The 134,321-nt window shown below is 43.1% G+C and overlaps 1 protein-coding gene and 2 pseudogenes across 1 annotated transcript; 2 read left to right on the forward strand and 1 right to left on the reverse strand.

The window, feature by feature from the left end:
• Positions 1–41,068: 41,068 nt before the first annotated feature.
• LOC129514750 (ras-GEF domain-containing family member 1A-like) lies at positions 41,069–52,804 on the forward strand. The gene is given in 12 exon segments (XM_055333466.1): positions 41,069–41,167; positions 43,068–43,268; positions 45,667–45,792; positions 47,175–47,312; positions 48,127–48,348; positions 48,915–48,989; positions 49,330–49,431; positions 49,914–50,007; positions 50,094–50,173; positions 51,081–51,272; positions 52,118–52,241; positions 52,728–52,804. Coding segments are annotated over 12 exon segments (1,530 nt in total).
• Positions 52,805–61,611: 8,807 nt separating this feature from the next.
• On the forward strand, positions 61,612–102,403 carry LOC129514751 (growth/differentiation factor 3-like; annotated as a pseudogene).
• A 3,339-nt stretch (positions 102,404–105,742) lies between these two features.
• On the reverse strand, positions 105,743–114,380 carry LOC129514752 (growth/differentiation factor 3-like; annotated as a pseudogene).
• Between the last annotated feature and the right edge of the window lie 19,941 nt (positions 114,381–134,321).

Raw genomic sequence — 134,321 nt, forward strand, 5'->3', positions numbered from 1 at the left:
CGAATATTTTAAAGTGGAAACCAACTAGTAGTAGCTTAACTAAAGGGGAAAAAAGAATTAAGATATATTAAAGAATTAAGGTATAATAACAGTAACTCCTAGAGCAATAATAAAAATTTTCATTGTTTCAAAAAAAATAATGAAAAAATATACACCCTAGAGAAAGAAGCACATATATCCTCCATCCTCTCCCCCTCTTTTCCCACCCCTCTAATATTAATTATGAAGTCATAGACATAGCAAGTATAAAATAAGACAACATGGCAGTGTTGAGCATGGTCATATCAGACATATCAATAACTGTATATGGATTTAAAAGCCCACTAAAAGGCAAAGCTAGTGAAAGTAACAGATTAGTGAAAGATTTGTTTCCAGAACAAGATGCAACTGTGCTATAAATCATGAGAGACACCTGTTTTAAAAATATGATTCAGAAATGACAGAGAGGAAGAAGAGAGAGATAGAGATATATAAAGAGAAATAGAGGAGGTTGAGAGAGAGATTGGGAGAGAGAGAGGCAAAAAGATAGAAGACAAGTGGAAATACTGAAGAGATTTTCAGTCTTCTCAAACAAGGTAGGATCCAGGCCTCAATATATTATTTATTCATGAGAGACACAGAGAGGCAGAGACACAGGCAGAGGGAGAAACAGGCTCCTCCGGGGAGCCCGATGTGGGACTCGAGCCCAGGACCCCGGGATCATGACCTAAGCCAAAGGCAGTTACTCAACCACTGAGCCACTGCAGATGTCCCAGCCCTCAATACCTTAAAGTAGACAAAGAAGCTTCTTTATGATACAAAGTGATGCAATTTACAATAAAGAGGAAAAACAATAAAGGTGTAACCCATACATAATAATATGTATGTACAAAGTAACACAGTTACTACCTACCTTTTTCTAAAAGATATTCAGAGAGAAACAGAAGAAAAACATTAGGGAATTTCACAGTTTTTTCAAGTTTGTGTTAAAAAATCCTAAGTGGACAAATAAATAAGCATACAGAAGATCTAATCAATATCAAGAGTATATAATATGGAGAAATATCAAATATTACACCCTGATAATAACATTTTATGTCAAGAGCAAATGGAACACTTATTACACGTATCCAATATTAAAAACAGAAGGAAAATAAGTTTAATATAATGAAATTATTAGAAACGACACGTTTTCATCAGGATGTAATAAGACTAGAGATCAGTAACAACATTGAAAATATCCTTAACCTGGAATTTATATAGTTTTTGTTAGGTTAGGTTTATCATGGGTCTATGGTCTAAATATGTCCCCCCTCCCGTTAAAATTTATATATAGAAACCCTAACCCCCAAGGTGATAGGAGTAGGAGGTGGATCCTTTGGAAGGTGATTAGGTCATGAGAGTAGACCCTCATAAATGGGATTAGTTCCTCTATAAAAGAAGCGCTAGAGAGCCCCCTTGGTCCTCCTGCCATGTGAGGACACAACAAAAAGGTACCAGAACCAGGAAGTAGGTCCTTGCCAGATACTGAATCTGCTCGAACCATGAACTTGGACTTTCTAGCCTCCAGGTTTGTGAGAAGTAAGTGTTTGTTGTTTATAAGCTACCTAGTTTATGATGTTTATGTCAGAGCAGCCCAAGTAGACTAAGATATATGGAAGAATTACATACAGTAAAATTCACTTTTTTAAGTGTGCATTTCCATGAATTTTAATTGTGATAAAATCTAATTAATCTTTTTTTTTGCAATTCGTATATTTCGCATCCTAAGATCTTTTGCCAAAACAAAGGCCACAAAAATATCATTTTAAAAAATAGTTGTAGGTCCATTTAGGCCTATGATAATATTAATTTTTGGAGATTAGATATGAATACAATTTCATTATTTTCCATATCTACACCTTTATGTTCCAGCACTAAAGAAAGTCATTCTTTTATCCATTTAATTGCTCAGATACACACACCAAAAATCAATTAGCCGAATATGTGTGGTCAGATTTTTAAAATTCATCTCTTCAGTTCCTGGCCTTTAAATGATCGCTGCTCTCTCATATTTTATTATAGGCATTGAGACAAAGCAGGTGGCACCTAAACAGGTTGTCTATAAACCCCTTAGGTAGCTCACTCAGTTTGTAAGTATATTTTCTGTTTTCCATATTACTGCAGATGATATTGTTGCTAAATATTCTGTTACTACATAACAGAGATCCGCCTCCCTTTGGTTTCCAGTAAGAGTTTTCACACTTTCTTATAAGCCCTCGCTTGCAGCCTTCTCAAAGTTTATAAAATCATACAGTTTCTTCAAGGGTCTTGTTGCTTTCACAAACACTTTCCTCAAACTTTTTTTAGCTTCCCAATCCACTTCAATAGTTCAGAATTTTGTTATGCTGCTCTAACACCCAATCCCAGCGCCGAACTAGGTGTTCATTGTGTGTAGCTATGAAAGCAGTTGCCTCGAAACAGTGACTTAAGACCAGAAAACCTAGGTTAGCTAAGATTTCTGTAGGTCCAACATTCAGAAGCTTAACCAAGTGATTCTGACGCAGGATCTTACATCTGGCTGCAGTTAAGATGTTAATGAGGGTTGCAGCCACCTCAAGGATTGACTGGGACTAGAGGATCCTCTTCCGAACTCACTCATTGGACTTTCCAAGAAACAGGAGTTCCTTGCTGGCCATCTCCAATCAGTCCTCTCGTAGATAGGGCTGATTAGTAGACCTCATAACATGACAGCTGGTTTTCCACAGAGTGAGCGATCCAAGAGAAAGGAAGATGCCACAGAGCCTTTCGTGACTTAATCTCCAAAGTGACACAATGTTATTTCCTCCATATTTTATTCATTAGAAGCCAATCACTGAGTTACTGTCCACACTACGGGGATGGGAGTTAAGCTCCACCTATTGATAAAAAGAGTTAAAGTTAAGCTCTACCTATTGATAGAAAGTGAGTTAAATAATTTGTGGACATATTAAAAAAAACTATAAGGCAGATGGTAGATAAATATATATATATATATATATATATATATATATATATATATTCTGGACAAATTAAATATTATGGCAGGACTATCAAGGGTACATCTGGATATAGTGATATGACATACGGACAAGAGTTTAGTCAGATTGGGAGGTGTCATACTGATATTTGGGAACTTGGAAACTAGATAAGATAGTTTTCTGGTAGGCAATTAAAATGGGCATTAAATAAAATAAACATTATGTCTTTTAGTTCAAATCCTTAAAAGATTTGCAAATTCCTGAGATTGTTTTAGTTTGCTTTCCTTAGGGAATATTCAGCTCATGGTGGAGAGGAACACAAGTTGTCTCTTTTCTGGCTTAGATTTCTCTTGAGTTCAAATGCATGATTGAATGGAAAATAAACACACAGAAAAAAATAAGAATAAAGCTGAAACACATGGAAAATGATACTTCAGAACCAAAATCTGCTGAGATAAATAATGTGTATATTGATACAGTCTATCTTGCATGATTCATTCCTCAACCAAGTTTCATATGAAACAACCAAGATTATTGTGGCTTGAGCAAAAATAGTATAGTGACTGCCCATGCACAGGGATAATAATACTGATGATAATTCTAGAGATAGCCTAATGTATTGAGCTGAATACTTACGTGCTAGGTACTCTGATAAGCAATTTATATGCATCGCCTCATTTAATTATCCCCCAAATCACATGAGATTGATGCAACAAGGAAGCAAATATTTTCCTTAGGAGAATTACTTTCTGGACTATGTTAATATACATTGATAAGAATCCAACTCCCCTGAAGTCTGTTTTAGCACTGGGTTTTCTGATTTATTTTCTATTTACTTATTAATATTTTAATTGGTTTAAGGTCTAGTGATTATGATGATGATTATTAAGGATTACCTAGATTTTTGCATTCACTGAATCTGCTTAAAAAAACTGAATTCCATCATTTATGGCAGTTAAAAATAAACCGATTATGCAAAATTTTTACACAATGAGAGGAGGATTTTAATTTTTCTAGTGTTTGAACTATGCACTGCTAAACCATCTCTCTTAATTCAGGTCTCATTTCTCCTATTTAGACTAAATTTATTTCTTTATTGTTTTCAATTCATTGCCTAAGACTTACCTAGTGCAATGACAGTGCCATTTGTAAAAAGATTAATCTTTTTTCAATTCTGGAATATATGGCATATATGAAAACTTTTAACTTTAAAATAGTATTCAAATATAAAGGCACTGTCAGAGTATTATTCCAGCCCTGCTATAACACACCTGAGGAAATATTTCTCATTATTTTTCTTGATTAGAAGATACATGCAATTATGAAACCGAGAAAACAAAAAAAAGGGGACTCAACAAGGAAATACTTAGAAATGTCCAAGATTACCAATCTCCTGTATGTTTCTGCTTATATACATAAATATGTGCATATATATATATACACACACATGTTTTGAAGAATAAATCATACTATATAATATTATACCATTTAAAGTTTTTATCAAAAATATTTCCCTGTACCATTAAATATTTTTCAAAACATAATCTTAGAAACTGCACAGCATTATTGAAAACATATATGCTACACTTAATTCACTTATTTTTCTGTTGTTGAAATTATAATTGATGGAAACTGATCATTTAAGACACTGGAAATGTACTTTAAGGGAATTCAAGGTGTTGATATATGAGCACAGTGGGAAGTCTTCTTAATATATTCCTCAAGAGAATTCATCAGCCTTCTTTATGATTGGCCTTCTAGTTCCCCAAGGTTCTATTTTTCACTAGAAAATGTTTTAATATCTAGCAAGCAATTATAATAGCACTATCATAGTACCCAAGGCATTTAATCACACATGATTCTACCCTCTTTCCCCACTATATCTGAATTATCTTGGAGAGGAAAAAAAATACTTACTCTCAGCATGACTGTAATAAAACTAGTGGAAAAAAAAGTAATATAAAAAATCAAGTAGAAAGGACCTGGAAAGAGCAATAGAAATTGCACCTGGATTTAGGGAATTGGTTCCTGCTTCCTGTTGAGTACTTAAATAGTTTTGTGCCCTGGGGAAAGTCACTTAAATTCTCTAGACCTCTGACTCCTCATCTGATAATTTATCTTAAATGGTAATTTTTGCTCTGAAAATTTTAATTTATCTTTAGGGGGAATAAGTTCCTCAATTAATGTAATCTTGTTTCCAAATGATCTATTTGAAGCCAGTTAAACATTATACAAACTAATTCCATATTTTTGGATAACTTTAACTGAGGGTTTTTTTTTTCAAGATTTTATTTGTTTATTTGTTAGAGAGAATGAGAGAGAGAGAGAGAGAGCCAGGGGGAGGGGCAGAAAGATAATATCAAGCAGACTCCTGGGCTGAGCATAGCTGGACTCTGGGCCCTGTCTCACAACCCTGAGATCATGACCTGAGCCTAAATCAAAAGTCAGAGGTTTAACCAACTGAGGCACACAGGTGCACTTTGCTACTGAGGTTTTTATAATTAAAGGTGAGTCTGAGATCTTGAGATGATTTATTGTCATCCGTGGTTAGAGACCACAGCATCTTTCTTTTTTTAAAATTTTTTTTATTTATTTATGATAGTCACACACAGAGAGAAAGGCAGAGACACAGGCAGAGGGAGAAGCAGGCTCCATGCACCGGGAGCCCGACGTGGGATTCGATCCCGGGTCTCCAGGATCACACCCTGGGCCAAAGGCAGGCGCTAAACCGCTGCGCCACCCAGGGATCCCCCACAGCATCTTTCTAAATGTTGTTTTTCTACAATTAACTTTTTTTATCCCTGCACTAAACTCAACACGTTTTTTTTTGTAAAAGATACAGTATTTATATTAGCATGTATTTATATGAATATTATTTTTTTAAGATTTTATTTATTCATTCATGAGAGACACACACAGAGAGAGAGAGAGAGAGAGAGTGCAGCAGAGACATAGGCAGGGGGAGAGGCAGGCTCCATGCAGGGAGCCCAATGTGGGACTCGATCCTGATACTCCAGGATCAGGTACTGGGCCAAAGGCAGGCGCTCAACCGCTGAGCCACCCAGGCTTCCCTATATGAATATTAGAATTACATCTTAATCTAAATAGTCCATTTATATTGATCAGACGTGTTTAAATCAGAAATTAATTTAGGAAAAGTTTGTGTTATTATAATATTGAGTCCCACATGATTGGAATTTTAAAATTGCTCTGATAAAAAGAATATCTTAAAATCTGATATTTCCATCTCTCAGAAGATATGCTAAGCAAGAAGAATCTCTCTCTGCCAAGATGACTTGCACAGCCTATTGTGTATGAGTGGAGAAATGAGAAGGAACTTGCCCTAATAATATTAAGCCAGTGTGATTTTGGCCCCTGAATAAAAGCTGAGATCAAAGAAACAGAGATGAGAATCTACAAAGCACAAGTCTGACATTAATAGTAAAATAATCAAATATTCAAAAATGAAACTGTGGCAATTTTCAGATACTTGGATCTAAACCAAAGTTAGACCCTTTTTTCTCAGCTTTATCGAAATGAGTTCAATGTGAATCAAAGTTAAAACAAGAGTATTTAGGGGCATCTGGGTGACTCAGTTGGTTAAGAATCCAACTCTTGATCCTCTCAGGTCTTGATCTCAGAATTGAGAGTTCAAGCCCCATGTTGAGCTCCACAGCATGGAACCTGCCTACAATCAATCAATCAATCAATCCCCCAAACAGAGTATTTATAAAATGTAAATAAAATAGCACAATTATTAGCAAAGTTCTTGTTGTATTTTGTTATTATTACTATGCTATAGAATTACTTCTTGAGCAAACACCAAAATTAAAAATACATAAAGAATAAAAGTGGTAGATGAGACAGGAAAAGCTACTATCCACAGAATGCAAGAGAGGAAGTCAAAGACAAGAAAAACTAAAGAAAGCAAGTGCATCACTGAGAGTATCACAGGTGAATGCTGAGTTCAGTGTATTTAACACATGAGATTTTACAAATAAATATGAAAAGTTTATGTGTGATCAAGGAGAAATGATATGAAATAGATTAATTAGAAAAGAGCATTTATTTTTTTTAAAATTTTTATTTATTTATTTACAATAGTCATACAGAGAGAGAGAGAGGGGGGCAGAGACACAGGCAGAGGGAGAAGCAGGCTCCATGCACCGGGAGCCCGACGTGGGATTCGATCCCGGGTCTCCAGGATCGCGCCCTGGGCCAAAGGCAGGCGCCAAACCGCTGCGCCACCCAGGGATCCCGAAAAGAGCATTTAAAGGCAAGTAAACACATGTAATGCGTTTCACCACACTTCTAACAGACAAAAGCAAATCAAATAGAAATGTGAGATATGATTTTTACCTGCAAAATTCTACTATAAACGCTGCAGAACACTGTCGAAGATTGTAGCACCAAGCCATAAACTTTCTTTTCTCTCATTTATCATCAAAAGTCTTCAAAGTTCATGGCCTTTGTTCCAGTAATCCACTTCCAGCAGTTTATCTTCAGCTAATAATGGGCAAATGTGTAAAGGCGTGGTTATAAAGATGTATTGGGGCAGCTTATATCAGTGAAAAATTGGAACTTAAAGTATTTTTCAGTAGGATACTGGTTAGATTAATCATGGTATATTTAAAAGGAAAGCTATATCAGGCAAAAGTGATGAAAATAAATTTATATATTCTTTAACAAGCAAAAATGTATACAGTATATACTTGCAGCATGTCTAGGTATTTTTTACTTAATTTATTGCCTGTACATTTAAATGAACCAGATCCAGGGCCACTTGTTTCCTCCTAAACGATGTTGCTATAAATGCCACTTTCTGAAAAACCCAATTAGTTCATGCACATGCACGCAAACACACACATTTACAAAAATATAAATAGATTTTCTGCTATTTTTCTACAGTGTATGGTCATTGACACAATTTTTCTATAAACGTTTAATATGATTAGATGAGGGGTTATGGGAGGTCATTTTGAAAGGAAATGTTAAACATTATGAAATAAGCAAGTCATTTATCTAATTTAATAAACATTATTTATGATTTTGGCCCATTTTAAGGAAATTAGACAGAGATGAATAATTTTAACATTTTGACTGATATCTCCTATATGCCTTATGTATTTAGTAAATGAACACTTACAGAAGTGAAATTTTACGTACTTCAGCCTGTTAATAAGTTGTCTTTGGATTGCATAAACGCAAGCTCTTGATGCTTCTGGAACTAAATGTCTCTTAGATGGTGTTCAAAGTGATTTAGCCCTTATAGTAAATTTCACAGTGAATTGAACCTTGTAAATTAGTTAAGTGATTGTATATTTGTTTGTGTGTCTTCTGACATTTCATTTAGTCCTGTATAGTGGTGTGAAGTTTATATCTTTAAAAGGGGTACTTCTGGGGTGGATTTGAAATTCATTGCTGCTAGGCAAAAAAAAAAAAATTGAGTGGGAGTTACTACTTTTGCTGGTAATGATACTTGAAAATATGTTCACTTATATTCTTGTGTTTGCATCCATGTCTCAGAATTGGGGATAATCCAAAGCAGGTTTACCTATCTAGTAAAGTAAATATTAAATATTTTCATTTTAAGCACCTGGTGTTGAGTGGTAGGTCTGGTAGGTCGGATAACTGAACAAGCTGTTTAAGAGCACGTCTGGATTACAACAGGAATGAGCCTAAAATCAGAGCCATCTGAGGTCAGTTTCAAGATGGAAAAATAAACAAGGTGAGGAGAATGCCCAAAGAAAACTACCAGCACAGGAGACTTTATTGGTGTATTATTATTTTTTAAAGATATTATCAAATATTTGTTATCTAAATCTGTTCCTGTATAGGGTTTTCAAAATTTTTGAAAGGATTACAACTACCATACCCTTGTCTTCAATATAGTTTTTGGCATCTCTACCTCTCTCTCTCTCTCTCTCTCTCTCTCAAATAAATAAATACAATCTTTAAAAAGTGGGGGACACCTGGGTGGCTCCATCAGTTTCGCATCTGCCTTCAGCTCGGGTCCTGATCCCTGGGTCCTGGGACTGAGCCCCACATCAGGCTTCCTGCTCCTTGGGAGCCTACTTCTCTTTTCCCTTGCACCGCCCCCCACTCATGCTTTCTCTCCCCATCTCCCTCTCTCTCAAATAAATAAAATCTTTAGATAGATAGATAGATAGATAGATAGATAGATAGATAGATAGATAGATAGATAGATAGAGAGAGTTCTTAGCGGTACAGTGGACCCAACTGCAGTAGTTAGTGCTTCTGGCTGAGCTGCTTTGGTTACTATTTATAAAAACATCCTGTAAGTTTTAGAGCACAATGGAGGTGGTCTGCACTTTATGTCTTTATCTCCTGGATAAATATTTGCTTTCAGTCTTATTTTAAAGATGCATTTATTTTAGAAAGAGAAAGAGTGAGGGGGAGAGGGGAAGAGGGCGAAGGAGAGAGAGAATCTCAAGCAGACTCCCCACTAGGTGAGGAGCCTGACTTGGAGCTCAGTCCCAGCACCCTGACATCATGACCTGGGCTGAAACCAGGAGTCAGGTGCTCAACCGACGGAGCCACCCAGGTGCCCCTTGCTGTGTAGTTTTAGTTAGAAGCTCAAGAAGTTTCAGGCAAATCCATGTATTTTCATTACATCCATGAATATACTTACTTTTTGATTTACTGATTTAACAAAACTGACTTGAAAATCAGTGTCTCTAGTTCCCAGAGGCAGCTTCCTGGTCCCGTGACACACACACACACACACACACATATATATATATATATATATATATATATATATATATATATGCTGTTGCACAAGGCTCCGCCTTTGGAAGGGCTCTACACCCGGTCCAGTGCTTTGCTGTTGCCACCTTGAGATAATTAGCAGTTTTAAGAGACCCTGCATTTTCAGCTCTTCAATTTCTGTAGTCTTCCCTGCTTACTCCTTAAAGGTGCCAGCTCTGATGGTGCAGACAACTGGGGATGAGTTTGTGGGATTGGTCATAAAATGGCACTTTCAGGAAACTTTTCTAGAGCTTGAATGTTTCTAACTTTTTATTTTGCAAATTATCAAATCATAGCAGATTGCTGCAGTAGTATGGAATAGTTACATCGATCCTTCAGCTGTTCCTTACCCCCCATGGTTATATTTTACATCATCAGTTCAACCTATGGACCTTAATCAGGTTTCACTGGTTTGTACCTGCACTCCGTTGCGGTGTGTGTGTGTGTGTGTGTGTGTGTCTGTGTGCCTCTGTGTCTGTGTGTTTGTGTAGTTCTATGCAATTTTATTCCTCAAGATTCATGGGATCGCCACCACGAACATAATACAGAACGTTCAAGCATCACAAGGGAGCTTTTATAGTGTTTTTTTTAATAGAAAGACATAAAAACATGACAATTTACCTAAACAGAACACCCTGCGCATTATTACATCTGGCATTAATTTAAATATTTACTATTTGCTAGAGACAATTTAGAGCTTTTTCAGCATTTAGTCTTTGTTGTTGTTTAACCAGAAAGAGAGAGAGCATGCACGTGTGTGTGCATGCAAAAGGGGTTGGGGAGGGGCAGAAGGAGAAGAAGAGAGAGAATCTTAAGCAGGCTCCATGTCCAGTGTGGGGCCAGAGGCGGCCTCGATATCAGGACCTGGATCATGACTTGCGCAGAAATCGACAGTTGGCAACAACAGATTGAGCCACCCATGCACCTCAAGCATTAACTCTTAATCCACATAAGAACTCCATGAAGTAGGCGTTACTATTCTCCACATTTTGCAGATGAGGAGATTGCTATATAAATTGTCATAGTAGGGGCGCTGAGTGGCCCAGTCTGTTAAGCAGCTGACTCTTGATTTAGGTCAGGTCCTGATCTCAGGGTCCACAGGGAGTCGGTTTGAGATTGAATTTATAAGCAGAGATATAAAATGATGTGTTTAATGAAGTTTAAAATGAAAGGATCTTTATAGAATAGATTAATTATCAGTCTTTCATTTTTTTAATGTTATTGTTTTAAATTTTTTTACATATATTAATATTTATTTATTATTTTATGAAGAGAGAAAGAGGAACAGGAAAAGAGAATAAGTTTCTTCTTGTTTTCAGTTTTATGTCAGCATTCTTTTTCTTTGGCATCTTTATTTCAATTTTTTTTTTTCAGATATTTTATTGATGTTGTGTTATGATATTCAAGCATAAATTTTTTTGACAAAAAAAGAAGGAATTGATCATAGTTTGCAAAATTGCAATTATAACAGATGAATGTTTATCTTTTCTAAAAATTTCTATGTTGCAATTTGAAATTTTCTCTTATGACTGTGTTTATTTACATTTAAAAATCTCTGAGAGTATTTCATTTCACTTAGATTTGTTATATGTTTAGCTGAATGAGAGAGATAGAGAAATTCAATTGATTGAAGAGAATTTCCAGTTTTATACATTGGATATTGAGAATATTTTTTGTTGAAATTTTTAATAAATTTTATTTGATCTCAGTTTTTGTAATATCATGGATTTAGTATTTTGATCTGTGATGTGAAATAGAAAATAAAATTTTAATCATTTTTGGCAATTTTATTCCATTGACAGAGAAAAATGAATTAAATTTGATAATCCAATGGTTATAGATAGATTGCTTGCTAAATTCTAGTATTTAAATGAAGATGATTTATTTTCAAGAATTCTTATGAATATTTCTTTTAAAATTTTTTTGTGATGTTTACTTAGATTTGATTTGATTCATTTTTCAAGTTTTGAGACAGAAAAATGAAATGTATTCTATAATAGTTATTATGGATTCAAGATTGAGTGCATGATGTTTAAATATTTTAGATTGCAGATTTGATTATGAGTATTTGGCAGTTAAGTTTGTTTTGTTTTCTTATGAATTAATTAATTTGTGATTTTATTTCTTTGAAATGAATTATTATGATTTAAAATATTTTTTTTTTTGTACATTTTGATTTTTGTGAAATTATTTATTTAAAGTGTATTTTATTTTTAGTTTTTTAATGATCACATGGTTCATTTTAAAATTCCATCATTTTAAATTTAAAATAATTTTTTGTTTTTGATTTTTTATTTTTTTTTTTTTTTTTTTTTTTTTTTTTTTTTTTTTTAATAAATTTTTTTTTATTGGTGTTCAATTTACCAACATACAGAATAACACCCAGTGCTCATCCCGTCAAGTGTCCCCCTCAGTGCCCGTCACCCATTCACCCCCACCCCCCCCCCCCCTCCCCTTCCACCACCCCTAGTTCATTTCCCAGAGTTAGGAGTCTTTATGTTCTGTCTCCCTTTCTGATATTTCCCACACATTTCTTCTCCCTTCCCTTATATTCCCTTTCACTATTATTCATATTCCCCAAATGAATGAGAACATACACTGTTTGTCCTTCTCCGATTGACTTACTTCACTCAGCATAATACCCTCCAGTTCCATCCACGTTGAAGCAAATGGTGGGTATTTGTCGTTTCTAATGGCTGAGTAATATTCCATTGTATACATAAACCACATCTTCTTTATCCATTCATCTTTCGATGGACACCGAGGCTCCTTCCACAGTTTGGCTATTGTGGACATGGCTGCTAGAAACATCGGGGTGCAGGTGTCCCGGCGTTTCATTGCATCTGAATCTTTGGGGTAAATCCCCACAGTGCAATTGCTGGGTCGTAGGGCAGGTCTATTTTTAACTCTTTGAGGAACCTCCACACAGTTTTCCAGAGTGGCTGCACCAGTTCACATTCCCACCAACAGTGTAAGAGGGTTCCCTTTCTCCACATCCTCTCCAACATTTGTTGTTTCCTGCCTTGTTAATTTTCCCCATTCTCACTGGTGTGAGGTGGTATCTCATTGTGGTTTTGATTTGTATTTCCCTGATGGCAAGTGATGCAGAGCATTTTCTCATGTGCATGTTGGCCATGTCATGTGTATGTCTTCTCTGTGTGAGATTTCTCTTCATGTCTTTTGCCCATTTCATGATTGGATTGTTTGTTTCTTTGGTGTTGAGTTTAATAAGTTCTTTATAGATTTTGGAAACTAGCCCTTTATCTGATATGTCATTTGCAAATATCTTCTCCCATTCTGTAGGTTGTCTTTAGTTTTGTTGACTGTATCCTTTGCTGTGCAAAAGCTTCTTATCTTGATGAAGTCCCAATAGTTCATTTTTGCTTTTGTTTCTTTTGCCTTCGTGGATGTATCTTGCAAGAAGTTACTGTGGCCAAGTTCAAAAAGGGTGTTGCCTGTGTTCTCCTCTAGGATTTTTGATGGAATCTTGTCTCACATTTAGATCTTTCATCCATTTTGAGTTTATCTTTGTGTATGGTGCAAGAGAGTGGTCTAGTTTCATTCTTCTGCATGTGGATGTCCAATTTTCCCAGCACCATTTATTGAAGAGACTGTCTTTCTTCCAGTGGATAGTCTTTCCTCCTTTATCGAATATTAGTTGACCATAAAGTTCAGGGTCCACTTCTGGGTTCTCTATTCTGTTCCATTGATCTATGTGTCTGTTTTTGTGCCAGTACCACACTGTCTTGATGACACAGCTTTGTAGTACAACTTGAAATCTGGCATTGTGATGCCCCCAGCTATGGTTTCTTTTTTAAAATTCCCCTGGCTATTCGGGGTCTTTTCTGATTCCACACAAATCTTAAAATAATTTGTTCTAACTCTCTGAAGAAAGTCCATGGTATTTTGATAGGGATTGCATTAAACGTGTAAATTGCCCTGGGTAACATTGACATTTTCACAATATTAATTCTTCCAATCCATGAGCATGGAATATTTTTCCATCTCTTTGTGTCTTCCTCAATTTCTTTCAGAAGTGTTCTATAGTTTTTAGGGTATAGATCCTTTACCTCTTTGGTTAGGTTTATTCCTAGGTATCTTATGCTTTTGGGTGCAATTGTAAATGGGATTGACTCCTTAATTTCTCTTTCTTCAGTCTCATTGTTAGTGTATAGAAATGCCATTGATTTCTGGGCATTGATTTTGTATCCTGCCACACTGCCAAATTGCTGTATGAGTTTGATAGCAATCTTGGGGTGGAGTGCCACAATTTCTGAGTTCTAGCAATCTTGGGGTGGAGGGTTTTTTTTTTCTATGTAGATTTGAGTATGTCATCTATCAAGAGGGAGAGTTTGACTTCTTCTTTGCCAATTTGAATGCCTTTTTTGTTTGCTGAGGTTTGTTGTCTGATTGCTGAGGCTAGGACTTCCAATACTATGTTGAATAGCAGTGGTGAGAGTGGACATCCCTGTCTTGTTCCTGATCTTAGGGGAAAGGCTCCCAGTGCTTCCCCATTGAGAATGATATTTGCTGTGGGCTTTTCGTAGATGGCTTTTAAGATGTTGAGGAATGTTTCCCTCTATCCCTACACTCTGAAGAGTTTTGATCAGGAATGGATGCTGTATTTTGTCAAATGCTTTCTCTGCATCTAATGAGAGGATCATATGGTTCTTGGTTTTTCTCTTGCTGATATGATGAATCACATTGATTGTTTTACGAGTGTTGAACCAGCCTTGCATCCCGGGGATAAATCCTACTTGGTCATGGTGAATAATTTTCTTAATGTACTTGTTGGATCCTATTGGCTAGTATCTTGTTGAGAATTTTTGCATCCATGTTCATCAGGGATATTGGTCAATAATTCTCCTTTTTGGTGGGGTCTTTGTCTGGTTTTGGAATTAAGGTGATGCTGGCCTCATAGAATGAATTTGGAAGTACTCCATCTCTTTCTATCTTTCCAAACAGCTTTAGTAGAATAGGTATGATTTCTTCTTTAAACGTTTGATAGAATTCCCCTGGGCCAAGCCATGGCCCTGGACTCTTGTGTCTTGGGAGGTTTTTGATGACTGCTTCAATTTCCTCCCTGGTTATTGGCCTGTTCAGGTTTTCTATTTCTTCCTGTTCCAGTTTTGGTAGTTTGTGGTTTTCCAGGAATGCGTCCATTTCTTCTAGATTGCCTAATTTATTGGCGTAGAGCTGCTCATAATATGTTTTTAAAATCGTTTTTGTATTTCCTTGGTGTTGGTAGTGATCTCTCCTTTCTCATTCATGATTTTATTAATTTTTTTCTTTCTCTCTCTTCTTTTTTTTTAAGGTTGGCTAATGGTTTATCTATCTTATTTATTTATTAATTTTCAAAGAACCAACTCCTGGTTTTTGTTGATCTGTTCCACAGTTCTTCTGGTCTCTATTTCATTGAGTTCTGCTCGAATCTTTATTAACTCTCTTCTTCTGCTGGGTGTAGGTTCTTTGCTGCTTCTTTTTCCTCTAGCTCCTTTATGTGTAAGGTTAGCTTTTGTATTTGAGTTTTTTCCAGTTTTTTTTTTTTTGCTTGTATTGCTATGTATTTCCCTGTATTTCCCCCTGCTTTTGCTGCATCCCAAAGATTTTGAACAGTTGTATCTTCATTCTCATTAGTTTCCATGAATCTTTTTAATTCTTCCTTAATTTCCTGGTTGACCCTTTTATCTTTTAGCAGGATGGTCCTTAACCTCCACGTGTTTGAGGTCCTTCCAAACTTCTTCTTGTGATTGAGTTCTAATTTCAAGGCATTATGGTCTGAGAATATGCAGGGGACGATCCCAATCTTTTGGTATCGGTTCAGACCTGATTTGTGACCCAGTATGTGGTCTATTCTGGAGAAAGTTCCCCATATGTGGTCTTGGAGAAAGTTCCATGTGCACTTGAGAAGAATGTGTATTCAGTTGAGTTTGGATGTAAAGTTCTGTAGATATCTGTGAAATCTATCTGGTCCAGTGTATCATTTAAAGCTCTTGTTTCTTTGGAGATGTTGTGCTTAGAAGACCTATCAATTGTAGAAAGAGCTAGATTGAAGTCACCAAGTATAAGTGTATTATTATCTAAGTATTTCTTTACTTTGGTTATTAATTGATTTAAGTATTTGGCAGCTCCCACATTTTGGGCATATATATTGAGGATTGTTAAGTCCTCTTGTTGGATAGATCCTTTAAGTATGATATAGTGTCCCTCTTGATCTCTCACTACAGTATTCATCTAATTTTAGTTTATCTGATATAAGGATGGCTACCCCTGCTTTCTTTTTTTGACCATTTGAATGGTAAATGGTTCTCCAACCTTTTATTTTCAGGTTGTAGGTGTCCTTCTGTCTAAAATGAGTCTCTTGTAGACAGCAAATAGATCTCTTGTAGACAGCAAATAGATGGGTCCTGCTTTTTTATCCAGTCTGAAACCCTGCGCCTTTTGATGGGGTCATTAAGTTCAGAGTTACTATTGACAGATATGAGTTTAGTGTCATCATGATATCTATTTAGTCCTTGTTTTTGTGGATTGTTCCACTTCCACTTTCTTCTTTCTTTTTTTAAGAGAGTCCCCCTTAAAATTTCTTGCAGAGCTGGTTTGGAGGTCACATATTCTTTCAGTTCCTGCCTGTCTTGGAAGCTCTTTATCTCTCCTTCCATTTTGAATGAGAGCCTTGCTGGATAAAGTATTCTTGGTTGCATGTTCTTCTCATTTAGGACCCTGAATATATCCTGCCAGCCCTTTCTGGCCTGCCAGGTCTCTGTGGAGAGGTCTGCTGTTACCCTAATATTCCTCCCCATAAAAGTCAGGGACTTCTTGTCTCTTGCTGCTTTAAGGATCTTCTCTTCTCTTATCTTTGGAATTTGCAAGCTTCACTATTAAATGTCGAGGTGTTGAACGGTTTTTATTGATTTTAGGGGGGATCTCTCTATTTCCTGGATCTGAATGCCTGTTTCCCTTCCCAGATTGGGAAAGTTTTCAGCTAGGATTTGTTCAAATACATATTCTGGCCCTCTGTCCCCCTTTCGCGCCCTCGGGAACCCCAATTAAATGTAGGTTTTTCTTCCTTAGAGTGTCATTTATTTCCTTAATCTTTCTTCATGGTCTTTTAATTGTTTGTCTCTTTTTTCCTCAGTTTCCCTCTTTGCCATTAACTTGTCTTCTATGTCACTCACTCACTCTTCCACCTCGTTAACCCTCGTCGTTAGGACTTCTAGTTTGGATTGCATCTCATTCAATTGATTTTTAATTTCTGCCTGATTGGATCTAAATTCTGCAGTCATGAAGTCTCTTGAGTCCTTAATGCTTTTTTCTAGAGCCACCAGTAGCTGTATAATAGTGCTTCTGAATTGGCTTTCTGACATTGAATTGTAATCCAGATTTTGTAACTCTGTGGGAGAGAGGGCTGTTTCTGATTCTTTTTCTTGAGGTGAGGTTTTCCTTCTAGTCATTTTGCTCAGTGCAGAGTGGCCAAAAACAAGTTGTATTGGGAAAAGGAGAGAAAAGAGAGAGAAGAAAGAAAAGAAAAAAAAAAAAGAAAAAAAAAAAAGAAAAAGGAAAAAAAAAAAAAAAAAAAAAAGAAAGAAAGGTGAAAAAAAAAAAAAAAAGGGGGGGAAATCTGCTGTCAAGAAAAAAAAAAAAGAAAAAAAAAAAAAACACGGGGAGTATCTTCTGAAGTAGCACTTCCCTTGACTTCCCCTGCTGCTGGTCCTCCAGCTGGTCTTCTGGGGGAGGGGCCTGCTGTGCTGATTTTCAGGTGTTAGCACTTGGGGGAGCTGCTGAGCCCCCTGCCTGCTGCAGGGCTCAGAACCATACCCTACACTGTACCCTTACCCTAACCCTAAACCTAACCCTAAACCGTACCCTAACCCTAAACCTAATCCGTACCATAACCCTAACCCTAACAATAACCCTAACCCGTAACATTACCCTAACCCTAACCCATACCCCAACCACAACCCGTACACTAACCCTAACCCTAAACCTAAACCGTTCCCTAACCATAGCCCTAACCCGTACCCTAACCCTAACCCTAACCCGAACCCTAAACCTAACCCGTACCCAAAACCTAACCCTAACCCGTACCCTAACCGCAACCCGTACTCTAACCCTAACCCTAACCCGTAACCTTACCCTAACCCTAACCCGTACTGTAACCCTAACCCGTACCCTAACCCTAACACTAAACCTAAACCGTAGCCTAATTCTAACCCTAACCCGTACCCTAACCCTGATCCCTACACCTAACCCTAAACCATACCCTAACTCTAACCCTAACCGGTATCCTAACCCTAAACCTAACCCGTACCCAGACCAAATCTTAAGCATAACCCTAAACTGTAAACTAACCCTAACCCTAACCCGTACCCTAACACTAAACCTAACCCTAACCCGTACCCAAACCCTAACCCTAACCCATACCCTAACCCTATCTCGTACCCTAAACCTAACCTAAACCTAACCTGTACCCTAACACCAACACTAACCCTAACCCTAACCCTAACCTAACCCTAAACCTAACTCTAACCCTAAACCTAACCCTAACCGTACCCTAACCCTAACCCTAAACCTAACCCGTACCCTAACCCTAATCCTTACCCTACCTAACCCTAACCCGTACCCTAATCCTAACCCTAAACCTAACCCGTATCCTAATCCTAACCCTAACCTTAACCCGTACCATAACCCTAACCCCTAACCCTAACCCTAACCTAAACTGTACCCTAACTCTAACCCTATCCCGTATCCTAAACTAACACTAACCCGTACCCTAACCCTAACCCTAACCTAAACCTAGTCCTAACCCATACCCTAACCCTAACCCTAACCCTAACCCTAACCCTAAACCCTAACCCTAACCCTTACCCGTACCCTAACCATAACCCGAACCCTAATCCTAACCCTAACCCGTAACCCTAAACCTAAACCGTACTAACCCTAACCCTAACCCTAACTAAACCTAACCCTAACCTTACCCTAACCCTAACCATAACCCTAACCCTAACCCTATGCTAAACCTAACCTGTACCATAACCCTAACCCTAACCCTAACCGTACCCTAACCCTAACCCTAACCCTAACCCTACCCTAACCTAACCCTAACCCTAACCCTAACCTGTAACCTTACCCTAACCCTAACCCGTACCCTAACCCTAACCCTAACCTTACCCTAACCCTAACCCGTACCCTAACACTAACCGTAACCTTACCCTAACCCTAAACCTAACCCGTACCCTTAACCTAACCCGTACCCTAACCCTACCCCTAACCCTAATCCTAACCCTAACCATAAAGCTAACGCTAACCCTAACCCTTACCCGTACACTAAAGATACACTAACCGTACCCCTAACACGTACCCTATCCCAAACCAAACACTAACCCTAATACTAACCCTAAACCTAACCCTAACCCTAACCCGTACCCTAACCCTAATCGTAACCTGTACCCTAACCCTAACCCTAATCCTTACCCATACCCTAACCCTAACCTTAACCCATACCCTAACCCTAACCCGTACCCTAATCCTAACCCTAACCCGTACCTTAACCCTAACCCCTAACCCTAACACTAAACCGTACCCTAACTCTAACCCTAACCTGTATCCTAACACTAACCCTAACCCGTACCCAACCCTAACACTAACCCTAACACTAAACCGTACCCTAATCATAACCCTAACCTGTACCCTAACCTTAACCCATACCCTAACCCTAACCCTAATCCTTACCTGTACTCTAACCCGAACCCTAACCCGAATCCTAAACCTAACCCTAACCCTACCCTAACCCTAACCCTAACACTAAACCTTACACTAAACGCAACCCTAAACGGTACCCTAACCCTAACCCTAACCGTAACCCTAAACTTAACCCGTACCCTAACCCTAACCTTAACTCTAACCCGTAACCTTACCCTAACCGTAACCCGTACCTACCCTAACCCGTACACTAACCCTAATGCTAAACCTAACCCTAACCATAACCCTAAACTGTAACCTAACCCTAACCCTAACCCTAAACCTAACTCTAACCCTAAACGTAACCTTAACCCGTACCCTAACCCTAACCCTAACCCGTACCCTAACCCTTCCCTAACCCTTAACCCTAATCCTTAACCGTACTCTCACCCTAACCCTAACCCGTACCCTAACACTAAACCTTACATAACCCTAACCCTAACACTATCCCTAACCATAACCCGTACCCTAACACTAACCCGTACCCTAACCCTAATCCGTACCCTGAACCTAACCATAACCCGTACCCTAACACTAACCCGTAACCTAACCTTAACCCTAACCCGTACCCTAACCCCAATCCGTACCCTAACCAGTACCCTAACCCAAACCCTAACCCGTACCCTAACACTAACCCGTATCTTAACCCTAACCCATGCCCTAAACCTAACACTAACCCGTACCCTAAACCTAACTCATACCCTAACCCTAACCATAACCCTAAACCTAACCCTAACCCTAACCTGTACCCTAACCCTCACCCTAACCCTAACCCAACCCTAACCCGAATCCTAACCGTAACCCCAAACCTAACACCTAACCCTAACCCTAAACCTAACCCTATCCCGTACACTAACCTGTACCCTAACCCTAACCCTACCCTAACCCTAACACGTACCCTAACCCTAACCCTAACCCTAACACTAACCCCTTAACCCTAACCCTAACCCTAACTCCTATACCCTAACCCGTACCCTAACCCTAATGCTTAACGGTACCCTAACCCTATCCCGTACCCTAAACCGTACCCTAAACCTATCCCGTACCTTAACCCGTACCCTAACCCTAACTCATACCCTAACCCGTACCCTAACCCATACCCTAACACTAACCCGTACCCTAACCATAACCTAACCCGTACACTAACCCGTACTCTAACACTAACCCCTACCCATAACACTAACCTGTACCCTAAGCTTAACTCTAACCCGTTCCCTAACACTAATCCGTACCCTAACCAGTACCCTAACCCTAACGCTAAACGGTACCCTAACCCTATCCCGTACCCTAACCCGTACCCTAAACCTATCCCGTACCCTACCCTAACCCTAACCCATCACCTCACCCTACCAGTACCCTAACCCTAAACATAAACCTAACCCTAAACGTAACCCTAAACCGTACCATAACCCTAAACCTACCCGTACCCTGACCCTAACCCGTATCCTAACCCTTACCCGTTCCCTAAACCTAAAGCTAACATTCACCTGTAACCTAACTCGAACCCCTAACCCTAACCTTAAACCGTACCCGAAATCTAAACCTAACCCGTATCCTAACCCTAACTCTAACATGTAACCTAACCCTAACACTAACCCTAACCCAAACCCATACCCTAATCCTAACCCTAACCCGTAACCTTACCCTAACCCTAACCCGTACCCTAACCGTAACCCGTACCCTAACCCTAAACCTAACCCTAGCTAACCCTGCCCCTAACCCTAAACCTCACCCGTACCCTATATCTAACCCTAACCCTAACCCTAAACCTACCCGTTCCCTAACCCTAACCCTAACCTAACCCGTCCTAACCCTCACCTAACCCTAACCCTCACCCGTACCCTAACTCCAGCCCTAACCCTAACCCTAAGCCAACCGCATTCCGTAACCCTAACCCTAACCCATACCCTAATATTCACCCTAACCCTAACCTGTACCCATACCCTAACCCTAACTCGTAACCGAAACCTAACCCTAACCCGTGCCCTAACCCTAACCCGTAACTTCAACCTAACCCAAATCCTAACCCTAACCCTAAACCTAACCCTATCCCGTACCCTAACCTACCTCTAACCCTTACCCTAACCTTACCCTAACCCTAATCCTTACCCGTACCCTAACCCTAACCCTAATCCGTACCCTAATTCTAACCCTAACCCATACCCTAACACTAAACCGTACCCTAACCCTAACCCTAAACCGTACCCAAACCCTAACCCTAACCCTAACCTAACCCGTATCCTAACCCTAACCCTAATCCTAAACCTAACCTATCCGAACCCTCACCGTATACTAATCCTAACTCGTACCCTAACCCTAACAATAACCCTAGCCCTAACGCTAACCCTACCCTAACCCTAACCCTAACCCTAACCCTAACCCTAACCCTACCCTAACCCTAACCCTAACCCTAACCCTAACCCTAACCTAACCCTAACCCTAACCTTACCCTAAACCTAACCCTAACCCTAACCCTAACCCTAACCTACCCTAACCCTAACCCTAACCTAACCTAACCCGTACCCTAACCTAACCCTAACCCTAACCCTAACCCGTATAACCTAACCCGTACCTTAACCCTACCCTAACCCTAACCCTAACCCTAACCCTACCTAACCCTAACCTTACCTAACCTAACCCTAACCCTAACCCTAACCGTAACCTAACCCTAACCTAACCCGTACCCTAACCCTAACCCTAACCCTAACCGTACCCTAACCCTAAACTACCCTAACCCTAACCCTAATCCTAAACTGTACCCTAAACCTAACCCGTACCCTAATCCTAACCCTAACCCGTACCCTAACCCTAACCCGTACCCTAACCCTAACCCTAACCACGTACCCTAACCCTAACCCTAACCCTAACCGTACCGTAACCCTAACCCTAACCCTAACCCTAACCTCACCCTAACCCGTACCCTAACCATAAACCTAAACCTAGCCGTAAACCTAACCCTAACCGTAAACTAACCCTAACCCATACCCTAACCCTAACCCTAAAACGTACCCTAAACCTAAACCTAACACTAACCCGTACCCTAACCTAACCCTAACCTACCTAACCCTACCCTAACCCTAACCCGTACCCTAACCCTAACCTAAACCTTACCCTAACCTTAACCCGTACCCTAACACTAACCCTAATCGTAACCGTAAACCATACCCAAACCCTAACCCTAAACCGTACCATAACCCTATCCCGTACCCTAAACCTAACCTTAACTCTAACCCGTAACCTTACCCTAACAGTAACCCGTACCCTAACCCTAACCTACCTAACCCTAACCTAACCCTAACCCTACCCTAACCCTAAACCTAATCTAACCCTAAACCTAACTCTGACCCTAAAGCTAACCCTAACCAGTACCCTAACCCTAACACTAACCCTACCCTACCCCTACCCTAATCCTAATCCTTACCCGTACCCTAACCCTAACCCTAAAACGTACCCTAATCCTAACCCTAACCCTAACCCGTACCCTACCATAACCCGTACCGTATCCCTAACCCTAACCTTAACCCGTAACCTTATCCTAACCCTAAGCCGTACCCTATCCCTAACCCGTACCCTAACCCTAACCCTAACACTAACCTAACCCTAAACCGTACCCAAACCCTAACCATAAACCGTACCCTAAGCCTAACCAGTACCCTAACCCTAACCCTAAACCTAAACCTAACTCTAACCCTAAACCTAACCCTAACCCGTACCCTAACCCTAACACTAAGCCGTACCCTAACCCTACCCATACACTAAACAACGCTAACCTTAACCATAACCCGTACCCTAACCATAACCCGTACCCTAACCCGAAACCTAACTCTAACCCTAAACCTAACACTATCCCGTACCCTAAACCTAACCCTAAACCTAATCCTTTCCCGTACCCTAAACCTAACCCTAAACCGGACCCTAATCCTAACCCTAACCCTAATCCGTACCCTAACCCTAACCAGTACCCTAACCCTAACCCTAACCGTACCGTAACCCTAACCCTACTCTAACCCTAACCCGTTCCCAAACTCTAACCCTAAACCTAATCCGTACCCTAACCCGTATCCTAACCCTACCCCTAACCCTAACCCGAACCCGAACCCATACCCTAATCCTAACCCTAACCCAGACACTAAACCTAACCCTAACTCATATCCTAAACCTGAACCGTACCCGAACCCTAAACTAACCATAACCCTAACCCTAACCCTATCCCGAACCCTAACCTGTACTCTAACCCTAACCATAACTGAACCCTAACCATAACACCTAACCCTAACACTAACCCATACCCTAACCCTAACACTAACCCTAACTCGTACCCTAACACTATCCCTAACCCTAACCCTAACCTTAACTGTACACTAAACCGTACCCTAAACCTAACCATAACCCATACCCTAACACTAACCCTAATCCTTACGTGTACCCTAACCCTAACCCAAAAAGTACCCTAATCCTAAACCTAAACCCTATCCGTACCCTAACCCTGACCCGTACCCTATACCCTAACCGTACCGTAACCCTAACCCGTACTCTAACCCTAACCCGTTCCCTAACCCTAAACCTAATCCGTACTCTAACCCATACCCTAAGCCTAACCCCTAACCCTAACCCTAACCTAACCCTAAACCGTACCCTACCCTAACCCGTACCCTAACCCTAACCCTAATCCTAACCCTAAACCTTACCCTAACCCTAACTCTAACTCATACCCTAACCCTAAACCTAACCCTAACCATACCCAAACCCTAACCATTCCGTACCCTAACCCTAACCCGTACCCTAACCCTAATCTTAACTCTAACCCGTAACCTTACCCTAACCCTAACCCGTACCATAACCCTAACCCTTACACTAAACCTAATGCTAACCCTAACCCTAACCCGTACCCTAACCATAACCCTAACCCTAACCCTAAACCTAACGCTAACCGTAAACCTAAACCTAACCCGTACCCTAAACCTAACACTAACCTGTACCCTACCCTAACCCTAAAACTAATCCTTACCCGTACCCTAACCTAAACCTAAATCGTACCCTAATCCTAACCCGTACCCTAACCAGAACCCAAAACCTAACCCTAACCCTAACCGTACTGTAACCCTAAACCTACTCTAACCCTAACCCTTCCCTAACCCTAACCCTAAACCTAATCCATACCCTAACCCATACCCTAACCCTAACCCCTAACCCGAAACCTAAACCTACCCCTAACCTGTATCCTAACCCTACCCTAACACGTACCCTAACCTCAACCCATACCCTAATCCTAAACCTAAACCATACAGTAAACCTAACCCTAACCCATATCCTAAACCTGACCCATAGCCGAACCCTAATCTAATCATAACCCATACCCTAACCCTAACACTAACCCTAAACCGTACCCTAACACTATACCTAACCCTAACCCTAAACTTAACCCGTACACTAAACCGTACCCTAAACCTAAACCGTACACTAAACCTAACCCTAACCCTATCCCGGACCCTAACCCTAAATCTAAACCGTACCCTAAACCTAACCATAACCTGTACCCTAACACTAATCCATACCCTAACCCTAACCCGTACCCTAACACCAGTACCCTAAACCAAACCCTAACGCGTACCCTAACACTAACCCGTATCTTAACCCTTACCGTGCCCTATTCCTAACACTAAACATAACCCTAACCCATACCTTAAACGTAACTCATACCCTAAACCTAAACCTAACCCTAAACCTAACCCTAATCCTACCCGTACCCTAACCCTAATCTTAACCCTAACCCTAACGCCAACCCTAACACCTAACCCTAACCGTAACCCTATCCCATACGCTAACCTGTACCCTAACCCTAACCCTACCCTAACCCTAACACTAACCCTCACCCTAACTCTAACTCTAACCCTAACCTGTACCCTAACCCTAAACCTAACCCCTAACCCTAACCCTGTCCCTATCACCTATCCCTAACCCGTACCCTAACCCTAACACTAAACGTACCCTAACCCTATCCCGTACACTAACCCGTAACCAAAACCTATCCCATACCGTAACCCTTACCCTAACCCGTACCCTTAACCTCACCCGTACTCTAACCCGTAGCGTAACCCGTACCCTAACACTAACCCTAACCTAACCCGAACACTAACCCGTACCCTAACCCTAACCTGTAAACTTACCTTAACTCTAACCCGTTCCCTAACCCTAATCCGTCCCCTAACCAGTACCCTAACCCTAACCCGTACCCTAATCCTAACCCGTATCTTAACCCTAACCCGTGCCCTAAACCTAACACTAACCCTAACCCTAATGCGTACCCTAAACCTAAATCTTATCCTTAACCCTAACCCATACCCTAACCCTAACTCTAACCCAACCCGAACCCAAACCCTAAAACTAACACCAACCCTAACAGTTAACCCTAACCCTAACCCTATCCCGTACGCTTACCCGTACCCTTACCCTAAACCTAACCCTAACCCTAACCTAACACTAACCCTACCCCTAACCCGTAACCTAATCCTAACCCTAACCCTAACCCTAACCGTCACCTTATCCTAACCTGAAAACGTACCCTAACCATAACCCGTACCCTAAACCTAACCCTAACCCTATACCGTACCCCAAACCTGACCCTAACCCGTACCCTAACCCATACCCTAACCTGTACCCTAACCCTAACCCGTACCCTAACCCGCAACCTTACCCTAACCCTAACTTTAAACCTAACCCTAACCTGTACCCTAAACCTAAACCTAACCTGTACCCAAACACTAACCCTAACCCGTACCCTAACCCTAACCCTAAACCGTACCCTAAACCTAATCCTAACCCGTACCCTAACCTTAACCCCTAACCCTAACCCTAACCCATATGCTAAACCTAGCCTATACTATAAACCTACTGCTAACCCTAACCCTAACCCTAACACGTACCCTAACCCTAACCCTAAACCGTACCATAACCCTAACCCTAACCCTAACTTGTACCCTAATCCTAACCCTAACCCGTAACCTTACCCTAAACTTAACCCGTACCCTAACCCTAAACCGTACCCTAAACCTAACCCTAACCCGTACCCTAACCCTAACCCAAACCCTAACCCTACCCCGTACCCTAACTCAAACCCGTACCCTTACCCTAACCCCTAACCCTAACCCTAACCCATATGCAAAACCTAACCTGTAGTATAACCCGACCGCTAACCCTAACCCTAACCCTAACACGTACCCTAACCCTAACTCTGAACCGTACCATAACCCTAACCCTAACCCTAAACTGTACCCTAATCCTAACCCTAATCCTAACCCTAAACCGTAAACTTACCCTAACCCTAACCTGTACCCTAACCCTAATGCGAACCCCAACCCTAACCCTAATCCTAAACCGTACCCCAACCCTAAACCGTATCCTAACCCTACCCCTAACCCTAATCCTCATACGTAACCTAACTCTAAACCTAACCCTAAACCATTCCCTAAGTCTAACCCTAAACAGTACCCTAACCCTAAACCTAACACTAAACTGTACATTACCTGTAACCCTAACCCTAACCCTAACCCGTAACCTCACCCTAACCCGTATCCAAACCATAAACCTAAACCTAACCCCAACCTAACCCTAACCCTAAACCTATCCCTAACCCGTACCCCAACCCTAATCCTAAACCATACCCTGTTCCGTACCCTAACCCTAACCCGTACCCTCAACCTAACCCTAATCCCTACCATAACCCTAACCCTATTCCTAACCCGCACACTAACACTAACCCTAACCCTAACCCGAAACATTACCCTAACCCTAACGCATACCCTAACACCACCCCATTACCCAACCCTAACCGTAAACCATAACCTCATCCTAGCACTAACCCGTACCGTAACTCTAACCCTAACCCTAAACCTAACCCTAAACCGTACCCAACATCTATCCCTAACCCGTACCCTAACCCTAACCAGTTCCCTAACCCTAACACTAACCCTAACCGTAAACTTACCCTAACCCTAACCCGTACCCTAACCCTAACCCTAAACCTAACCATAACCATAACCCTAAACCGTACCCGAACACTAACCCTAACCCGTACCCAAACCCTAACCCTAACCCATACCCAAAACATAACCCTAACCCTACCTTAACCCTAACTCATACCCTAACCCTAAACCTAAACCTAACCCGTACACTAACACTAACCATAATCCTAACTCTAACCCAAACCCTAACCCATTCCCTAACCCTAACACTAACCCATAACCTAACATTCACCCTAACACTAACCTATATCCAAACCCTAACCCTAACTCGTGCCCTAACCCTAACCCGTACCCTATTCTTAACCCGTACTCTAACCCGTGCCATTACCCTAACCCGTAACCTAAACCTAACCCATATCCTAACCCTAACTCTAAACCTAACCCTAAACCTAACTCTAACCCTAAACTTAACCCTAACCCTTACCCTAACCCTACCCGTACCCTAACCTAACACTAACCCTAACCCTTACCCGTACCCTAAACCTAACCCTAACCTGTACCCTAATCCAAACCCTAACCCTAACCCATACCCTAACCCTAAACCCTAAACCTAACCCTAAGCCGTATCCTAAACCTAACCCTAACCTGTACCCTAACACTAATTCTAACCCTAAACAGTTTCCTAACCCTAACACGAACCCTAACACTAACCCTAACGCTAACCCTAACTCTAACCCTAACATTAAGCCTAACCCTAACCCATACACTAACGCATACCCTAACCCAAACCTAACCCTAACCCGTATCCTAATCCTAACCCGTACCCTAACCCTAACCCGTACCCTAACCCGTACCCTAACCCTAACCCGTACCCTAACCCTATCCCTAAACCGTACCCTAACCCTAACCCGTACCCTTACACTGCCCTAACCTAACCCTAACCCTAACTGTAACCCTAACACTAACCCTAACCTTAACCCTAACCCTAACCCGTAACCTCACCCTAACCCGTACCATAACCTTAAACCTAAACCTAACCCTAAACCTAACCATAACCTTAACCCTAACCTAACCTAACCCTAACCTGTACCCTAACCCTAACCCTAACCTACCCTAACCCTAACCCCTAAACCTAATCCTAAACCGTACCTTAACTCTAACCCTAACCCGTATCCTAACCCTAACGCTAACCGGTACCCTAACCCTAACACTAAACATAACCCTAACCCAATCCCCTATGCTAAACCTAACCCGTACCATAAGGCTAACCCTAATCGTAACCCGTACCCCAACCCTAACCCTAAAACATACCTTACTCCGTACCCTAATCCTAACCCTAACCCTAACCCTAAATGGTACCCTAAACCTAAACCTCATCCCTACCATAACCCTAACCCTAACCCTAAACCGCACCCTAACAGTAACCCTAACCCTATCCCTAACCCGAAACATTACCCTAACTCTAACCCATACCCTAATCCCAACCCATACCCTAACCCTAACCATAATCCTACCCAAAACCTAAACAGTAACCTAACCCTAAACCTAACCCGTATGCTAAACCTACCCCTAACGCTAAACCTAAACCTTACCTGTACCCTAACCCTTACCCTAACCCTAACCCTAACCCGTACCCTAACCCTAACCCTAAAGCTAAACCGTATGCTAACCCTAATCCTAACCCGTAACCTAACCCTAAAACGTACCCTAGCCCTAACCCCTACCACTAACCCTAAACCGTACCGTAACTCTAACCCTAACCCGTATCCTTACCCTCACCCTAACCCTAACCCGTACCCTAAACCTAACTCTAACCATAACCCTAAACCGTACCCTAACCCTAACCCGTACCCAAACCCTAACCCTATCCCTAACCCATACCCAAACCCTAAACCTAAGCCGTACCCTAACCCTAACTCGTACCTAACCCTAACCCTAAACCGTACCCTAAACCTATCCCTAATCCCTACCATAACCCTAACCCTAAACCTAACCCGTACCCTAACCCTAACCCTAAACCTAACCGTAACCCTACCCTAACCCTAACCCTAATCCGTACCATAACCCTAACCCTAAACCTAACCCGCACCCTAAACCTAACCCTACCCCTAACCCTAAACCTAACCCTAACGTGTAACATTACCCTAACCCTAACCCATACCCTAACCCCAACCCGTACCCTAACCCTAACCCTAGCCCTAACACTAACCCTAACCGTAACCCATAACCTCACCCTACCAGTACCCTAACCCTAAACCTAAACCTAACCCTAAACCTAAGACTCAACCTAAACCTAACCCTACCCGTACCCTAACCTTACACGTACCCTAACCCTAAACCTATCCCTAACCAGTACACTAACACTAACCCTAACCCTAACCCCAACCCTAACACCTAACCCTAACCCTAACCATAACCATAACCATAACCCTAACCCTATCCCGTACGCTAACCCGTATCCTTACCCTAACCCTAACCCAAACCCATACCCTAACCCTAACCCTAACACTAACACCTAAATCTAACCCTAACCCTAACTCTAACTCTAACCCGTTCTCTAACCCTAACAGTAAACCCTAATTCTAACCCTAAACCGTACCCTAACCCTAACCCTAAACTGTACCCTAACCCTAACCCTTACCCTAACCCGTATCCTAACCCTACCCCTAACCCTAACCCTCACCCGTACCCTAACACTAACCCTAACCCTAAGCCTAAACCTAACCCGTTCCCTAACCCTAGCTCTAACCCATAACCTAATATTAAACGTAATCCTCAACTCTACCCAAAACTTAACCCTAACTCATACCATAACCCTAACCCGTACCCTAACCCTAACCCTCACACGTACACTAACTCTAACCCTAACCCTATCCCGTTCCCTATCCTAACCCTAACCCTAACCCTAACTCATACCCTAACATTCACTCTTACCCTAACCTGTACCCAAACCTGTACCTGAACCCAAACCCTAACCCGTGCCCTAACCCTAACCCGTAACCTCGACCTAACCCAAACCCTAACCCTAACCCTAAACCTAACCCTAAACCTAACTCTAACCCTAAACCTAACCCTAACCTGTACCCTAACCCAAACACTAACCCGTAACCTAACCCTAACACTAACCTTAATCCTTACCTGTAACCAAAACCTATCCTTAAACCATACCCTAATCCTAAACCTAACCCTAACCCTACCCCTACCCCTAACCCTCACCCTATACCCTAACCCTAACCCTAACCCTAACCCTAAGCCTAAACCTAACCCGTTCCCTAACCCTAGCCCTAACCGATACCCTAATATTCAACCTAATCCTAAACTCTACCCAAAACTTAACCCTAACTCGTACCCTAACCCTAACCCTAACCCTAACCCGTACCCTAACGTGTACCCTAACCCTAATTCTAGCCCTAATCCTTACCCATACCCTAACCCTAACCCTAAACGGTACCCTAAACCTAACCCTAATCCCTTCCATAACCCTAACCCTAACCCTAACCCGCACACTAACACTAACCCTAACCCTAACCCTAACCCGAAACATTACCCTAACCCTAACCCATACCCTAACTCCAACCCATACCCTAACCCTAACCCTAAACCTAACCCTAACCTTTACCCTAACTCTAACCCTAACCGTATCCTAACCCTATCCCCTAAACCTAACCCTAACCATACACTAACTCTAACCCTAACCCGTATCCTTTTTCCGATTGACTTACTTCACTCAGCATAATACCCTCCAGTTCCATCCACATTCAAGCAAATGGTGGGTATTTGTCGTTTCTAATGGCTGAGGAATATTCCATCGTATACATAAACCACATCTTCTTTATCCATTCATCTTTCGATGGGCACCGAGGCTCCTTCCACAGTTTGGCTATTGTGGACATGGCTGCTAGAAACATCGGGGTGCAGGTGTCCCGGCGTTTCATTGCATCTGAATCTTTGGGGTAAATCCCTAACAGTGCAATTGCTGGGTCGTAGGGCAGGTCTATTTTTAACTCTTTGAGGAACCTCCACACAGTTTTCCAGAGTGGCTGCACCAGTTCACATTCCCACCAACAGTGTAAGAGGGTTCCCTTTTCTCCGCATCCTCTCCAACATTTGTTGTTTCCTGCCTTGTTAATTTGCCCCATTCTCACTGGTGTGAGGTGGTATCTCGTTGTGGTTTTGATTTGTATTTCCCTGATGGCAAGTGATGCAGAGCATTTTCTCATGTGCATGTTGGCCATGTCTATGTCTTCCTCTGTGAGATTTCTCTTCATGTCTTTTGCCCATTTCATGATTGGATTGTTTGTTTCTTTGGTGTTGAGTTTAAGAAGTTCTTTATAGATTTTGGAAACTAGCCCTTTATCTGATATGTTATTTGCAAATATCTTCTCCCATTCTGTAGGTTGTCTTTGAGTTTTGTTGACTGTATCCTTTGCTGTGCAAAAGCTTCTTATCTTGATGAAGTCCCAATAGTTCATTTTTGCTTTTGTTTCTTTTGTTTTCGTGGATGTATCTTGCAAGAAGTTACTGTGGCCAAGTTCAAAAAGGGTGTTGCCTGTGTTCTCCTCTAGGATTTTGATGGAATCTTGTCTCACATTTAAATCTTTCATCCATTTTGAGTTTATCTTTGTGTATGGTGCAAGAGAGTGGTCCAGTTTCATTCTTCTGCATGTGGATGTCCAATTTTCCCAGCACCATTTATTGAAGAGACTGTCTTTCTTCCAGTGGATCGTCTTTCCTCCTTTGTCGAATATTAGTTGACCATAAAGTTCAGGGTCCACTTCTGGATTCTCTATTCTGTTCCATTGGTCTATGTGTCTGTTTTTGTGCCAGTACCACACTGTCTTGATGACCACAGCTTTGTAGTACAACCTGAAATCTGGCATTGTGATGCCCCCAGCTATGGTTTTCTTTTTTAAAATTCCCCTGGCTATTCGGGGTCTTTTCTGATTCCACACAAATCTTAAAATAATTTGTTCTAAGTCTCTGAAAAAAGTCCATGGTATTTTGATAGGGATTGCATTGAACGTGTAAATTGCCCTGGGTAGCATTGACATTTTCACAATATTAATTCTGCCAATCCATGAGCATGGAATATTTTTCCATCTCTTTGTGTCTTCCTCAATTTCTTTCAGAAGTGTTCTATAGTTTTTAGGGTATAGATCCTTTACCTCTTTGGTTAGGTTTATTCCTAGGTATCTTATGCTTTTGGGTGCAATTGTAAATGGGATTGACTCCTTAATTTCTCTTTCTTCAGTCTCATTGTTAGTGTATAGGAATTCCACTGATTTCTGGGCATTGATTTTGTATCCTGCCACGCTACCAAATTGCTGTATGAGTTCTAGCAATCTTGGGGTGGAGGCTTTTGGGTTTTCTATGTAGAGTATCATGTCATCGGCGAAGAGGGAGAGTTTGACTTCTTCTTTGCCAATTTGAATGCCTTTAATGTCTTTTTGTTGTCTGATTGCTGAGGCTAGGACTTCCAATACTATGTTGAATAGCAGTGGTGAGAGTGGACATCCCTGTCTGGTTCCTGATCTTAGGGGAAAGGCTCCCAGTGCTTCCCCATTGAGAATGATATTTGCTGTGGGCTTTTCGTAGATGGCTTTTAAGATATCGAGGAAAGTTCCCTCTATCCCTACACTCTGAAGAGTTTTGATCAGGAATGGATGCTGTATTTTGTCAAATGCTTTCTCTGCATCTAATGAGAGGATCATATGGTTCTTGGTTTTTCTCTTGCTGATAGGCATTGTGATGCCCCGTAGAGGGCTTTTAAGATTTCCCCTGAGGAAAGTCTCCCTGATGATCCACATCCCTACACTCTGAAGAGTTTTGATCAAAATCCATCCATAATTTTGATAGGGATTATTTTGTCAAATTGCCCTTAAATTACACATTTTCACATTTCTCTTAATTCTGCCAATCATAGAGCATGGAATATTTTTTCCATCTCTTTGAGTGTTTTCTCCATTTCTTTCTGAAATGCAATATAATTCTAGATTTGGTTTTAGGGTATAATTTCCACACCTCTTTATGTCCCTGTTTTATTCCTAGGTATCTTATGAACTTTTGGCTGCTTTTGTAAATGGGATTGACTCCTTAAATCCTTTCTTCTTCTTTGGTCATCCATTTGAATATAATTTTTTTTTTTTTTTTTTTAAATAAATTAATTTTTTTATTGGTGTTCAATTTACCAACATACAGAATAACACCCAGTGCTCATCCCGTCAAGTGTCCCCCTCCGTGCCCGTCACCCATTCACCCCCCCCCCCCCCCCTCCTCCCCTTCCACCACCCCTAGTTCATTTCCCAGAGTTAGAAGTCTTTATGTTCTGTGTCCCTTTCTGATATTCCACACATTTCTTCTCCCTTCCCTTATATTCCCTTTCTATTATTCATATTCCCCAAATGAGTGAGAACATACACTGTTTGTCCTTTTCATCGATGGGCTGATCGTAGTTGCATGACTTAGAGGAAGTCTCCCTCTATCCCTACACCCTGAAGAGTTTTTGATCAGGAATGGATGCTGTATTTTGTCAAATGCTTTCTCTGCATCTAATGAGAGGATTCATATGGTTCTTGGTTTTTCTCTCTTGCTGATATGATGAATCACATTGATCTTTTACATAAACCACAATATCCCGGGTAAAATTCTCTATGGTCATGGTGAGGCTAATTTTCTTAAATGTGTTGTTGGATCCTATTGGCTAGTATCTTGTTGAGAATTTTTTGCATCCATGTTCATCAGGGATATTGGTCTGTAATTCTCCTTTTTGGTGGGGTCTTTGTCTGGTTTTGGAATTAAGGTGATGATGCTGGCCTCATAGAATGAATTTGGAAGTACTCCATCTCTTTCTATCTTTCCAAACAGCTTTAGTAGAATAGGTATGATTTCTTTTTTTAAACGTTTGATAGAATTCCCCTGGAAGCCATCTGGCCCTGGACTCTTGTGTCTTGGGAGGTTTTTGATGACTTCTTCAATTTCCTCCCTGGTTATTGGCCTGTTCAGGGTTTTCTATTTCTTCCTGCTCCAGTTTTGGTAGTTTGTGGCTTTCCAGGAATGCGTCCATTTCTTCTAGATTGCCTAATTTATTGGCGTAGAGCTGTTCATAATATGTTTTTAAAAAAATCGTTTGTATTTCCTTGGTGTTGGTAGTGATCTCTCCTTTCTCATTCATGATTTTATTAATTTGAGTCTTCTCTCTCTTCTTTTTAATAAGGTTGGCTAATGGTTTATCTATCTTATTAATTCTTTCAAAGAACCAACTCCTGGTTCTATTGATCTGTTCCACAGTTCTTCTGGTCTCAATTTCGTTGAGTTCTGCTCGAATTTTAATTAACTCTCTTCTTCTGCTGGGTGTCGGGTCGATTTGCTGCTTTCTTCTCTAGCTCCTTTATGTGTAAGGTTAGCTTTTGTATTTGAGTTCTTTCCATTTTTTTGAATGGATGCTTGTATTGCGATGTATTTCCCCCTCAGGACTGCTTTTGCTGCTGCATCCCAAAGATTTTGAAACAGTTGTATCTTCATTCTCATTAGTTTCCATGAATCTTTTTAATTCTTCCTTAATTTCCTGGTTGACCCTTTTATCTTTTAGCAGGATGGTCCTTAACCTCCTCCACGTGTTTGAGGTCCTTCCAAACTTCTTCTTGTGATTGAGTTCTAATTTCAAGGCATTATGGTCTGAGAAATATGCAGGGGACGATCCCATCTTTTGGTATCGGTTCAGACCCGATTGTGTGACCCAGTATGTGGTCTATTCTGGAAAAAGTTCCATGTGCACTTGAGAAGAATGTGTATTCAGTTGAGTTTGATGTAAAGTTCTGTAGAATATCTGTGAAATCTATCTGGTCCAGTGTATCATTTAAAGCTCTCGTTTTCTTTGGAGATGTTGTGTTTAGAAGACCTATCGAGGGTAGAAAGAGCTAGATTGAAGTTCACCAAGTATAAGTGTATTATTATCTAAGTATTTCTTTACTTTACTTTTTTATAATTCGTTTAAGTATTTGGCAGCTCCCACACATTCGGGGCATATATATTGAGGATTGTTAAGTCCTCTTGTTGGATAGATCCTTTAAGTATGATATAGTGTCCCTCTTTAATCTCTCACTACTGTCTTCGGGGTAAATTTTAGTTTATCTGATATAAGGATGGCTACCCCTGCTTTCTTTTGAGAACCATTTGAATGGTAAATGGTTCTCCAACCTTTTATTTTCAGGTTGTAGGTGTCCTTCTGTCTAAAATGAGTCTCTTGTAGACAGCAAATAGATGGGTCCTGCTTTTTTTATCCAGTCTGAAACCCTGCGCTTTTGATGGGGTCATTAAGCCCGTTCACGTTCAGAGTTACTATTGACAGATATATGATTTAGTGTCATCATGATATCTATTTAGTCCTTGTTTTTGTGGATTGTTCCACTGAACTTCTTCTTAAAGGGGAATTTTAAGAGTCCCCCTTAAAATTTCTTGCAGAGCTGGTTTGGAGGTCACATATTCTTTCAGTTCCTGCCTGTCTTGGAAGCTCTTTATCTCTCCTTCCATTTTGAATGAGAGCCTTGCTGGATAAAGTATTCTTGGTTGCATGTTCTTCTCATTTAGGACCCTGAATATATCCTGCCAGCCCTTTCTGGCCTGCCAGGTCTCTGTGGAGAGGTCTGCTGTTACCCTAATATTCCTCCCCATGAAAGTCAGGGACTTCTTGTCTCTTGCTGCTTTAAGGATCTTCTCTTTATCTTTGGAATTTGCAAGCTTCACTATTAAATGTCGAGGTGTTGAACGGTTTTTATTGATTTTAGGGGGGGATCTCTCTATTTCCTGGATCTGAATGCCTGTTTCCCTTCCCAGATTGGGAAAGTTTTCAGCTAGGATTTGTTCAAATACATATTCTGGCCCTCTGTCCCTTTCGGCGCCCTCGGGAACCCCAATTAACGTAGGTTTTTCTTCCTTAGGCTGTCATTTATTTCCCTTAATCTGTCTTCATGGTCTTTTAATTGTTTGTCTCTTTTTTCCTCAGTTTCCCTCTTTGCCATTAACTTGTCTTCTATGTCACTCACTCGTTCTTCCACCTCGTTAACCCTCGTCGTTAGGACTTCTAGTTTGGATTGCATCTCATTCAATTGATTTTTAATTTCTGCCTGATTGGATCTAAATTCTGCAGTCATGAAGTCTCGTGAGTCCTTAATGCTTTTTTCTAGAGCCACCAGTAGCTGTATAATAGTGCTTCTGAATTGGCTTTCTGACATTGAATTGTAATCCAGATTTTGTAACTCTGTGGGAGAGAGGGCTGTTTCTGATTCTTTCTTTTGAGGTGAGGTTTTCCTTCTAGTCATTTTGCTCAGTGCAGAGTGGCCAAAAAAAAAACAAGTTGTATTGGGAAAAGAAAACAAAACAGAACCCTGATGGATAAGTGAGAATGCAAACACATTTGTTGTTGATGAGAAAGGTCTCTGTCCCCTAATCTCAGATCACTCAGTTCTGTCTTTTTGTTGGAAGACAAAGAATGCATGAAAACAATAAAGCTAAGCAGTGAATAAAAACAGGAAAAATAAGAAAGGTGATTTTAATTCAGTTTTCCTGATCATAAAAGTGATTCTTGGTTTCTGGGCAAGAGGAATAACAGAGGTCTGATTTACTGTTCTCTTCTGCATAGATTCCCCATGGCCTTCATATTCTTCAAAGTTACTTGAGGCATAATCTCCCAAAAGCCACCCAAACCCATCCTCTCTACTCATTGCCAAGTGTTTATTTTTATTTTACCATATTGTAATCCTTCCTTTACCTGCCTTTCCCTAACTAGGCTGTATCCATCATTTGCATACCTTCAAACACTGGCATGTAGCTGGCTGTCAATAAATATTAAATAGGGAGGGAGGGAAGAAGGATGAGAGGGAGGGAGGAAAGAAGAAAGGAAAGAAGGAAGGAAACTATATATGTATGAGGATACTTTGAAAAGATCTATACTCAGTGACTACACTTTCTCTAGACTCCATCACAATTTTTCCTTTCCTTACACACTCTAAAAATTAACTTTTTTAAACAGTGATTTTGGGATCCCTGGGTGGCGCAGCGGTTTGGCGCCTGCCTTTGGCCCAGGGCGCGATCCTGGAGACCCGGGATCGAATCCCACATCGGGCTCCCGGTTCATGGAGCCTGCTTCTCCCTCTGCCTATGTCTCTGCCTCTCTCTCTTTCTCTCTCTGTGACTATCATAAATAAATAAAAAAATAAAAATAAACAGTGATTTTAATTTAATTCTTTCTGATGTTTAGGGAAGCATATTTAAATATAATGATGGAACTTTTTAAATCTCAGTGTAGAATGGGTTATTTCTGAAAAGATTTCTGAGGACTGCAGATATAATTTTTATACATGGATTTTTTTTGTAATAGTACTACAAACAAGTTTCTCCTGGATTTTTTTGTTTTTATCCACTTCCTCTTAATAAATCTGTCAACATGTACAGTAAGCTGCCATTTCCAAATGACTGTTGCTCATCAAACCATACCACCTTTATATCCAAAAAACCCCACCTTCTTCTTACTTTCAAAATATTAATTTTCTAAACTACACAGAAATATTTTTGCATTTGAAAAATGGTATTGAGGAGTCTCTGTGTGTGTGTGTGTGTGTGTGTGTGTGTGTGTTTCTCCCTTTACCTGCGCAGAACAGCAAGGTTTTTAGATTCCTTTTTTCTTTTTTGGTTGTTGTTGATGTTTAACTTTTTTTGTTTTTTACTTATTTATTTTATTTTTTGGATTCGTTTTTATCCGGTCTTCCCCTACGTAAGAGTGAAAACTTCTCCACGCGAAAGGAGCTTCCTTTTGGGGAAAACTCCAAAAGCACCTGTAGAATCTCCTAGGGGCCACCTTGGCGAAAGAGACACTGAAGATTTCCGTTTTGTTATGATCCGTGATCCTTTGTAGCATGTGCCTTGAGAACTTCTGAGATGTTTTTGGTTGGCTGGTTGGCTGCCTGGCTGTCTGTCTGTCTACCGGTTCCTTCATCCGTTCGCGGATTCTCAGCGGATCCCAGAATGCCAAACCCTAAACGGAGTCTCTTGACTACTATAGGTCGTTGACTTGTTATGGGCAGGCACGTGAGCAGCGCTGTCAGACAAAGCATCCTAAGCCCTCTTAGATTATGTTGCGTGAGTGAAGGCTGCCGGTGTTCCAAACGCGAAATGAAATTCCTAAACGTGTAACGTGTCCTGGTAGAGCCATCACTCCACATTCGAGCTGTGTAAGTGCTCTGCGTGCGTGTGCGTTGTGTGTGAGTGTGAGTGTGTGTGTGTGTGACAGAAACTGGTCGGATTTTCCTCTCGACTGCATTATAGTGAATTCTCACCGGCTCTTTAGGCACGGCCCTCCGTGGGTGACCTCCCCGGCCCGTGCAGGTGTTGTTCGGAAGGTCTTGCAACAATCCGGTCTGGAAGGGACATGGTGGTTCCTGGGCAGCTTAACCACTGGTGGGCACCAGGGCATTGTCCTGGGTCAGGTCACTCCATCTCTGCCTGATCTGTAGTGTTTGATGGTCCATACTCTGACCACCTCTGCCAGCCAGGACTAGGGAGACTCAGTGCGAATGGGCAACAGGACCTGGGGGCATACTCCGGTCCAAAGCGCTGCTGGGATCTGACCCCCACCCCTTCCTTGGAAGGACAGGACCCACAGCCAGGTCTCTTTTCTTCCCCCCCCCCACAGGTGCCCTGATTCCCACCTCAGGACCTCACCTGGACAGAAGAAGGACCCCCCTCCTACCTTTCCTCGCTCTCCAGAAGCAGAAGCCAACACTAGGAGCACCGATGGTTCTCCTTATACACCCCAGCTCTCCCTCCAAAGGGTGTGTTCTCTCTAACAGCTTAATTTTTTTTTGTTTATGATAGTCCCACAGAGAGGCAGAGGGAGAAGCAGGCTTCGTGCACCGGGAGCCCGATGTGGGATTCGATCCCGTGTCTCCAGGATTGCGCCCTGGGCCAAAGGCAGGCGCCAAACCACTGTGCCACAAGGGGATCCCTTGTGAGAATTTTTTAAAAAGATTTTGAGAGGATGAGCACAATGGGGTGCAGAGGGAGAAGCAGCCCCCCTCCCCCACTGAGCAGGGAGCCGAAGTGGGACTTGATCCCAGGACACTGGGACCCTGACCTGAGTGGGGGGGCAGACGCTTAACCAACTGAGCCATCCAAGCGCCCTATTATGAGGATTAAGGAGGGGCTCAGTGCTAGCATTGGTGTCACTGATGGCTTGTGTGAGGTCCTCAACCTGAGCTTTGTTTCTATTATGATTGCGATTGCTGTGTGCTACTCATCAGGACAGGAGCCCAGATATCCTGGGCGTTCCACTCTGAGTGGCCCTTCCTTGAGAAGTGGGCCAGTCAGGACAATAGACACGAAGGAGTGTGGCCAGTGACGCAGTTCTGCTCTTGCTGGGATGGGAGAGGAGGACCCCAGTTGCAAGAACAGAAGGGACCACAAGGCCAGGGGGGTGGCCAGCAGAAATGCCAGGCAGGCAGGGGGCTCAGCAAGGGTTGTCCTCATCTCCACTTAATGGCTACAGAAATTGAGGCAGATTAGATTTGTCCAGGGGCAAGGAGCTGGCTGTTGTGTAGTGAGATTCAAAACGGAGGGTGCTCGAAATCTTTGCCCACTTGGCATTGAGCCTGGAGACCCCTCAACGCTTATGGCTGGGTGGGGGGCTCTGTTAGGGACAGAGAAGGGAGCAAAGAAGGGGCTCTGACAGGAGCCATGGACTCAGTACACAGAGGAGGGGAGAGAGGAGGACATGTGGGCAGCATCCCTGGGTGGGTCCCCGGGCAGGATGGATGCTGGGGTGGTCCCATACAGCCCCTGTGGGCCCTCCCTGTTCTCTGTGTGGGTTCCAGGCCCCCGCCTTGAAGCCTGCCTTCTCCGTGGACCTGAGGTGGTGGCTGTGCTTCTATCCACAGGCCCAGCCCTGGGCATCAGCCTCTTTAATGTGCTTTTTTTTTAAATTTTTATTTATTTATGATAGTCACAGAGAGAGAGAGAGAGAGAGAGAGAGGCAGAGACACAGGCAGAGGGAGAAGCAGGCTCCATGCACCGGGAGCCCGATGTGGGATTCGATCCCGGGTCTCCAGGATCGCGCCCTGGGCCAAAGGCAGGCGCCAAGCCGCTGCGCCACCCAGGGATCCCTAATGTGCTTTTATAAAAAGTACTGACTTCAAAAGTCAGCTGCTTTGCGCTAAAAAACAGTTATTTTATTTTTTCAAAGTTATTTTTTTAAAAAATGACAAACGGACGTACCATTTAGAAAAGCTACCAAATAGCTTGCAAATGTGTAGAATGGAAAGTGAGTCTCATCCTTCCCCAGTTCCGTTGCAGTGAAGTCTGTGATTAGTGTGGTGGTGACGGCCACACATTTCTGTGCACTTATGTAAGCCTATATTGATGTCCTTGAAAAATGGGCACTATGGGATCTTGTACAGTTGGGGGGATAGTCATGGGGTTCTCAGCCCAGATGCTGCAGGAGGGGCTGCTGCCCCAAGCCGAAGGGATGGGCCCCTCCTGGCAGCTCCATCCTGTGGTCTTCTGGGCTGTGATGAACAGGGTGTGGTGGGGTGCACTGGAGGACCAGAGCCCCGGGGGGGGAGGAGCGGGGTGATGACTGCAGGGCCGGCCATGGGCAGGTGCGAGGTGTGGTCAGGTGGCTGCCAGAGGCATGTGGACTTGAGCCCCCTCGGAAGCCCCCCAGACAGCTCGGTAATGCACAGATGGAAGACAGTGCCTGAGTTTCTGACCTGGCAGGTCTGGGCCAGGGCCTGAGAGTGTGCATGCCAGCAGGTGTTGAGGGGTGTGTTCTGGGAGTCTGAAACCCCATCCCCAAGTGAGGCAGCTGAGCCTGGGGATCAAGGACCTTTCAATCTCTGGGGCTTTTCTTGAGTGTTCACTCTCCTTACAACGAAGTTTTGGGGAATTCTAAGGCAGTCTTCAGGTGTTTGCAGGTAAATCTGTGTTATTTAGGCTGAGTGTCCTTTTTCCCTCATGTGAGGCTCAGCTGATGTGCTGTGGGGTGGAAGTTGGATCTGCTTGTGTAGACCTTGGAGAGCCAGGGTCCTCTCCTAGCAATAAAATACTCATGACTACTGTTTGCTCATTGGGTAAACTGAGGCCACACTGGCTCAGAAGCCTGCCCCAGTTTGGATCAGAAAGCAGGCGAGAGCTGGGAGGAGCAGCAGCAGCAGAGGTGAGCGCTATGGGAGCCCAAGGAGGGCGTATGCAGTTTCCACTCCCCTAAACAGGAGGAGGTGGCCTCCACCCCTAGGGAAGCAGAGCAGCATGGCTGACTGGGGAGGCCAGGGCTGGGGCACTGGGGCCTGCTCACCAGTACTCAGTGCTCACTAGATACGGAGAGAGCTCAAGAAGGTGCCCCGTTCCTCTGCTCCAACCTAGACCTGCCTGCCCTCTAAGTGGGGAGAGGGTGAGACTAGTCCAGCCAGTAGCACAGGCCACTCTGGCTGGCAGGAGGGGGAGCACGCACACGGGCTGTAACTTTCGAGGCCTTGGGCTGGCAAATGTGCCTCCCTCTGAGCCCCGTGCAGCACCTCCCAGGCACTGACAGCTGCCCCGGGCACTGGGAAGTGGAGGCCCAGGAGGGCTGCAGAGTCTCGTAGACCTCATGAAGACTTCCAGTAGAGGCCCTGCTGCAGGGTGAGGTGGGCACCCTCCTCCTGGTCCTGCCAGGCCGCTGTGGGCAGCTGCAGCTGTGGGAGCCCTGAGCACCCAAGACTGCTGTCTGATGTGTATGTCTAATAGGCAGTTCAAATTCAGCTCCAAAAGCAAGTTCCACATCTTTCCTCAAACCCCACCCTCATGTTCTTCCCCGTGCTGGTTAATCCTCAGGCCCGAGACCATCCTTTACAGCATCCGGAGTTGACCCTGCTTCCCTCCTCTACCACCTGATCTGAGCCATCTCTTCCTGAGTTATAGCAAAACCCACCAGTTGGTTTTCAGATCCCTCCCTTGCTGGGCCTCCACACCGCAGAAATAGTGACCTTCACCCTGAGTCCCTCGGAGTCCCTGTGCCTGCTGTCTCACTCAGAGGAGGTGCACATGGCCCCCTGCCCCCAGCCTAGGTGTGCATAGTCTGGCTTGTTACTCCTCAGACCGTTCTCCCTGCTCCTTCCCTCTACACACCCTGGTGTCAGGACCTTGGCACCTGCTGTCCCTTATGCCTAGAATGTTCCTTTCTTATCCCAGCATGCTGCATGACTAACAGTGTCAGTCTATCCCAGCGGTACCACCTGAGGCTGCTTTGACCACCCCTACATGCTTGGTCTTCTCCTCCATAGTTTTCTCTTCTTCACTGGGATGTAACCCCAGGAGGCAGGGTTCTGTGTGTCCAGGCTGTGGGAATGGGGCCTGCTATGCACAGAGCAGGTGCTGAAGAAACATTTATCAGATACCCAGTAGCTGCAGGGCTTCCAGGGGGCCTGCCTGCCCACCTCTGATGCCCACCCATGGTTGGGGTGCCCCTCCTGACCCTGGTGAGAGCCTCCTGGTGGGGCTCTCACCGTGTACCTGCACACACTCAGGATGCAGGCCAGCCTAGGAGGAGGAGGGCCTGGCGATGGGGCCTGTGATGCCTTTTACTTCTTCCCAGGAAACTACGCCCCAGACCTCTGTCGTCTTCTCCAGCATACTCGGGCCCAGCCATCGTGGACAAGCGCAGCCCGGCATGGGGGAGTGAGGAAGCGGGGCCAGTAGCTCTGGGGACCTTGTCTTCCGAGACGGTCACCTCATCTCTTGGTCCCTGGAGGCCTTGATGGAGCACCTGGTCCCCACAGTGGACTCTTACCCGGATGTGAGTGCCATGACCTGGGATGGGTGGGAGGAGTGGGGGCCACCTGGGTTTCAGGGGAGGTTGCTTCTGGGATGGGGAAGGAGGCCCGGACCGAGAACTGAAGAGAGCAGTGTGGTAGGGGAAGGTCATCGGGGAGCCTCAGCCCTGCTTCCTGCTCTGCCCCTGCCCCCTGCCCCCAGCCTAGGGGAGAGGCACCTTCAGTGACTTCCCTGCTTACCCCAGGCAGCTGGAAGATGGCCTTGATGGCATGAGGAAGGATTACACAAGGGGGTGAAACAGGGACCTGAGCTCTGGCAGGGATGTCAGGGAGGAAGAGCAGTCTATAAGGGGTAAGGCTGGTGCCTTGGAGTCCTGGTGAGGGTCCACCCACCCTGCGTGTGTGTGTCCTGTCCCTGAGCTGGGGAAGGTGGTTTTGTGCATGAACTGCCATCGTCCAGAAAAAGAGGAGACAGGCCCGCCACGCTTGGCCAGCATACAGACCCCCAGGCGTGTGCCTGAGTTCAAATCCTCCCTCTTCATTTCAAGATGCCATTGGTACATTCTTAGAAGGAGTCCCTTGTCGTGTGGCTTCCCTCGTGCCTCTGCTAGGGGCCATCTCGTAGGTACAGTGGTGTTAGGCCTGCTGCTCCCCAGGATGGTCAGGCTGCAGCAGCGCATCCCAGCCACGACCCCCCTCGGTCCTGAGGGCAGAGCTGTGCTCCCCGCCTGCAGGGGCTGCCCCTCCCCTCTCCGGCTTGTATCTAATGCTGCTGGAGCCTACTCAGCTTCTCGGTGTGCCTGTGCCCTCCGGCCCAACATGGCACGCCTCCCACCTACCCCCGCCATAGGGCTCCATCCCTCCTGAAAACCCTTCCAGACTTGGGCTGGGGCTGGGATTGGTGGTGCAGCTGGGAAGAGGGGCCTTGAGGCCCTGAAACAGCCTAGGGCAGGGTATCAGCCTCCCAGGGGCTGGCACCTCCAACTCCAGCTCTGCTCTGTGGCCTCGTGGCGGGGGCTACTCCTCATTTAGGTCTGTCCCAGAAGGAAGGGCCTTCTTGGCTGCTACTCAGGATTATCCCCCAAACACTATGCCTGTGTTCCCGGAGCGAGTAAGGGGGCGGTAGAGCAGAAAGGTAGGGCTGCCAGAGTCCAGCTAGGCATCAGCTCCTCTGCCAGCTTCCTGGGTTCCCCCAGCCTCCCCCTGCTGCCCCTGCCCCATGTACGCTGGCAACTGGGGATGCATGCACACCAGTACATCTCTGTGCTCCTTGGGAAATGCACGGCTCCGCCCTGTGAGCTTTTCTCACTTTGGCTAAGAACTCCAAGGTGTGATGCCCGGGTGACTTTCATCACACGTCTGAGGCATCTGCTTAGGAAGGGGTCACCTACCAGCAGGGATCTCTGAGCACCCATGTTGCACAGCTTGGGGACAGGTCATGGGAAGTGTGAGTATTAGGGGATGTGGTTGGAGGAACCCCTGCGGTTCCCAGGAGAGTCTCCTCTAATGGCGTCTGGAGGCTGCATGGGGGCAGTGAGGGCCTGAGGCTCTGAATCCCGAGTCCTGTTCCACAAGGCCTTGTGGGCCCAGAGTGCAGGCAAAGGGTCCCAGGCCCTCCAGCCTGCAGCAGTCATGCAGGGGTAGACTCCCCAGGAGAGCCCCAAGCAGCTTCCCCCACTCCCAAGTCCACCCTGTCTGTAGGCAGGGGCCAATGTGGAGCTCTCACAGGTGCTGACCCAGGTGAGACGAAATGCTCCTGAGAACCCTGGGCCCTGTTCCCTTTTAGTCCAGGTCATGAGGACCTATCAGAACCTGCACCACACAACCCAGTGAGTAGTGACAAGCACATGGCTGTGGGACAGAGAGGGGCCTTGGTGTGCCAGGTGGAGATAAGGCCCACAGTTGGTTAGTGACTGCACTGGGGCTTGCAGCCATCTGCTGGGGCTGGGTGCTGGGTGCAGGGCCTGAGACTGCCCCACCATGCCCTCAAGCTGCTTCCCCTGGCAAGGCCAGTAACCATCTGGAGAAGCAGCACGCTTGGAGCCTGGCCCCAGGAGCACTGTGTGAGGTTGGGAGAGTCCCACCAACATTCAAGGTTGGGTGTTCTCTTCCATCGTGGGGTAAGACGGGGTGGAGGAGAATCCCAGCAGAGCAAGGTGCTGGGAGGTGAGCTTGTTGGGGGAAGCCTCCAGGGGCTGCTCAGAGGGGGGATTTACTTTGTGCTTTGCCAGGGGGGCGGGGGCAGGATTTGGGTAACTGAGAGAAAGGGAAGGGCAGTCAAGGCGCAGCAAAGCATGCGGGGGTAGGCACGGCCGCTGGGTGGTGCTGTCGGGCCGCCATGGGGCTCGCTGGCCCTGACCTCAGCGGTTGGGGCCGCACCAGGCCTGACCTGCTCCTCTCCCTCTCTCCTTGTCTCTTCAGAGGACATACGTCTTTACCTTCCTCTTGAGCTCCCGGGTCTTCATGCCCCCTCATGACCTGCTGGTCCGTGTGGGGCAGATCTGCCTGGAGCGGAGGCAGCAGCTGGAGACTCCTGGGGCTGAGAAGGTAAAGGTGCTGATGGGTGCTACCTGTGTGTGCCCCCAGCTCCTGGCTTGCTCACAGCTGGGAGAGAAGCTGGCAGGACAGGTCTGGCTGAGCCCAGCCCAGGGCCCTCCCTGATTGGGCAAGGTTGGCTTGTCTCTGGCCCCCTGGGTACCCCTGGGGCATGGCTCCCTGTGGGGCACGGGGTGCACACCCAGCTCAGCACTCTCCATGGGGTGCTACAAATAACTGTTCTTGGTGGGTACTCACACCTCTTTCCAGGAAAGACAGCCCTGCCAGCAATCCTGGTGAGTGCCGGGACCCCGGCTGGCAGGAAAACCACTCTGGGTAGAGGTCAGGTGGCAGCACTCCCAGGCTGACTCTCCTGCCTGGAGTGGTTTTCAGGAGGGCTCTTTTCCCTGTTGTCTCCTGCTTGAGCCAGGCTTTGGTGGCCAGGATGGCTGTGGGCATGTGCTTTGGGAGCAGTGGCTTCAGGAAGTCTGGTCTGGTGCAGAGGACGGGGTGGTAGGTATGCCATCCGAGAACTGGCAGGGCTTAGTCTGGGCTGCGGCAGAGCATGTGCTGCCCCCCATTTGCTAATGACTTTGTCCTCTATGATCCCTCCACCAGACCAGGCCTCACCGTGCACCTGCACATGCTCAGGATGCAGGCCAGCCCCGGGGGGAGAACCAGCTGGGCCTGTGGCCAGGATCAGGCAGGCTGGAGGCAGCTCAGCAGGGGTGGGGCAGATGTGGGCCAAAAAGGTGGGGATGAGGAGTGGCTAGAGGCCCACAGGGCAGCAAGAGCAGCCCGGAGGGCAGGCCCAGGCAGGCAGGAGCTGGTCAGTGCTGAGGAGGAGCCTAGTGGGCACAGAAGGGGTGCTGGCACCTGTGGTCATTTTAGCGGGACAGTGTGGGGCTGGGCACTGAGGACCAGATTGGGCACACCGTCCTCGGGCCTTATGTGTGTGGCCCCGGCAATGGCAGGGGTGCCCGCCCACCTTTAGTGACGTGAAGCAGGGAGAGGGGATGCCTCTGAGCATCTGCACCCCTTCCCAGCACTTGCCCACCTGCTTTTAACTGAGGGGGCAGGCGAGAGTCTCTCATTCAATAATTTTGCTTGGTTTTCAGTTATTTTAAATGGGTGACTTCTAAGAACAACAAAGGAAATTAGTTTCCTATGTCATGGTAGAGGATACATTTTTTTGAAAAGGCGTTTAAGTGAAATTGCTGTACTAAGGGGAATAGGAAACAAAGCAGGCACAACAGAATCCACAGGGGACAAGGAGGGGATGGTCCTCCCAAGCACCCTCACCCCAGACCCGGAGGAGAGGGGGAGGCTCGTACCACTTGTTATCTCCTTGCCCACTGTGGAGGGTGACTTTGCTCTACGTCCTGCCACCTCAGGCCAAGCTCAAGTCTTTCTCAGCCAAGATCGTACAGCTATTTAAGGAGTGGACAGAGGCCTTCCCCTGTGACTTCCAGGATGAGAAGGCGATGGCCGAACTGAAGGCCATCACTCAGCGGGTCACACTGTCTGATGAGGTGAGGTCTTCCCTGGAGCCCTGCAGAGCTCCGTGTGTGTATGTCTGGGGGAGAGGGTCTACTCTCACAGGAGGGCGGGTCTTCAGGGACAGCTCTCTATGTAGTCTTCTATGCTGTCCCCTTTTAAGATGACTGGGTGGCTCCATTTGTACCCATCCCCAGACTGCTCAGCTGTCCAGCAATGGGCCTTGGCACACTTGGCATGTGAGAGACCCTGTGGCCTAAGTAGTGGGCTGGAATGAGCCCAGGCCCTACCCTTTCCTGGGTTTGGGGTGAGTGGAGTGGGAGCCTAGTAAAAGCCGGTTTGCAGTTCTGGCCTCCCAGCTCACTCCCGGCCTTTTGTGGAGACAGGAAACCTGGGGAGTACTCTGTGTGCTCTGCGTCTTGTCTGGTTTGAGGGCTCCCAAAGCCCAGGGAGAGCTCTGGGCAGGGCCGGGGCTGTTCCCCCCTGCAGGGAGTGAAGGTTCCGGGTCCTAGAGGATGCTCTCTTCCCTACTGTAGGCTGCCTTACTGTGGGAAGACCAAAAGTGGTTCAGCTGCGTGCTCCTGGGAAAGCCATGGTTTTCTACCCCTGGCTTGGGCCTGGCCCTCAGCTCCCATCCCCACAGCGTAGGCAGCTGAGCCACCCTCAGCAGGACTTAGAGGAGCTCCCACTGTGTTCTTCTGTCCTCAAAGGCCCGAATATTCATGGCAGATTTGAGTAGGGATGTGGGCTCAAAGTTAGGCAGATCCTTAGGGAGGAGATGGGTTCCTCTGGAGAGGCGATGGTCTTGCCAGCTCACACCAGCACCTTCACTGTCCCCTACCTTCACAGGAGAATGGCACAGTGAAGAAGGCCATTGCCCAAATGACACAGAGCCTGCTGCTGTCTCTGGCTGCCTGAAGCCAGCTACAGGAGCTTCGGGAGAAGCTCCGCTCACCAGCCATGGACAAAGGGTCTGTCCTCAAGGCTAAGTCCCCAGCCACTCAGAAGGACATCCTGGGCGTGTGCTGCGACCCACTGGTGCTGGCCCAGCAGCTGACTCATCTAGAGCTGGTCAGTGCCACAGCATGCACTGCTTGGGGTAGGATGTATCACCGATGCTCACTCATCGGTGCCTCCTCGCTGGTCGGTCAGACTGGGGAGTCAGGTGAAGCTCACGTGCCAGATCAAACCTGTGCTTCTGGGTCCCCAGGATCACAGCAGCCCTTTGTGCATGGGAGGGGCTGGGGTGATGGGACTGCAGTGGCCACAGGATAGAGGACTGGCCCAGGAGGTGAAGGGCTTGGAGGGGGAGAGCCAGTTCCCCCCACCCCATCTCCTCGTCTTGCCTATGCCGTGGGCTGGAAGGTACCCTGTAGCTAGCTGCCACTGCCCCAAGGCCTCACTCCCATGAAGCCCTGTTTCCTCCCCTCCCAGGGGAAGGTCTTCCAGACCCCGAGGGTACCTTTGGGGGTGGGGGTGGGCAGAACCTGCCCCACTGGCTGGATGCTCTGATCAAGGAGAGGCTGTGGCACACACGTGCAGGAAGGTCTGGACTGCCACTCTGAACGTGGCCCACACCTTGGGTATGGGGCCCAAGAATGGCAGGCTTGTCACCTTCCCGTCCTTGCCCATCCTAGGAGAGGGCCAGCAGCATTCACCCTGAGGACCTGATGCAGATGGTCAGCCACATGGACTCCCGGGACAAGCACAGGGTGAGGGGCTGCTGTGTGCTCGTGGGTGGCCTTAAGGGGGTCCCTGTCTATACCCCATGCAGGGTGGGGGCCTCACAACTGAATGGGTCTGGCCTAGTGCCTGTTCCACGGGGTCTGCAGACAGCAATGCAGGGTGATACAGACTGGAAGGGGCCAGTGTTCCCAGGAGCTTGGGGAGGGGCGTCCTGGGAGCCCTGGGCCTGTCCAGCTGCCCATAGCCCACTGTCCTTTTCAGTCTCTTTTGGCCATGGTGCCAGCTCATTTCTGGGGGTAGGACTGGGGCGGCACCTGCTGGCAGGGTCCTCATGCTCCCTGTGATCTGCTGTGTGTGCTCTACCAGTGCCGAGGGGACCTGACCAAGACCTATAGCCTGGAGGCCTATGACAACTGGTCCAACTGCCTTAGCATGCTAGTGGCCACCGAGGTGTGCCGGGTAAGCACTGCACAGCCCATGTGTGTAGGGTGGCACTGTCCCTTCTCCAAACCCACGAGGCTGCCTGGGGCTCTAACTTCTGTACCCCTCAGATGATAAAACTCTGAAAGTGGAGACAGAAGCCTCCATTCCAGGGCCACCAACATCCCTGCTGCCCCTACCACCACTACCCCCCCCGGTGCCCTGGCCAGTCTCCCAGTGATTGAGACACACCCATCCGTGGAGTGTACCAGCGCAGTCTGTGAGTTTATCTGGGGCTCGCTCCCTTAGTGATCTCGGACTGCTCTCCTGCCCCTTTGCCCAGCATCGAAGATGCCACCGCTGCATTTCCTGCCTCTGCAGCCCATGGGAATCTCCCCAACCCTGGGTCTGACAGCACTGAGGGCCCAGGGTGGCTCCTGTCCAGCCTGCCCTTCAGGGACGGGTGGTGGAGGGATGCTCGTACGGTTGGCTCACCCTGAGGCTGTCTGGCTGCTCTCAATATGGTGAAGAAGAAGCACCAGACCCGCATGCTCGAGTTCTTTATTGATGTGGCCCAGGGGTGCTTCAACATCGGGAATTTCATCTCCATGATGGCCATCATCGGTGAGTGTCCAGGCCCCGGGCCTCCCTAGCCAGCTCTTGTGTGGCCTGCCTACCGCCATCCTGACCCTACCCGCTGTTCCCTGCAGGTGGCATGAACCTCAGTCCTGTGGCGAGGCTGAAGAAAACATGGTCCAAAGTCAAGATGGCCAAATTTGAGGTCTTGGAGGTAGGAACCTCAGCCTCATCCTGCATTGGCCTGAGGAAGGGTGGGCGTCCCATCATGCTCTGCCCCCTTGCTGAGAACCCACTGCCCACAGTGCCATCTGGTGTAGGGCATGTTGAGCTGGCCTGGCTGCTCTAGGAGGTGGGTAGCTGAAGCTCTCCTCAGCCCTTGGGACTTTAGTCAGAACTGGCATTGCCTAAAGCAAGTTCTGGAGAGTGGTTAGGAATCAGGTTGAGAAACATGGGCCCATGAGCCCTGTGCTGGGTGATGCTGACTAAGCAGACCGGCCTTTTCCTGGCTTGAATTCCTGTGGTCCTGGATTATCTGGGTGGCCCAGGAGTCGACAGGACTTCCCCAATATATTTGATCACAGAATCCCCTTTTTTTTCAATTGTATTTATTCATTCATGAAAGACCCAGAGAAAGGCAGAGACCTAGGCAGAGGGAGAAGCAGGATCCCCGCAGGGAGCGTGATGTGGGACTCGATCCCAGGACCCTGGGATCATCATGCACTGAGCCCAAAGGCAGACGCTCAACCACTAAGCCACCCAGGCATCCCCAGAATCCACTTTCTATAAACATCTTGCAGAGCTTGTCAGGTTTGGGAGGTGTTGGCCCCAGTAGAGGGGCAGTGGAAGGTTTTGAAAGGAAAGGGAGACCCAGGCTCAGCAGGGCAGGGAAGAGGTGTGTGTGAGCTGTGAGACTTCTCTAACTTTCCTGATGGTGCTTGGGCCCAGACGCAGTGCTGAGCCAGATGCTCACTCCTGGTAAGGAGGCCTCCTCTGGTGACGGTCCAGGCTGCCCAGTGGGGCAGTACCTTCCCCATCAGTTTCCTGACCTTCAAGGGGGACTCTGAACAAGTCAGGTGCAGGGAGAGCCCGGCCCACCACATCCTCCCATCTGCCCACAGCGCCACATGGACCCATGCAGCAATTTCTGCAACTATCGCACCGCCCTGCAGGGGGCCACGCAAAGGTCCCAGATGGCTAAGAGCAGCCCAGAGAAGATTGTCATCCCTGTGTTCAACCTTTTTGTTAAGGACCTTTACTTCTTACACAAAATCCATACGAACCACCTGCCCAATGGGCATGTTAACTTCAAGGTGAGCTCAGCCCCCTTGTGGTCCAAGGGGAGGGGGGCCAAACTGTCCCAACACAAGGCAGGGCAGACAGTCTGTGCCATTAGGCTGCAAGGCGGTGACCCTGGTACAGAAAGGCCTTTAGGACTGAAAGCTCCAGGGGGGCTGTGTGTGCTGTTTATGAAGTATCAGGGTGACCCCAACCCTTCTGGGTGGATGCTCTGGTTATAGGGCTTGGAGCCACCGGGAGCTTGTATTTACCCAGGACCCTGGTCCCAACAGGTAGACAGAGAAGGGGGCTATACCTTCTGGGGGGTTTGGGAGGGAGGAAGGCTTTTAGGCAAGAAGGGACTTGAGCAGGAAGGAAGCAGCAACAGAATTCCAGATGGAAGCTAAGGGTCGCCGGCCAAGGGTGGGAAGGTAGGACAAAGGTCATCGGGGAGGTGTAGGGGAAGTGAGGTTGTCCAGTGTTTACCTCACACAGGTAAGGGGTATGAAGGAATTCGGGATCCTTACACAGGCCCTAAAGAGTGAGATCAGGGCATGTTCTGGTTGGTGGTATTGTGCCAGGTGTGGCCTGCATACGTGCCTCAGCTTGGAGTCTCAGATGGGGACCTCTTGGGTCTTACACAGGCAGGGCACAGACCCTGCCACAGCCTGATGGTCTAGGCAAAGAGCAAGCAGAGTGGTCTTGGGGACACTTACTGGCTCTCATGCTGCATCAAGTGCTGCCGTGGCCACAAAGTCAGGTGACTAGGGTCACTGTCCCATCTTGCTGGGATGCAGAATGAAGCCAGAACCTAACCCTAACCAAGGATTTCAAGCTGAAAATGACAAATGAACATCCAGTTGGTCTTCTGTATTTTCAGAAATTTTGGGAGATCTCCAGACGGAACCAGGAGTTCATGACATGGACTCAGGTAGAGTGTCCCTTCCAGAAGGACAAGAAGATTCAGAATTACCTGCTCACGGCACCCATCTACAGCGAGGAAGGTGAGGCCCAGCTCCCCGTGGCAGCACACCCATGTCCCCACACCACCGTACATGTCACCCTGACTCCCCCACATCCAGGGCCTCGGCCCTCATGGGGTTGCCCTGGGAGGCGGGCCTGATCGTTGTCCTCATGTTCTACAGGAGCAGCTCAGCCCACAGGGGTGAGTACATGAGGTTGGGCAGTGGGTAGATGACAGGATGAGGACAAGGAGAGAGAGGGCTCTGGAAGCCACCTGAGAGAGCCAGAGCGTGGTTGGGCTAGTGCTGCAGGACCAGAAATTTTGCAGTCCCTAAGTCCCTAAGGAGGAAGCTGGGAGCTCTAGATCTCATGGGGCCTATCACCTCATGAAACAGGGACTTGTGGAAAAGTCCAGACCCCAGAGGTCATTGTCCTTGCCCGGCTGCTCCCCTAGGAAGGGTTAACTGGCGTGGTGTGCAGACTGACTGCACGTGGACATGGGTTCTGAGGGGCTTCTCATCTCGCAGCGCTCTCCATCGCCTCCTTTGAAAGTGAAGGTCCTGAAAGCCGCAGCGAAAAAGATAGCTGGAAGACTCTCCGGTAAGCAACCCCCGGGGACAGGCCTGTGAGCCCCTGAGACTAGTCCCATGCCTGGGTCTACAGGAAGGGAGAGGACTGGGGAGCATGATCTGTCCTTCTGAAAGGCGGCCAGGGGGTACCTCCACATAGAAAAAAAGAAAGAAAGAATAGGAAAAATTACTTGCAGAGACACCTTATGTGGAAGAGAGATGATTATTTCTGTCTATATTTTAAATCTGTCACAGAACGCCAAATCTTACCCAGATGCTGGTAAAGGAGAACATTTTCTTCATTTTAGAAATAATACCCAGAGAATACACCCATCTGTCTGTTGTAAGAAAATGTCCAAATCACATGTTTATCAAGAGAACCCGAAGTGTTAGTGAGAGCTAAAATATGCCAGGAACAACGACAGCAACAAATATCAAAGAAAATAATGGGCAGCGGTGTTTTAAAATGTGTTTCTGGTGAAAATGATATCTAGGATGTCTGTTATATTTAAGGTACCTCACGATATTAAATTTATGAGGTTAAAACAGTATTTAAAAAAAAGATGGCTAGGAGATTCATCTCAGATGTGAAATAGAAGAATGTTCGACGATAACCATTAAACACTTGGCACCTATTTCAAATTTTCACCGGGTGAAGGAACATATCTTACTTTTCAGGAAAACCTTCACCTTTGTTAACCTGAATCACTGCAGAGTTTAAGGGTGTGGTGTTGTGGAGAAATTCAAGTGTTTTAGGTTTCCTAATGGGTTATGACAATCTTTGGATGGAATTTTAATTAAATTCAACAATCACTTACCTTATTCCTTGTAGGGTCCTAAATATGAAGGTGAGTAAGATTGAAACATTTCCCCAAGATTTCACATCCATCAGAAAAAAAAAATCCCAAAGAACTCAAACTTGTGGCAGGGAAGTTAAATGCTATAATAGAGGGAGAAAGTGTGAAGGGAACAGAGGGATGGAAATGGTTAATTTTGAAGGAAGAAATTGAGGATGTTTCATAGATGAGCTGGCCTGTGAGCTGGGCCTGCAACAATGAGGATACAGGGGAAAGCATCCGGCCACAGGCATTCTCATCCACGGAAAACCATCCTATAGGTTTTGGAGCAGGAAGTGCTCTGATCAGTTCCCATTTGTTTTTGTTTTTCACGGTTTTTAAAAGTTGTAAAATGGTATGAACTTACGGAGAGGTACATACCTTATAAATGTTTGCTATCTGGCTTTTTCCTCAACAAACTCCTGCAGGAGTGACTCTCCTCCTACCAAGGGAAAAACAAAATAAAGCATTAGGGCAGATCCCCAGCAGTTCCTGAGCCAGGGCTGGCATCACGGGGGTACAACAGGACTGAGCAGAGGCACTAGGCCTGGTGCCGAGCTGGGTCCCCAGCTTGCATCTACTGCCTCTCCTGCTGCATCTTGAAATTCCTGCGAATTTTGAGCAAGGGACCCCACTTTGTATTTGGTCCCACAGATGACATAGTCTTTCCTGCCCCCAACCTTCATGCTCGAACACATTCAACCATGCTATTTCCTCCATTAGTGCTAACCAGTATTTTTTTTAATTTTCTTTATATAGCTTATCCCCTAATTACACAAGAACAAACAAAATAGTTTTTTTTTTAATAAACAAGGTGTAAATAGAATCATACAGTATGTACTCGGTCGTGTCTGGCTTTTTTCACTCAACATGTCGAGGTGAAGAATCATCATGATTCATTCATTTCCTCAGTGACATTGGTGATGGGCTCTATCTACCAGATTACACAGGATGGATTGGTACGAAGGGAAGAGCAAGACTGGGAGCAAGGAGACCAGCAAATGAGAGGCTGGGCTTGTTGATAATTACAATGTGAGAGCCTGGGACCTATAAATACTATCACAGGAAAAGCTCTGCTCTTTAGAAACCAGTATTTCCGAGCCCTCAGACTTTCAGAACTACTGCGGGGTGGAGCAAAGCTACTCCGAGACAACGGCAACAACAACACAACCCTGCTTTGGGGACAAAGAAGCAGGCCCTGAGCAACTAGCAACAGATGACAGTCAAGTTAGTTCAACAAACCAAAACTTATCCCCAGTGTGCCATATGGGCCAAGAGGAAAAAGCAGGCTAATTGTAGACACACACACACTTATAGGTATGTGCACATGTGTGTGTGATGTATACATTTTTACATTGCTCACAGACACGTCTTATGGTGCAAATGAATGAGGGTATCGAAGTAGCAGAGACAAGAAACAAGAACATCATTTTTTAAGAGGAAAAGGAAAAACAGTGGAGGTGACCTGAAGCTGTGCAGCACAGTCGGCAGCAGGTGCACTAAGATCCTGGCACCTGGGATTCGAAATGGATGGGGCCACACAACGGGGCTGGACTGGAGACAAAGCGAGGAAAGGCTGGACGACTCTGATGAGTGTGTATGCGTGTAGGAGGGGCAGTCGCCTTCACCACATCCTCCTTTTACCCATGATTGGGGTGCATTTCCTGTGAGTGATATTAAAGCCACCAGCAGCGGGCAGTGCCTGGGTGGCTCAGTCTGTTAAGCGACACCCCCCTTGATGTCAGCTCAGGCCTTGATCTCACGGTGGTGAGATCCAGGTTGTGAGGCCTTGTGTTGGCCTCTGCGCTTGGCCAGGAGTCTGCTTGGGAGTCTCTCCCTCTCTGTCCGCTCCCTCCATCCCCGCTCGCACACACGCACCTGTGCCTTCTCAATAAATAAATAAATAAATAATAATAGATAGATAGATAGATAAATAAATAAAATCTTGAAAAAAATAAAATCCAATCACCGGAAGACTTCCAGGAGAAGACAGTATCCATTTACAGCAGTATTTTACTCCGTTGGTAGCCCACCGAGGATACTCTATGTTAGCATTCTGGGGGGCATATTCATTATTAAACACACGTGACTTTTTTTGTTTTTTAACACAAGCGACCCCAACTAACAAAACCATCGCCAGTGCAGTAGAGTGCTAAGGCAACGCCACCCAGCCAGCTGTGTTCCGCAACATGTATTCCACGCCAGCACTAGGGAAAAGCAAAAAGCGGAAGCATTCCTTCGAACTGCGCTCATCTAAAATAGAAAGGAGCTCTGAAAACAGCAAACATGTGAAAACGATCACAACCAAATAATATCTGTTCAATTGATTTTTTTTCTATGTCCTTATTATGTTGCAGGAACCTCATGGGGCAGTTTCACGCATGGTTATCGTACTATCCTCGTAACAATCATTTATATTCCCAGTTTACAGATGATGACCCTGCAGTCTAAAGAAGTTATATTAGTTACCTTTTGCTGTACAACAGATTACCCCCCCCAGGTATGGACACTTAAAAGAAGGGACTTTTATTATCTTCCAGTTTCTGAGGGTCAGGAGTCTGGGAGCGGCTTTAGCGGAATGGTTTTGGCTCAGGGTTCCTTCATGAGGCTGCAGTCAAGCTGTTGCTGGGGAAGCAGCCATCTCAATGCTGGACGGTGTTGACTTCCAAGTGCACTTTCTGGGTTACTGGCAGGCCCCAGTTACTCATCGCAGTTGAAGTAAGGACCCCAGGCCCTAGCCACATGGGCCTCGCCACACGGTTGCCTGGACGTCCTGAACATGTGGCAGCTGACTTCTTCTAGATTGAGAAATTCAAAAGACAGAGCCCAAGGCAGAGAAGCTACAATCTTTTATAATTTACTCTTAGAAGCGATACACCCCACTTCTATCATGGTCCATTGGTCATACAGGTCAACACTGAAACACCATGTGACGGGACTATGTAGGGTATGAATGCCAGGAGGTGGGCACCATGGGAGCCAGCCGGGAGACTGGCCACCCCAGAGGTGAAATAAGTCATCCGGTTTTACATCTAGGAAGTGACTGAGCCAAAATTGGAAAGTACGTCTGTCAGACCGAAGTTCCATTGGGAGTTTCTGGACATCGAAATCTGAATTTGTTTTTCAAAAAGTTAATTTTTTTTTTTGCAGGTTTCTGTGTAAACCAAAGTTGGGTTGACCAAGGCGTTGTATCCATGCACAACCAGACTTGAAAACAAATAGGGGTTTTTAAATGTGGTTTTTCGATGAAAAGATAAGAGATGGTACTTTATCTTTCACCCAATGTTTAATGAACAGGCCTGAAAAAAAAATGATGTGCAAATCGAATTGCCCAGAAAAAATCCCGAGTTCCGGAAGAGTGGTTTGATGTTTGGGGTAAACACCGTGGGCTCACTTACCCAACACCATTCTTTAGGTATTTCTGTCTTGTCTTCCTTCACTGTACAAGGTGGAAAAGTTAAATGGGAATGTTCCCAGGCTCCCTCACAGCTAGAAGAGCATTCAGCACTGGCCAAGGAAATTTAACTGCAAGCCTCTTGGTGCTTTTGTTTCTTTTCTTTTTTCTTTTCTTTTCTTTTCTTTTCTTTTTTTTCTTCTTTTTTTAGATTCTATTTATTTATTCATGAGAGACACAGAGAGAGAGGCAGAGACACAGGCAGAGGGAGAAGCAGGCTCCATGCAGGGAGTCCAGCATGGGACTCGATCCCAGGACTCCAGGATCATGTCCTGGGCCAAAGGCAGACGCTCAACTGCTGAGCCACCCGGGGGCTTCTGTTTCTTGATAAAACAGAAGGTTCTCTTGGTGCATGCCCCCCCCTTCTCCCTGCTGCAAAGGCAGACTCTGATCTCTGGGTCTCATGTCTCTTCACTGTTGAACCACATCCAGAAGAACTCCAATTCCAGACTTCTTGTTATGTGAGAAATAAACTTTTATTTGTTTAGCCCCCCCATCCCTTAGTTGGGTTTCCAGTTAAGTGCAGCCATGAGTATTTCTAATTCTTTCAGTGTGAGGCAACTTTAGAAGATGTTAAAAATAAGATCAGCAAATCCTAAGGGAAGGAGGGGGTGTTAGAAAAGTTTTGTGGCTTGTTAAGAAAACTTATTTCTAAACAATTTGCCATGTAACCTAAATTCCTACATTATGCCGGCCGAGGGGTAAGACAACCACAGTGATGTATCTCATAATTATTATTTTTCCTTAGATTCTAACAACAGCGTGGGAAGTTAATTTTTTGCAAACAGTGCTGGAAACTTCTACGGGGTGTCTCTCCTGCCTTTTCCCTGACCAGCCTCCCCGACTGCTCTATGGGTTGGACCATTCCCTTTGCTCCTGTGTCAGCTCATTGTATCGAGGTCTTGGCTGCAGCTACCAATGCCCAAAGTGACTCTTTTTCTGCTGCTACTCACTGAAGAGATAGGCCCTGCTGTAGAGGTCCACCCTGGAACCCTCTGTAGCGGCTGCAGCTGCCCAAAACTGCAGGCCCCAGCATCAGATGTTGCGGAGTTGTGGGCCAAATGCTGCTGGTGCCTCACCGTCTCAGTGGTCTAGAGACTTTGCTGCTACTGCACTTGCTTTCCACTCGGGAGTCTCATGGGGCAATCCCAAAGGGTAACCTGAGAGGTGGGCACCACATTTGACAGACTTCTCTTTGTCTGGTGATTTCTACTGTCCTTGAACCACATTTATGAGCCTCAACCACCTCTTCTCCTACTTCTCAAGTCCCTTACAGAAGAGTGCAGTCAAGTCACTGTCCTGGACCTTCCTCCCTTGGCATGCCCACATCGTAGAATGAAGCCACCTTAGGCTCCAGCTGTAATTCTTGAAACATAAAAGTCATATAGAGTTGGCCTAATTGCACTTGTAGCTTTATACACTAATAAAAGTATATCTGAATCCAACAGAATAAAAATAGGCTGTTTAATATTTGGGAAATTACATGGCATGGTCCCAAAGCATCCTGGAGGTTACCTGTCGCTTACAGAGCACAAATAATGCTTGGAGAGTCAAAGACTGTGTCACTTGCCCAACCCAACCTCCTCCCACCATTTTAATTTACGTTTAATGAAGGATCTTTTCAGAACTACGGGCTTTCCTAGGATAACAAAACTATTCTGTTTTTACAGAATTATTCAGCTTGGCCAGAGGAAATACAGTGGTATCTGTGAATGTTATTTCTCTCTTCCAGCCACCAAATATTAACTTCCTGGGTCACCCTATAGAAAACATGTTATTCGGGATCCCTGGGTGGTGCAGCGGTTTGGCGCCTGCCTTTGGCCCAGGGCGTGATCCTGGAGACCCGGGATCGAATCCCACGTCAGGCTCCCAGTGCATGGAGCCTGCTTCTCCCTCTGCCTGTGTCTCTGCCTCTCTCTCTCTCTCTCTGTGGCTATCATAAATAAATAAAAATTTAAAAATAAATAAATAAATAAATAAATAAATAAATAACATGTTATTCAAGATAGGAAATTTCACTGCATATGAGGTTCGATGAGAAAGTAGATTTATCAGACATGTAATTTTCAGAAATTTCCTTTCCATTATTACAAATGAATATACAATTTTAAATGTTGCTTATGCCTGGTATTCTATTCACATCAGACACCGAGAACAGTTGAGAGCAAATTTCAGCCTAAAACCATGTCAGCAAAAGTATCTTTTTTCTTCTTCTTTTGCCTGATAAAGAATTTGCAGCCTTGAGAATAATTCAGTTCCCAAACACAGTCGGACACACGGAAGGAGTGAGGGGGGCAGATCTCCTATAAGCCCCGGGGAAAACTGAGGGCAAAAGAGATGGGAGGACGCCTGGGTGCAAAGCGACAGAGAAAGCACAAATGTGTTAATGATGCAGAAGTCACAGGGAGGCTTTGAATGGTGCTGACACATCAACGGGCACCGTTTGCCACAAAGAGGAAGATCATTTCTGGAGAGGGACAAAACCATTTGGGAGAATGCAGCTGAAGCCCTCGATTCACTCGCTAATTGTGCAGACAGGCTGCTGTGTTCTGACACCCGGAGGTCATGACCCTGGACATGCTTCATCCCACCTTCTGGCCAAACACCCCCCAAACCAGGTTGTCCTCGGGGACTTTGCCAAGAAAGGAACTTCCCGGGCAATGTTAGCCTATGAGACACAAGTAGTCCCATCGAAAACCCATTAAATACAAGAGGAGAATTCTTTGATAAAGGAGTACTTAAGATATTTGTCTTATTTGACTTTTAATTTCTTGGCTATAGAATAACTGAACCCTACCTTGAGCTGGAAACTCAAATAGCCACGAGAACACTAGAGCTAGTTTTCTACCTTTTAAATAATTCTATAATAAAAGACAAGAAAAGAATATAAAAAAAGGTCAGGGTTTTTTTTTGGGGGGGTTGGGTGGTAATTGGTTAGTTTTACTTTATTCTTTCTGCTTTTTTTTTAAACATCCCAAATTCCTTACAATAAACATATGCTACTTATCTAATGAAAATGACATAACTATTTTCCTTATTGTGACAGAAAATCCTACACAAGTACAACATTTTCTAGACAAATATCCTAGTACTCAAAGCGACTCCTTCTCTGAGCTTAGGTACTCAAGGTCTTATTTTAATTTAGCATGCAACAGAAAGAAAAACTCAAGAGACCACATAGGTAAGACAGTTTTATTGAGTTCATTTAATTTCCCCTTAGTAACAAAACTTTTAATCACATAAGTCAGTGGTTTGTGTATTTTCACTAATGTTGACATGTGAGAGATACAGTTACTTTTATAATTATTTGTTTGTATGTGTTGATACGAAAACCCTCAGGGATTTTAACAGAAACCCACCAGACTTAAGAGGAATTATCAAGATCCTTCTTTAAAAAAAAAAAGAAAAAAAAAAGAAAGTCGAATTGGCATCTTCACAAATTCACGTAAACCACGGCGAGGGGCCCAGGGCCGGGCGCGGGGTGAGCAGTGAGCATAATTATTGACACGTCTGTGTCTTGTCACCCAGCACCTTGGGAATGCCTTGAGGGCAGAGGCCATATCTGGCTTATCTTTGGAGTCATCTCTGACCCTCATAACACCTAGTACAGTGCCTCCGCGGGAGGCCCTCCATAAATATTTATTGATGAAACTAGGAAGTTCATTTTATTCCTTTTCCAAATTCCACTTGTAGTAGAAGATTATATTAATCCATGGTGAGACATAACACTTCCTGGATCCTTAGAAAAATGTATAACGATGTTACAGTCTCCCTGAGTCATAAAAATGACTTTTTATTTTTTTATTTATGATAGTCACAGAGAGAGAGAGAGAGGCAGAGACACAGGCAGAGGGAGAAGCAGGCTCCATGCACCGGGAGCCCGACGTGGGATTCGATCCTGGGTCTCCAGGATTCTGCCCTGGGCCAAAGGCAGGCGCTAAACTGCTGCGCCACCCAGGGATCCCTAAAAATGACTTTTAAGATGAGCAGAGTCTATCCTTATTTGGGTGGAAGCACTAAATCGGTGCTGTCTTGGAGAAAGAACCAAGCGTCCAGTGGATAAACCCTTTCTCTGAAGAAGACTTAACTTTTGCACGTAACCTGAAAAGGTATTTCTAGGAAATAACCTAATGTAAAAGCTACCAGGTAAGGACTGCTTAAGCACTGACAATGTATGTTGACAATGTATGTTGCCCAAACCAGGGTACCCTCCTCCCTTGGTTTTTGCTCCCACAGCGGGGACTGCTGAGCTTCTGTGACACTGAGATTGGGCCTTCGGACAATGAGATGGTTTGTTGGAATCCAGGTCTTCTAAGTCCTCAAGAACATAAGCCACCTACCTGCCTCCACATTTATAGAAAGCAGAGGTTTATTTCATCACGCTTCTAGCTTTAGCTGATGCCACTTCTTGTTTTCTTCGAGCATTTTTAAGGTGTCTTTTTCTTTTTTTTTTTTTGGCTTTTTTTTTATGGCCCTGCTTTGCTTTTCATTTGAAAGGAGAGCATCGGTAAAGTTGGAGCAATTGAGATCTAAGCAATAGGATGTCTGCAGAATGGGAGTTTCTGGGGAGAGGACCAAGGAGGAGTCTGAGGACTCTAGTGGGAAGCCTGAAGATACATACTTTCTCTCTAACAGCAAGAAAAAGCCAAGAGACCTGAAGTGGAGCTTGAGAGGGTGAGAAGTTGAGGAAGTTCAAGCTACAAGCAACCTTCTCTCCATAAATAAAAAATGGCAAGGCACCTGCTGAAAGAAGGGAGGTCAGGTGTGGGCTTGGGAATGAGTAGAAATGAAACTTTTTAACAGTGACTGTGCAGTACCACAGTATGATGTTGCTAACCTGCTAAATTTGGTTTACGTGAATTTGTGAAGATGCCAATTCGACTTTCTTTTTTCTTTTTTTTTTTTTTTAAAGAAGGATCTTGATAATTCCTCTTAAGTCTGGTGGGTTTCTGTTAAAATCCCTGAGGGTTTTGTATCAACACATACAAACAAATAATTATAAAAGTAACTATGTATCTCTCACATGTCAACATTAGTGAAAATACACAAACCACTGACTTATGTGATTAAAAGTTTTGTTACTAAAGGGAAATTAAATGAACTCAATAAAACTGTCTTACCTATGTGGTCTCTTGAGTTTTTCTTTCTGTTTCATGCTAAATTAAAATAAGACCTTGATGGGATCCCTGGGTGGCGCAGCGGTTTGGCGCCTGCCTTTGGCCCAGGGCGCGATCCTGGAGACCCGGGATCGAATCCCACGTCGGGCTCCCGGTGCATGGAGCCTGCTTCTCCCTCTGCCTATGTCTCTGCGTCTCTCTCTCTCTGTGACTATCATAAATAAATAAATAAAAATTAAAAAAGAAAAAAAATCCTCAAAAAAAAAAATAAGACCTTGAGTACCTAAGCTCAGAGAAGGAGTCGCTTTGAGTACTAGGATATTTGTCTAGAAAATGTTGTACTTGTGTAGGATTTTCTGTCACAATAAGGAAAATAGTTATGTCATTTTCATTAGATAAGTAGCATATGTTTATGGTAAGGAATTTGGGATGTTTAAAAAAAGGCAGAAAGAATAAAGTAAAACTAACCAATTACCACCCAATCCCCCCCCCAAAAAAAAACCCTGACCTTTTTTTATATTCTTTTCTTGTCTTTTATTATAGAATTATTTAAAAGGTAGAAAACTGGGATCCCTGGGTGGCGCAGCGGTTTAGCGCCTGCCTTTGGCCCAGGGCGCGATCCTGGAGACCCAGGATCGAATCCCACGTCGGGCTCCCGGTGCATGGAGCCTGCTTCTCCCTCTGCCTATGTCTCTGCCTCTCTCTCTCTCTCTGTGTGACTATCATAAATAAATAAAAATTAAAAAAAAATAAAAAAAGGTAGAAAACTAGCTCTAGTGTTCTCGTGGCTATTTGAGTTTCCAGCTCAAGGTAGGGTTCAGTTATTCTATAGCCAAGAAATTAAAATTCAAATAAGACAAACATCTTAAGTACTCCTTTATCAAAGAATTCTCCTCTTGTATTGTATTTAATGGGTTTTCGATGGGACTACTTGTGTCTCATAGGCTAACATTGCCCGGGAAGTTCCTTTCTTGGCAAAGTCCCCGAGGACAACCTGGTTTGAGGGGGTGTTTGGCCAGAAGGTGGGATGAAGCATGTCCAGGGTCATGACCTCCGGGTGTCAGAACACAGCAGCCTGTCTGCACAATTAGCGAGTGAATCGAGGGCTTCAGCTGCATTCTCCCAAATGGTTTTGTCCCTCTCCAGAAATGATCTTCCTCTTTGTGGCAAACGGTGCCCGTTGATGTGTCAGCACCATTCAAAGCCTCCCTGTGACTTCTGCATCATTAACACATTTGTGCTTTCTCTGTCGCTTTGCACCCAGGCGTCCTCCCATCTTTTTTGCCCTCAGTTTTCCCCGGGACTTATAGGAGATCTGCCCCCTTCACTCCTTCCGTGTGTCCGACTGTGTTTGGGAACTGAATTATTCTCAAGGCTGCAAATTCTTTATCAGGCAAAAGAAGAAGAAAAAAGATACTTTTGCTGACATGGTTTTAGGCTGAAATTTGCTCTCAACTGTTCTCGGTGTCTGATGTGAATAGAATACCAGGCATAAGCAACATTTAAAATTGTATATTCATTTGTAATAATGGAAAGGAAATTTCTGAAAATTACATGTCTGATAAATCTACTTTCTCATCGAACCTCATATGCAGTGAAATTTCCTATCTTGAATAACATGTTATTTATTTATTTATTTATTTATTTATTTATTTATTAAATTTTTATTTATTTATGATAGCCACAGAGAGAGAGAGAGAGAGAGAGAGAGGCAGAGACACAGGCAGAGGGAGAAGCAGGCTCCATGCACTGGGAGCCCGACGTGGGATTCGATCCCGGGTCTCCAGGATCACGCCCTGGGCCAAAGGCAGGCGCCAAACCGCTGCACCACCCAGGGATCCCGAATAACATGTTTTCTATAGGGTGACCCAGGAAGTTAATATTTGGTGGCTGGAAGAGAGAAATAACATTCACAGATACCACTGTATTTCCTCTGGCCAAGCTGAATAATTCTGTAAAAACAGAATAGTTTTGTTATCCTAGGAAAGCCCGTAGTTCTGAAAAGATCCTTCATTAAACGTAAATTAAAATGGTGGGAGGAGGTTGGGTTGGGCAAGTGACACAGTCTTTGACTCTCCAAGCATTATTTGTGCTCTGTAAGCGACAGGTAACCTCCAGGATGCTTTGGGACCATGCCATGTAATTTCCCAAATATTAAACAGCCTATTTTTATTCTGTTGGATTCAGATATACTTTTATTAGTGTATAAAGCTACAAGTGCAATTAGGCCAAGCTCTCAAGGAGTTTAAGTAGATAGAGCAAATAAATAACTAGCCAATTAAAATTTACAGGAAACAGTGTACCTTGAAGTAGAATTGGAGGGAAAGTCAATTCTTAGTATAGCAGAGAGATGGAGAGCAACAAACAAGATGTGAGCATTAAGGATTTATGTCAAATTGGTGTCGAACTGTTTTGTCATGAATTGAAAGTTTAATAATCATAATACCTGTCATCTTCCTAAACTTTTGTTGTATTGATTGTATAAGACATGTAGAAGTGGTGGTGGGAGAGACCATTACAGCCAATAAACTTGGTACATTCCCATATTCTCTCTCTTCACAATTAAATAGTATTTGCCACTTGTGGTGTTTTGCACTTTACTATTACCAAGAGTAATACGAATGGTAAAATATCCATGTTCAGGCTTGTAATTACAAACAGGCCTTGGTAAGATTATACATAACTGGTCTTGGGAGAACATCCTTGAAAAGAAGCGTGGCTGTGTAGGTGCAAAGAGTAATAATATATGAATGCAGAATAGTAAGAACTCTTCTTATAGAGCAGGCTCCAGAGTGTAACTGAGTCCTATTGCTTGTGAAGAATTGTGGTAAGACTCTCCAAAAAGGTATTAAGTCATGTTTGGCCCTTTGGAATGAAATGGGGTAGGGTAGACATCATCTAGTGGCTAAAATTGCATATTGCCTGAAGTCAGTGGTTTACCACATATGATCACATCTAGAAAGACTTTAAATGAGACTGTGAATTCATTGGTATCTTGAATGGCTGGCATCTCAGACTGCCTGATACTTTTCCCTGAACTTTTTAGTAGTCATACTAAGGGAAGACTAGCGGTGGGAGCCACTGTGCCCTCTGCCGTCTCAGACCCCTACCCAGCCCCCTGCTACATATTTATTTAATTTAATAATTAGACTTGACTCTTTACTTTGTTTTACATTTTAAAAATCACAGAATTGTCTACTTCTGTTATTTGTGGATGTCTAATTACGCCAACCTTATCATTATTAAGATACCATATATCTCTGTTGTTTTATTATTAAAAAACATATCTATGAAACATCCCAATAATACAGAGTTTAAAAAACAAAGTTTTCTGACTTTGGTGGTAATAAAGGGTAAATAAAGGTTTCAGATGGTTGTTGCTATTCTTACTGGCATTAAGAGCAGTGACTTTACTTTTCACAAGGTCATTTTGACATGGCCAGCTACAAACAGCTGTGAAAGTTTGTCCTCTTTCATGTCTATTAGGCACACTATAATAGCTTTTTGCATGACATCTCTCTTTGCCAATTATTGTGACAATTAAGTTTAATCATATATTCTAAGCACTTGGCAAGGTATTCAGCTATGCAGGGAAAAATTCAATTCTTTCCTACTGTGATTCTCTCCTTTGGGTCTTGTTTCCTACTCACACAAAACACTTCAGTTCTCCTCACCAAATGTGTGGAGGTTTTTCCTTCACCTGTGACACCGCTTGGTTGTCATACAATTTAATTCAATTCAGCTACTGTCTCTCTAGAGATAGTATCAGATTCCACAGGTTAGGGGCCAGGTCCTACTAGACTGAACCTCCCTCCAACACACTCATACATGTCAGACACCAGTTGCAAGCCCTGGTTATACCTGTACTTCTGACCAACTGCTTATAGATGAGAGGTTCTAATGACCCCTCCTTGGGTTTGACTAATTTGCTGGAATGGCTTACAGAACTCAGGAAAACACTTATGTTTACCAGTTTATTAAAGAACATGATAAATGATACAGATGAATCGTCAGATGAAGAGACACTTAGGGAAAGTCTGGGGAATTCCCAAGTGCAGGAGCTTCTGTTCCTCTGGAGCTGGGGTATTCACCAGCCTGAAAGCTCTGTGAAACCCCTACTATTGGGATTTATGGAGCTTCCTCACGTAGGTATGACCAATTATTAACTCCATTTCTAGCCCCTCTCCCTGCTCTAGAGGATGAGGGGATAGGGCTGAAATTCCAAGCTTCTGACCATGGGATGGAGTCAGACAAATATTAGAACAAGATGCTCCTTAGTATTCTTGTCACTTAGGAAATTACAAGGGTTTTAGGAGCTCTGTGTCAGGACCTAGGCATATAGAAAATATTAAATAATTGGGAACTTAAGATTATTTACATACATTGATTTGTGAGACAGATGTTATTATCTGAACTGAAAGTTTAAGACCTTGGGGCACCTGGGTGGCTCAATGGTTGAGTGTCTGCCTTTGGCTCATGTGGTGATCCTGGGGTCCTGGGATTAAGTCCTGCATCAGATTCCCCACAGGGAGCCTGCTTCTCCCTCTGCCTATGTCTCTGCCTCTCTGTGTGTGTCTTTCATGAATAAATAAATAAAATCTTTAAAAAAAGTTTAAGATCTTGAGATAAGTTTTCAAGGTCACACAACTAAAGTATGCTAGCGCTGACCTGTGATCAATGTCTATACCAAAGACCTCTTTTGTTTTACATTGTTCTTCTAGTAGACAGATCAAGAGGTCCAGAATTTCAAAGGCAATCAGGAGAAATCAATCCCAGTGTGAAAAAGATAGCCTACATTATTATTCACCCATTGGATTTTAGTTTAGGTTCAAGAGGAGATCAGAAGGGCAGCCCAGGTGGCTCAGCGGTTTAGTGCCGCTTTCAGCCCAGGGCATGATCCTACAGACCCGGGATGGATTCCCATATTGGGCTCCCTGCATGGAGCCTGCTTCTCCCTCTGCCTGTGTCTCTGTCTCTCTGTCTCTCTCTCTCTCTCTCTCTCTCTCTCTCCCCCTTCCCCTGTGTCTCTCATAAATAAATAAAATCTTAAAAAAAGAGAGAGATCAGGAAGTAATATAGAATTAGAAACTAAATCTAAAGACATCCAAGCTTCCTTGCCCTCTAGCCCTGTGTAACTTCTCAGCTTGCTATGTTAGGGAATACCACGGAGATAAAATGACACACAAACATCACTTATATAAATTATGGTAGGAATCAGATACTTATTTCTTTTATTCAAGTATTGCTCCCCTAATAATTTACAGAGTAAGTAGGATTGTTTTCCCTAAAATGTGATAGTTCTCTAAGATTCATTTATTCATTCAAATATTTCAAATAGTATCTATGGTAGTTACTGTTGGTGCCAAGGACTACCCTCATGTAGCTTATATTCTGGCAAAGGAAGTGATACATTCTATGAAGAGAAATAAAGCAAGGTAAAGGTATAGATGTCGGGATGGGAGGGTAGAGTTGCATATTCTAAATATTCTAAATTCTAAATTCTGACCTTAATAATTTGGTCAGAGAGGTTCTGTCCAACATGACTTTGAGCAGAAACTTGAATGACTTATGGAGCCCGCCATGAGACGATCTGAAGAAAGTGTCTCAGATAGAGGGAAGAGCAGATGTAAAGGTCCTAGAGTAGAAAAGCTTAGCAGATTAGAGCAGGAGATCCACAAAGTTTTTTGTAAAGAACCAGATAGTAAACATTTTAGGCTTTGTAGGCCTTCTGTTTCTGTTAACAACTTTTCCACTCTGCTATCGTGTGTTAAGGCAGCTACAGAGGGGTACCTGGGTGGCTCAGCAGTTGAGTGTCTGCTTTTGGCTCAGATCATGATCCCAGGGTACTGGGAGTCCTGCATCAGAAGCCTGCTTCTCCCTCTGCCCATGTCTCTGCCTTCTCTCTGTGTTTCTCATGAATAAGTAAACCTTTAAAAAATAAATCAGTTAAGGACCATATGTTGATAAATGGGCATAGGTTTGCTAAAATGAAACTTTATTTATAAACACAGGAAGAGGCTTGAGATCAAAGCATAAAACAAACAAACAAAAAAGGTAAATTGGGCGTCACCAAAACTAAAAGCTTTTGCTCTACAAAAGACCCAGTGAAGATGGTGAAGAGATAGGCTACAGCGAAAATATTTGCAAACCACATATTGACAAAAAAGCCCTCTCATAACTCAACAGTAGCTGTAATCAAAATAGTGTAGTATTAGCATAAAGCTAGACATATAGATCGATAAACTAGAATTGAGAGTCCTGAAATAAACTCCCATTTGCCCATATTCAACTTTTATTTTTTTATTTTTATTTTTTAAAAGATTTTATTTATTTATGCACGAGAGACATAGAGAAAGGCAGAGACACAGGCAGAGGGAGAAGCAGGCTCCATGCAGGGAGCCTGACATGGGACTCCATCCCTGGTCTCCAGGATCCCACCATGGGCTGAAGGTGGCGCCAAACCGCTGAGCCACTGGAGGTGCCCGATGTTCAACTTTTAATAAGGATGCCTGCCTGCACCATTTAGTGAGGAAAGAATAGCCTTTTCAACAAATGGTGCAGGGACAACTGGATAGCCATAAGCAAAATAGTGAAATTAGACCCTTACCTCACACCATTTACAAAAATTAACTGGAAATGGATCACAGACCTAATTGTAAGACCTAAAACTATAAAGCTTTTTAAAAATGTATTTATTTGAGAGAGGGAGAGGTGAGGGAGGAGTGGAAGGAGAGTGAGAGAGGAATTCTCAAGCAGTCTCCCTAATAAGCACAGAACCCAACACAGGGTTTGATCCCAGGACCCTGAGGTCATGACCTGAGCCGAAATCAAGAGTTGGCCACCTAACAGACTGAACCAATCAGGTGTCCCTAAAACCATAACATTTTTAGAAAAAAACATATATGTAAGTTTTGTGATCTTGCATTAGGCAATGGTTTTTTATATAAGATAACAAAATCATGAATAACAAATTAAAAAAATAGATATATTGGATATAATCAAGTTTAAACATTTGTGCTTCAAAGGACATACTATCCAGAATGGGAGATAATATTTGCAAATCACATATATGATAAGGGACTTGTATCTAGAATATATAAAGACTAATTAAAATTCAATAGTAAAAAGACAACCCAATTAATAAATGGCCAATGATATGTGTGAAAGTTTCTCAGAAGATAAACAAATGACCAATAAGTACATGAAAATATGTTCAATGGGGATCCCTGGGTGGCTCAGGAGTTTAGCGCCTGCCTTTGGCCCAGAGCATGATCCTGGAGTCTCGGGATTGAGTCCCTGGGGTCTCCCTGCGTGGAGCCTGTCTCTCCCTCTGCCTGCATCTCTGCCTCTCTCTGTGTCTCTCTCATGAATAAATAAAATCTTAAAAAAAGAAGAAAATATGTTCAATATTATTAGCCTCTAGGGAAATGCAAATCACAACTAAAGTAAGATATTATTTCACAGTTGTCAGGTTGTCTATAATTGAAAATACAGACACTGAAAAGTGTTGGCTGGGATCCCTGGGTGGCTCAGCAGTTTAGCACCTGCCTTCAGCCCAGGGTGTGATCCTGGAGTCCCAGGATCGAGTCCCACATCGGGCTCCCTGCATGGAGCCTGCTTCTCCCTCTGCCTATGTCTCTGTCTCTCCCTCTCTCTCTCTCTCTCTCTCTGTCTCTCATGAATAAATAAATAAAATATATATTTTTAAAGTGTTGGCAATGATATGAAGAAATTGAAACCCTTTATAAATAAAATGGTATGCCTGCTTTGCAAAATGGGCTAGGAGTTCCTCAAAACATTAAACATAGAATTACCATATGATCCAGAAATGCTAGTTCTAGATATATACCTAAGATAATTGAAAACATATTTACACAAAGATACATACTTGAGTGCTCATTGTAGCATTATTCATGAGAGTGGAAACAATCCAGTTGTCCATCAACTGATAACTGGATAAATAAAATGTGATATATCCATATAGTGGAATATTATTTAACAATAAAAGGAAACAGTGCTGATAGATGCTACAATATGGATGGACCTTGAAAAACATTGTACTGAGTATTTGCAGCCAGTGGCAAAGTCCACATTATATATAATTCCATTTATATGAAATGTCTAGAATAGGTGAATCTATGAAGGCAAAATGTAGGGGAATTTAGGGGAAATTGACCTCAAATAGGTATGGAGTTTCTTTTTGATTGATGGAAATGTTCCAGAATTGATTGTGGTGGTGGTTGCACAATTCTGAATATACTAGAAACCACTGAGTTGTATACTTTAATGGTGAATTGTATAGTATGTGAGTTTTACCTCAATAAAACTGTTATCTAAAAAACCTCAACAGTTTTTTAAAGAATGGGCAAAAGAGGTACCTGGCTGGTTCAGTCTATAGAGCATGCAACTCTTGATGGGGTCATGAGTTTGAGCCCCATGTGGGACCTAGAGATTACTTAAAAAAAAATAAGGTATGGATGGATCTTGAGGGAATTTTTCTGAGTGAAAAAAGGCAATTTCAAAAGGTTACATATAATATAATCTTGTTATGGACTGAACGTTTGTACACCACCCCTCCCCCCAACTCATGTTGAAATCTAATCCCCAGTGTGATGGTACTTGGAGGTGTGTAAAAGGCTATTAGGTTATAAGGGTGGAGGCTTCATAAATCTGATTAGTGCCTTTATAAGAAGCCAGAGAGCTATCTTGTGTACTTTCTTTCTGCCATGTGAGGATACAATGAGAATGTGGCGATGTGTAAACCAGGAAGAAGACTTTCACCAGAACCCGACCATGCTGGCACCCTAATCTTGGACTTCCAGCATTCAGAATTGAGAAACTATTGTTTGAGGCACCAGTCTGTAGTACTCTATTGTAGCAGCCCAAACCAAAATAAGTCCCATTTACACAACATTTTTTAAATGACAAAAATATAGAGATGAAGAACAGATTAATGGTTGCTACTGGTTGGGATGGAGAGAAGATTACTGGCTATAGAGTGAGTAGATTTATCAGTATCAAGTCCCTGCTTGTAATATTGGACTATGTTGTAAGATGTTGTCATTAGGGGGACCTGAGTAAAGAGTATATGGGATCTGTGTATTGTTTCCTACAACTAGATGTGAATCTATAATTACCTCAAAAAGTTAAGAAAATGGACGTCTGGGTGTCTCAGCAGTTGACCGTCTGCCTTCAGTTCAGGGCGTGATCCTGGGGTCTGGGATGGAGTCCCATGTTGGGCTCCTTGCAAGGAGCCTGCTTCTCCCTCTACCTGTGTCTCTGTGTCTCTCTGTGTGTCTTATGAGTAAATAAATAAAATCTTTTAAAAAAAGTTAAGAAAACAAATTGCAAAAACAACAGAGAGCAGATGGTAGGCTGTATTATAATGGCCCACAGACCATTATAAGAATAGTAAGGAGAGAGTATAGTTACATGAAGGAGAAGAGTAAGAAATGACAGTGGGGAGACACCCCAGGGCCAGATCACTGAAGGCCTAGCAGACTATGGTGAGATGTTTGATTTTTTTGTTTGTTTTTTAAATATGATATAAGGCCACTGGAAGGGTTTTGACCAGGGAAGAAATAAGAGCAGATTTATGTTTCTGAGAGGTCACTAAACATGTTGGTTGGAGAATAAGCTGTATGAGGGTGAATATAGAAGCAGATATATCAGTTATTGGCATATTGGTAGAGATCATGTTGACTTGGGCAACAGTGGTCATAATGGGTAGTAAATGCAGTCAGGTTCAGCAGGCAAGACTTGGCTAATGAATCGGGCAGAGGGTATGAATGTAATACTGAGCTCAATACTAGTTCCTTTGTTTTTATTTTATTTTTTTAATAATTTTTTCTTTTTTTAAGATTTTTATTTATCCATTCATAGAGAGAGAGAGAGGCAGAGACACAGGCAGAGGGAGAAGCAGGCATCATACAGAGAGCCCGACGTGGGACTGGATCCAGGGTCTCCAGGATCATGTCCTGGGCTGCAGGCAGTGCTACCGGGACTGCCCAGTTCCTTTGTTTTTAGGTTAACCAATTGAGGTAGGAAAGTTGGAGGAAGCACAAGTTAGTGGAGGAGTGAGCAGGAGCCTGAAGCACTCCTGGGTTTGAGATTCCCATTAATCCTCCTTGTGGAGACATTTGGTTTTGTAGCTTAGGGACCAAGTCCAAACTGGAGACTGAGATTGGATATAAATGGTATTTAAAGCCATGGGTCTAGAGGTGACAAGCCAGGGAGTTTTGAGGATTGAACACTGAGGACAGTCCAGCATTTAGAAATGGTGAGGGGGACGCCTGGGTGGCTCAGTGGTTGAGCATCTGCCTTCAGCTCAGAGTGTGATCCTGGGGTCCAGGATCGAGTCCCACATTGGGCTCCTTACAGTGAGTCTGCTTCTCCCTCTGCCTATGTCTCTGCCTCTCTCTGTGTGTGTCTCTCATTAATAAATAAATAAAAATCTTAAAAGAAATGATGAGAAAAGGCAGCAACTAGAGACCAGGACAGGCTGGTGTATCAAAAGCCAAGGAAGAAACTTACTTTGCTCTGAACAAGGAGGGAGTGATCAGTTTTGTCAGAGGCTTTTGAGTGCTTGACTAAGAAAGAGAATTAGCTATTGGATTTGATAAGATGGAATTTGTTGATGACCTTGACAAAGTAGTTCCATTAGAGCAGGAGGGATAAAAAGCCTACTGGAGGAGGCTTAATAGAGAGTGACATAAGGAATTGGAGAAATTTTACATTAAAGGGAGCCCAGATGTGCGGTGCTCATCTTGAGAGGGACTTCCTTCCTTCCTCAGAGAAAGAAGAATTATGTCTTTTTTATAAAGGAAAATCAGTGTTTTAAGAATTTTTTATGGAGAGGGTCCCTGGGTGGCTCAGCAGTTTATCGCCTGCCTTTGGCACAGGGCATGATCCTGGAGTACCGGGATCGAGTCCCGTATCAGGCTCCCGGCATGGAGCCTGCTTCTCCCTCCTCCTGTGTCTCTGCCTCTCTCTCTCTCTCTCTCTCTCTCTCTGTCTATCATAAATAAATAAATAAATAAATAAATAAATAAATAAATAAATAAATATTTTTTATGGAAAAAAATTAGAATTAGCCAGCTGGACTCAGTTCAGATGATCCCAGTTTTGTTGGCAATATCCAAAGCATCATATTTAGGAGCCAGTTGAACATGTATGTTCTCTCCATCAGGTCTGATCAGGGTTTGGATATGTCAATGTCACAGAGCTTCCTCAGAGCCTGTTTGATCTGGTGCTTGTTGGTCTTGTCATCCACAATGAATACAAGAATGTTGTCAGGGCACCTGGGTGGCTCTGCCTTTGTCTCAGGTCATGATCCTGACCTGATCTCAGGGTACTGGGATGGAGCCCTGCATTGGGCTCCCTGATCATCGGAGAGTTTGCTTCTCCCTCCCCCTCCACCCCTTCTCTGTGCTCTCATTCTCTTTCTCTCAAATAAATAAACTTTTTCTAAAGATTTTATTTATTTATTCATGAGAGACAGAGAGAGAGAGAGAGAGAGAGAGAGAGAGAGAGAGGCAGAGACACAGGCAGAGGGAGAAGCACGCTCCATGCAAGGAGCTAGACGGGACTCAATCCCGGGTCTCCAGGATCACACCCTGGGCTGAAGGCACTAAACCGCTGAGACACCTGGGCTGCCCAATAAAAATCTTAAAAAAAATGTTGTCATCTTCTTTCTTCTTCATGTCTGAGTCAATGGTCAGGGGAAACTGATGATGGCTTAGTAGTCAAGTTTGTTTATCCTGGAGGTGCTCTTCTGAGAATCTTTGGGCTGCCTTTGGAAGCCATAGTATATGGACACCTTTTAGCACTGATTTTTTGGCCTTTAAAACCTTTGTTTTTAGCTTTAGCTTTGGGAGGTCAGTGGCTTCCTTTTCACTTTCAGGATCATCTTCATAAAAAGGTGAGAATTTTTTAAATGAATATCTTACCACCAATCTCCCTGCTTGAGAAATAGAATCTTATAGGTTGTGTAAGATTCTCCTCTCTTACCATACCTGAGGTCTTCACTTTTCTGAATTCTGTCTTTAAGGAAAAGTCTTGTTAAGAAATATTATGGCATGAATATAGTAGAAAGGGAAAATTTGGTGATACAAGATAAATACTTTGAGATCAGAATTCTTGAGTAAAGGGCATCTGGGTGGCTCAGTCAGTTAGGCATTTGCCTTCAGCTTGGGTCATGCTTCAGCCTGCATTGGGCTCCATACTCAGCGGAGGTCTGCTTCTCCCTCTGCCTTCGACACTTCCTCGTGCTCTCGCTTGCATGTGCATGCACACGCACTCACTCTCTTTCTCTCTCTCTCTCATGAATAAATTAAAAATCTTAAAAAAATTTTAAGTAAGAGAAGAAGGAAAGGGATCCAGTTCTCTAGTGGAGGGGCTGACCTTAACAGATGGGAACAGGGCACACATCGATTTTAACAGGAGGGAGGCTGAATGTGTAGATGTTAATTCAGTCAAACTAGTAGATTTGGTAATGCAGTAAGAAGATGAGGAATTTCTCTTCTCTAGGTTCTCAATGAAATTAGAAACGAGATTATCATTTGAGAGTGAAAAAGGAAGAGGAGATCTTAGAAATTGCAAGAGCAAGGAAAAGATGTGAAATTGGTTTTTTGGAGAATAGAGAGCTAATTGGTTTTGGAAAATAAAGCTTTGCAGAGCTGTGTTGAGTGCCCACTTGAGATTATCATCCAAATTTAATGTGAGACCAGTTAGCACAGTTGTAGATTTTCTCCCATCTATGTTTGCTTAGTGAGTGCAAACAAACAGAGTAAATAGAATGGGAATAAACCAAGGTTTGGGACTTTCCAAAGAATACAACAGGAGGGGAAGAAGTGCCAAGGAATTGCAAGTTTGTGCAAAGGAGTGTGTAGAGTGATGAAATAATTTAAGTTGGGTGATGCGGGAAGTAAAAATAGAAGAAGAGTGATCAGCACTGAAAACTTGTTATGGTTGATGGCTTAGACATCGTGTATCTATTAAGAAATTGTTGTAGAGGAGGCGATGGTCAATGTGAGATGCAAGAAATGGAGGTTTTGGAAGGAATGCATTTATTATTAATGACCTGGACTGGGGTGTCACCATGGGAGTAAGTGAAGTGGGCTGGAAAACAAGATGACTGGAAATGAGTGGACAGGGAACTGAGAGGCCAGCACATTGTATCCAAGGATGACAAAGTCACCAGGAATGATGATAGTAGGAGTGGTGTAACCAAGAGAATGAATCAGGTTTTAAAATTTCCAAGGAAAGAGAAGTAACTCAGGATATCAGCAGATGATTACAGTATCCTGATGGCGTGTACCTCAAAGGATCTGAGTTTTTGAGAAATAGTTTGGAATATGCAATGTGGAGCTCCATAAGAATTATAAGTGAAATGTGGAATCAGTCTGTAGTACTTTAACAGGAGTGAGATGCTCTAACTTGGAAGTTCAGAAGGGGGATCATGGAAAAAGTGGCATTTATGCCAAACTTTGAAAGGTGAGAGAATTTGGGGAGAAATTTTTGGAAAGATATTTCCAGTTAGAGAAAATGCTATTACGAAAGAAGAGGGATTAGATGCTGTCTTTGCCGCCCACAACTTGGTGCTTTTGCGGATCCGCCTGATGAAGCCCTGTTGCTAGGTTGTGAATAGCACCCTGGTGTTGCCAGGTCTCTTTAATAGTAGGCCACTAGGTGGCACCGTCCCCTAGTGCTGCGGTTTGTAAGGCCTGGAAATAAAAATTTAGCACTAGGGGCAGCCCGGGTGGCGCAGCAGTTTAGCGCCGCCTGCAGCCGGAGGTGTGATCCTGGAGACCTGGGATCGAGTCCCACATCGGGCTCCCTGCATGGAGCCTGCTTCTCCCTCTGCCTGTGTCTCTGCGCCTCTCTCTCTCTCTCTTTGTGTGTCTCAGTAAATAAATAAAATCTTAAAAAAAAGAAAATCTAGCACAAGAATAAATGAGGTGGGGCAAGTAATGTGTGGGATTGGTGTATTTAGGAAGGCTTGGAAGTGTTCTCATGGTCCTAGCAATGAAGTGGCAAAGCCCTCAAGAGAACACTTAGGCAAACGACAGGAAGAAGATGAAAGGAAGTGGTCTCAAGATAAGAGTCTGATGTGTAAGAAGTAAAGGCCATGCTTTCTTACCCCTTACACAGAAATAAGCTCAATGCATTAAAGATCTAAATGTTAGACTTGCAGCCAGAAAACTCCTGGAGGACAACATAGGCAGTAATCTCTTTGACATCAGCCTGTTGAATGGGAAAATATATTTGCAAATGAAGATGGTATATATATTATATGTGTATAATATATATAATGAAATATTAGCCATAGAAAAGAATAAAATCTTGCCATTTGTGACAACATGGATGGAACCAGAGGGTATTATACCAAGTGAAATAAGTCAGAGAAAGACAAATACCATAATGATTTCACTTATATGTGGAATCTAACACACAAATGAACAGACACACAAACCAAAGAAAGGCAGAATGGATCCATAAATAAAGAAATCCCACTTTTGGTTGCCAAAGGGAAGAGAGTATAAGGATGGGAAAAATGGATGAAGGAGAGTAGGAGGTATAGGCTTCCAGGTGTGGAATGAATAAGTCACGGGGATGAAAGGCACAGCATAGGGAATATAGTTAATGATATTATAATAGGTTGTATGGTGACAGGTGGTAACTACACTTACTGTGGTGAGCATAGCCTGCCATACAGACTTGTGGAATCACTATGTTATACACCTAAAACTAATGCAACATTGTATGTCATCTAAAAAGAAAGAAGTAAAAGCCAAAAAAAGGAAGCACAGAGAAAGGAAGAGACTTGCAAACCTGCAGTAATACAGTGGGAAGTGGGCACCAGAGCAATACTAAAGAAAGGCAAAAGCAGTGATCCTCTCCTTTCTTTTTTTTTAACTTGTTTACTCACAATTTTGAATAATTATGAAAAACTCTGTACCCTCCTCACACATTTTTAAATTAACATTTAAATTTTTTTTTAATTTTAAGATTTTATTTATTCATGAGAGACAGAGAAAGAGAGAGAAAAGGCAGAGACACAGGCAAAGGGAGGAGCAGACTCCACGCAGGGAGCCTGATGCAGGACTCAGTCCTGAAACCCCGGGATCATGCGCTGGGTCAAAGGCAGGCGCTAAACCGCTGAGCCACCCTAGCGTCCCAGAATAAAAATTTTTAATGTATAAATAGCTTCTAGGGATTAATTTTCTGCAATCTAGTATGTTAAATATGTGCTTTGAGGGCTATTGCTAGACTTTCCAGTGCCTTTGTGCACATTTGGAAAAGATAGCCATCTGGGAAAAAAGCAGAATGGACAGATTTTCTAGGGATGGTGCTCTTGTGCAAAGAAAAGATCCCTCTCCCTTTAGCAGAAGAGCAGGGCCTGGCCAGTGGACTCCAGACTATATTTCAGCTCTACTTACCCAAAGAAGCTGCACATTCATGTTTCAGACTCCATTCCCTCCCTCAACTGCATAGCCATGCACACAGGCCTTTTAAATTTGTGTGTGTGTAAACCTTTGGATAGAGACATAGTTCCTTGAGTTTGTAGAAATACAAACTAAATGGCAAACAAGTAAGCCCACTCATATTTTCTGTCAGAAAAAGTTTTTAAGTTTTTTATTTCAAATAAAAATTTTAATTTATATCCCTGTATCAACCATCATCCTTCTTAATTATTTTTTTAAAAAAGATCTTATTTGAGAGAGAGAGAGCAGAGGGAGGGGCAGAGAAAGAGGGAGATGCATGCTTCCCACTTAGCAGGGAGCCTGCCACAGGGCTGGATCTCAGGGCTGCACCTCAGGACCCCCATCATGACCTGAGCTGAAGGCAGACACTTAACCAGCTGAGCCACCCAGGTGGCCCTTCCTTCTTAATTCTAAGACAGACAAGGGCTATGGAACTTTGCATAGGATTTCCTTACCTTTTGATGCTTCTAAAACTATCACATTAAGATTCCCTTGGAAGGCTTGTTAATACAGATTTCTTGGTCCTACCCTGCAGGTGTTCTGACTCTGCAGGTCTAGGGTGGAGCTGAAAATTTGCTCATCTATCGAGCTCCCAGGAGATGCTGATATTGTCCATCCATGGCTGATCACACTTTGAATAACACTGGATGAAATAAGGCATTGTCTGCTTTAATATTTCCCTTCAGTGCCATAATGAATGCCATAGCTCTGTCCCTCAGGAGCTGTGCACTCTCCGTTTTTGCCTATTGCACCACAGTAAAAATTTAAGATGAGTTAGAGATATGCTTTTCTTTTGCAAAGCAGGAGAAAGCAGTGAAAAGTGGGAAAGGAAAAAAGAGAAAACCAGGCACATTCTTAAGAAAAGCTGTTTTATGAATGGAAACACGTGAAGGTTTTGAAATGTTCTTTCTAGTATGACCTGCAACTGGCCTGGCCAGATCTACTGCTAAGAATGCATTGGTGGGCATTGTGACCTTTCCCCACACTTCCCTTAATCATCTTTGAAAATAGCATGGAACATTGTCAAAGCTGGTGGCCTCCAATCGTGGGAGTCCCATTCAAGCAAAAAACTGTGGGACATGTGAAAAGGAAATATATTTTTCGTATGAATCACCTTGAAGGTGAAGATCTAGAAAATTATTTCATTAAAAGTGGGTTGGAGGGGAAGGAACGGATGAGTAGGTGGAGCATAGAGGATTTTTTTTTCTTTTTTAATTTTTATTTATTTATTTATGACAGAGAGAGAGAGAGATGCAGAGACATAGGCAGAGGGAGAAGCAGGCTCCATGCACCGGGAGCCCGACGTGGGATTCGATCCCGGGTCTCCAGGATCGCGCCCTGGGCCAAAGGCAGGCGCCAAACCGCTGCGCCACCCAGGGATCCCAAGGATTTTTAAGGCAGTGAAACTACACTGCATGATTCTGTAATGGGAGATACAAGTCATTATATATTTGTCCAGACACATATAATGTACACCAGGGGTAAACCCTAATGTGAACTATGGGTGTTGAGTGATAATGATGTGCCAGTGTAGGTTCATCAAATGTAAACCTAAATGTAACATTCTAGTGAGGGATGTTGATAATGAATCTTCAAACAAACAAAACCCAAAAGCCTTGTCATCAGAAAATAAATAGGAACTGCAACTGGCATGCAACTACAATTGACATAATTATCTTAAATCAGGAAATCTGAGGGGCACCTGGGTGGCTCAAGTCATAATCCTGGGGTCCTAAGATCAAACCCAGCATTGGGCTCCCTGTTCAGTTCAGATTTCCTTTTATAATTGTGTTTCACTCAATAATAAGTATTTTTTAATATGTTTCATTTCTGTAGGTGAGATAGATAGATGGGGTTGGAGGAGACAGAAATGAACCAGAAGTATGCTGGGTGACTGAGACAATCTACACATGAATAATTGAAAATTATTAGTATCATATTCCTCAGCCTACAGAGAGGCAAGAACTTTTATTTATTGATATTGTATTAGGTACTTTGCCACTTTATCTGACTTAATCCTCCTGACAACCTATGAGGTGGAACTTTGGCCACCTGGTTAGGGTTCCAGATAAAATAGTTTTTTCGTATCAGTATGTCTCAAATATTGCATTAATGTATTAGTATTATAAAAAGTATTCATTTGAAATTCAATTTTAATGGCATTCTGTTTTTTTGCTAAATCTGACAACTCTACCTGTTTCTTTCATCCCTCATGTTGAGAATGAATTACTTTTCTTCAAAACAAATAGCACTGCTAATACAGACATATCTCAGATATTGCAGGTTCAGTTCTAGATCAGCACAATAAAACATATATCACAACAAAGCAAGTCAAATGAATTTTATGGCTTCCCAGTGCATATAAAAGTTTTGTGTACACTGTACCATAGTCTATTAAGTGTATACTAGCATTATCCTAAAAGAACAATGTACATATCTTAATTAAGAAATACTTTATTGCAAAAAAATACTTTATTGCTTAAAAACACTAACCATCATCTGAGCTTTTAACGAGGGGTAATCTTTTTCCTGGTAAAAGGTCTTGCCTTGATATTGATAACTGATGACTTGATCACGGTGGTGGTTGCTAAAGACTGGAGTGTTTGTGGAAATTTCTTTCTTTTTTTAAGAGAATTTATTTCTTTGAGAGTGAGAACACAAGCAGGGGAGATGGGTAGTGGAGAGGGAAAAGCAGACTCCCCATTAAGCAGGGAGCCTGACACAGGACTCAATCCCAGGACCCTGGGATCAGGACCTGAGCCAAAGTCAAAGGCTTAACTTACTGAGCCACCCAAGCACCGTCATTTTTTCTTTTCCTTCCTTCTTTCCTTCCTCCTCCTCCTTCCCTCCTCCTTTTTTTCTTTTTCTTTTTCTTCTTCTTCTTCTTCTTCTTCTTCTTCTTCTTCTTCTTCTTCTTCTTCTTCTTCTTCTTCTTCTTCTTCTTCTTTTCCTTTTCCTTTTCCTTTTTTCTTTCCTCCAGGCCCAACATGGGGCCTGAACCTAAGACCCCAGATCAAGAGTCACATGCCCTACCAACTGTGCCAGCCAGGTACCCCGTGGCAATTTCTTAAAATAATAAAACTGGGGATCCCTGGGTGGCGCAGCGGTTTGGCGCCTGCCTTTGGTCCAAGGCGTGATCCTGGAGACCCGGGATCGAATCCCATGTTGGGCTCCCGGTGTATGGAGCCTGCTTCTCCCTCTGCCTGTGTCTCTTGCCTCTCTCTCTCTCTCTGTGACTATCATAAATAAATAAATAAAAATAAAAATAAATAAAAAAATAAAATAAAATAATAAAACTGTGAAGTCTACCCCCCATTGTTGGACTCTTCCATTCACAAATGATTTCTCTGTAGTGTGCAATGCTGTTTGATAGCATTTCACTCATAGTAGAACTTCTTTCAAAATTAGAGTCAATCTTCTCAAACCCTGCTGCTGCTTTATCAGCTAAGATTATGTAATATTCTAAATCCTTTGTTGTCATTTCATCCATCTTCACAACATCTTCAACAGGAGGAAAGGGGTGCAGCAGAGGGAGAGGGAGAAGCAGGCTCTCTGCTGAGCAGGGAGCCTGATGTGGGCCTCAAACCCAGTACCCTGGGATCATGACCCAAGCCAAAGGTCAGATGCTCAACCAACCGAACCACTCAGGACCCTTGAATCATAAATGTTCTTAATGGCATCCAAAATGGTGAATCCTGGGGGCACCTGGATGGCTCAGTCAGCCAAGCATCCAACTCTTGCTTTTGGTCAGGTCACGATCTCAGGGTCCTGGGATCCAGCCCCACATCAGACTCTGGGCTCAGTGAGGGGTCTACTTAAGGATTCTTCTCTCCCTCTACTCACATGCACACACAGTCTCTTTCTCTCTCCCTCTTTTTTTTTCCTCTCTCAAAATAATTAAATCTTAAAATGATAAGTCCCTTCCAGAAGGTTTGCAATTTGCTTTGCCCAGATCCATCAGAGAAATCACTATCTATGTTAACTATAGCTATGTTAGCCTCACAAAACGCATTTCTTAAATAATAAGACTTGAGGAGCACATGGGTGGCTTGGTTGGTTCAGCATCCGAATCTTGAATTTGGCTTAGGTCATGATCTCAAGGTCTTGGGATCAAGTCCCACATCAGGCTCTGTGCTCAGCAGGGAGTCTGCTTGAGGTTCTCTCTTTTCATCTCCCTCAGCCCTTCCCCTTGCTCTCTCAAATAAATAAATATATATTTTTTAAAAAATAATAATAATAGACTTGAAGTAGACTTATTCTTTGATTCATAGGCTGCAGAATGGATGTTATATTAGCAGCCATGAAACAACATGAATCTCATTGGACATCTCCATCAGAGCTCTTGAGTGACCAGGTGTATTGTCAATGAGCAGTCATATTTGAAAGGAAATCTTTTCTTTTGAGCAGTAGGACTCAACAGTGGGCTTAAAATATTCAGTAGACCATGTTGTAAACAGACGTGCTGTCATGCAGGCTGTTCCATTTATAGAGTATAAGCAGAGCACATTTAGCAGAATTCTTAAGGGCCCTAGAATTTTCAGAATGGTGAATGAATATTGGCTTCAGCTTAAAGTCACCAGTGGCATTATCTGCTAACATTAGCCAGTTCTTTGAAGCTCTGAAGCCAGGCCTAACTTCTCACTAGCTATGAAAGTCATAGATGGCATCTTCTTTCAATAGAAGGCTGTCTGTCTACATTGAAAATGTTTAGTGTGGCCACCTTTATTAATGATCTTACCTAGATCTGGATAGCTTGCTGCAGCTTCTACATCAGCACTTGCTGCTTCACCTTGCACTTTCATGTTACGGAGACAGCTTCTTTCCTTGAACCCCATGAACAACCTCTGCTAGCTTCAGACATCTTCTGCAGTTTCCTCACCTCTCTCAGCCTCCCTAGAATTGAGGAGATTTAGGACCCTGCTCTGGATTAGGCTTTGGCTCAAGGGAATGTTGTGGCTGGTTTGATCTTCTATCCAGATCACTAAAACTTTTTTCCATATCAGCAATGAAGCTGTTGCATTTCCTTATCATGCCTGTGTTCACTAGAATAACACTTTTCACTTCCTTCAACTTTTCCTTTGTATTTACCACTTGGCTAATTGTTTGGTGCAAGAGACCTATCTCGGCTTTCAACATGCCTTCCTCACTAAGCTTAATCATTTCTAGCTTTGATTTAAAGTGAGAGACTAACAAGTCTTCCTTTCAGGTGAACACTTAGAGATTATCATAGGGCTATTGAGTAGCCTAATTTCAATATTGTTGTATCTCAGGGAATAGGGAGGCTCAAGGGGAGGCAAAGAGTCGGGGGCACGGCTGATCAGTGGAGCAGTCAGGACACACACAACATTTATCCATTAAGTTCACCATTTTAAATGGGCACAGTTTGGGCCACTCCAAAACAATCTTCATAGTAACATCAAAGATCACTAATCTTAGATCACCATAACAAATATAATAATGATGAAAATTTTTGAAATATTGTGAGAATTACCAAATGTGACAGAGAGACCAAGTGAACAAATGCTGTTGGGAAAATGGTGCCATGGTGCCTGGGTGGCTCAGTATGTTGAGCGTCTGCCTTCGGCTTGGGTCATGATTCTGGGGTCCTGGGATTGAGCCCTATGTTGGTCTCCCTGCTCCTTGGGAGCCTGCTTCTCCTTCTCCCTCTGCTTACTGCTCCCCCGCCTGTGCACACTCTTTCTCTCTGTCAAATGAATCAATAGAATCTTTTTTTAAAAATGTTGCCGATAGACTTGCTCAACACAAGGTTGCCAGAAACCTTCAGTTTATGAAAAATGCAATATCTGCAAAGCATGATAAAACAAAGTGCAGTAAAACAGGGTAGGCTTGTGACTTTGTCACACTGGTGATTAGATTGTAAGAGAAGCCAAAAGTTAGAGGCAAAAGGTTGTTAATGTTTTGGATAACTTTTACCAGAATCTACTAAAGGAATTATAGGAAATCCTAGAAATTTAATTTCTGTTTTCCAAGATTTTTCTGAATCTCAAGTTATCAATCCTCACTTCAATGAAGATTTATTTATTTATTTACCTATCAACTTTATAAATAGATATGTTGGTGACATCTTACAATGATAATTGTAAAATTTTTAAATTGGAAGAGACATTAGAGATTATCTAATTTGGGGGTTCCCAGAACCTGACTTTGACTCCTAAGTAAGAACCATTGCCTCCAGGACTGCGCAGGTGGAGATTCTCCTACCTACTGCCAGGGGGGGGGGTCAGCATACCTCACCTTTCCCCTTTTCTTGCCTAGGCTTCCTCTCCCTATCTGAGTACCCAACATTCCAAATAGCTTTTTTTTTTCTTCCATTATAAAATATTATCTATGGCTCCAAAGTAGCGGTGATAAAAGCCAAGCAGGAGAAAGAGATATGGAATAATTAGAGATGAAAATAAACATGCCCCAGACGTGGAGAAATTCCCATGGTGAAAGTGTGGCAGGCCTAAGGAAGAATAGCTCTTTCCAACATGGGAGAGAGAGAGGTCATTCCACACAGGCTTCTCGAAGTGAATAAACGAGTGGTTATTCTTCCAAAACGAATAGAATTCAAGGTTATGAATGCTAAAGGGAAGTAAATGCCAAGTTAGTCAGTACCTGATCTTCTAATGAATTTGAAACCTTGCCTGTGTTATGGAGAAACAAACTAAGATTAGCTAAGATAATTTCTAGAAGATTTTTTCTTCTACAAAGAGGGCCACCAGCTCTCAGAAAGGCTCTTCTCCATGATCAGCACGTATCTAGAAGCTTATCAGTGGCTTTAAGTCATAAGAGTATATCTCTATGGCTATACAGAGAATTGTGCCAAAGACTCAATATATCATAGTTGATCAGTAAATGTTTCTTGAATGAATACCCCCAGGTCAAGTTCCGTATTATTTTTCCTGCTTTATCACAACTATTTCTATATCTTATTTTTGCCATCTACGGTTTAGGAAAAACCAAATCAAATAAATCATAAGATCTGCCTCTCAAGGAAATTTACTTGAAAACAGAGGTTTGTTTGCATTAGGTTTATATTTTAAGTCCTTTCAATATCTAATATTCTGAGCCCACTTGCCAGTACCTCAGTTCAAGTCATTGTCATCTCTTCGTATAAAAGCCCCTAAATAGTTTTTTAATCTCAGTAGTCTTTCTAAAATTCATGCTTGGGATCCCTGGGTGGCGCAGCGGTTTGGCGCCTGCCTTTGGCCCAGGGCGCGATCCTGGAGACCCGGGATCAAATCCCACGTTGGGCTCCTGGTGCATGGAGCCTGCTTCTCCCTCTGCCTGTGTCTCTGCCTCTCTCTCTCTCTCTCTCTCTCTCTCTCTCTATCTGTGACTATCATAAATAAATAAAAATTAAAAATTTTTTTTTGAAAAATAAAAAATAAAATTCATGCTTATGTTATTAGTGTGCTAAACCTGCTAGCTCTCTGTGGTACTCAGAATAAAGTCTAAACTTCTAAAACTAGAAAGTTTTAGGCCATTTGTGATATGATCCCTTCTTACTTACTCTCCTCTCATCCCTTGGCCCTTTATACTTCTATACATAAATTTTTGCAGGATCACAAACATATCATACTCTGTTCTTCAAGCTCTTTCTCACACTGTACTCTCAACCCAGAGCACTATTTTCTCCTATCTCCCTCCCACTTATATTGTCAGGGCAACTAGTACCAAGCCTTCAGGTCTTTCTCAAAGAGCAAGCCTTCTCAGATACTACCACACCCTTCCATCTGCCTGAATTTTGTATTCTCTCTCCCAGTTCCCCCATGCAAGACAAGAAGTCCTGCACTGCTGGGGTGTGGGGGGAAGCATTCACATAACCTCTGATGTGTGTGGTAATCTGGGGTATGCAAACACAATCTGTACAGTCTTATGTGGTGTCACCATGGGAATTTATGAGTCTCATAGGTCTCCTTATGCTTTTATGTCTCATAAGACTGATAATTCTTTTTTTAAGATTTTATTTATTCATGAGAGACATAGAGAGAGAGAGGCAGAGACACAGGCAGACAAAGATGCAGGTTCCCCACAGGGAGCCCAATGTAGGACTAGATCCCAGGACTCCGGGATCACAACCTGAGCCAAAGGCGGATGCTCAACCACTAGGCCACCCAGGCACCCCAAGACTGATAATTCTGTAGTGACATGGACTATTGCCATTCTGCCCCACGTAACTGCTCCTTTATACTTCTAGGTCCTGTACTGGGTGCTGGGAGAAAAGGAAAGGAAACTAAAAAAATCAATGTGTGCATTCAACTTTAAGACATAAGGTTAAAAAAAAGACATAAGGTTATGGCTAATCCTATAATAGAACTATTTTTTTAGATTTATTTATTTATGATAGAGAGAGAGAGAGAGAAGAGAGAGAGAGAGAGAGAGAAGCAGAGACACAGGCAGAGGGAGAAGCAGGCTCCATGCCAGGAGCCTGATGCAGAACTCGATCCCGGACTCCAGGATCACGCCCTGGGCCAAAGGCAGGCGCCAAACCACTGAGCCACCCAGGGATCCCCAGAACTGTTGTTTTTTTTTTTTTAAATCCCTCCACTTGTGCTCTTTCCAATGCTGAGAAACAATTAATTATGCCCTCCTGACATTTGAGTTGGGCCAGTGGCAGAAGCAGTAAATAATCATATTTCAGATAGAGAAAATATAATACAAAGTGTATAGAGGTGGGGCACCTGGGTGGCTCAGTCAGTTAAATGTCTGACTCTGGATTTTGGCTCAGGTCATGAACTCAGGGTCCTAGGATCAAGCCCTGCATGGGGCTCCCCACAGTGGGGAGTCTACTTATCTCCCTCTTCCTCTGCCCCCTCCCTGCCCCTCCCCTTTCAAGTAAATAAATAAATAGTTAAAAAAGAGTACAGAGATAGTCCATGCAACTAGATTAAATAGGAGTGAATGAGGAGGATGGAAATGTCAGTTGTGTAAGTTTTGACTGCTTTGTTAATCAAGGAGGTCACATATTCTTTCAGTTCCTGCCTGTCTTGGAAGCTCTTTATCTCTCCTTCCATTTTGAATGAGAGCCTTGCTGGATAAAGTATTCTTGGTTGCATGTTCTTCTCATTTAGGACCCTGAATATCCTGCCAGCCCTTTCTGGCCTGCCAGGTCTCTGTGGAGAGGTCTGCTGTTACCCTAATATTCCTCCCCATGAAAGTCAGGGACTTCTTGTCTCTTGCTGCTTTAAGGATCTTCTCTTTATCTTTGGAATTTGCAAGCTTCACTATTAGATGTCGAGGTGTTGAACGGTTTTTTTATTGATTTTAGGGGGGGATCTCTCTATTTCCTGGATCTGAATGCCTGTTTCCCTTCCCAGATTGGGAAAGTTTTCAGCTAGGATTTGTTCAAATACATATTCTGGCCCTCTGTCCCTTTCGGCGCCCTCGGGAACCCCAATTAAACGTAGGTTTTTCTTCCTTAGAGTGTCATTTATTTCCCTTAATCTGTCTTCATGGTCCTTTAATTGTTTGTCTCTTTTTTTTTCAGTCAGTTTCCCTCTTTGCCATTAACTTGTCTTCTATGTCACTCACTCGTTCTTCCACCTCGTTAACCCTCGTCGTTAGGACTTTCTAGTTTGGATTGCATCTCATTCAATTGATTTTTAATTTCTGCCTGATTGGATCTAAATTCTGCAGTCATGAAGTCTCGTGAGTCCTTAATGCTTTTTTCTAGAGCCACCAGTAGCTGTAGAATAATAGTGCTTCTGAATTGGCTTTCTGACATTGAAGTGTAATCCAGATTTTGTAACTCTGTGGGAGAGAGGGCTGTTTCTGATTCTTTCTTTTGAGGTGAGGTTTTCCTTCTAGTCATTTTGCTCAGTGCAGAGTGGCCAAAAACAAGTTGTATTGGGAAAAGGAGAGAAAGAGAGAGAAGAAAGAAAAGAGAAAAGAAAAAAAGAAAAAAAAGAAAAAAAAAAAAAAAAAAAAAGAAGAAAAAAAGAAAGAAAAAAGAAAGAAAGGAAAAAAAAAAAAAACAATCAGAAATCAAAAAAAAATTGAAAGAAAAAAAAAAAAAAAAAAACACGGGGGAGTATCTTCTGAATCTGTAGACTTTAAGTCCCTTGACTTCCCCTGGAACTGGTCCGTCCAGCTGGTCTTCTGGGGGGGGGCCTGCTGTGCTGATTTTCAGGTGTTAGCACTTGGGGGAGCTGCTCTGCCCCTGCCTGCTGCAGGGCTCAGCGGGGGTGTTTACCCCGTGAGGCCCCAGGAGGAACAGCCGCAGTTGCTATGGCAACTCTGGAAGCCTGGATTCAGCCTCCGCAGGAACTACGGGGGGGCTCGGGGCTCTCGGCTCTCCGTCCGCAGGGCTGGAGGCTCCGGGGCGGGGCCGCTGATCTGCTCAGCTCGGGGCAGGAGCGTCCTTGCTGTCCTGGGCCCTCCGGCCTCTGCCTGTCCCGGGGGAGGCCGGATCCTGGGCTGTGTCCCGGCGCCCTGTGCTCCGGGGCCTGCGCTGTTGGATTCGCGCTCCCGCCCCGCAGCCCCCCCCCCCCGGAGCCGCCGCCCCGAGCCCCTCCGAGCTGCTCCGGCCCCCGTGCGCGCTGCAGCCCTTAGGGAGCTCGGCGCACTCTCCCGGGCGCGCAGGTGTCTGTTAGTGTCCCCGGGAGCCCGAGGGCATCCCCGCCCTCCTGGGTCCTGCTCCAACTCCCTGCGAGCCCCTTTCCGCCCGCCCGGGAAGGTTGGTGCAGCTCCTGCTCCTCCGGGACGGGGCTCTCCTGTCCTGGGGACACTCGCCCCGGCCTCCTCAGCCCGGCTCCTCGCGGGGCCCTCCCCCCTCGGAGGCCTTTTGTTCCTTTATTTCTTTTTCCCCGTCTTCCTACCTTGATAGAAGCGCGAACTCTTCTCACTGTAGCATCCAGCTGGTCTCTCTCTTTTACATCTCAGGCCGAATTCGTAGATTTTCAGGATGGTTTGAAGGTTATCTAGGTAATTTGGTGGGGACAGGTGATTTGGGGACCCTGCTCTTCCGCCATCTTGCCCCCCTCCCCCTCCTTTTTTTTCCATTTTAAATCAAAAAAAAAAGCACATTTATATATACATCAATGAGAGAAAGTTATATGATCTCACTTATATGAGGAATTTAAGAAACAAAAACATAGAAGCATAGGGGAAGGGAGGGAAATATAAAACAAGATGAAATCATGGAGACAAACCATAAGAGACAATCATAGGAAACAAAATGAGGGTTTGCTGAAAGGGAGGGGGAAGGAGGGATGGGATAATGGGGTAACAGGCATTAAGGAGGGCACTTTTTTTTTTTGATGTGATGAGCACTGGGTGTTTTGTATGCACCTGATGAATCACTGAACACTTCTCTCTCTCTTTCAAAACTCATTAGGTGTTATTTAATTGAATTTAAAAATTTATAATAAATAAAATTGTAAATAAAAATAAATTTTATAAATAAAGAAATAAATACATGCACCTTATACCTTTTACCAGGAATGCTGATCTAACTAAAAACAGAAAATAACCAAATTATAAAAGGATAAGGAGATTTGAAATTTGTGAATGTGTGGTAGAGGAGAAGATAAAGCTAAAAATCTCTGTTGAAAGTTATCTTGAAAGTTAATAATGCCCAATACCAAAAAAAGGAAGGAAGGAAGGAAGAGAGAGAGGAGAAAAAAATATATAAAATCAAGAATTATCATTATAAACATGCTATTTTGAAATATGGAGATAAACACACACACACACACACACAGAATAATCCATACAAAAAAAATTTAAGGTGGGTGCTCCTCAGAAATAAAATGGAGAGAGGCAGCTGAAGAACAGTCTTCACAAATCCACAATTGTGGGCTACTTTACAGAATATGCACATATTAACTTTTTTAAAAAATAGAAAATAGGAAAAATATTCAATAAATAGGAAGTATTCAGGAAACAAAAATGAACATGTTTCATGCTTTTTTTAGGAGAGAGTGGGGGGTTTTAGGGAGAATATGAAAGGTTTGAGGAGATTCAAAAAAAATGGAAAGGAACAATATAATTACAAAAAAATTTGCCAGATTTCATACAGAAAATCAAGAACCATGGGATGCCTGGGTGGCTCAGTTGAGTTGAGTGCCTGCCTTCCGCCCAGAGCGTGATCCGGCTTCCTGCATGGAGCTGCTTCTCCCTCTGCCTATGTCTCTGCTCTCTCTCTCTCTCTCTCTCTCTCTCTCTGTATCTCATGAATAGATAAATAAAATAAAAAAAAAAAAAAAAAAAATCAAAACCAAAGTTAAGATTTATTTTTTTTTATTTTTTTTTTTTATTTTTTTTATTTTTTTTTAGAGAACACACACAGAGACAGAGAGAGAGAGAGAGAGAGAGGCAGAGGAGAGAAGCAGGCTCCATGCAGGAAGCCCAATGTGGGACTCGATCCTGGTACTCTGCGATCACTCCCTGAGCCAAAGGCAGATGCTCAAATGCTGAGCCACCCAGGCGTCCCCCAAGTTAGATTTAAAGGACAAATAATACAGTAAAAAAAGAAAGAGAGAAAGAAAGAAAATGCAGCATATATGACAGATAAAAAGAACACAATAATACTAATGAATAATGAATAATTATCCAGGGGGCACCTGGCTGGCTCAGTCTGAGGAATCTGCAACTCTTGATCTTAGAGTCCTAGCTAGGTTCAAGCCCCACATTGGGTGTAGAGATTACCTAAATGAATAAAAAAAACAACAAAATCTATTAGATGAATTTCAAAAAACGCAAAGATTTCTCATCTGAGGAAGTATGAGTAAACTAATGTGTAAAATATTTCACTTCTACTCAAGTTTTAAAACCCTAATTCAGATAGCTTTTAAAAAACTATTGCATGGCAATTTTAGAATAGATAATACTAGGAAAGATGTACTGTGAGATTAGCATTTCCCATAGTTGGCAGCTGTGAATGAAATCTTTGAAATATTGTCTAACAATAGATATTAAGAGCTTTTAAAAAAACATACATGCAAAAGACAGAATTTGAGACCAGGTAAACTCTTCAATTAGCTCTAGTACCTAACACATTACAGATTCATAGACATGAAACACTTGCTTGTTGAGTGAATTAACACTTAAGACCAACATCTCTACTTAGAGTATTATTAAAAACCAAAATTCAACTGAGTACATTTTAAATTGATCTCTATATTGGCTTTCTTCAACGATCTATGAATGGGAACGGCAACCCATCTAGTGGATAGAATGGAGCTCCCAGGACTGCACAAAATGAAAAAGATGGGAGCATCAAGGACATTACACCATTACAAAAAAAAAAAAATTAAAAAAAAATAAAAAAAAAAAAAAAAATAATAAATAAATAAATAAATAAATAAATAAGCTGGTTTATTGCAAGGTCACTTTCCTTTAGGGGATATTGGGATTCCATCAGGCCGGCCTACTAACTAGAGTGTTGATCACAGGCGATTCCTGATTGATTGGTTTAAGATATCATCTCTGGGAGAGCTGAGACTATAATTAAATCTCAGTTTGATGAAGTGTGTCTTAACCTAAGTGAGTCATCTTGGGCATGTTACCTTGGTTCTAATGCTATCAAAATGGGCACAGATGTCCAAGGGAATCTCAGACACATAAACATATGGTGAATGAACAATTAAATGCATACCATTTACATTTTTCCATTTTTTTTTGTTTTGGAAATATTGATTATCTTTTTTTTAGTAAGAACTAATAGCTACTAGGATTACAAAATAGAGCTGCGGGAAGAGAGCTTAATAGGAAGAAGGAAAAGAGGAAAGAGAGAGCAGCTGGGAAGCTGTCCCACTCATGTAACCATGGGCTTGAATTCTCTCAGATGTTGGGGCTCTTTTCCAGACATCAAGAACTGTTGATGTTTTCAAGGGATAGTGTTAATTTAAATTAAATAGAAGGAAAGGAGAAACCAAATGTGTCAAACAATTTGCTCATACAAGTTACAGTTCTATGGATATGTTATTTTTTTAAGTAAATTAATGTCACAATTACAAAATATATGTGTAACTAATATCTTCTTGGATTCTGCATGATTTACTATTTTGCAAGGAGAGATGTTAATGATGTAGTATTTTTAAAAAATGTTTTGAAATATAATTTGACATGACATCACGTAAGTTTAATAAAAAATTGAATGTTTTCATTTGATTCATTTATATATTGTAATACGATTCCACTTTTCCACTTTAGCTAACACTTCTATCACATCACATAATTATTTATTTTTCATGAGGAAGAAATTAAAATCTAGTCCTTTTTAGCAACTTTCAAGTTTACAACATGGTATTTGTGGTCTATAATCACTATTTTGTGATCAGAGCTCAGAACTCATTTATGTATAGTTGCACACGATTTACTTTTAATTCACTATCCCTAGTGCTTTGTTTTTGTTTTTTTTCCTTTTTTGTTCTCCACTAAAATCTCAAGAAAAGACAAAGTAGGAAAACCCGGGGATCCCTGGGTGGCTCAGCGGTTTGGCGTCTGCCTTCGGCCCAGGGCCTGATCCTGGGACCCGGGATCGAGTCCCGCATCGGGCTCCCCCTGCCTGGGGCCTGCTTCTGCCTCTGCCTGGTGTCTCTCTCTCTCTCTGTGTGTGTCTTTTCATGAATAGATAATATCTTTATAAAAAGAAATAAAGTTTCTTTTTTTTTGACATTCTTTGTGGATTGAGATGCAACAAACCATAGGTCCAAATATAGGCCATTAGTCGTGAAAAGGATTCCAAAGAGAGGTAAAGCCTGGTAAAGGAGGAATTTTATGGAAAGAAATGCTGCTGTTTGGAAATCCTTTTTAAAACAACAACATTTTCTGCGCTGCCTGCGCTCCGTCCGCGGCTCCTTGATGGGGCTGGGGTTTCTGGGGGGGTCTCCCCCTCCACGCCTCTGCTTCTCCCCCCCTTTCTCCGGCCCCTGCATGGGTCCCTCCGCCCAGTGTGCCCTCCCCAAGCGCAAGTGTGTCCCTAACTTAGCTGGTTCAGGTTGTCCACTGGGAAATTCAGGAGGAAGAAAGCCAGTTTTTCCCCCCGGTGTCCAAGGCCATCTGCCCTGATAAGGCCCGACATCAATCAAGCGGGGGTAAAGCCTAAAAAGGCTCCTGCCCCCTGGAAGCCCACCCGGGCCCCTTTCATCTCCGCAGGGCCTCTAAAGCAGTTTTTTTTGAAATTATTTTCACTTTGCTATTTTTTTTGCCAGCACCTTTATTCAGATTTTTTCCTGATGCTTTCTATGAATCCATCATATAAAGTGAAATTCCACAACAAAAAAGAAGTCAATATTCCCCGGGTTCGAGTCCTGGGGCTTCTTCAATGATTGAAAGTTAGTGGGAAAAATGTTTTAATGAAAAAATTTACCCTAGGAGAGACCGGCTAATGAGCGGCCTGCAGAAGGGGGTATTTTTGATAGGAAGAGCTCAGGATTGGGGCAAATGTCCCAACATCTGCGGTTTGAATGAAGATCATGAACCTTTTTTTGAGTAAGGTATATGCCTAACTAGTCAATTAGAGATGTACCAGAAGAACTTAAAAAATCAGTGGGTGTGGTTTGGGGGAGGCCTAATGTGGTGGCTGCATTTGTATCCATCTACCTTCATAGAACTCATTTGATGATCCCAGAGTAGGTCCCTATGGATTGTCCCGCATAGGGCTCCCTGCCCAGTGAAGAGTCTGCTTGTCCCATGAGTCTGCCTTGCCCCTCTGATCTGCTTGTGATTTCTCTGTCTTAATTTAAATTTTTCAAAAATCAAAATTCAAAAAAAAAAGAAAAAAAAAAGGAAATGGACATAATTAAATCCCCAATGTGTTGTTTTTTTTTTAAATTTATTTAAAGATTTTTTTTTATTTATTCATAATTATTAGAAAGAGAGAGACCAGAGAGAGAGAGTGAGAGAGAGAGAAGGAGAGAGAGAGAGGGGAGAGACATAGGCAGAAGGAGAAGCCAGGCTCCATGCAGGGAAGACCAATGCTGGACCTGTTCTCCTGGGAGTCCTGGATCAGATCATCCTGAGCTAATGGCAGAGAACAATTTAAAAACAACACATCCCATGCTGAGCCACCCAGGTATCCCCAAAATTTTTCCTTAAAGTGTTGGGCTGTAGATCTCTTTCTCTTCATTTGTTAATTGTACAGTATGGAAAGTGGGGGTTGGGGGCACAATGGTGGAGACTTTTTATACCAAAACATGATGAAGCTCAGCCAGGTGATCAAGGGAAGGTCATCAAGAGTGATTAAGAAAAAATTGGTATGCATGTACTCATTGAATTGAAAATGATGAAAATTGACACTTTGTCACTGTCCTTTCCCTTCCTTTCAGTAATCTTTAAAAATCATGATCAGATCACAAGAAAAAAAAAAATGAGATGAATTTCAGTACTTGCAATATCGTACAAAATACCTCACTAGGACTACTCCCCCAAAATTGTCAAGGTAGTCGATAACAAGGCAAGTCTAAGGAAATAGGCAATTAGCCAAAAGAGAAAGCTAACGAAGACAGGACTGCTACATGTAATGCGGTGTCCCGTGTGGGAATTGTGGAAAGGAAAAAACATTAGGTTAAATCTAAATAAAGGAAATCTAAAATAAATTTTTGACTTTAATAATATATTTATATTGGTTTGTTAATGTTAATAAATGTTACCATTTACTAATTGTTTTGAAATTTAATGGAAAATGGGGAAAAATTCAGAAAGGGGTTAACAATGGTCATCTTTGCTTCTAAGATTTTCATATAAATCTAAGCTATTGGCAAAAAATGAAGTCTATTCCAATTTACCATAGCTAATGATTTGGCAGTTTGAAATTTTTATTTTTATATACTGTAAAGCAGCTTCAAGATGAATCTACCTTTGCTTCCCTCAGGCTAGTCATTTACATTTTTTTGGAATTTATTATTATTTTTTTTTATTTTTTTTTTTAAAGATTTAATTTTAAAATTTTTTTATTTTTTCAGAGAGAGAGAGACACAGGCAGAGAGAAACAGGCACACTGCAAGAAAGCCCACTGGCAGGACTCAGTCCCCAAGACATTGGTGGCTCAGGACCTGAGATCCAAAGGCTCACGCTATCTACCCACTGATCTAAGGTGACCTAAGATTTATTTTTTCTGGTAATGAATCCACACATACAAAAAAAAACTCCAACTCAGCACTCCAAAGAACAAGAGTTGAATGCATTACACAACTGAGCCAGCCTGGTGCCCTGTTTTATATTAGAATTCCTAATGTTTTGTGTAAGTTGCATAGATTTTTTTGTTTTTTTGTCTCTCTACCCTATATTTCTCCATAATGACTGCATGTGTGTTCTCTGTTAGTGAAAATATATGCACACACATAATTTTGCAGGACATGAGACTTTTCTGAAGTTGTATGTGTTCAGGCTGAATCATGATACCTCAAAAGGTGTCCACATTCATTCCCCGGAACCTGTGAATATGTTACTTTATTTAAAAAAAAAGAGACTTTTGCAGATGTCATTAAGTTAAGATTCAAGACACCAGAAGATGATCCTGGATAATCCAGGTAGGCCCAAGATAATAATAAAATTGTTTTTAATAATTTTTGTTGAGGCATAAAGAAGAATATTAGAAGAAGAAACGAAATACTGTTTTCATTTGGGTTACAGAACAGTAGCAGATGAGAGACAAGGTCATAATTACCCCAGACTCAGCTTCCTATTATTTATCTCCCCCTGGCACAGGGTCTGAGGCCTTTAGGCTACCCATGGGTATTTAGGGAAATGGAAGGAAAACTGACATTAAGTGCTTGGTGCTTGCACACCATATTGGCAGTGCAAAATTTTTTCATCCAACATTCTAAGGGAGGTGTCTCTACCCTGTGTGTATTGAGAATGTGACCATGTTCCAATGCTATGTTTTCTTGGATTTCAGCCCCCTTTCCTTTAGGGATTCAAATGCCTTTTCCTCTGTCCTTTTTGTTTCTTCAATGTGTGACTGGTTCATTCCCTTCCATGATGAGAAAAACTGATCTAAACATTTAATCCCTACCTAAATTCCTAAATACAACAAAACTTTCTTTTCTTTCTTTTTCTTTCTTTTTTCTTTCTTTCTTTCTTTCTTTCTTTCTTTCTTTTTTTTCTTTTCTTTCCTTTCCTTCCTTCCTTTTTTCTTCCTTCCTTCCTTCCTTCCTTCCTTCCTTTCCTCCTTCCTCTTCTTCTCTTCTTTCTTTATTTTTTTTTTATTTTTTTTTTTTTTAAAAAATCTCACTACACCCAACTCAGGGTTTTTTAACTCACAACCCCAGATGATCAAGAGCTGCATGCTCCACTGACTAAGCCAGCCAGGTGCCCCCAAATACACTCTTTCTTTCTTCTCTCCCTCTACTTCAGTCTCTTATCTGCTGTTCAATGCTGATTTCTCAATATCAGCCCTTTCCTTTTCTGGTCTCTCATCCCCATCAATCTGGGGCCTACCTGCTCCCTTGAAGAGCTTTGTGAAGATGCTCTGTATATATATTTTTAAATTTTTTTTTTTTTATTTATTTATTCATTTTATTTATTTTTTTGAGACACAGAGAGAGAGAGAGAGAGAGAGCAGAGACACAGGCAGAGGGAGAAGCATTGCTCCATGCAGGGAGCCCAACACGGGACTCAATCCCGGGTCTCCAGGATCACACCCTGGACTGAAGGCAGCACTAAATTGCTGAGCCACCCCGGCTGCTCTGCTCTGTTCATATTTATGAAAGTCCTCTAAACACCCATGTGGACTTTGTTCAGGCCTTCTTCTCAGAAATATTTGACCCCTTTCAAAAAGTCTTTCTTAAAACATTCATTTAACTTACACAACACTACATTCTTCAGGATTTCCTTTTATCTAGAAGGATAGACACTTTTTTCCTTGCATTTTGTTCTGTTAAAAGATGAACTGAAAAAAATAAGAAAAAAAAAAAAAATATAAACTGAGGTAAGGCACTTGGCTGGCTTAGTCAGTAGAGCATGTGACACTTGATCTCGATGTTATGATGAGTTTTTCCCACATTGGGCATGGAGCCTACGTAAAAAGAATTTAAAAAAAAAAAAGATAACTGAGACATATTGACATTTTTTTTAAGAGTTTTTTTTGAGCTTTTTATTTATTTTTTTACAGACAGCACCAAAAGGGAAGTAGTTAGGAGCCCTGCAAGGACAGGACCAGAGGGAAAGACATACAAAGTTTTTAAGATTTTTTTTTTATTTATTTATTTGGTTGATTGGCTATTGCTTAAAGCCTTGGTGGGCTATGCTGGTTGTCCCTAGCATTTTGATTTTGTAACCTTGAGGCATTCATGGGCTTAGATTTTGGTTTATTTATGTAGGCTCCATGGCATTAGAGTCACATCAGTCTAATGGCCTCCCTGTCTAATTTATTAAACAGTTCTTTCTGTGGATTCTGCACTGTGTCCATGATTTTTCTCATGGTACATTAGATGTCGTCAAGGATTTCATTGGATGTGATTTAAGAAGTTAAAGAACTTAAATAAAAATGCAGTCAGGGTTGTGAATATGTTTTTTTTGGAAATGTTGGGAAAAATGTATTCTAAGTGTCCCTGATTCATAAAAAATAATGATCCATTGCTCTGAGCAAGCTTCCTGGGCAATCCAGTGACCTAAATTGGCATATGCAACTCTCCACTCAACGTCTCTTTGGACATTAAGGTGGCAGCTGAGAGCTTTACCCCAAACCTGCTCTACTTCCTTCTATTTTCTACCTCAATGATTGGCACCCTCATCCATCCAGATGCCCAGGTCCAAAGCCTCACTGCCATATAGAAAATGAAAAAATTTTCTTTAGCTACTTAGATACTCAATCGCTAATTCTGTTTAGTTGTATGTATTTATTTTCATGTCTCTCCAATCCTTGCTGCTAAAGCCACCCTTATTTCCAGTCAGAATGACTGAGCCAGTCCCCTGGTTGACCTCCTCCTATTTACTTAGTTCTCTGTGATCCATTTCTTTTCCCATTGAGGGTATGTTTTGCTGAAAGGTTATGGGGAAATCCAGCCCATGCCCTACTATGGGGCTTTTTAGTCCAAAAGCGACTGTGTCTAAATGACTGCCTAGAGATGAAATCTTAAAAAAAAAAAAAGTACTACAGTTGATGTGTGCTATCAAGCAGATCCTCCTGGCCTCATGAGAGCCAGGGTGATGACAAGCTTGCTTTTAATACTCCTCAAAGCCCACTGCCCGCCAAATGAAGTCCACATTTTTCATATGGTTCACAGGGCTTCTCCTGCTCTAACCCCTCTTCTATTTTCATCATCTTATCACTTCTCCCAGGGTTTGGTTTAGGCTCTGCCCAATTCTCAACCTCTCATCCCAAGTCCTGTGTGCCTGCAAGCCCCAGATGTCAGGCACATGTGCAGCTCCCTGCTGCCCCACCTGTCCCCCAAATCCCATGATGGTAATGGCGAATATTGTTTAAGGCTGAGTTGGGCTGAGCGCTTTGCTTTAATTATTTCCTTATCCTCACAACATCCATATATAGGAAAAGTACCTTTTTTTGGATAAGGAAACTAAGACATAGAAGTTAAAGTAACTTGCACAAAGCCACAAGGAAAATAGTGATGGAGCCCTGGAAAGATCCAGGCAGTTGGCCTTTTAGAGTACATGTCATAACCACTTCTCTAGCCTTACTGAAATGGCATTTCTTCCAGGAAGCACCTCAGATCCCTCATTTCTAGGTAAGGCACTTTTTTCACATTGCTGCCTCCGGATGCTGTACTCACCTATTTTACATCATCATTGTTGGTTTTTTATACCAGTCCCCCTGACCAGAATGTTAACTCCATGAGAGAAAGCAGTTGTTCAAAAATGTCATTAGTAAGGTGGCATTCACACTGCCTTGCCAGGGACCCATATTAAGAAAAATACCCAGGGTGGGACACCTGTGTGGCTCAGTGGTTGAGCGTCTGCCTTTGGCCCAGGGCATGAACCTGGAGGCCCAGGATCGAGTCCCCCACATCGGGCTCCATGCATGGAGCCTGCTTCTCTCTCTTCTTGCTTCCTATGTCTCTGCCCACCCCCTCTCTCTCTGTCTCTCTGCGTTTGTCTCTCATGAATAAATAAATAAAATCTTTAAAAAAAATGAAAGAAAGAAAGTAACAAACAAACAAACAAACCCAGGGGCATCTGGGTGGCTCAGTCCCTCAAATGTCTGCTTTCTGCTGGGGTCATAATCACAGGACCTTGGTATCAAGCCCCAAGTTGGGCTCTCTGCTTAGTGGGAAGCCTGCTTCACCCTCTCCCTCTGCCTCCCTCTTCCTTTCCCTTTGCCTTCTGCTCCCCTGCTGCTTGTGCGCACGTGCTCTCTCTCTTTCTCTCTAAGTCAAATAAATAAATAATTTTTTTTGAAAAAAGAAATATATATACCCAATATAGAGGTGGGTGCCTTGAGGACTCAGTTGGTAGAGCATGCGATTGTTGATCTTCGGGTTGTTAAGTTTGAGCCCTACACTGGGTATAGAGATTACTTAATCTTCCAAAAAAAAAAAAAAAAGGAAGAATAAATATAAACACTATAAAATTAAAAAAAAATAAATAATTTAACACCCCTCCCCAAAAAAGAGAAAGAAATATAAGTAACATATCCAGATAAATATTAATAGCTAAAATTTTCAGGAAAAAAAATTAGCCATTGTGCAATGCACTCTGATATTATCTACAGGGTTTGTTTTTTTTTAAGATTTTATTTATTTATTAATTCATAAGACACACACACACACAGAGAGAGAGAGAGAGAGAGAGAGAGAGAGAGAGAGAGGGAGAGACACAGGCAGAAATAGAAGCAGACTCCACACAGGGATCCCAAGTGGGACTCCATCCCTGGTCTCCAGGATCAGGCCCTGGGATGAAGGTAGCACTAAACCCACTGAGCCACCCGGGCTGCTCTCTACAGGGTTTTTAAAAATATTATATTTATTTACTCATGTGAGACACAGAGAGAGAGAGAGGGAGAGACACAGGCAGAGGGAGAATAGGCTTGCCCGAGGGAGCCCAATGCAGGACTGGATCCCGGACCGAGGGATCACACCCTGAAACTGAAGGAAAAATGCTCAACCGCTGAGCCACCCTGGTGTACCAGTTTATTTTATTTTATTTTTTTTAGATTGATTTTATTTTTAAAAATTTTTTTAAAAAAGATTGTATTTATTTATTCATGAGAAAATAGAGAGAGAGAGTATGAGCGGAGACACAGTGAGAAGGAGAAGCAGGCTTCATGCAGTGAGCCTGATGTGGGACCCAATCCCAGGACCTGGGATCACGACCTGAGCCAAAGGAAGATGCCCAACCACTGAGCCCAGGTGCCAGGTGTCCCCAGTTTTTTTTTTTTCTCAATCCCGACACACAAAAAAATTTATTTCGATTTTCTTAATGAGTTAAAACAAAGGTTGAAAAACACTCACCTAGGGCCCTTGGGTAATTCAATTCCTGTTAAGCCTCTGCCTTGGGCTCCTAACATGATCCCGGGGGGGGGCCTGGCATGTCCCCACATCAGGCTCCCTGCTCTGCAAGGAGCTGGCTTCTCCTTCTGCCCCTCCCCCCATTCATTCTCTTTCTCAAATTAATAAATAAAAATCTTTAAGAAAAAAAGAAAAACACCCACCTCGTGCATTGCCTGGAACAAAGTTAGGACACCATAATACCTGTTTTAGTCATTTTTGTTTGATTGTTAAATCAATGGGCACGTATGTTTCCTACTCATCTATATAGTAAGTCACATTTAGTCAAAGAATGAGTGCATCCGTTTTCAAGGTTGTTTTGGTTTTTGTTCTTTCTACCTCAACCTTAAAATTCGTTAATTCTGCTACTGCTTTTGAAACAGCAAAAATAAACTTGGAGCTCCTGAATCTCAACAGAGGTTAAAGAGGTTAATCCTAAGGGTAAAGGTCAAGAGCAACATCTTTTCTATTATCTTCCAACCCTTTACAACAAGAATAACTTTTAAAAATTGTGTTATCTAAGGATGCGAGGCTTACAAAACATTGTTATCCAAAGTAACACAAATGACCCCACCAATCCTTATCAAGGGCTAATTTCTACCCTTGGAGGAAAGGAGGACTACTTTTTTTTGTTTTCTTTGCTCTAGGCCCAGACATTCAGCGTAACGTTTTAGATAAAATAAACGACTTAAAATAGCATTAATATTTTATTTCCCTTGCCTTCAGAAAAAACTAAAAAGATTCACACACAAAGCTGTTATCCAGAAAGAGAGATTTGTTCATAAACATTTGAATTGCCATTCAAGTAATTTCTTAGTCATAATGTAACAACATATCAAATATGACATTTTATCATGAAATATTATTTTATCTTTCATCTAATTTTTATTTCCAAAGTTATTTGGGCAGCCCCAGTGGCTCGGTGGTTTTAGCGTCGCCTTCAGCCCAGGGCATGATCCTGGAGACCCTGGGATGGAGTCCCACGTCGGGCTCCCTGAATGGAGCCTGCTTCTCCTACTCTGCCTAAAAAAAAAAATCTCAGAATTCCTAAAGTGAAATCTATTAAATGTTTAAATAAAATTGTTAAAAAAAGGGACTACCAAATGAAGCATAGTAACACTAATGGATGCTAGAGTTCCGTGAAAAATAAAGAAGTAATTCTTTTTTCCCATCCAAGTTCATGACCTTCTAAATTTATCCAAGGGCATGTTCTTGGGGACCTGTGGCTGTGAAGATCCCAAATCTGGTCTCAAGTGAGGAGCCTGAAACAAATTCTCCCAATGGTGGGTTTGAGTAACTCATCATTTCTCTGCCCTTATTTTGATATCATATAAACTTGACACTTCTATCATAAGGTGGATATGAAGTCAAATATATATGGTGAAAGGACCAGAAGGAAATGTTCCAATCCAGGTCTCTTTCTTTACTCCAAGAAATGTCCCCAAGCCTTGTATTGTTTCAGAAATTCCTTACTTAAGATCTCTTTATTTGATAAGTGTGTTAACAATGGCCCAACTGGGCCTGGATTTGGGGTGGAACACTTATTATAAGCCAGGACAGGAACTGCAAGTATGGCTCCGTTCCTGGTTCAGGAGCCTGATTCCGGGTCTGGCTCAGTCCCTCCCAAACCAGCCTAAAATGCTCATGACCTGAGTACCATGGCCTCAAGAATCTACTACTTCAACCAACTGGATGTGGCTAAAAATATATTTTTTTTTAAAGTAGCATTGTTTAAAAAATAAGTAACGTTGTTAGCCTGTGATAAAAAATTTGTTAACCCAGGAAGAACTTAGGTTTGTTGCTAGAGATACTGGTGAAAGGAAACAGAGACTATGGGGTGAATTTTCAGCTTCAGGACACCTGTGCCGAACTGAGACAGTCCCTTCATGCTTCCCTGCTGGTGGTGACTCTCAACCCTGAGCAGTGCCACCCTTCATCCCGGGAAAAGGAGGGAAGCCGTCCTTTTCCCAAAGGCTTCTTGCCAGAAATGATGCCATCGTCACCAGCTATTCATCACACTTCCAGGACTTAGGTTGGCACAAGTGGATTATTGCTCCCAAAGGGTTCATGGCAACTCTACTGCCATGGAGATTGTCCTTTCTCACTGACAAGTCCATCAACAGCTCCAATTATGCGTTTTTCTGGAAGCCCTGATGCATGCAGCATAAAATTATACCCTGAGATCCCCCAGGCTGTCTGTATCCCCACCAAGCTGTCCCCCATTTCCATGCTGTAATCAGGGAGATCATTAATCATGATGATTTTCAAGAAGTCATAAATTTTGTTATTTTACATCATTATGAAGACATGGTGGTTGAGAGCATGGAAATGAATGTGGATGTGGGTAGGACTGTTAGAAATAGAAGGAGTGCCCTTACAGTAAATCTAATTTGCATTAACGAAACTTGGTTATTGACTTATTGGATTTAAAATAACAATATATTTATGTTTAAAATTTGTCTTCTTGGAAAATCCATCATGATTAATGATCTCCCTAATTACATACACACACATGGAACACACACAACATTCAGCCCTAATGATCTGTCATGATGTAAATAGGGAGATATTAAGTATAAATTTATGCTAATAAATTAGGAAAAAAGGATTCCTAGAAAAAAAAAAAAAACAGAGATCAAGATGCACTTGACAGTATGTTAGACTCCAGATAGGGGAAGGCATTTATTGGTGGCCTATTATGGGCAGGCATTATAGTCTGTGTGTTACCTATAAACATAAGTTTACAGGATGTTTCTTGAGATAGGCCTTATTAAGTTATACTTCATAGATATTGAAGGAGAATAACAAAATTCCCTAAAGTCATCAACTTTCCCTGGCAGATCTCACAGGCTAACAACGCTACTTTTTTTTTAACAATGTTACTTTAAAAAAAAAATATTTTTTATGAGCACCTGGGTAGCTCAGTTGGTTAAGTAGTAGACTCTTGATTTTGACTCAGGTCATGATCTCAGGATCCTGGGATTGAGCCCAGAGTCGGAATCAGTTTCCACGCTCAGGGGGGAGTATACTTGAAGATTCTGTCTCCCTCTTCCTCCGCCCCTCCCCCTGCTTTACGTACACACACTCTCAAATAAATAAATCTTTAAAAAAATTATTTTGAGACAATACAAAATAATAAGAAAAAATATTATCAAAACTGTACCTGATATCTACATTTCCTTCTGGTCACTTTATTGTTATATATGATTATTTTTTTTAAAAAAATTTTTTTATTTTTTCATGAGAGACACAGAGAGAGAAGAGACACAGGCAGAGGGAGAAGCAGGCTCCTCACAGGGAGCCTGATGTGGGACTTGATCACCGGACCCAGGAACATGCCCTTTGCCAAAGGCAGATGCTCAACTGCTGAGCCACCCAGGTGTCCCGTTTATATGATTTTTTATAGCTCAGATCATTTTGTACATATGATTTTTTAATTTTTTTTATTTATTTATTCATGAGAGACACACACAGAGAGAAGCAGAGACACAGGCAGAGGGGAGAAGCAGGCCCCCATTTTTAAGCCCGACGTGGTACTCGATGAGGGTCACACAGGATCAAAGCCTGGGCTGCAGGCGGTGGTAAACCGCTAAGCCTAATGGGCTGACCAATTTGTCCCTTTTTTAATGCCATTTGTCACTAAGGCTTACACTTAACTTGAACACCCAAGTGCCCCAAGATTATTTCCACAAATTTTAAATGAATTTGTGGTTTTATTTTTTATTTTTTTTAAAAATGTTGAATTATTACAATTTTGACTAAAAGTTACAATTACACAAACTAAGATGCCCACATAAATTCCCAGTCATTTTTCCAAACGCATTCTCGTAATGAAACCACCAAGGCTGAAGTTGATATATTTTTTTAATATTTATTTTAAAATTTATTTATTTATTTATTTATTTATTTATTTATTGAAAAGAGAGACAAACCCTTAGAGAGATAGAGAGACAGAGCAGAGGACCTATCTCATGGTCATTCATTAACAAGAATGAGAAGCAGAGAAATAAATGAGATCTTTCTTAGTTGAATTAAAATGGGAATTATCAGGTCTCAAATTTCTTCTCTAATTCTGTCCTTCCCACTCATGCAGATTGTGCATCTCTCTCTCTCTCTCTCTCTCTCTTTTTCTCTGAAATAAATAAATAAAAATTAATATATAAATAAATATAAATAAAAAATTTAAAAAATATATCAACTTCAGGATGGTGGTTTCATTACGAGAATGGGAAAAGAGACTGGGAATATTATGTGGGCATCTATATGTGTAATTGTAATATAGTTAAATTGTAATAATTGACATTTTTAAAAAATTAAAAATAAAACCACAATTCAGTTAAAAGTTGTGGCAATAATCCAGGTGAGAGTCGTGAAGTTGACATAAGATAGTGACAAATGGCATTAAAAAGGGACTAAATTGGGCAGCCCCGGTGGCTTAGCGGTTTACCACCGCCTGCAGCCCAGGGCATGATCCTGGAGACCCTGAATCGAGTACCACGTCGGGCTCTCTGAATGGGGCCTGCTTCTCCCTCTGCCTGTGTCTCTGCTTCTCTCTCTGTGTGTCTCTCATGAATAAATAAATAAAATCTTTAAAAAATTATATGTACAGTGTGATCTGAGCTATAAAAAATCATATATAACGGGACACCTGGGTGGCTCAGCAGTTGAGCATCTGCCTTTGGCAAAGGGCATGTTCCTGGGTCCCGCTGATCAAGTCCCCACATCAGGCTCCCTGTGAGGAGCCTGCTTCTCCCTCTGCCTGTATCTCTGTCTCTCTCTGTGTCTCTCATGAATAAATAAATAAAATCTTTTAAAAAAAATCAATATAATAACAATAAAGGACCAGAAGGAAATGTAGATATCAGGTACAGTTTTGATAATGTTTTTTTTCTTATTATTTTGTATTGTCTCAAAATAATTTTTTTTTAAGATTTATTTATTTGAGAGAGTGTGTGTACGTGAGCAGGGGGAGGGGCGGAGGAAAGAGGGAGACAGAATCTTCAAGTATACTCCCCCCTGAGCGTGGAACCTGATTCCGACTCTGGGCTCAATCCCAGGATCCTGAGATCATGACCTGAGTCAAAATCAAGAGTCTACTACTACTTAACCAACTGAGCTACCCAGGTGCTCATAAAAATAATTTTTTTTTAAAAGTAGCATTGTTAAAAAGAAAGTAGCGTTGTTAGCCTGTGAGATCTGCCAGGGAAGTTCGTTGATGACTTTAGGGAAATTTGTTCTATTCTCCTTCTCTGTATCTATGAAGTATAAATAAATAAGGCCTATCTCAAGAAACATCCTGTAATGATGTTTATAGGTAACACACAGGATAATGCCTGCCCATAATAGGCCACCAATAAATGCCAGTCTCCTATCTGGAGTCTAACATACTGTCAAGTGCATCATGACTCTGTTATTTTTTTTCTAGGAAGACTGTTCCTAATTTATTAGCATAAATTATACTTAATATCTCCCTATTTACATCATGACAGATCATTAGGGCTGAATGTGTGTGTGTGTGTCCATGTGTGTGTATGTAATTAGGGAGATCATTAATCATGATGGATTTTCCAAGAAGACAAATTTTAAACAAAGCAAATATATTGTTATTTTAAATCCAATAAGTCATAAACCAAGTTTCTAATTTTTATTAGATTTACTGTAAGGGCACTCCTTCTATTTCTAACAGCCTACCCACATCCACATCGTCGTCAACCACCATGTCTTCATAATGATGTAAAATGACATTGTCATCATTGTCCTGATAGAGCATGGAAATGGGGGACAGCTTGGTGGGGATACAGACAGCCTGGGGGATCTCAGGGTCAACTGCATGCATCAGGGCTTGCAGGAACGCATAATTGGAGCTGTTGAGGGAGGGTGTCAGAAAGAAAGGACAATCTCCATGGCAGTAGTTTGCCATGAACCCTTTGGGAGCAATAATCCACTTGTGCCAACCTAAGTCCTGGAAGTTGATGAATAGCTGGTGACGATGGCAGAGGTTCTGGCAAGAAGCCTTAGGGAAAAGGACGGCTTCCCTCCTTTTCCGGGATGAAGGGTGGCACTGCTCAGGGTTGAGAGTCACCACCAGCAGGGAAGCATGAAGGGACTGTCTCAGTTCGGCACAGGTGTCCTGAAGCTGAAAATTCACACCCCATAGTCTCTGTTTCCTTTCACCAGTATCTCTAGCAACAAACCTAAGTTCTTCCTGGGGTTGTTATTCCAATCCTTAGCCACATCCAGCAGGTTGAAGTGGACGACACCTCGAGGCCATGGTACTGACTGTAATAGGAGCATTTTAGCTGGTTTTAGGAGGGACTGGCCCCACCCGTGAGGCTCCTGAACCAGGAACGGAGCCAACTGCAGTTCCGGTCCTGGCTTATAACCGTGTTGGGCCCAAAATCAGTGTTGGGCCCCAAATCCAGGCCCAGTTGGGCCATTGTTAACAGCTCCTTATCTTTAATGGCAGAGAGGGTAAAGTAGAGGAATTTCTGGAAGCAAGAGGAGGCTTGGGGACATTTCTTGGAGTAAAGAAAGAGACCTGGATTGGAACAGAGATGGGGGAGTCACCATAAGCATATTTGACTTCATATCCACCTATATGATATAAAGTGTCAAGTGTTATATGATATCAAAATAAGGGCAGAAAATGATGAGTTACTCAAACCCTACCATTGGAAGCATTTGTTTCTCTCACTCCTCACTTGAGACCAGAGTTTCTTATCTTCACAGCCACAGGTCCCCAAGGGGTCCTGGATAGAATTTAGAAGGTCCATGAACTTGGATGGGAAAAAGAATTACTTCTTTATTTTCACGGAACTCTAGCATCCATGTATGTTACTATGCACACATTTGGTTTCAAATATTTTTACAAATATATTGTTTTTAACATTTAATTGATTTTCTTTAGAGAATTCTAAATATTTTATTTTAGGTATGTAGGGAGAGAGCAGGGCTCCATGCAGGGAGCCCGACGCGGGACTCCATCCCAGGTCTCCAGGATCATGCCCTGGGCTGAAGGCGACGCTAAACCACCGAGCCACTGGGGCTGCCCAAATAACTTTGGAAATAAAAATTAGATGAAAGATAAAAATATTTCATGATAAAAAATGTCATATTTGATATGTTGTACATTATGACTAAGAAATTACTTGAATGGCAATTCAAATGTTTATGAACAATCTCTCTTCTGGATAACAGCTTGTGTGTGAATCTTTTAGTTTTTTTTCTGAAGGCAAGGGAAATAAAATATTAATGCTATTTTAAGTCGTTTATTTTATCTAAAACGTTACGCTGAATGTCTGGGCCTAGAGCAAAAAAAAAAAAGTAGTCCTCCTTTCCTCCAAGGGTAGAAATTTAGCCCTTGATAAGGATTGGTGGGGTCATTTGTGTTACTTATGGATAACAATGTTTTGTAAAGCTCGCATCCTTAGATAACACAATTTTAAAAGTTATTCTTGTTTTAAAGGGTTGGAAGATAATAGAAAAGATGTTGCTCTTGACCTTTACCCTTAGGATTAACCTCTTTAACCTCTGTTGAGATTCAGGAGCTCCAAGTTTATTTTTGCTGTTTCAAAAGCAGTAGCAGAATTAACGAATTTTAAGGTTGAGGTAGAAAGAACAAAAAACCAAAACAACCTTGAAAACGGATGCACTCATTCTTTGACTAAATGTGACTTACTATATAGATGAGTAGGAAACATACGTGCCCATTGATTTAACAATCAAACAAATGACTAAACAGGTATTATGGTGTCCTAACTTTGTTCCAGGCAATGCACGAGGTGGGTGTTTTTTCTTTTTTTCTTAAGATTTTATTTATTAATTTGAGAAAGAGAAATGAATGGGGGAGGGGCAGAAGGAGAAGCCAGCTCCTTGCAGAGCAGGGAGCCTGATGTGGGGACATGCCAGGCCCCCCCCCGGGATCATGTTAGGAGCCCAAGGCAGAGGCTTAACGAATTGAATTACCCAAGGGCCCTAGGTGAGTGTTTTTCAACCTTTGTTTTAACTCATTAAGAAAATCGAAATAAATTTTGTGTGTCGGGATTGAAAAAAAAAAAAACTGGGGACACCTGGCTGGCTCAGTGGTTGGGCATCTTCCTTTGGCTCAGGTCGTGATCCCAGGTCCTGGGATTGGGTCCCACATCAGGCTCACTGCATGAAGCCTGCTTCTCCTTCTCACTGTGTCTCCGCCTCTCTCTGTATTTCTCATGAATAAATAAATACAATCTTTTTTAAAATTTTTTTAATAAATACAATCTTAAAAAATAAAATAAAATAAACTGGTACACCAGGGTGGCTCAGCGGTTGAGCATTTTCCTTCAGTTCAGGGTGTGATCCCTCGGTCCGGGATCCAGTCCTGCATTGGGCTCCCTCGGGCAAGCCTATTCTCCCTCTGCCTGTGTCTCTCCCTCTCTCTCTCTCTGTGTCTCACATGAATAAATAAATATAATATTTTTAAAAACCCTGTAGAGAGCAGCCCGGGTGGCTCAGTGGGTTTAGTGCTACCTTCATCCCAGGGCCTGATCCTGGAGACCAGGGATGGAGTCCCACATTGGGATCCCTGTGTGGAGTCTGCTTCTCCTTCTGCCTGTGTCTCTCCCTCTCTCTCTCTCTCTCTCTGTGTGTGTGTGTGTCTTATGAATTAATAAATAAATAAAATCTTAAAAAAAAACAAACCCTGTAGATAATATCAAGAGTGCATTGCACAATGGCTAATTTTTTTCCTGAAAATTTTAGCTATTAATATTTATCTGGATATGTTTACTTATATTTCTTTCTCTTTTTTTGGGAGGGGAGTTTAAATTTTTTTATTTTTTTTTTAATTTTATAGTGTTTTATATTTATTCTTCCTTTTTTTTTTTTGGGAAGATTAAGTAAATCTCTATACCCAGTGTAGGGCTCAAACTTAACAAACCCTAAGATCAACAATCGCATGCTCTACCAACTGAGTCCTCAAGGCACCCACCTCTATATTGGGTATATATATTTCTTTTTTTTTTTAAAAAAAATTTATTTATTTATTTGACAGAGAGAGAAAGAGAGAGAGCACGTGCGCACAAGCAGGGGGAGCAGAAGGCAAAGGGAAAGGAAGAGGGAGGCAGAGGGAGAGGGTGAAGCAGGCTTCCCACTAAGCAGAGAGCCCAACTTGGGGCTTGATACCAAGGTCCTGCGATTATGACCCCAGCAGAAAGCAGACATTTGAGGGGACTGAGCCACCCAGATGCCCTGGGTTTGTTTGTTTGTTTGTTACTTTCTTTCTTTCATTTTTTAAAGATTTTATTTATTTATTCATGAGAGACAAACACAGAGAGACAGAGAGAGAGGGGGTGGGCAGAGACATAGGCAGCAAGAGAAAGAGAGAAGCAGGCTCCATGCATGGAGCCCGATGTGGGACTCGATCCTGGGCCTCCAGGTTCATGCCCTGGGCCAAAGGCAGACGCTCAACCGCTGAGCCACACAGGTGTCCCCACCCTGGGTATATTTCTTAATATGGGTCCCTGGCAAGGCAGTGTGAATGCCACCTTACTAATGACATTTTTGAACAACTGCTTTCTCTCATGGAGTTAACATTCTGGTCAGGGGACTGGTAAGAAAACCAACAATGATGATGTAATAGGGTGAGTACAGCATCCGGAGGCAGCAATGTGAAAAGTGCCTTACCTAGAAATGAGGGATCTGAGGTGCTTCCTGGAAGAAATGCCATTTCAGTAAGGCTAGAGAAGTGGTTATGACATGTACTCTGAAGGCCAACTGCCTGGATCTTTCCAGGGCTCCATCACTATTTTCCCATTGTGGCTTTGTGCAAGTTACTTAACTTCTATGTCTTAGTTTTCCTTATCCAAAAAAAAAGTACTTTTTCCTATATGGATGTTGTGAGGATAAGGAAATAATTAAAAGCAAAGCGCTCAGCCCAACTCAGCCTTAACAAGTATTCGCCATTACCATCATGGGATTTGGGGACAGGTGGGGCAGCAGGGAGCTGCACATGTGCCTGACATCTGGGGCTTGCAGGCACACAGGACTTGGGATGAGGTTGAGAATTGGGGCAGAGCCTAAACCAAACCCTGGGGAAGTGATAAGATGATCAAATAGAAGAGGGTTAGAGCAGGAGAAGCCCTGTGAACCATATGAAAAATGTGGACTTCATTTGGCGGGCAGTGGGCTTTGAGGAGTTTAAAAGCAAGCTTTGTCATCACCCTGGCTCTCATGAGGCCAGGATCTGCTTGATAGCACACATCAACTGTAGTACTTTTTTTTTTTTTTTTTTTAGATTTCATCTCTAGACAGTCATTTAGACACAGTCTCTTCTGGACTAATAAAGCCCCATAGTAGGGCATGGGCTGGATTTCCCCATAACCTTTCAGCAAAACATACCCTCAATGGGAAAGAAATGGATCACAGAGAACTAAGTAATAGGAGGGAGGTCAACCAGGGGACTGGCTCAGTAATTCTGACTGGAAATAAGGGTGGCTTTAGCAGCAAGGATTGGAGAGACATGAAAATAAATACATACAACTAAACAGAATTAGCGATTGAGTATCTAGGCTAAAGAAAAGGAGGAATTCTATATGGGCAGTGAGGCTTTGGACCTGGGCAGCTGGATGGATGAGGGTGCCAATCATTGAGGTAGAAAAATAGAGGAAGTAGAGCAGGTTTGGGGGTAAAGCTCAGCTGCCACCTTAATGTCCAAAGAGACGTTGAGTGGAGAGTTGCATATGCCAATTTAGGTGTCATTGGATTGCCCAGGAAGCTTGCTCAGAGCAATGGATCATTATCTTTTATGAATCAGGGACACTTAGAATACATTTTTCTATCTGCTTCCCAGAGAAAAACATATTCACAACCCTGACTGCATTTTTTAGGGAGTTCTTTAACTTCTTAAATCACATCCATGAAATCCTTGACGACATCTAATGTACCATGAGAAAAATCATGGACACAGTGCAGAATCCACAGAAAGAACTGTTTAATTAATTAGACAGGGAGGCCATTAGACTGATGTGACTCTAATGCCATGGAGCCTACATAAAAAAACCAAAATCTAAGCCCATGAATGCCTCAAGGTTACAAAATCAAAATGCTAGGGACAACAACCAGCATAGCCACCAAGGCTTTAAGCAATAAAGGCCAATCAACCAAATAATTTTAGTCCCTTCTCTTCTAAACTTTGTATGTCTTTCCCTCTGGTCCTGTCCTTGCAGGCTCCTAACTACTTCCAGTTTGGTGCTGTCTGTTTAAAATAAACTTTGCTCAAATAAACTCTTAAAAAAATTTCAATATGTCTCAGTTTATCTTTCTTTTTTTAATTCTTTTTAAGTAGGCTCCATGCCCAAATGTGGGATTTAAACTCATAACCTCGAGATCAAGTGTCACATGCTCTACTGACTAAAGCCAGCAAGTGCCTTACCTCAGTTTTATCTTTTCTTTTTTTCTTATTTTTTTTCAGTTCATCTTTTAACAGAACAAAATGCAAGGAAAAAGTGTCTATCCCTTCTAGATAAAAGGAAATCCTGAAGAATGTAGTGTTGTGTAAGTTAAATGAATGTTTTAAGAAAGACTTTTTGAAAGGGGTCAAATATTTCTGAGAAGAAGGCCTGAACAAGGTCCACTAGGTGTGTTTAGAGGACTTTGATAAATATGAACAGAGCAGAGCAGCCGGGGTGGCTCAGCAATTTAGCGCTGCCTTCAGTCAAAGGGTGTGATCCTGGAGACCCGGGATTGAGTCCCGTGTTGGGCTCCCTGCATGGAGCCTGCTTCTCCCTCTGCCTGTGTCTCTGCCTCTCTCTCTCTCTCTCTTTCTGTGTGTGCCTCTCATGAATGAATAAATAAAACCTTCAAATATGAATGTATATATACAGAGCATCTTCACAAAGCTCTTCAAGGGCAGCAGGTAGGCCCCAGATTGAGGGATGAGAGACCAGAACAGAAAGAAAGGGCTGATATTGAGAAATCAGCATTGAAAAGCAGATAAGAGAATGAAGTAGAGGAGAGAAGAAAAGAAAGAAAGAAAGTATTTGGGGGGCACCTGGCTGGCTTAGAAGTCCCTGAGTGGAGGGAATGCAGCTCTTGATCTTGGGGTTGTGAAAAGAAAAGGAGAAAGAAGAGAAAGGGGGGAACCCTGAAAGAAAAAAAAAGAGGGAGGGTGGGGAGAGAACTAAAAAAGAAGAAAGAGGAAGAAAGAGGAGGGGAGAAAAAAGAGGGGGAAAGAAGGAGAAAAATAAAAAGGAGAAGAGGGAAAAAAAGAGAAGGGGGAAAGGGAAGAGAAAGAAGGAAGAAAAAAAAAGGAAAGGGGGGGAGAGAGAAAGGAAGGGGGGGGAAAGAAAAAAGGGAAGGGAGGGGGAGAAAAGAAAAAAAGAAAGAAAGGGAAGGAAGAGGAGGGGGAAAGGAAGGAAGAGGGAGAAGGAAAGAAAGAGGTATTTGGGGGGCACCTGGCTGGCTTAGTCAGTGGAGCATGCAGCTCTTGATCTTGGGGTTGTGAGTTTGAACCCTGAGTTGGGTGTAGAGATTACTTAAAAATAAAATCAAGAAATAAATAAAGAGAGAAAGAGGAAGGAGGGAAGGAGGAAGGAAGGAAGGAAGGAAGGAAGGAAGGAAGGAAGAAAGAAAGAAAGAAAGAAAGAAAGAAAGAAAGAAAGAAAGAAAGAAAGAAAGAAAAAGAAAGAAAAGAAAGTGGTATTTTTTGTAGGTAGGGACTTAGACCTGTTCAAACATATTCATGGGAAGGAACCAGAGTTGAAGACAGAAAGCAAGAGGAAAAGGCATTTCCCTGAGGAAGAGGGGGCTGAAATCCAGAACATAGATGGAAGTATTCTCATTGCACACAGGGTAGAGACACCTCCCTTAGAATGTGGATGAAAAAATTTGCACGCCAATATGGTGTGCAAGCACCAAGCACTTAATGTCAGGTCCAGTTTCCTCAATACCCATGGGTAGGCCTCTCTCCTGTGCCAGGGGGAGATAATAATAGGAAGCTGAGTCTGGGGTCATTATGACCTTGTCTCTCATCTGCTACTGTTCTGTAACCCAAATGAAAATGTAACTCAACCTCCCTATTACAAAGACCTTTATTATTATCTTGGGCCTACCTGGATTATCCAGGATCATCTTCTGGTGTCTTGAATCTTAACTTAATGACATCTGCAAAGTCTCTTTTGCCATGTAAAGTAACATATTCACAGGTTCCGGGGAACTGAATGTGGACACCTTTTGAGGGCCATGATTCAGCCTGCCACATACAACTTCAGAAAAGTCTCATGTCCTGCAAAATTATGTGTGTGCATATGCTCACAAACAGAAACACACATGCAGTCATTATGGAGAATATAGGGTAGAGAGACAAAAACACTCAAAATCTATGCAACTACACAAAACATTAGGAATTCTAATATAAACAGGGGCACCAGGCTGGCTCAGTTGGTAATGCATTCAACTCTTGATCTTGGAGTGCTGAGTTGGAGCCCACATTGGGTGTGGAGATTACTTCAAAATAAATCTTAGGTCACCTGGGTGGCTCAGTGGTTGAGCGTCTGCCTTTGGCTCAGGTCCTGAGCCAGGGTCTTGGGACTGAGTCCTGCATTGGGCTCCTTGCAGTGTGCCTGTTTCTCCCTCTGCCTGTGTCTCTCCTGAATAAATAAATAAAATCTTAAAAAAAAGAAAGAAAGATATACAAAATTCCTAATAAACGTAAAGGTAGCCTGAGGGAAGCAAAGGTAGAAAAGTCTGAAGCTGCTGACTGTATATAAAGGATAAAAGGTCAAACTGCCAAGAGCTATGCCCTTGATGGAATAGACTTCATTTTTTGCCAATAGCTTTAGATTTATAGGAAAATCGAGAAGCAAATATGACCATGTCCCCTATTATTTTCTTACTTTAGAATGGTACATTTATTAACATTAACAAACCAATATTAATATATTATTAAAGTCAAAATTTATTTTAGATTTCCTTTATTTAGCTTTTACCTAATGTCCTTTTCCTGTTCCACAATCCCACACGGGACACCGCATTACATGTAGCAGTCCTGTCTTCGTTAGCTTTCTCTTGGCTGGGGAATTCCTTAGACTTGCCTTGTTATCGACTACCTTGACAATTTGGGGGAGTCCTAGTGAGGTATTTTGTACGATATTGCGGTACTGGAATTCATCCTTATTTTTTTTTCTTGTGATGAGATCAGGGTTACAGATTACTGAAAGGAGACCACAGTGACAAAGTGTCATTTTCATCATTTCAGATCAAGGGTACGTGCTACCAATGTGACTTATCACTCTTGACGTTGCCCTTGATCACCTGGCTGAGGTCATCATGTTTGGTAGGTTTCTCCACCATTGTGCCCCCAACCCCCACTTTCCATACTGTACACTTTGAAATGAAGCGAGGCTGTCCAGCCCACACTTAAGGAGTGGGGAGTTGGGATACCTGGGTGGCTCAGCGGGTGAGCATCTGCCTTTGGCTCAGGATGTGATCCAGGACTCCCAGGATCGAGTCCAGCATTGGTCTTCCCTGCATGGAGCTGGCTGCTTGGAGCCGGCTTCTCCCTCTGCCTATGTCTCTGCCTCTCTCTCTCTCTCTCTCTCTCTCTCTCTCTGTCGCTCATGAATAAATAAATAAAATCTTTAAAGAAGAAAAAAAAGGAGTGGGGAATTATGCCCATCCTCCTTTTTTCTTTTTCTTTTTCTTTTCCCTCTTCTTTTCAAATATTTTATTTAAGACAGAGAGAGATCACAGCAGAGGGAGGGGCAGAGGTAGAGGGACAAGCAGACTCTTCACTGGGCAGGGAGCCCTATGCGGGACTCCCTCCCAGGACCCTGGGATCATCACATGAGAGGAAGGTAGATGCTTTAGCCGATGCAGCCACCCAGGCGCTCCCCCAAACCACCCACCCCCCGGCGTTCTTCTGGTAGGCCTAATTGACTAGTTAGGCAGTACCTTAGGGTTCCAGGATCTTCATTCAAACCGCAGATGTTGGGACATTTGCCCCCATCCTGAGCTCTTCCTATCAGCACCCCGCCCCGCAGGCCGCTCGTTAGCCGGCTCTCCTATCGTAAAGTCATTAAATGTTTCCCACTAAGCCTTTCAATCATTGACAGCCCCAGGACTCGAACCCGGGGAATATTGACTCTTCGTTGTGGAATTTCACTAACTAAGGTGGATTCGCGGAAAGGAAAGCAGCCGCAGGCGGTGCTGGCAAGAAAAGGGGCAAAGCCTGGAGCGGTTGGGTGTGGCGGGCGCCCGGGGCTGCGGAGCCCTCGGGGCCCGGGTGGGCGCAGGGGCCGGGAGCCCCGCTGCTTACCCCCCGCTTGACGCGTGTCGGGCCTTATCAGGGCAGATGGCCTTGGACACCGGGGAAACAGGCTTCTCCACTCGGGATGCAGTGGACAACCTGAACCAGCGCACAGGGGACACACTTGCGCGGGGCGAGGGCACACTGGGCGGAGGGACCGAAGCAGGGGCCGGAGAAAGGGGGGAGAAGCAGAGGCGTGGAGGGGGAGACCCGCCCAGCCCACCCCAGCCCCGAGCCGCGGACGGAGCGCAGGCAGCGCAGAAACCGTGTTGTTTGAGGGATCTTCCCAAACAGCAGCTTCCGCCCCTCCCGTACCAGGCTTTACCTCTCTTTGGAATCCTTTTCACGACCCGCCCTATATTTTGGACCTATGGTTTGTTGTCTCAATCCACCAGAATGTTTGCTCCCGAAGGCGAAACTTTTCTTTTTTATAAAGATTTATCTATTCACGAAAGACACACACAGAGAGAGGCAGAGATCCGGGCAGAGGCAGAAGCAGGCCCCAGGCAGGGAGCCCGATGGGGACTCGATCCTGAGGCCGCGGACCACGCCCTGAGCCAGGGGCAGGTGCTCGACTGCTGAGCCTCCCAGGCGGCCCTCGGAGGCAAAGCTTTTATCTCACCTGTGGCTCTGCTGCCTGCCCTGAAACCAGCAGACGACTCCAATTTGTTGTGTTTTTTGTGTGTGTGTGTGTGTGTGTGTGTGTGTGTGTGTGTGTGTGTGAGAGAGAGAGAGAGAGAGAGAGAGAGAGAGAGAGAGAGAGAGAGAGAGAGAGAGAGAGAGAGAAAGAGAGAGAAAAAGAGAAAAATCTTCCCTCTCCTCCACTGGTGCTATTCTAAATTTCTTATGTGCTCACAGCTCCCTCTGCCAGGAAAACTTTCACTAGAAGTCCCCATGTCTGACTTTCTCACCTCCAAGTCTCTACACACATTCCTCACTCTCTCATTAAAGTGTATTCTTACCATTTTCCACTTTCCACTCTCCAACTTGTGCTCTTCTCTCACACTCGCAGTCTCCTTGACTTTCAAAAATACATCCTTCGCAGCATGTATTTTAACATAACATAAAATAATTTCATTAATCTCTTCAATGGATATTTGTGTCAGGCATTGTTTTACACATTTGGGATGTACGAGTGAGCTAAACAGATAAAAATCCCTGGCCTCAAACAACTTACATTCTAGTGGGGTAAGACAGTCACTACTCAATAAATATAATAAATAAGTAAATATTACTTGTTGAATAAATAAGTAGAAATATCTTTGGGCACTTCGAGTAATTCTACAGAACAACTTTCTAGACATGGAATTATTGGGTCAAGGAATATGCATATATTATAGGTTTTTATACACTATAGACTTGCTGGGACGCCTAGGTAGCTCAGTGGTCGAGCATCTGCCTTTGGCTCAGGTCGTGATCCTGGGGTCGTGGGATCAAGTCCCATGTCGGGCTCCCCGTGGGAAGCCTGCCTGCTTCCCTCTGCCTATGTCTCTGCCTCTCCCTGTGTCTCTGATGGATAGATAAAGAAAAAAAATCTTTTTAAAATAAAAAAGAAAGAAAGAAAGAAAGAAAAGAAAGAAAGAAAGAAAGAAAGAAAGAAAGCAACAGTCAATTATGTATTTTAGATAGGATAAATAACACAGAATTGAATAACTTTTTTCTTTTTAAGATTTTTTTTTTTTATTTATTCATGAGAGACAGAGAGCGAGAGAGGCAGAGACAGCAGAGGGAGAAGCAGGCTCCATGCAGGGAGCCCCGACGCGGGACTCCATCCCAGGTCTCCAGGATCATGCCCTGGGCTGAAGGCGGCGCTAAACCACCGAGCCACTGGGGCTGCCCAAATAACTTTGGAAATAAAAATTAGATGAAAGATAAAATAATATTTCATGATAAAATGTCATATTTGATATGTTGTACATTATGACTAAGAAATTACTTGAATGGCAATTCAAATGTTTATGAACAATCTCTCTTCTGGATAACAGCTTGTGTGTGAATCTTTTAGTTTTTTCTGAAGGGCAGGGAAATAAAATATTAATGCTATTTTAAGTCGTTTATTTTATCTAAAACGTTACGCTGAATGTCTGGGCCTAGAGCAAAGAAAACAAAAAGTAGTAGTCCTCCTTTCCTCCAAGGGTAGAAATTAGCCCTTGATAAGGATTGGTGGGGTCATTTGTATTACTTTGGATAACAATGTTTTGTAAGCCTCGCATCCTTAGATAACACAATTTTAAAAGTTATTCTTGTTGTAAAGGGTTGGAAGATAATAGAAAAGATGTTGCTCTTGACCTTTACCCTTAGGATTAACCTCTTTAACCTCTGTTGAGATTCAGGAGCTCCAAGTTTTTTTTTTTTTGCTGTTTCAAAAGCAGTAGCAGAATTAACGAAATTTTAAGGTTGAGGTAGAAAGAACAAAAACCAAAACAACCTTGAAAACGGATGCACTCATTCTTTGACTAAATGTGACTTACTATATAGATGAGTAGGAAATATACGTGCCCATTGATTTAACAATCAAACAAATGACTAAACAGATATTATGGTGTCCTAACTTTGTTCCAGGCAATGCACGAGGTGGGTGTTTTTTTTTTTTTTTTTCTTAAGATTTTATTTATTAATTTGAGAAAGAGAATGAATGGGGGGAGGGGCAGAAGGAGAAGCCAGCTCCTTGCAGAGCAGGGAGCCTGATGTGGGGACATGCCAGGCCCCCCCCCCGGGATCATGTTAGGAGCCCAAGGCAGAGAGGCTTAACGAATTGAATTACCCAAGGGCCCTAGGTGAGTGTTTTTCAACCTTTGTTTTAACTCATTAAGAAAAAATCGAAATAAATTTTGTGTGTCGGGATTGAAAAAAAAAAAAAAACTGGGGACACCTGGCTGGCTCAGTGGTTGGGCATCTTCCTTTGGCTCAGGTCGTGATCCCAGGTCCTGGGATTGGGTCCCACATCAGGCTCACTGCATGCATGAAGCCTGCTTCTCCTTTCTCACTGTGTCTCCGCCTCTCTCTGTATTTCTCATGAATAAATAAATAAATACAAATTTTTTTTTAAAAATTTTTTAATAAATACAATCTTAAAAAAAAAAAAATAAAATAAACTGGTACACCAGGGTGGCTCAGCGGTTGAGCATTTTCCTTCAGTTCAGGGTGTGATCCCTCGGTCCGGGATCCAGTCCTGCATTGGGCTCCCTCGGGCAAGCCTATTTCTCCCTCTGCCTGTGTCTCTCTCTCTCTCTCTCTCTGTGTCTCACATGAATAAATAAATATAATTTTTTTTAAAAACCCTGTAGAGAGCAGCCCCGGGTGGCTCAGTGGGTTTAGTGTGCTACCTTCATCCCAGGGCCTGATCCTGGAGACCAGGGATGGAGTCCCACATTGGGGATCCCTGTGTGGAGTCTGCTTCTCTGCCTCCCCCTCTCTCTCTCTCTCTCTCTCTCTCTGTGTGTGTGTGTGTGTGTGTCTTATGAATTAATAAATAAATAAAATCTTTAAAAAAAAAAAACAAACCCTGTAGATAATATCAGAGTGCATTGCACAATGGCTAATTTTTTCCTGAAAATTTTAGCTATTAATATTTATCTGGATATGTTACTTATATTTCTTTCTCTTTTTTTGGGAGGGGAGTTAAATTTTTTATTTTTTTTTAATTTTATAGTGTTTATATTTATTCTTCCTTTTTTTTTTTTTGGAAGATTAAGTAATCTCTATACCCAGTGTAGGGCTCAAACTTAACAACGCTAAGATCAACAATCGCATGCTCTACCAACTGAGTCCTCAAGGCACCCACCTCTATATTGGGTATATATATTTCTTTTTTTAAAAAAAATTATTTATTTATTTGACTTAGAGAGAAAGAGAGAGAGCACGTGCGCACAAGCAGGGGGAGCAGAAGGCAAAGGGAAAGGAAGAGGGAGGCAGAGGGAGAGGGTGAAGCAGGCTTCCCACTAAGCAGAGAGCCCAACTTGGGGCTTGATACCAAGGTCCTGGGATTATGACCCCAGCAGAAAGCAGACATTTGAGGGACTGAGCCACCCAGATGCCCTGGGTTTGTTTGTTTGTTTGTTACTTTCTTTCTTTCATTTTTTAAAGATTTTATTTATTTATTCATGAGAGACAAACACAGAGAGACAGAGAGAGAGGGGGTGGGCAGAGACATAGGCAGCAAGAGAAGAGAGAAGCAGGCTCCATGCATGGAGCCCGATGTGGGACTCGATCCTGGGCCTCCAGGTTCATGCCCTGGGCCAAAGGCAGACGCTCAACCACTGAGCCACACAGGTGTCCCACCCTGGGTATATTTCTTAATATGGGTCCCTGGCAAGGCAGTGTGAATGCCACCTTACTAATGACATTTTTGAACAACTGCTTTCTCTCATGGAGTTAACATTCTGGTCAGGGGACTGGTAAGAAAACCAACAATGATGATGTAATAGGGTGAGTACAGCATCCGGAGGCAGCAATGTGAAAAGTGCCTTACCTAGAAATGAGGGATCTGAGGTGCTTCCTGGAAGAAATGCCATTTCAGTAAGGCTAGAGAAGTGGTTATGACATGTACTCTGAAGGCCAACTGCCTGGATCTTTCCAGGGCTCCATCACTATTTCCCATGTGGCTTTGTGCAAGTTACTTAACTTCTATGTCTTAGTTTCCTTATCCAAAAAAAGGTACTTTTCCTATATGGATGTTGTGAGGATAAGGAAATAATTAAAGCAAAGCGCTCAGCCCAACTCAGCCTTAACAAGTATTCGCCATTACCATCATGGGATTTGGGGGACAGGTGGGGCAGCAGGGAGCTGCACATGTGCCTGACATCTGGGGCTTGCAGGCACACAGGACTTGGGATGAGGTTGAGAATTGGGCAGAGCCTAAACCAAACCCTGGGAGAAGTGATAAGATGATCAAATAGAAGAGGGGTTAGAGCAGGAGAAGCCCTGTGAACCATATGAAAAATGTGGACTTCATTTGGCGGGCAGTGGGCTTTGAGGAGTTTAAAAGCAAGCTTGTCATCACCCTGGCTCTCATGAGGCCAGGATCTGCTTGATAGCACACATCAACTGTAGTACTTTTTTTTTTTTTTAAGATTTCATCTCTAGACAGTCATTTAGACACAGTCTCTTCTGGACTAATAAAGCCCCATAGTAGGGCATGGGCTGGATTTCCCCATAACCTTTCAGCAAAACATACCCTCAATGGGAAAAGAAATGGATCACAGAGAACTAAGTAATAGGAGGAGGTCAACCAGGGGACTGGCTCAGTAATTCTGACTGGAAATAAGGGTGGCTTTAGCAGCAAGGATTGGAGAGACATGAAAATAAATACATACAACTAAACAGAATTAGCGATTGAGTATCTAGGCTAAAGAAAAGGAGGAATTCTATATGGCAGTGAGGCTTTGGACCTGGGCAGCTGGATGGATGAGGGTGCCAATCATTGAGGTAGAAAATAGAGGAAGTAGAGCAGGTTTGGGGGTAAAGCTCAGCTGCCACCTTAATGTCCAAAGAGACGTTGAGTGGAGAGTTGCATATGCCAATTTAGGTGTCATTGGATTGCCCAGGAAGCTTGCTCAGAGCAATGGATCATTATCTTTTATGAATCAGGGACACTTAGAATACATTTTTCTATCTGCTTCCCAGAGAAAACATATTCACAACCCTGACTGCATTTTTAGGGAGTTCTTTAACTTCTTAAATCACATCCATGAAATCCTTGACGACATCTAATGTACCATGAGAAAAATCATGGACACAGTGCAGAATCCACAGAAAGAACTGTTTAATTAATTAGACAGGGAGGCCATTAGACTGATGTGACTCTAATGCCATGGAGCCTACATAAATAAACCAAAATCTAAGCCCATGAATGCCTCAAGGTTACAAAATCAAAATGCTAGGGACAACCAGCATAGCCACCAAGGCTTTAAGCAATAGCCAATCAACCAAATAATTTTCTCGCTTCTCTTCTAAACTTTGTATGTCTTTCCCTCTGGTCCTGTCCTTGCAGGGCTCCTAACTACTTCCAGTTTGGTGCTGTCTGTTTAAAATAAACTTTGCTCAAATAAACTCTTAAAAAAATTTCAATATGTCTCAGTTTATCTTTCTTTTTTTAATTCTTTTTAAGTAGGCTCCATGCCCAATGTGGGATTTAAACTCATAACCTCGAGATCAAGTGTCACATGCTCTACTGACTAAGCCAGCCAAGTGCCTTACCTCAGTTTATCTTTTCTTTTTTTCTTATTTTTTTCAGTTCATCTTTTAACAGAACAAAATGCAAGGAAAAAGTGTCTTTCCTTCTAGATAAAAGGAAATCCTGAAGAATGTAGTGTTGTGTAAGTTAAATGAATGTTTTAAGAAAGACTTTTTGAAAGGGGTCAAATATTTCTGAGAAGAAGGCCTGAACAAGGTCCACTAGGTGTTTAGAGGACTTTGATAAATATGAACAGAGCAGAGCAGCCGGGGTGGCTCAGCAATTTAGCGCTGCCTTCAGTCCAGGGTGTGATCCTGGAGACCCGGGATTGAGTCCCGTGTTGGGCTCCCTGCATGGAGCCTGCTTCTCCCTCTGCCTGTGTCTCTGCCTCTCTCTCTCTCTTTCTGTGTGTGCCTCTCATGAATGAATAAATAAAACCTTCAAATGTATATATACAGAGCATCTTCACAAAGCTCTTCAAGGGAGCAGGTAGGCCCCAGATTGAGGGATGAGAGACCAGAAAAGGAAAGGGCTGATATTGAGAAATCAGCATTGAACAGCAGATAAGAGATGAAGTAGAGGAGAGAAGGAAAGAAAGAGGTATTTGGGGGGCACCTGGCTGGCTTAGTCAGTGGAGCATGCAGCTCTTGATCTTGGGTTGTGAGTTTTGAACCCTGAGTTGGGGGTGTAGAGATTACTTAAAAATAAAATCAAGAAATAAATAAAGAGAGAAGAGAGAAAGAGGGAAGGAGGAAGGAAAGGAAGGAAGGAAGGAAGGAAGGAAGGAAGGAAGGAAGGAAGGAAGGAAGGAAAAGGAAAGAAAAGAAAAGAGAAAGAAGAAAGAAAAGAAAGATAAAGAAAGAAAGAAAGAAAAAAAGAAAAGAAAAGAAAGTGGTATTTTTTGTAGGTAGGGACTTAGACCTGTTCAAACATATTCACGGGAAGGAACCAGAGTTGAAGACAGAAAGCAAGAGGAAAAGGCATTTCCCTGAGGAAGAGGGGGCTGAAATCCAGAACATAGATGGAAGTATTCTCATTGCACACAGGGTAGAGACACCTCCCTTAGAATGTGGATGAAAAAAATTTGCACGCCAATATGGTGTGCAAGCACCAAGCACTTAATGTCAGGTCCAGTTTCCTCAATACCCATGGGTAGGCCTCTCTCCTGTGCCAGGGGGAGATAATAATAGGAAGCTGAGTCTGGGGTCATTATGACCTTGTCTCTCATCTGCTACTGTTCTGTAACCCAAATGAAAATGTAACTCAACCTCCCTATTACAAAGACCTTTATTATTTATCTTGGGCCTACCTGGATTATCCAGGATCATCTTCTGGTGTCTTGAATCTTAACTTAATGACATCTGCAAAGTCTTTTGCCATGTAAAGTAACATATTCACAGGTTCCGGGGAACCAAATGTGGACACCTTTTGAGGGCCATGATTCAGCCTGCCACATACAACTTCAGAAAAGTCTCATGTCCTGCAAAATTATGTGTGTGCATATGCTCTCACAAACAGAAACACACATGCAGTCATTATGGATTATATAGGGTAGAGAGACAAAAAACACTCAAAATCTATGCAACTACACAAAACATTAGGAATTCTAATATAAAACAGGGGCACCAGGCTGGCTCAGTTGGTAATGCATTCAACTCTTGATCTTGGAGTGCTGAGTTGGAGCCCACATTGGGTGTGGAGATTACTTCAAAATAAATCTTAGGTCACCTGGGTGGCTCAGTGGTTGAGCGTCTGCCTTTGGCTCAGGTCCTGAGCCAGGGTCTTGGGACTGAGTCCTGCATTGGGCTCCTTGCAGTGTGCCTGTTTCTCCCTCTGCCTGTGTCTCTCCTGAATAAATAAATAAAATCTTAAAAAAAAAAGAAAGATATACAAAAATTCCTAATAAACGTAAAGGTAGCCTGAGGGAAGCAAAGGTAGAAAAGTCTGAAGCTGCTGACTGTATATAAAGGATAAAAGGTCAAACTGCCAAGAGCTATGCCCTTGATGGAATAGACTTCATTTTTTGCCAATAGCTTTAGATTTATAGGAAAATCGAGAAGCAAATATGACCATGTCCCCTATTATTTTCTTACTTTAGAATGGTACATTTATTAACATTAACAAACCAATATTAATATATTATTAAAGTCAAAATTTATTTTAGATTTCCTTTATTTAGCTTTTACCTAATGTCCTTTTCCTGTTCCACAATCCTCCACACGGGACACCGCATTACATGTAGCAGTCCTGTCTTCGTTAGCTTTCTCTTGGCTGGGGAATTCCTTAGACTTGCCTTGTTGTCGACTACCTTGACAATTTGGGGGAGTCCTAGTGAGGTATTTTGTACGATATTGCGGTACTGGAATTCATCCTTATTTTTTTTTTTTGTGATGAGATCAGGGTTACAGATTACTGAAAGGAGACCACAGTGACAAAAGTGTCATTTTCATCATTTCAGATCAAGGGTACGTGCTACCAATGTGACTGATCACTCTTGACGTTGCCCTTGATCACCTGGCTGAGGTTATCATGTTTGGTAGGTTTCTCCACCATTGTGCCCCCCAACCCCCACTTTCCATACTGTACACTTTGAAATGAAGCGAGGCTGTCCAGCCCACACTTAAGGAGTGGGGAGTTGGGATACCTGGGTGGCTCAGCGGGTGTGAGCATCTGCCTTTGGCTCAGGATGTGATCCAGGACTCCCAGGATCAGGTCCAGCATTGGTCTTCCTGCTTGGAGCCAGCTTCTCCCTCTGCCTATGTCTCTGCCTCTCTCTCTCTCTCTCTCTCTCTCTTTCTGTCACTCATGAATAAATAAATAAAAATCTTTAAAGAAGAAAAAAAAAGGAGTGGGGAATTATGTCCATCCTCCGTTTTTCTTTTTCTTTTTTTCCTCTTCTTTTGAAATATTTTATTTTAAGACAGAGAGAGATCACAGCAGAGGGAGGGGCAGAGAGTAGAGGGACAAGCAGACTCTTCACTGGGCAGGGAGCCCTATGCGGGACTCCATCCCAGGACCCTGGGATCATCACATGAGAGGAAGGTAGATGCTTTAGCCGATGCAGCCACCCACGCGCTCCCCAAACCACCCACCCCCCGGCGTTCTTCTGGTAGGCCTAATTGACTAGTTAGGCAGTACCTTAGGGTTCCAGGTCTTCATTCAAACCGCAGAAGTTGGGACATTTGCCCCCATCCTGAGCTCTTCCTATCAGCACCCCCGCCCCGCAGGCCGCTCGTTTAGCCGGCTCTCCTATCGTAAAGTCATTAAATGTTTCCCACTAAGCCTTTCAATCATTGACAGCCCCAGGACTCGAACCCGGGGAATATTGACTCTTCGTTGTGCAATTTCACTAACTAAGGTGGATTTGCGGAAAGGAAAGCAGCCGCAGGCGGTGCTGGCAAGAAAAGGGGCAAAGCCTGGAGCGGTTGGGTGTGGCGGGCGCCCGGGGCTGCGGAGCCCTCGGGGCCCGGGGGTGGGCGCAGGGGCCGGGAGCCCCGCTGCTTACCCCCTGCTTGACGCGTGTCGGGCCTTATCAGGGCAGATGGCCTTGGACACCGGGGAAACAGGCTTCTCCACTCGGGATGCAGTGGACAACCTGAACCAGCGCACAGGGGACACACTTGCGCGGGGCGAGGGCACACTGGGCGGAGGGACCGAAGCAGGGGCGGGGAAAGGGGGAGAAGCAGAGGCGTGGAGGGGGAGACCCGCCCAGCCCACCCCAGCCCAGAGCCGCGGACGGAGCGCAGGCAGCGCAGAAAACCGTGTTGTTTGAAGGATCTTCCCAAACAGCAGCTCCGCCCCTCCCGTACCAGGCTTTACCTCTCTTTGGAATCCTTTTCACGACCCACCCTATATTTTGGACCTACGGTTTGTTGTCTCAATCCACCAGAATGTTTGCTCCCGAAGGCGAAACTTTTCTTTTTTATAAAGATTTATCTATTCACGAAAGACACACACAGAGAGAGGCAGAGATCCGGGCAGAGGCAGAAGCAGGCCCCAGGCAGGGAGCCCGATGGGGGACTCGATCCTGAGGCCGCGGACCACGCCCTGAGCCAGGGGCAGGTGCTCGACTGCTGAGCCTCCCAGGCGGCCCTCGGAGGCAAAGCTTTTATCTCACCTGTGGCTCTGCTGCCTGCCCTGAAACCAAGCAGAAGACTCCAATTTGGTGTGTGTGTGTGTGTGTGTGTGTGTGTGTGTGTGTGTGAGAGAGAGAGAGAGAGAGAGAGAGAGAGAGAGAGAGAGAGGAGCGAAAGAGAGAGGAGAGAAAGAGAGAGAAAAAGAGAAAAATCTTCCCCTCTCCTCCACTGGTGCTATTCTAAATTTCTTATGTGCTCACAGCTCCCTCTGCCAGGAAAACTTTCACTAGAAGTCCCCATGTCTGACTTTCTCACCTCCAAGTCTCTACACATTCCTCACTCTCTCATTAAAGTGTATTCTTACCATTCCATTTTACTCTCCAACTTGTGCTCTTCTCTCACACTCGCAGTCTCCTTGACTTTCAAAAATACATCCTTCGCAGCATGTATTTTTTAACATACAAATAATTTCATTAATCTCTTCAATGGATATTTGTGTCAGGCATTGTTTTACACATTTGGGATGTACGAGTGAGCTAAACAGATAAAAATCCCTGGCCTCAAACAACTTACATTCTAGTGGGGTAAGACAGTCACTACTCAATAAATATAATAAATAAGTAAATATTACTTGTTGAATAAATAAGTAGAAATATCTTTGGGCACTTCGAGTAATTCTACAGAACAACTTTCTAGAAATGGAATTATTGGGTCAAGGAATATGCATATTATAGGTTTTTATACACTATAGACTTGCTGGGACGCCTAGGTAGCTCAGTGGTCGAGCATCTGCCTTTGGCTCAGGTCGTGATCCTGGGGTCGTGGGATCAAGTCCCATGTCGGGCTCCCCGTGGGAAGCCTGCTTCTCCCTCTGCCTATGTCTCTGCCTCTCCCTGTGTCTCTGATGGATAGATAAATAAATCTTTTTTAAAATAATAAAAAGAAATAAATAAATAAAGAAATAAAAAAAGCAACAGTCAATTATGTATTTTAGATAGGATAAATAACACAGAATTGAATAACTTTTTTCTTTTTAAGATTTTTTTTATTTATTCATGAGAGACAGAGAGCGAGAGAGGCAGAGACAGGCAGACGGAGAAGCAGGCTCCATGCAGGGAGCCCGACGCGGGACTCCATCCCAGGTCTCCAGGATCATGCCCTGGGCTGAAGGCGGGCGCTAAACCACCGAGCCACTGGGGCTGCCCAAATAACTTTGGAAATAAAAATTAGATGAAAGATAAAATAATATTTCATGATAAAATGTCATATTTGATATGTTGTACATTATGACTAAGAAATTACTTGAATGGCAATTCAAATGTTTATGAACAATCTCTCTTCTGGATAACAGCTTGTGTGTGAATCTTTTAGTTTTTTTTTTCTGAAGGCAAGGGAAATAAAAAAATATTAATGCTATTTTTAAGTCGTTTATTTTATCTAAAACGTTACGCTGAATGTCTGGGCCTAGAGCAAAGAAAACAAAAAGTAGTCCTCCTTTCCTCCAAGGGTAGAAATTAGCCCTTGATAAGGATTGGTGGGGTCATTTGTATTACTTTGGATAACAATGTTTTGTAAGCCTCGCATCCTTAGATAACACAATTTTAAAAGTTATTCTTGTTGTAAAGGGTTGGAAGATAATAGAAAAGATGTTGCTCTTGACCTTTACCCTTAGGATTAACCTCTTTAACCTCTGTTGAGATTCAGGAGCTCCAAGTTTATTTTTGCTGTTTCAAAAGCAGTAGCAGAATTAACGAATTTTAAGGTTGAGGTAGAAAGAACAAAAACCAAAACAACCTTGAAACGGATGCACTCATTCTTTGACTAAATGTGACTTACTATATAGATGAGTAGGAAATATACGTGCCCATTGATTTAACAATCAAACAAATGACTAAACAGATATTATGGTGTCCTAACTTTGTTCCAGGCAATGCACGAGGTGGGTGTTTTTCTTTTTTTCTTTAAGATTTTATTTATTAATTTGAGAAAGAGAATGAATGGGGGGAGGGGCAGAAGGAGAAGCCAGCTCCTTGCAGGCAGGGAGCCTGATGTGGGGACATGCCAGCCCCCCCCCCCGGGATCATGTTAGGAGCCCAAGGCAGAGGCTTAACCAATTGAATTAACCAAGGGCCCTAGGTGAGTGTTTTTCAACCTTTGTTTTAACTCATTAAGAAAATCGAAATAAATTTTGTGTGTCGGGATTGAAAAAAAAAAAAAAAAACTGGGGACACCTGGCTGGCTCAGTGGTTGGGGCATCTTCCTTTGGCTCAGGTCGTGATCCCAGGTCCTGGGATTGGGTCCCACATCAGGCTCACTGCATGAAGCCTGCTTCTCCTTCTCACTGTGTCTCCGCCTCTCTCTGTATTTCTCATGAATAAATAAATACAATCTTTTTTAAAAAATTTTTTTTAATAAATACAATCTTAAAAAATAAAATAAAATAAACTGGTACACCAGGGTGGCTCAGCGGTTGAGCATTTTTCCTTCAGTTCAGGGTGTGATCCCTCGGTCCGGGATCCAGTCCTGCATTGGGCTCCCCTCGGGCAAGCCTATTCTCCCTCTGCCTGTGTCTCTCCCTCTCTCTCTCTCTGTGTCTCACATGAATAAATAAAATATAATATTTTTAAAAAACCCTGTAGAGAGCAGCCGGGTGGCTCAGTGGGTTTAGTGCTACCTTCATCCCAGGGCCTGATCCTGGAGACCAGGGATGGAGTCCCACATTGGGATCCCTGTGTGGAGTCTGCTTCTCCTTCTGCCTGTGTCTCTCCCTCTCTCTCTCTCTCTCTCTCTCTGTGTGTGTGTGTCTTATGAATTAATAAATAAATAAAATCTTAAAAAAAAACAAACCCTGTAGATAATATCAGAGTGCATTGCACAATGGCTAATTTTTTCCTGAAAATTTTAGCTATTAATATTTATCTGGATATGTTACTTATATTTTCTTTCTCTTTTTTTTGGGAGGGGAGTTAAATTTTTTATTTTTTTTTTTAATTTTATAGTGTTTATATTTATTCTTCCTTTTTTTTTTTTTTTTTGGAAGATTTAAGTAATCTCTATACCCAGTGTAGGGCTCAAACTTAACAACCCGAAGATCAACAATCGCATGCTCTACCAACTGAGTCCTCAAGGCACCCACCTCTATATTGGGTATATATTTCTTTTTTTTTAAAAAAAATTATTTATTTATTTGACTTAGAGAGAAAGAGAGAGAGCACGTGCGCACAAGCAGGGGGAGCAGAAGGCAAAGGGAAAGGAAGAGGGAGGCAGAGGGAGAGGGTGAAGCAGGCTTCCCACTAAGCAGAGAGCCCAACTTGGGGCTTGATACCAAGGTCCTGGGATTATGACCCCAGCAGAAAGCAGACATTTGAGGGACTGAGCCACCCAGATGCCCTGGGTTTGTTTGTTTGTTTGTTACTTTCTTTCTTTCATTTTTTAAAGATTTTATTTATTTATTCATGAGAGACAAACACAGAGAGACAGAGAGAGAGGGGGTGGGCAGAGACATAGGCAGCAAGAGAAGAGAGAAGCAGGCTCCATGCATGGAGCCCGATGTGGGACTCGATCCTGGGCCTCCAGGTTCATGCCCTGGGCCAAAGGCAGACGCTCAACCACTGAGCCACACAGGTGTCCCACCCTGGGTATATTTCTTAATATGGGTCCCTGGCAAGGCAGTGTGAATGCCACCTTACTAATGACATTTTTTGAACAACTGCTTTCTCTCATGGAGTTAACATTCTGGTCAGGGGACTGGTAAGAAAACCAACAATGATGATGTAATAGGGTGAGTACAGCATCCGGAGGCAGCAATGTGAAAAGTGCCTTACCTAGAAATGAGGGATCTGAGGTGCTTCCTGGAAGAAATGCCATTTCAGTAAGGCTAGAGAAGTGGTTATGACATGTACTCTGAAGGCCAACTGCCTGGATCTTTCCAGGGCTCCATCACTATTTTCCTTGTGGCTTTGTGCAAGTTACTTAACTTCTATGTCTTAGTTTCCTTATCCAAAAAAAGGTACTTTTCCTATATGGATGTTGTGAGGATAAGGAAATAATTAAAGCAAAGCGCTCAGCCCAACTCAGCCTTAACAAGTATTCGCCATTACCATCATGGGATTTGGGGGACAGGTGGGGCAGCAGGGAGCTGCACATGTGCCTGACATCTGGGGCTTGCAGGCACACAGGACTTGGGATGAGGTTGAGAATAGGGCAGAGCCTAAACCAAACCCTGGGAGAAGTGATAAGATGATCAAATAGAAGAGGGGTTAGAGCAGGAGAAGCCCTGTGAACCATATGAAAAATGTGGACTTCATTTGGCGGGCAGTGGGCTTTGAGGAGTTTAAAAGCAAGCTTGTCATCACCCTGGCTCTCATGAGGCCAGGATCTGCTTGATAGCACACATCAACTGTAGTACTTTTTTTTTTTTTTAAGATTTCATCTCTAGACAGTCATTTAGACACAGTCTCTTCTGGACTAATAAAGCCCCATAGTAGGGCATGGGCTGGATTTCCCCATAACCTTTCAGCAAAACATACCCTCAATGGGAAAAGAAATGGATCACAGAGAACTAAGTAATAGGAGGAGGTCAACCAGGGGACTGGCTCAGTAATTCTGACTGGAAATAAGGGTGGCTTTAGCAGCAAGGTTTGGAGAGACATGAAAATAAATACATACAACTAAACAGAATTAGCGATTGAGTATCTAGGCTAAAGAAAAGGAGGAATTCTATATGGCAGTGAGGCTTTGGACCTGGGCAGCTGGATGGATGAGGGTGCCAATCATTGAGGTAGAAAATAGAGGAAGTAGAGCAGGTTTGGGGGTAAAGCTCAGCTGCCACCTTAATGTCCAAAGAGACGTTGAGTGGAGAGTTGCATATGCCAATTTAGGTGTCATTGGATTGCCCAGGAAGCTTGCTCAGAGCAATGGATCATTATCTTTTATGAATCAGGGACACTTAGAATACATTTTTCTATCTGCTTCCCAGAGAAAACATATTCATAACCCTGACTGCATTTTTTAGGAGAGTTCTTTAACTTCTTAAATCACATCCATGAAATCCTTGACGACATCTAATGTACCATGAGAAAAATCATGGACACAGTGCAGAATCCACAGAAAGAACTGTTTAATTAATTAGACAGGGAGGCCATTAGACTGATGTGACTCTAATGCCACGGAGCCTACATAAATAAACCAAAATCTAAGCCCATGAATGCCTCAAGGTTACAAAATCAAAATGCTAGGGACAACCAGCATAGCCACCAAGGCTTTAAGCAATAGCCAATCAACCAAATAATTTTCTCGCTTGTCTTCTAAACTTTGTATGTCTTTCCCTCTGGTCCTGTCCTTGCAGGGCTCCTAACTACTTCCAGTTTGGTGCTGTCTGTTTAAATAAACTTTGCTCAAATAAACTCTTAAAAAAATTTCAATATGTCTCAGTTTATCTTTCTTTTTTTAATTCTTTTTAAGTAGGCTCCATGCCCAATGTGGGATTTAAAACTCATAACCTCGAGATCAAGTGTCACATGCTCTACTGACTAAGCCAGCCAAGTGCCTTACCTCAGTTTATCTTTTCTTTTTTTCTTTATTTTTTTCAGTTCATCTTTTAACAGAACAAAATGCAAGGAAAAAGTGTCTATCCTTCTAGATAAAAGGAAATCCTGAAGAATGTAGTGTTGTGTAAGTTAAATGAATGTTTTAAGAAAGACTTTTTGAAAGGGGTCAAATATTTCTGAGAAGAAGGCCTGAACAAGGTCCACTAGGTGTTTAGAGGACTTTGATAAATATGAACAGAGCAAGAGCAGCCGGGGTGGCTCAGCAATTTAGCGCTGCCTTCAGTCCAGGGTGTGATCCTGGAGACCCGGGATTGAGTCCCGTGTTGGGCTCCCTGCATGGAGCCTGCTTCTCCCTCTGCCTGTGTCTCTGCCTCTCTCTCTCTCTTTCTGTGTGTGCCTCTCATGAATGAATAAATAAAACCTTCAAATGTATATATACAGAGCATCTTCACAAAGCTCTTCAAGGGAGCAGGTAGGCCCCAGATTGAGGGATGAGAGACCAGAAAAGGAAAGGGCTGATATTGAGAAATCAGCATTGAACAGCAGATAAGAGATGAAGTAGAGGGAGAGAAGGAAAGAAAGAGGTATTTGGGGGGCACCTGGCTGGCTTAGTCAGTGGAGCATGCAGCTCTTGATCTTGGGGTTGTGAGTTTGAACCCTGAGTTGGGTGTAGAGATTACTTAAAAATAAAATCAAGAAATAAATAAAGAGAGAAAGAGGAAGGAGGGAAGGAGGAAGGAAGGAAGGAAGGAAGGAAGGAAGGAAGGAAGGAAAGAAAGAAAGAAAGAAAGAAAGAAAGAAAGAAAGAAAGAAAGCCCCCTCCAGCCCCCTGGCGCAGAGCCGTAGCTCCCGAGCCCCTCCGAGAGCTGCTCCGGGTCCCCGCCGTGCGCGCTGCAGCCCTTAGGGAGCTCGGCGCACTCTCCTGCGCGCGCAGGTGTCTGTTAGTGTCCCCGGGAGCCGAGGGCATCCCCGCCCTCCTGGGTCCTGCTCCAACTCCCTGCGAGCCTTTCCGCCCGCCCGGGAAGGTTGGTGCAGCTCCTGCTCCTCCGGGACGGGGCTCTCCTGTCCTGGGGACACTCGCCCCGGCCTCAGCCCGGCTCCTCGGGGCCCCTCCCCCTCGGAGGCCTTTTGTTTCTTTATTTCTTTTCCCCGTCTTCCTACCTTGATAGAGCGCGAACTCTTCTCACTGTAGCATTCCAGCTGGTCTCTCTTTTTAATCTCAGGCCGAATTCGTAGATTTTCAGGATGGTTTGAAGGTTATCTAGGTAATTTGGTGGGGACAGGTGATTTGGGGACCCTACTCTTCCGCCATCTTGCCCTCCTCCTCCATGAATCTTTTCAGGACGTTCCGTAATTTTTCCTTAATTTCCTGGTTGACCCTTTTATCTTTTAGCAGGATGTTCGCAACTCCTTAACTGTCCACGTGTTTCAGATGTCCTTCCAGAGATCTTTTCCTCCTCTTGTGATTGTAGTTCTAATTTCAAGGCCATAAATGGTCTGAGAATATGCAGGGGACGATCCCGAAATCTTTTGGTATCGGTTCAGACCCATGATTTGTGACCCAGTATGTGGTCTATTCTGGTAGTTCCATGTGCACTTGAGAAGACACTAGCTTTGTAGTTTGGATGTAAAGTTCTGTAGATATCTGTGAAATCTATCTGGTCCAGTGTATCATTTAAAGTCGATCCAGGGTCTCCCGGATCGCGCCCTGGGCCAAAGGCAGGCGCCAAACCGCTGCGCCACCCAGGGATCCCTATAAGTGTATTATTATCTAAGTATTTCTTCACTTTGGTTAATAATTTGTTTAAATATTTGGCAGCTCCCACTTTCGGGGCATATATATTGAGGATTGTTAAGTCCTCTTGCTGGATAGATCCTTTGAGTATGATATAGTGTCCCTCTTTATCTCTCACTACAGTCTTCGGGGTAAATTTTAGTTTATCTGGTATAAGGATGGCTACCCCTGCTTTCTTTTGAGAACCATTTGAATGGTAAATGGTTCTCCAACCTTTTATTTTCAGGTTGTAGGTGTCCTTCTGTCTAAAATTAGTCTCTTGTAGACAGCAAATAGATGGGTCCTGCTTTTTTATCCAGTCTGAAACCCTGCGCCTTTTGATGGGGTCATTAAGCCCGTTCACGTTCAGAGTTACTATTGACAGATATGAGTTTAGTGTCATCATGATATCTATTTAGTCCTTGTTTTTGTGGATTTTTCCACTGAACTTCTTCTTACAGGGGAAATTAAGAGTCCCCCTTAAAATTTCTTACAGAGCTGGTTTGGAGGTCACCTTTTCTTTCAGTTCCTGCCTGTCTGGAAGCTCTTTACTTCCCCTTCCATTTTGAATGAGAGCCTTGCTGGATAAAGTATTCTTGGCTGCATGTTCTTCTCATTTAGGACCCTGAATATATCCTGCCAGCCCTTTATGGCCTGCCACGTCTCTGTGGAGAGGTCTGCTGTTACCCTAATATTCCTCCCCATGAAAGTCAGGGACTTCTTGTCTCTTGCTGCTTTAAGGATCTTCTCTGTATCTTTGGAATTGCAAGCTTCACTATTAGATGTCGAGGTGTTGAACGGTTTTTATTGATTTTAGGGGGGGGTCTCTCTATTTCCTGGATCTGAATGCCTGTTTCCCTTCCCAGATTGGGAACGTTTTCAGCTAGGATTTGTTCAAATACATATTCTGGCCTTCTGGCCCTTTCGGCGCCCTCAGGAACCCCAATTAAATGTAGGTTTTTCTTCCTTAGGCTGTCATTTATTTCCCTTAATCTGTCTTCATGGTCTTTTGTCTGTCTCTTTTTTCCTCATTTTCCCTCTTTGCCATTAACTTGTCTTCTATGTCAGTCACTCATTCTTCCACGTCGTTAACCCTCGTCCTTAGGACTTCTAAGTTTGGATTGCATCTCATTCAATTGATTTTTTAAATTTTTTTAAATTATTTATTTATGATAGTCATACAGAGAGAGAGAGAGGAAGAGACGAGGCAGAGACAGGCAGAGGGAGAAGGAGGCTCCATGCACCGGGAGCCCGACGTGGGATTCGATCCCGGGTCTCCAGGATCGCGCCCTGGGCCAAAGGCAGGCGCCAAACCATTGCACCACCCAGGGATCCCCTGATTTTTAATTTCTGCCTGATTGGATCTAAATTCTGAACTCATGAAGTCTCGTGAGTCCTTAATGCTTTTTTCT

Source organism: Nyctereutes procyonoides, unplaced genomic scaffold (genome assembly GCF_905146905.1).
Source record: "Nyctereutes procyonoides isolate TBG_1078 unplaced genomic scaffold, NYPRO_anot_genome, whole genome shotgun sequence".
NCBI lineage: Eukaryota > Metazoa > Chordata > Mammalia > Carnivora > Canidae > Nyctereutes > Nyctereutes procyonoides.